Below are 144,179 nucleotides of genomic sequence, written 5' to 3' on the forward strand. Positions count from 1 at the left end.
GTTTTAAGATTTCCACCTGTTCACCTGGTATGGAAGTAAGGCTTACTGGTCTATAATTTCTATAATCACCCTAGTGCCTCCTTTAAAGACAGGTACGACATACACAACTTTTTAATTCTCAACTATAGTAGCTGATTTAAGAGTAGACTTATTTTTGTTAGCAGCTGAGCTCAGTCACTTCACTGTCCAGTTCCTCAGAACTTTTGAGTGTATACAGTCCAACCTTTGTGACTTACAGATCTTTATTTTACCCGTGTGCTCCTCTATAACAGTGCCTCATCTTTATTACTTGAAGAGAATAAGCCTGAGGTAGGTATTTTCTCAACAGCCTCTGAGTGGTGAAGACCAGTGAAAAGAAATCACTAAATTTTTCTGCTTCTCTTACTCTGGTAATCCAGTAAATTAATCTGTTCTTTTGCAGGATATGATTCAGAGAAATTATAATAGTGGAATATTTTGAAGGAACAAACCAACACAACTTCAGTGACAATAACTTTGGCTCTGTGCCAGGCAAATCAACAATGGGTGCTATCTTTTCATGAATAGTACATGTGGAAAAATATCAGAAAAAAGAGGAAATCCCTGCATGGTAGTATTCGTCAATATTGAGAAGGCTTATATGACCCTGTTCTGAGAAAAGTCATCTCTTGGTGTATGAGAATGAAACAGATACCTGAAGGCACATCAGAGGGTGCTGTTACCACAGTTAGGCCATGTGGAGAAACTGAACAGCTTCTAGTAAGAGTTGGAGTACATCAAGGCTTGGCGCGAAACCTCTCTTTGTTCACATTGGTGCTCGATGCATTAGAGGGGTATCTTGATATCTTGAAGACAATGAGACTGCAAGTCTAGAGGGACCAGCCACCAACAAAGATACAGAAGTTCAAGTACCTAGGTTCAATAACACAGGATAATGTTGAACTCAATGATGAACTTAACAAGCAGAATAGGAAAGGCCTGGACTAAATGGAGAGAAGTGAGCGGAGTGGTCTATGCTAGGAAAATGCCTATCAAACTGAAAGTAAGACCTACAAGACCGTATTAACCCTTCATTTCTGTATGGCTCAAAATGCTGGGCACTGAGGAAGAGACAAGAGCAGATCTTGAATGCAGTGGAAATGAAAATGTTAAGATGGATGCTTGGAGTTACAATGATAGGCACATTTGAACAAATGAATTGGGGAATTTTGAAGCTGGTACTATTTACAGAGAAACTGAAGGAATCCAGGCTTAGCTGGCTTGGGCATGTGAAAAGAAGATTGGCAGAATATACAGGAACAGGACATTAAACTTAGAAGTGAAGGGTAAGAGAAGGGTTGGAAGACCCAAAACTGGATGGATGGATATCATACTGCAGAGTTTCTGAGGAACTGCTTTAAGACAGACTGGGATGGAAAAGAAGGACTCAGAGCCAACCCCATATAGATGGGACTAAGGCTAGAGGAAGAAGGAAGACATAGCTTGACAGTATAGAGAGAACTTCTCAGCTCAATCAAGTTTCTGCCCTTCCTAGTTAGATCTTTTTGTTGCATACAAGCAAGAGATTCTGTACTCTAAGTCACACATTTTGAAGTATAGATAGACACAAAGTAAAATACAGTGTATTGTTCAAACTCAAATGTAGGTGCCTTTTGTATGAAGGTCTTGTGCCTAATTTAAGTAATTTGCAGCTCCTTACATTGCATTAATAAGTGAAAGTATATGACTACTATTCCTATTAAGATTAGTTCTTTTGTTTGTGTCTTTTAGTGTCTTTTAGAGACTACTGCTTTTGAAAGCTGGCATACAAAATGGCACAGTATTGCATAAAAGCACTTCAAAATAGAATGTGGCTAACTTATCAAGCTCCCAAAGGAAAAGTCATTTTCAACCAAAAAATACATGTTTCTTTTCAGCTTCAAAAGGAATATGAAACTAGTACATGGACAGGTTTCTCAGTCACGTCTACAAATGGTAAACTTGAGAATAAACATAAAATGGTACACTTTTCTTGAAAATGGAGTCACAAACCTTTCTTACCTAGCTGATGCTGGAACTCCAGAATTTCAGACACTAGCTGGTCAGTCTTGGTTTTGTAATATCATCTGGTGATCTACAACATTAAAACAAGGATATTCAGGCTTAATTCTTGCACTAATGATTAGGAAAGCCATCAGGATAGAATGGACGGCCAAAGCCATGCAGAAGAGCTGTAGAAAGGTAATTTCTAAAGTTCTATTATAAAACCTATGGACAAGTAAATATTATAGGTTATTAGTAAATTTAGGGATTAGTATTTTTAGCTCTGAAATGGCTAAGGCAAGAGGACAAACAAACAAACCCAAACCTGATTTAGTTGTAAAGTTAATGCACGAAAGTGGACATGTTACTTTGGAGAGGATGAGAATGTATGTGCATGCATTTTACCTTCACACTGAGTTGTTTTTTCATGTTTGCGTAATGTTCCTTGGTTAACGATCTCTGAAGAACTGACACAAGCACTTACGCTACAAGGCACATTGCAAAAGCTAGTAATGGGCTCATCATGTTCAAAAATGGGATTAATTCTTACAGCATTTTCTGGGCCACAGTTGTTGGGAGCAGGACCTCTATAATGCAGAACATTTTTGTTTTATATAAGACTCTGTAACTTAAGGAACATCATTGAAAATTCATTTTAAAATGTGAAGGGAAAAATCATGAGCTGCTTACTCCAAATTAGTCTGGTATTTGTATTTTCTTCTTATCTTAACAATTAAAATGATGACAAGAGAAACAAGGCTCAATAAGCTAAGAACCACAGCTTTTAAAATGAAGGGTTGTATAGGTTCTGGAGCAAACTTTGCACAGCGCTCTCCTTGGTAAAACCGGTGCCTACGTACAGGGCATCTAAACAGGAAGAAGGGGAAAAGCAAAAATATACATAAAAATAAGACTGAGGGCAGGAAATCCAAAGTACTTGTGTCCAAAATACAGGGAAAACTGCCAACAAGTATAAGAACAGTTTTCTCATTGTAATTAATCAAAAAGGGTCTTTCCATGTGAAGCAGCATGATTAATAATACATGGAAGACTATATCTTCAAGTTCATGATGATTAATATAAAACAATTGGAGACTGAAGGATTCTCTCCCCACCCCTGAATCTTAAGGAAGTTTGCATATAGAACAGAGCTTTGTGGCTGATTCCTAGCTCTATAATGAGGCCAAACCAAACCTTGCACTTGAATGCCCTGGAAATTTGTTCCCTCTCTAATGATATCTCTTTTTTAAATCTTTCCTACACACTGCTCATCAGTGACCTCTAACTTGAGAAGTGCTGTCTAGAGCTTTATGCTACTCTACTATAAAATAAACCTCTCCCAAGATGTTGGGTGAGACCTCTGGCTTTTCTGTGAGAATGTAGGTTCATAAATTATCAGAAGTGGAAATCAGTGAGGTTTGAAGTAGTTTTGAAAATGAAGCAAACATTGGACTGAATTCGACATGCCTTACCAAGTTCTTACTTGGAAGTACTTCCATTGGAATCAATGATCTGCTGTTTTCATACCTTTCTTGGTTTTGCTTGCACAAGCTTTTAAAGTTTATCCTGGCATTATATAAGTATGTAACCAGACACAATTCAAAGGCATCGTATTCATTATTTTTAATAAACTTGCATTCTCATTATGTTCGTTATCTGCATTTAAGCTAGGCCATTTGACTCTCTGGACAAAATTCTGACCCTGCAAAATCATGATCTTGGGTTGATATATTATGGACATTAGAGCCAAGCTAACTTTATCGTTGCAAAATACAGCAAGTCTGCTACCGTGAGTTTGCATATAGGGAATTCAGCAGTGTCCCTTCAGAACTCAATCTGAGCTTCAAGTGTCAACATCCCATTCTTCTCTAAGGCCTGGTCTACACTAAGGGGGGGCGGGGATCGATCTAAGATACGCAACTTCAGCTACGAGAATAGCGTAGCTGAAGTCGACATATCTTAGATTGACTTAGAATCACTTACTTCGCTTCCTCGCGGCATGGGATCGATGGCCGCCGCTCCCCCGTCGACTCCGCTTCCACCTCTCACCCTGGTGGAGTTCTGGAGTCGACGGCAGAGCAATCAGGGATCGATTTATCACGTCTACATTAGATGCCATAAATAGATCCCAGATAGATTGATCACTACCCGCCGATCCAGCGGGTAGTGTAGATGTGGCCTTAAGAAGCCAACAGGGGCAAAAAGAGTTAAGGTAACTCAACTATTGTACATTTTAAACACTAACCATATACAATGTAGTGGATAATTCTTCTACAGTCATGATGATATGCAGAAATTGTTCAATGTTCTTATTGTTTGTAGCTGATATTAAATGCTCTAATTAGCATATACTGACCTCTTGAGGTCAGTACTAAGAATGATTGACAGGGCTAATTAGATCTGTACTCCGCTTGTTACAATGGCAGTCAATCAACTGCCATTGTAACACTCAGGTTCTGGACATCCTGTGTAAGAGTCAATCAACTGCCATTGTAACACTCAGGTTCTGGACATCCTGTGTAAGAGCCTCATAGTCTTTGACCTACTGTACAATCTACACTCCCTTTGAACACTAGAATTTGGTGCCATAAGGGGAAGTTTGTATATCTGGATTGTATGACATTCTCCGTAACTGGCCCACACTCCTGAATTTGTTACCTGTGGAAATATTTATGATGTCTGGTCAAATTTGCAAAGAGTTGCAAGAAACATCATGCCTTCCCAACTAATGGAATCCTGGCTCACTTGATTACTTTGAAAACTCTGGGCATACAAAGTTTGATCATACAAAGATCTTGACTGTCTCAACATATGCCTTGTAAGGTGGCCAGCTATTATAGTGGTGGATGCCATATATATATGCTTACAATAGTATTTTAAAATGTATTTCATATAAACCAGCCAAAAGTTAATTCCTCACAGATATACCTATTTACCAATAGCCAAAAATGTGAACTGATGTTGTTTGATTTTCCAAAATGTCAGAATAGTTGCATTTTGAAAATCAAGAACCACCAAGAAGAATATCATTTCAAGTTATTTGTAATCTAGGTCAATGATGCTTCCTTTCTAATAAATGTACTCTTTCTAATAAAGAACTAGACTGTGTGATGCTTTTACTGATATTGTGCAGTACTTGAATCCTTAAATAGTCCCACTGACTTCAGTGGAACTATTCATGGTCTAAGCTAGTTTGTCAATGGAACAATACCACAATCTAGATCAAAATGTCTAGAATTTTATACTTGCTGGCTTGCTCTTGATACTCCTGAAAAAGGGTAATCTCGATTCCAACTCTTTGTGTAACTGATTTTTCAGGAACTATTGTTCAGCAGAATTATTGAGAAATATAATTTGCCTACCTGCAGACAGCTCCTTTTCCTGGAACTAATTCACATTTTCCGCCGTTAACACAAAGATGTGGCTGCATCTCACATAGACTCCGACATGGCAGTCCATCTCGGCTTGCGTAACCAGATTTACAAAGGCAGTCTGCTTCTTTTGTCCATTCATTTGTTATGCACTGTGAAAATTCATCACATGCCATGAATTTGCATGGGTCCGCTCGATCAGCTGTAATAAGATAGAGACATTATTAGTGGATGCGTTGATGCATTATCTCAGTGTACTTGGCAGAACTTGTGGCAGCTACAGAGAATAAAAGAGATTCACTACAGCCAGGCTCCTTCTATATCAATTGGTGGGGATATCTCAGCATAAAAGGAATATGTACATTTTTCTTTCCTCAGATACCACAGAAAATTGCTATGTTATATTTTCTTGCACAATCGGTTTCCTTCCCACATATTCAGAGTCATGTTTTTATGTTTGAACTGTAGAGTCTTTTTTGCATGTGGGTATTCTGATTCCATCATCTTTTACTTTTGGGGAGCGCTAGTACTATATTTGCACATATATATACAAGAAATGTGATTCTTTTCACAAATAGCTTGCAATCTGATTAAGGGCAAGGAAAAAAACTGCACCGTCCCTGTATGTTGTACACAGGGTGACACTACTAGCTAGAAATGGTGGCATTCTCTAGGGGAGATCCATGTGTGAATGGCTTTGTGGAAATAAGGTGGTTTACCTTTTAGGACAATCTCCTTTCATGAGGTGTATGAAACCATCACCACTTGCTGGTTTTCTGGGTTTGGGAAGGAGGCTGCCATGAGACACTGTACTGGGGAAGATGAAGGTCTATGGATGCTAGAAGAAAGGACAAAGCCAGGACTGCAGCCTGAAGCCATATTTCCTCCTCCCAAGCACCTCTAATTCTCCTGTGGACTGCCTTGCCCTGCTTCCTCCTGTTGCCAGGTTTCATCCCCAGCCTCTCTCAAAAAGTCAGCAGGGGACTCAGCATGAGTTTTCCCAGCATGACCCGGCTGTTAGATGGAGGCACTGGTGAGGAAGACTAGATCCAGTGTAGGAGTATCATTTGGCACCTGGAAGGAAGTATGGGAGAGGAGGAGGGAGATGAGAGCCAGGCTAACTCCTTAGCCCCGAGGATACAGTTAATGAATAGCAAACAATTCAACAGGGCCTCGAAGGTGCATATGAGAAGCCTGAACTGTTAAACCGAACTGAGAAAACGCAGCCTTTACCATAGCTGTAGAGATCAGCATGGGTCTATTGTATAAAGATTAACTATCAACAGCTCTTAAAATGTCAGCTGGGGATGTTATCTCTGCAATAATGGGCCGTCTGTTTATTTTTCCTAGAAAGGCAAATCTTTAGTTTCAAAAGAGGATTCACATTGGACAGCCTACCTACTAATAACTATAAACCCGTTGGTTGAGATTTTCAAAGCTTTTAGAGGATATGGCTGACCAGTGCCATCAATTTCCATGAGAACTGAACACTGAGTCCTCCCTGGTGGCACTGAAAATCTCAGCCATGCTTAAGGGTGCTCATATCTGCCTATACAAGTAGTGAAATGGATTGAATGATCAATAGGTCTCTTTCAGCTCTAACCTTCTATATAATTCCATGATTAGCTTCTCCATAAAATTAAAGACTAGGGAGACAGTTTTAAATCATCTTTGGTACTCATAAGATGATATCACTTTGGCATCCACTTTGTTATTGGAACAAAGAACTTTGTATTGTACTAAGTCTGAACCAAAACAACAACAACAAAACACACTGTGTCAGCAATAATAATTAAGTAAGTATCTGTAAAGGCTGACAAATCCCTGTCTAAATGTAATAGAAAAAATTCTTTACTGTATTAATAATTTTTGAATGAAAATTAAAAAAATCATTTTGTAGCAAAGCAATAAGTTTGTAAATCAAAAATTGTTAGCTTTTATTTTACAGAAGGAAGTGAAATAACTTAAACAGGTTTTAGCCTGGAGTGGAATTCTGTATCAATGTTCACAGAGAAACAATTTTTCTCTTAAAAAAATAAAATAAAAAGCCTGTTAGATAGAAACAAAAAATACTAGCTGGATCCATTGAAATATGTCATCCTGACTCCCAGCAGCATTTTACAAGGCTAGTTATTGACTAGATGACTCTCACTAGTGTCTATCTTAGCTTGCTTATAAGTAAAAATAAAATAAATAAATACATAAAATTGTCAAAATAAATTGAAACTTTGATTAAATATTTTTGGGAAAAAAGTGTGTGTGTAATAGACATAATAGAATTAGGATTATGCTTAGACTTGTAGATTGTTAAGGCCAGAAAGACCATTAGATTATCTTGTTTGACCTTTTTGTGCATTGCAGGCCTTTGAATTTCATTCAGTTACTCCTGTAATGTGCCCAATAACCTGCATTTGAATAAAGCATATCGTCCACAACGGCATCCATTCTTAATCTGAAGACTGCAAGAAATGGAGAAGCCACCACTTCCATCAACATCATTCCTGATGACACTGTACCTCTGATGTGAAATTTATTCACTCTTCTTCACAAACGGTGGGGCATGTATTCAGAATGCTTTTTTAAACCGTTAAAATTGACTTTTACAATATTCAAGAAGCTTGCTTTTTGTGCTCATGTAAGGAATACCAGTCATGAAAGCTTGCTTTTTGTGCTCATGTAAGGAATACCAGCCATGAAATAAGGATTTACCATTCTTTCTGTTCGCTAAGGACAAAGTAGAATTGATAGGTTCACTTACTACTTTCAAAATGGTGTTTCAAGGTAGTGATCAGACTCTTGACTGATTCAGGTTGGAGTCATGTTGATCCTTAGAAAAACATGCTTTCCAGACTACGGGCGGACCATTTCCATGGCTAATGAGTTGGGGAATCTGTTTATGTACAACTTATGAATTCTGGTGGTTGTTATGAAATTGTTGTATCTTGGAATGCCTCTATCTGGATGTGGGATCCACGATTTGCTGACAGACCTGTAGCACGTACCTACCAGATGAGGGACAATGGTTGGCTACTAAAATAGTTGTCTATTCAGGTGAAAACCTTGAGACAAAAGACTGGCCTTTTACCTAGGAGAACTGGTTTGTCAGAGGAGAGGTTGCTTGCTAGCATTGTCTCTTGGTAGGGATGTGTGATCACCTGTTGAGGCTGATAAGGAAGTCACCTGAAAAAGGGTGCTGCAGTTTATAAAAGAAAGGGTCATTTTAGCGAGCGAGAGAGAGGAAGTTTCGGGCAGAAAAGAAGGAAATGCGAAGGCTTTTGTAGCAGTGGGATCTAATTTAACTGTGGATCAACCAAGGTAAGGGAAAGTTAGCTGATCTAGAGAGGGAAAGAGGCTCCATGTTTCTGAGCTGAGACACTGAGCTTCAGGAGAAGGATCCCAGGCATCCCAGAGGCCTCTGTCCAAGCCCAAAGAACTCTCCAGAATGGTGAGGTAACTGATGGAGGGGAAATGCATGTCTTATGACTAGAGTTGTGTATTTCTCATGCTGTTAAGTAAAGAGTAAATTGTGTTTAGAGTCCTGTGCAAAGTCTTTGTGCTTTCACTGTCATGTGCCCCTGAAGAGGTAGACCAGAAGACAAACCAGAAAGCCAACAACTCCAGTGGGATTCTGGGGAATATGCAAGAGCTGCTGGGGATGCGTGAGGATATGGCACTAGTTTCAGGGCCTAGGCAATTGGGCTGCGGGGTCCACACTGTCAAGTGGGATGTCAGACTTGAAGGCCACACATGGAGTGTGTGCCTAGAGGCCCAAAGCCAGGGACAATACCTGAACTCTGTCTAGCCCCAGCAAGCTAAGAGTTCGTGGAGTTGTGTTTGGATCCCCTCATAGCAGTCTGGCTAATGTTAAGCAGAGGGAACCTGACATCATGCATTTAAATATTTGTGCAATCCTGTTTTACTTTCTTGCTGGAATCTGTACCACTTCATAATTTATACATGGAAACAGTGAGTCCTGCAGGTAGTTCATTTCTCTCAGTTGCATCTCTTTGTAGTCTTTAAAGTTAATATTTACTCTTTCCTTGCCTTTTCCACAGCTACATGGAGAGCTTTCCCTTTCTCATTTTATTTCCCTACATCTTCATCTCTTCGGTTCAGATGCATTTGCTTGCAAAGATACAATTTGTATTAGCATCCCTTTAGTAATTGTTGTAGTGAGAACAGGTTGAATGCATTGTACTGTGCATTCATCTCAGATTACATTTGGCTGTCTCCCTAGTTATCAGTTAACATTTCTGTTCTCGCATTATTAAAGGAATGCATTCTTTAAAGTAAAGGATGCTGTATGGAGAATCATGGGAGAACATAGTTAGAGACAATTCTGCTTTCTGAGTCAGATGCTGTCTTTTTCTTCTCTGGTTCTTTACCTTTAAGGCTAGTCTCATGAAAGCAGGCTATATCTGAGCTCTTCTTCTCCTCCTACTTATCCCGCTGCTTATTTTAGCTTGTTAAATGAACTTATTTTTCCTGAGGATATCAGTGGATATTTTAACTAAAATCTTTTCAGTAGGGGTCTGAGAGATCGTGATAGAGCTGTTCATCTAATTAGTTCATTGATTAAAATATTAACATCTACATTAGTTTCATGTCCTCTTGTAAGTTCCCCATTTTAACTATAATATTTTAGTTTCATGGAAGTGATTTTTTACTGTGATGTCAAAGGCAGCATCAGTACCACAGGAACTAGGTTCTAGCTAAGTTTTACTCGGTGTGTACATCAGCACTGTAGTTTTCAGGCGTTTGAAGCTATCACTTTTTAGCTGTTAGAGTTTGGCATAAAGCATTCTTCTGAGCTATACTGTGTCATGTTTTCCTGTAACGTTGTGTCATTTTCCTTAATATAATTCTGGCTGGACAATGTGACATCACAATTTGTTGCCATATTTTCACTTTGGTTTGATGATTAAAAAATACTTGCAGGTATTTGCGAATGGCTTTGACAGGTCTTTTGGCTGCTTCTTGCAGAAGGCTGAGATTTGTTTGTTTGAATATTTAGTTGTGGTACACCATTGTTTCCACTAGATGGCTCTCATTTTCACAAATGAAAGGGGATTTACTTGAATTTAATTCAAGAAGATTTAAACATGTCTTAAACCTGTAGATTTTTTTGAGGTGATTTCAATTTCTATGGGAAAACAGTAGAGAAAATGGTGGCATAGGACTCTACAAGTATGATGCTAAATGAGGAATGAATATGTCAATAAACAGCATCAGGGAGAGATCGGGTTTATGAGATGGAATGTGTTCCAATCACTGCTGATGACTTTAAAAGTGTGTTGATAGCCTGACAAACATTATCATAATTGGGAAAGTTTCTAAGTATCCCCAAGTTATTTCTGGTTGCCATAATTTCCTACTAAAATGAAAGATCAAGGGCAGTCTGACATACTGGAAGCCCAATATTAATAGTCTTTAAAATAAAAATGTCTTTTTTCCAGTTGTGTTGGGTAAAGCCATCAATTGTATCAGTGCTATGAAAGGTCAGCTGTACAGTTTTTGTTTTTACATTTTTAGTAACACAAGCTTACCTGGCTCAATATCAAGAGAGTAGCTGTCAATTTCCAAATTCAGGCGCTGGGCTGCAGCATCGCAAAAGTCTTCCAAAACACAGTGCACAGCTTCTGTGATATTGTATGGAACAGTCTTAGCAAACTTCATTTTGCTATTGACAATCACACTTCCATTTCTGAAGTTAAGTATTTCCAGTTGCTTAAATCCTGTAAGGTTGGATTGAAGATATGGAAGCAGCTGCAAAACAGGAAGTTGGTTTACTTTAAATCCCCGTCAATGCCTAGCTGCAATTAATTTCACTTATATTCACTTTTCATTACCAGGTACCTGAATCACCAACTTATTTTTCTGGCTTTAATAATAGTGCTTAACTACCAAGTCCAGTTTTCTGTTTGCCTTGATTAGTCTCTGTATTTGCATCTTTCTCAATAGTGAACTGAGATGGATGGACGCTAGTTTTCCTTGTAATGAAACACAGTGTTTGGGGAATTTATGGGTCTGAATAAAGAAAAATCACCTCACTAAAAAGCCAACTTCAATTATTTTCAAAGGGTTCCATCCAGGCAAGTGAGAGCACAATATAATAGGCATGTTACTGTTGCCCAATGGTCCAGCAGTATCTCTGGGGAAAATCTATATCTAATCACATTCACTTTGATAACTCATGATGTATTTTAAAAGGATTGATAAGAATTGAATCCTTATGCTGGATTTATTAGGTGTAATCAGTGTTACCATACCACTGAAGTGGAGCTAAGAAAAATCCAATTAAAATTACTTGCCAAGAATATGTGTGTGTGGTTTCTTGCATAGGTAAATATTTTTCTCTCTCTCTTTTTTTTTTACATGTATTCTCGTTCATAAACCACTGCTATCTGTTATCCAGCCAGCATCACAGACTAAAAAAAAAGTTACTTGTTACAGTAGTTCAAGGTGTTTTATTAAACTGGACGACAGGGCCCTATACTGTGCTCTACTTCATACAGTTGTGTTTTCCAGCTCCTCCTTAGTTTACTGATCTGGTCAGAATAAATCCGTTTTCTAGATGAATGCCCCAGTAGCTTGTCTCTTTTTATTGCTTCTGCTAATCTGGGGAGCAATAATATAAGCTAACAAGGAAAATCTTTGTTCTTTAATGTGTGCTCGAATACTATACATCGCAGACTATGTTTTTACTCACCAGCTGCATGAATTGTTGCTCTAGTGCCCTGTATTCCAGAGAACTCCTGTTGAAGAGGTCATCAGAAAAATGCATGTTGGTTACTTTCAGGCTGAAGAAAACCACCAGCTCTTTGCCTTTGGCTGCCGTTGTCATGGAGCTAGTGGTTACATACTTCAGTGTAGGAGCCGGAGTGGCTCCTGCTGGCTGGCTCGCCAACCCGGAAATATATCCACTGCCATACTCTACTTCATCCATCGTTGCTGTGCTCATTGTGTGGACTCTGTCCAGTTCTGCAGCAATATCCTGCACTCCTGTTTTGAAGCCAGTAGGGATGCTGCTATCAGCTGCTGGCGTTGGTGAACTGGTTATTTCAAAGGACTGATCTATGATAATGGAGTGGCTGTGAGGTGGACTAATCACTGCTGGCAGTAGTGTGATTTGGTCAGTGGGTAATGTGGCTATGATGACTTCTTCAGGCAGGGAGGTGGTGTGGTCACTTGAATCAATAAAGAAAGGCAAAGTTCTGTCTGTCGATAAAATATCATCACCTGATGATTCTGGAGGATCTATGATCTTTACGGCTGCAAAAGGTGGGGGGAGGCAAATATTTAACTTTGAAAAATATACATAATGAAATATTTATATAGCATTTCAAGTGAGACATTTTAAGGAGAATATACTCCTCATTGGAACATGACAGTCTTATTATGACCACTTTCTGATGACTTAGTAAGAAAATGGAGGAAAATGCTCAGTCCACATGGTTACGTGCTGAGCTTTGTGTGTGCTTTGTTTAAGTGATAATTACACTTTGTAAGTGTTTCCCTAACTTCTGCTAACGCACTGTGTGGCTTTGACACACGTAATCCCACTGTCGGTTTACACTGACTGAAAGTGCAGGTTGCAGCTTTGACTTGTCTGCTTGGATCAATGCAGGGCTTGAGTCATTCCTGGCCACTCCCGCTTTGTGAAAGATTAAAGATGGCATTTGCCACTGACCTCAAAATGTGGTTGTACAAACCTGTGCCGCCTCCTCAGATACAAAATACGTCTTTTGTATTTATGCTATTTAAAAAACAAACAAAACCCTCCTAAAGAATCATTTGCTGCATTTAAAACAACCCATTTGCCCCCCGATTATAGGGTCCCTTCAGATGCCTGCTGGAACTCAGAGGCAGTCTAGGAATGTGTCTTAATTCAAATCTTAAGCATGAAGAATGAGACTGTTTGAATTCAAACAAGCAGCTAACTTACTGTAGTAAAATAACAGAAAATGACAGATTTCAACTTCAGACTAAAGAGGGTAACTTCGCTCTTTCCCAGTGGTGCCCTCGTTAGGGGGCTGGATGGGCTCCAAGTCAAAACACCTGACTTGACTTGGCAGGAAAGTGAGGGTGATTTCCAGCCTCTGATGGAATCTGTTCCATCTTTGGACACTACTTTATTATCCCTGCCAGAGATCACTTATCCTGGCAGTATCCTTCAAAAATACTTCTGAAGAGCAAATATTTCCCCTTAGAATGGACTGGACTGGGGGGAGAAAGGGAAAAAAAGAGGTATTTTCAAAATATTCCCAAGTACAGTTTATCCCTAAACCCTCCATATGATCTCCCCTCTCTTCAAATGACACAAGTTGTGAGCCTGTGCTTATCCAATCTGTAGGGTTAGGAACAAATATGCATTTCCACGAGAGAGAACCTTAGTATAAATGCGTTGCCTCGTCTCTTGATAATGGTTACAGGAGACCTTTTCTGTTAAATGGGAAAGTAAAGAAATATGCTACTCCCTCACCCCTCCTGTCTGCAGATAAATCCTGTCAATCAGAGTGTCTCCAAGTCTAAAGGGAATTCTTGTCCTTTCGTGAGCCCATTCTTAAAATATTGCTGCCACTCACTGTTCTTTTAATTACCAATGAGAATTCTTTCATATGTTAGCTGAAAGCTAGTGTTCCTTGGTGGGGAGCTACAAAAATCTCCAAGTCCTCTTTCCTTTAGGATGATCAGACATTCAAAATAGATGCCCTATACCAAAATCTGCCCTCAACTGTATGTGCAGTTCTAAAGACTTCAGAATTAGGCCCTTGAAAAAAAAAAAATCTTCCTGTCTTAGTCACCACCTTGTGCAAGGTGGGAAAATAATGGGTACATATTTTCTTTCATTCATCATTTTGTTTTCCCATGGCTTTGTTATGTGGAGATATATATTCAAATTGATAATTCACTGACCTACCCTGTTTGAGGTATGTTTGGTCAAAGCACTTAAAAAGAGGCTGGTCTTGTGGTTAAGATAATGCAGTGGGCCTTGGAAGATCTGGGTTCAATTCTCAAACTTCCTATGTGATTTTGAGAAAGTCCATTGATCTCTCTCTCTACTTCAATTTCCATTCTTAGAGCTGTTGTGATTCATTCATGTCTGAGAGGCTCTCAGATCCTATGGTGAGAGGGGCATAGAAGTGCCTTGGTAGATGTTTTTGACCTAGAAGGAAACCTTTGGACTGTTTGTCATGGTTTATGATGTAAGCAGTTGAGATGGCATTGCTCAGATGACAGCACTCTGTCATTTGGCATCATCTCATATCATTGAGTTTATACACTTTTGCCAGTATCGGTTTCTAGGGTAAGCAGGTACAAATGTTAAGTCATTCCTTCCTATAAGCTGAGTTCTAGAGTGCTTCATTTTTTTCAAGCGCTCTCCATCTTTTGGATGAATGGATGAACAAAGGTCTTTCTGACTGTCCAGCTTGAACAATTTATTGCCCTTTCTGAAAAAGAATAAGGGTGCAATGGGGTACAGTTCCTTCTTGGGTAAAGCAGAGTCTGTTAACAGCCTTATGGCAGCTGCTTCTGCCTACACAGTCACTACATCAGTTTACTCCACTGCAAACTGCTTGAATACCAGTATGAAAGGCACCATGCAAAAATCAGATTCCAATACTGCTTTAGGCAGGCATTGAGTAACAGGACTGTATATTGTATTTCTATAATTTGCTGATATTTACCTTGGAAAATACAAATACTAGGCAAACTTTTGTTAAATACTTGAGTTTACTATGACAGTAACATTGTATCCCAAAGCATATCACAGTACCCTTGTGGCTATGCAAGAAACAGTCACTCAGAAACAAACACCTGGCTTGCTACAGGGAAGGCAACTGGAGAGATTACATCCTGTAATTTACTCCCCTTCTGGAAGTAGCAGAATCAGAGGTTTGGGGAGGAAGCAACAACAGATAGCAAGGGCATTGGAAGGTGGCTGAATATATCTCTTGCCCTTCTGAAGATAGGGGTTATTAATTATATACTACAATGGTGAACACTCGATAAAAATAGGACACACAGGCAGCGGGTGATAGGAGGCGGCTTGTGGCTCATTCGTCTCTTTCTTCCCTGTTACAAGCCCGGCAAACCTTCCCGACCAATTCTGCTGCCTTCTCCTTCACAAGTGCAGACCCCTATTCGTTGAACACCTTATTATTTTGGACAAAAGTACCCTTAGTCACAACAGTATCCTTATTTAGATAAGGTGATTTTTCTAATTAATAGGTAAACTTTGATTCTGATTGCTGGTTGAATGATTAGGGACAGGTTCTGATTTCATTTACTTCAGGAGTGAACTGACAGAAAACAGTGGAACTACCTGGGTATAAGACCTGGCCAAGTGAGATGAAGCTAACTGGATTTGAATTGAGCATTAAAAGCTCAGCGCAATGATTCTAGGAAGCTGAACAGGTTGTATGGAAAGAAGAATTATATCCTGGTGACATTGTATAGCTAGATGTTAAAATCAGTCAGAACACCAGTTTGCTTACATTACACAACTGCATTTTGACAGATCACCCACCTAATGGCTCCTTCTTCAAGTGACTTTTATATAAAATACACACCATGCAACAACGTTCAACACTAAAAGGAAGTCAGAGCATTGACACTTGGGGAAAAGAAAACAGTACTGTTAAATCCATGAGTGACACTATTGATTGTTGGATGCTATGAAAGTGTAAAAACACCACTGAATGAAATGGAGAGGCTGAGGGCGTATTTATTCTAAGACCACTTTACAGATCCCTGAAAGTGCAAAGGGGCTATAAAATGAGAGTCAATCTATATTTTCTTCCACACAAGAGTGCAGGCACAACATACAATTTGCACTGTTGAAAATGTAATACAGGAACTATCGTCCTATTAGGGCCAGAAGAGAAATCTCAGGACACTGGATGAAACTGAAGCCATGTACAGTATTCAGTTACATTAATGGTGTATGTGATGTCCACAGTAAATGCTATACCAAAGTATGGGGCCTTAACATTTGATTAAAATCCTCAGGTGCTGCCACAATAGAAACAATAAACAATAATACAACTGCATACATAATTAGTTTGTCAGTGCAAAGACCTCCTCCTGTGTCATTCAGCATTAAAACTGGGGTCCATACTGCAAATACCATCAAATCAGAAACTGAGTATGTATATCTCATAAACTGAAGTTGCAGAAATGTTTCTAAATACAAAAATAATGAACTCCCTCTGCCCTTATCCAAGTAAATTGGGTTTTGGTTAGCACAAACAGGTAGAGCTGTGTATATGACAGTCAATAGGCATATATGCTAAACAGTCTCCTTTAGTTGTAATATATGTGTGTGTGTGTGTATAAATTTAATAAAATCAAATTACAGGAGCTTTAAAATCTATATCCCCATTTTATTGACAGCTGTAGCAATAAATCATTCCCATCTCCTCACTTTCATGGTTTGTTGTGACACTGATCAATCAGGGAATGGGCAGAGTTTTATATCAAATAAACCTAACCATGTCCTGTGGTAAATAAGTCCTCTCTTTTATTGATGGCACAATCAGCTGTTAGATTGACAGTGAATAAGACAAGATTGCAGTGAGGTACAAGTGTGCTCAGAAATAGGTTTTAGTTTGGTGGAGATTAGTGTTGGATAAACAATTTTTTTAGGAAAATCACCAACCCTCTGGAGTATCCCTGTCCCAAAATGATAAATTAAAATGGAATATTTATGGGCTTGAGTTTGGCAGACTGTGAAATTGTGATGGTATTTGTGAGACAGGTAGTTTTAAGTGACTCATCTGAATTCACACAGTGAATTTTAGGCCTTGAATACAATACAATTCTGATGCCCAGCCCTGTGTGTTAGCAACAATGCATCTATATTACGATAGTAATAACTCAAACACTACTTGTGAAGATGAGTACTATTTCTTTATAGCAGGAATCTAGGCAGAAGAGGGTTTGGGAGAAGTGCTAACAGAAACTCTGCAGTGAAGCAGAGGGAGAGAGACTAGGTTTAGGGATAATATTGCTTACTTATTTTAATAAATTACCTTAATCAGCGTGAGAGGAAAGTGACTCTGTGATATTCTCAAATATTGTCCTATGACAGTGTATTGTTGTGTTAGACTGTTATTGTGGAAGATTATAGTATTTTTAAAAGCACTTCCTGTGACGTTGTATGGGGGTGGCGGCTCGTGCATAGCGGGAACCATGCAGCTGTTCATCCGTGCTCAGAAGCTGCACACCCTAGGTGTCTGGACAGGAAACAGTAGCTCACATTAAGGCTCACATTGAGTCCCTGGAGGGCACGGCACCTGAGGATCAGGTGGTTCTCTTGGGTGGAACTCCCTTGGAGGACAAATCTCTCATTGGGCAATGTGGCATCAGCGAGTTTACCACCCTGGAGGTGGCTGCTCGCATGCTGGATGGTAAGGTCCATGGCTCCCTGGCTTGTGCTGGGAAGGTGAGAGGCCAGACTCCCAAGGTTGCCAAGCAAGAGAAGAAGGAGGAGGAGACTGGCCGTGCCGAGAGACACATGCAGTACAATCGGGGCTTTGGCAAGAAGAAGCCAAACTCCTAAATGCCCACTGCTAACTCCTAAATGCCACACCTCACCCAATAAAGCAGATGTCACCCGAAAAAAACAAAACAAAAAACCTGTAAGAGTAACAATACTCCCTAACAATTGGTACTGTACTGATAAAATAGTTTGATATTATGACTCCTGAGTTCTATCCTGTGCAACTACTCTCCTTATAACCCTCATTAACCAAAATCTGCTAGGTGCTATATATACATATAGAAAGACCCTGCTTTGAAGAACCTATGTTCTGAAAGATACAAAGCAGATGAAAGGTGAGGGGGAAATGGGACACAACACCCAAGCAAAGTGATCAGTGTGATGGTTGGCAGATGTATTGCTAGTTCTCCATCTCTCTTGGTTTTAACTGGGCTTTCCGGATTTATAGGAAATACCTTAAATGCATGTTGAGCTGAAGGGCATAGGACAAAGATGTTGGGTCTGGTTCTCAAGGATGCGGAGCTCCCACATTTTCAACTGAAATCAGTGGGAGCTGCAGGTCACCAGTACACACGTCTGAAAAGTCAGAGCCAAGATTCAATCTTAAGAGGGTCTGGGTTCCAATAATAAAATGCCTTTATTATTGGAAATGTTTTATAGCTTATATGAACATTTATTCCAATATTACACAAATCTTTAAAAGTCCCTTTCCGGGTGAATTTACCAGCTACCTACAAAGGGAAGTTGTAACCATTGTCAGCATCAGAATAATCAATTTAAATGATAAACTAGGGCCTAGGAAACAGAGGCCCCAGTTCTCAGTCCCTCCATGGCTAAGACCCTGAATAGAGGGCAGCAGGGGGGCAAAGTTGGGTATGAGACATCTTTGTGCTTCCTGTGGTCTGGGGACATTTGGGGTTGGTGCACAACCACCAATGTAGGTTAGAAGAGCCTCAGGTCTACTCTACCCCCGGTGGGCCGCGAAACACAGAGAATAGCTTTTTCACCCGGTGTTCTAGCCGTGCCCCCAACTTGCCCCTTCACACCAAGGACAGTGGATGGCAGCAGCTCTAATAGTGCTACACCAAAGAGGGACCCTCCCACAGACCATTTTTGCGCCCTTTACGCTACCAGAGCGATATAAAGGCTCCTTACTGCAACAGAGAAGCAGTTCCAGAATCTTTGCATTGTGCTGAGCCTTGTGATTGAGTCCTCGTTTTCTTTTGTGTTTGAATAAGCATGTGTCATATAACACAAGACAGTGTTCCAAAAGACCTTCCATTAAAATCAGTAGAAAAATGAGTGTCAGCCATTTTATGGCAAGCTGCATGGCTCAGCTTCTGTTTGCTCACTGTTCATAACTGATTTTTGATCAAATGATCCTTCTGAGTTGTTAATGCATGAATGAAATATGTAGAAGTTTTGAATCCAAAGACCTTTGCCTTTGGACATTTCCCATTGTTTCTCTGAGTTTTTACTAGACTGTTAACTATTTACTAGATAAACGATTAAGCATACAGAACCATGCTGATAACATTTCTTCAAAGACACTGTTTATAAAGCTTTGGCACTGTATGAAAAAGTGAAACTTTTGCATTTTATTTTGGATTTTCCCAGATGAAGAATGGAAATCCCCACCATGCTGTCTGATCATGAGGATATTATGATGTCTAAAACTAAACTGCTGTTGGCATACGTGTCTAAACATTAAATTAAAAGAGGCCATTTCCTGAACACTCTGCAATATTAAATCGCTGTAAGAGTGATTTTCTAGACACAGAGTTTAATTCCTCAACAGGGAGAACAAATCATGTGGATTTGAGTCACCAAAAAGAATCCTGGCTGTGATCATAAGGTGTTTATTTTACTTATAAAGTTAGATTATCCTTTTGTAATTATTAAAAAACAAATCAACCCCCCAACCTCGTTCTCTAAGAACAAGGAATTATTTTCCCTACAGGGTATAATAGTCTTGGAAAGCTGTATTACCTTGTCTGCATTTTTTTTTCTAGAAAAAAGTTTCAGAGGAAAAATTTGACGCAGCTCTAATCTCGAGTCTTAAACAACCTCAGGTCTCCTAGCTGTTCCTACAAGGGTTACCACCAGTGATGAGCTGCCAAAATCTTAACAATGGGTTCCCTCCTCACCCCACGAGGGGGTCATTGCCCACCCCCGCCCCCTGGGACTCCTGCCCCATCCAATCCCCCCGTGTTCCTTGATGCCCCCCCCAGAACCCCTGCCCCATCCACCCCCTCCCCTGTCCCCGTCTGCCCCCAGAACCAGGCAGGAGGGTTTCGTGGGCACCATAGTGGGTGCCCACCCCACCCCTAAGAGCCAGAGGGACCTGCCGGGGGCGAGGTGGGGAGTTCCGGCAGTGCTTACTTGGGGCAGCTCCCAGGAAGCATCTGGCAGGTCCCTCTGGCTCCTAGGGGTGGGGGAGCGCAGCTGGGGGGGAGCAGGGGGAGTGGCCGCTCCCTCACTGATCACATCAAAAGTGGCACCTTAGGCGCTGACTCCCTGGGTACTCCGGGGCTTGAGCACCACGGGGAAAATTTGGTGGGTGCAGAGCCCCCACCGGCAGCTCTCCGCCCCGCGCCCGGCCCCAGATCACCTCACCTCCGCTCTGCCTCCTCCGCTGAACGCGCCGCCCCACTCTGCTTCTCCACCCCCCTTCCCACGAATCAGCTGTTCGGCAGGCAGCCTGGGAGGGCTGAGAAGCAGGCAGTGGCTTCACACTCAGGCCGAGGGAGGTGGAGGTGAGCTGGGGCGGGAAGCGGTTCCCCTGCACGGCCCCTCCCGGGTTACCTGCTGCGGGGCGGGCAGCCCTCCTCGCGCCCCTCCCGCCCCAGCTGCCCTCCGCTCCGCCTCCCTGGGCCTGAGCAGGAAGCCGCGGCCTGCTTCTCAGCCTGCCCCAGCTTCCCACGCGAACAGCTGATTCGTGGGAAGCCGGGGGGAGGGGGGCGGAGAAGCAGAGAGGGGCGGTGCGTTCGGGGGAGGACCTGGAGGCGGAATGGAGGTGAGCTGGGGCTGGGAGTGGGGCGGGGAGCTGCCGGTGGGTGCTCTGCACCCACCAAATTTTCCCCTTGGGTGCTCTAGGGCTGGAGCACCCATGGAGTCTGCGCCTAAGGCGCCACTTTTGGCCAGTTAAATTTTGAAGCCCTTTTAGAACCGGTTGTCCCTCGCTCAACAACCAGTTCTAAAAGGGCTTCTAAATTTAACCACCGGTTCTAGCTAACCAGTGTGAACCGGCTCCAGTTCAACACTGGTTATCACTTGTCCTGAAATTTTCAGGGCAGTCCCAATTTTCACAGGTCTGTTTTGCATTCTACAACCCTAGCCCAGGACTATTCAATGGTATGTAGTTGCTAACTGTTGTTTAACAAGGCCTGAATTTATTTTGGGAGTCCTCATGCATTGCAGTTGTGCACTGTCATCATATTACCTGTGAAGATGCAGGTGACATCACACTGCCTCTGGGTGAAAACTTGATTTTGTACCACAGGACAAATACAAATGGATAGTAATATTGTACACATACACATAAAAACTACATTAAAATAACACTATTAAGGTTGTGAAGTCAACTCAAAAGATAGAAAATGCCAGAATTAAGGTTGCCTGTACCACTTTAATTTGGGCCCCTTTTTTGTACATGTATTATGATACAGTCTAATTATATTGCAGATGAAGGGTTAGACTCAACAATATTGCTTCCATTCCATGATCTGAATGGGAGGGTGCGGTAGTGGTCACAGACTCTTATTGCCCTAAGTTTAACTCCTTCTGCCATGTCCTCTCCAACTGGTCCCTGCCAGTCCTTTTCTACCTTGGCTTAAAAAATTAACTTAAAAAAAAGCAAAGATGTCTCTACTGAGCATGTGTGAACTTCAGTTTTTCAGAGCCTTATCTCCTGGCCAAATGTGTGGGTGAACTTTTCAGAGGCACATCCCTGATACATAGGCCACTCTGCCAAATTTCAAGTCCGTGTTTCAAAGCATGGAGGTGTGAGAGCTTTTCAAAGAAAAAGCTATGAGAATTTTTTAATGTGGGCAAAACAAAGTGTTTTCTCCTAGTCTTGGTCTCAGGAATGGCTGAACAATTTGGGCTGATTTCTTTCCCCCCCACCCCCCAAAAAAAATTAATTTAGCCTGAGGCAACACTCAATATATACAATTTCAGTCCAAACTGTTAAAATCTCGCAAAGTTATAAGCCCCTGAAAACAGGCTCTTTTAATGGGAAGTGTCAGCAACCTTAATAATTGGTGATGCTACTAGCACAATCTATAATACATACTACAGACTAGAGAAAATTTACTCTCTAAGGGTATGTCTTCACTGGAGTGGGAGAATTAATTTCCAGTTCAAGGAGATGTACCTGCATTAGCTCTTATCGACCTAGCATGCTAAAAGTACAAGTGTAGCTTCAGCAGTAGGGCTGGCTAGCTACCTTGTATACATAGCTAGTGTTTTGAATGCATATGTATTTGGGGAAGTTAGCCCCTTCTGCAGCTCGCGCTGCCATGGCTACACTTACACTTTTAGCATGCTAGCTTGATCTGAGCTATCGTGGCTATATCTCCTTGAGCTAGGAATTACTTGTCCAGCTTGAAATGTAGCCACACCCTAGATCGGAGAGCTATTTTCTTCACATACATGAAACAATGACATCTAAATTTAAACCACAAGATCTTCAGTTGTATTTATTACAGCCCCATAGTCAGTGTGCTGATCAGTGAGGACCCCAGTATGGGGATGCAGCTCCTTAGGTAACCATAAGCTCAAATGCACACTGCCATACTTGGGTATGCCATAATTTTCATGGAAATAACAGAAGTTAATTTCGTGTGACCCTCCTTCCACTGTGTGCTCCTGCCCCATAGCATTTCTGAGTGTTCCTTCAGTGACCCCCATTGTGTCCGTCTTGGCAATCTTGTTCACTTAGAAATTCTACTCATTAGTTTTCTGAGGGACTTGGTTCCAGTGATTTTTATTCTGAATTCATTTTTTTTTCAATTTGCATTCCCACATGCCTTGTCTCATAATTTCTTATGGTCTAAAAATACTAATTCAACTTGGCATTTTCTGTTTCATTAAGGACTTTATATACCTCAATTAGATATTTGCCTGTGGCTTTTTCCTTCAAGGCATTTGATGCTTCTGTTTATATATAAAAGCCCTGCTCTTTTCACTGATAGTTCCTTACCTGTGGGCTCCACAGCCTCCTTTGATGCTGAATTCTTTCAAGTGCTACTGCTAAGAACATGTTTTTTTTAATGAGGTGTTGGTGAAGAATTAGTGCCTTTAAGATAAAAACACAGACAAGGCACTGCGTAGGACATTTTATATATCTGATTTTATATCTATCTATCTATCTTTATGCACCTTTACTAACTTCATACATTTGTGGAACTTGCAGGTTGAATTTTAGGTCTTGCGGGTCTTTGGCACTATCAAGGTTCTTCAATGTAAGCACAGTTCTATGGAGTAACCTGTTCCAGAATATGTGCATATCCCTGACTGAAGTGGAAAAGAGGTTTGTGGGGGCCACTATTTTATGAGGAGGTGTTCAAAGATATCCTCCAATGTCTCTGTGCAGCACTACTTGACTCCACTTCATGATTAATCTCTTCAATGGGGGAAGACACTGCAGTGTAAAAAATACTAAGGGGTTGACACTGGGCCTGATCCAGCATCCATTGAAATCAACAGGAATCCTTCCATTAACTTCAAAGGGCTTAGGTCAGGCCGGGTGGGATGATGTTTCCAGAAATGCTGCATTTTGAAGGCAGGACTCTCAAAATCAATGCACTAACCCAGCTGTTTGCTGAAGTATATTCTGAGCATAGTGATGTGAAAGAGACAGCATTTCCCTTTCCTCCCACCTGTCTTATTAACTAATACTATAAACTGCCTAAAATAGTTATCTCTAATTAGAGGATCATCAAGCAAGAGCAGTGTGGGGTTATTGTCCCTGCGTTTTATGAGAATACCAAAATGGGGTGAGCCTAATTAGAAACCTGACATGACAGGAAGTCAGTAGTGGGTCATGAAAGCTACAGTACAGTCATGTGAAAGAAGGTCAGGGTTATTGTTCAGTGAACCTTTAACTCACTTATTATTCAACTCTCCAAATAAAATAACACCTTAGTTTTCAAATGTTGTAAAACTCAGTCCTACAAGTAACAGGTTGCTAGAAGGGATGAACTGCTTGAGTCCAGAATAATCCTGAGGGTACGGAGTCAGTAAGGACATGTACAATGAAAACAGATTGTAAAATTACCTTGATAGCTTCATTAGTATATTAGGTGCTACTTTCAGTGGTTTATTAAAACCATAATTTTGTATTAAAATTCTTCATTAAAGAGAACAATGTGCTATTTGTATTTATCAGTATTAAATTCCTTCTCAAACAAGCCACACACCATGTCAAACAAGAAGGTCTAGATGAAATCAGTGTTTAAATGAATGAAGGCAGTGGAGCAACAGAAAAATTGAGATGCAAAGCATCTCTGAGATGAATGTACTTTAAAAAAGAAGCTGACTCAATGATGAGCAATGAGAAGCTTACCCAAAACCATAATACTGGGGGTAGGACTCACCACTCCAATTCCCGTTGCAGACTGATATGCAATCAAAGCTCGAAAGTGCAAATATGTTGACATATCCAAGTGTTTAAAATGAGGGATGTTATCAATATAACCAAAAACTTTACAGAACACCTGAAAATGTAAAGAAATGTGTAGCTAGGTACATGAGATGTTGCTGAATTGCGACTGTGGATAATATATTTTATTCTGGAGCTTTCTAAAGCATGGCATAAGTAAGGGATTGGAGTACCATTTTTGTGTGGATTAGGTGGGAGCAATTTTAAATTAAATTTTGACAAGCCTCATAAACAATGCATATACTCTAGAACTGAGGAAGTGATTTGAAATGAAATTCTAAATAGGACGCTTAAAACCCTAGAGTCCTTTTCTTCTTTTCTCTACTGATAGAGCAACATGACAAATTATCATTATCTGCAAGATGAAGACCAACATAATACTCGGACATGCAGCTCTGTGGTACCAGAGTTTATTAGTCTATGCAATAACAAAAACAATACAAAAGTCCCATGAGCTAAGAACATGGCGCCTCATTTTCTAAAACCAAAACCAAACATAATATTGAATGTTTTAAAAAGGAAAACTGACTATGATCAACTCTGAGGTGCCCCGGCCTCTCCAGCATTTCTGTACTTACAAGGAAAAATAATGAAAATAGCCTTCACATAGGTTCTCAGTTCAAGCAAATGACTATATCTGGAAATCACTGAAAGAACAGATATTTTATATTCCTAAGCCAATATGCCTTTGAAATGATGTATGCAATCATCTTATTTTTCATATTCCTGACACTACTAGAGTGTGTGTAAGAGAGAAATTGAAGGGTCTGTCCAAACATGGGGGCCCTACTGTTTTGGAGAAATATCTGTTGTGTGTGGCTACCACATACTTCAATTTGGCCAGCTTGATAAACACTATAGCCCAGATCCTTAATTTAGGAGTCTTTTGATTTCAGTGGGAGTGGGACACCTAAATACCTTTAAGGATTTGGGCCAAGGTGGGCAAATTGCTGGTAAACTCCAAATGCTTTTTGCCACTTGAGCAAAGCAAAGCAACACAGATATCTTTTGCCTTAACTGGACAGTCAAATTAGGTTTATGGATGCTTTGCATCACCAGAGCAGTTTAAAGTAGCCAAGACATAACTGGTGAATCTGGCCCTAAATGCGAGGACTCAGGCAGGTCAGATGCTAGTAAAAATGGCTACAATCAAACACGGTACAAATAGGCACAGTATGAGCTTCCTCACATTTCTGCCAATTAATCCATATCCTTCTTGACCTACATAGTTCCACTTTTGAGCATGTCCTCCAAAGGGATGGCTAGTCATGTTGAATTATGCCTGATTCTGAGATGCAGAACAATTTGTCTAATGGAGGGAATAGAATGAGACCCTCAAATTCACTTTACTAGTGATCCAAACCAGGTTACGCCAAAGTCTACACAGATGAAAGGCTTACAAATAGGGCTGTCAAGTGATTACAAAAATTAATCACAATTTAAAAAATCACACGGTTAAAAAATGAACTGCAATTAATTGTACTGTTAATAACAGAATAACATTTATTTAAATATTTTTGGATGTTTTCTACATTTTCAAATATATTGATTTCAATTACAACACAAAATACAAAGTGTACAGTGCTCACTCTATTTATTTTTTATTACAAGTATTTACACTGTAAAAACAAAAGAAATAGTATCTTTCAATTCACCTAATACAGCTACTGTAGTGCAATCTCTTTATCATGAAAGTTGAACTTATAAATGTAGAACTATGTACAAAAAAATAACTGCATACAAAAAATAACTGCATTCAAAAATAAAACAATGTAAAACTTTAGAACCTACAAGTCCACTCAGTCCTACTTCTTGTTTAGCCAATTGCTCAAATAAGTTTGTTTACATTTGCAGGCGACAAGGCTGCCCGCTTCTGGTTTACAATGTCACCCGAAAGTGAGAACATGTGTTCAAATGGCACTGCTGTAGCTGGCATTGCAAGATATTGACGTGCCAGATGCACTAAAGATGCATAGTCCCTTCATGCTTCAACCACCATTCCAGAGGACATGCATCATGCTGATGACGGGTTCTGCTTGATAACTATCCACAGCAGCGTGGACCAACACATGTTCATTTTCATCATCTGTGTTAGCTGCCACTAGCAGAAGGTTGATTTTCTTTTTTGGTGGTTTGGATTCTGTAGTTTACGCATCGGAGTATTGTTCTTTTAAGACTTCTGAAAGCATGCTTCAAACCTCATCCCTCTCAGATTTTGGAAGACACTTCAGATTTGAAGGCACTTCGACCTTGGGTTGAGTACTGTAGCTATCTTTAGAAATCTCAGTTTGGTACTCTCTTTGTGTTTGTCAAATCTGCAGTGAAAGTGTTCTTAAAACAAACAACATGTACTGGGTCATCATCTAAGACTACCATCATATGAAATATATGTCAGAATGTGGGTAAAAAAGAGCAGGAAACATACAATTCTCCCGGAAGGAGTTGATTCAGAAATTTAATTAATGCATTTTTTTTAACAACCATCATCAGGATGGAACCATGTCCTCTGGAACGGTGGCCAAAGCGTGAAGGGGCATATGGTAAACATTCGTATCTGGCATATAAATATCTTGCAGTGCCGGCTACAAAAGTGCCATGTGAACACCTGTTCTCACTTTCAGGTGATATTGTAAATAAGAAGCAGGCAGCATTATCTCCTGTAAACAAATTTGTTTGTCTTAGTGATTGGCTGAACAAGAACTAGGACTGAGTAGACTTGTAGGTTCTGAAGTTTTATATTGTTTTGTTTTTGAGAGCAGTTATGTAACAAAACTAAATTTGTAAGTTGCACTTTCATGATAAAGAGATTGCACTACAGTACTTGTATGAGGTGAATTGAAAATACTATTTCTTTTATCATTTTTATAGTGCAAATATTTGTAATAAAAATAATAGAAAGTGAGCACTGTACACTTTGTGTATTCTGTGTTGTAACTGAAATCAATATATTTGAAAATGTAGAGAAACATCCAAAAATATTTAATAAATGGCAATTAGTATTCTATTGTTTAACAGTGCAATTAAAGCTGCAAATAACCGTGATTAATTTTTTGAGTTAATTGCATGAGTTAACTGCTATTAATTGACAGCACAACTCACAAACCAAGTCCTGAACAGCTGCACTCTTTGCTCCTCCAAGCTATGTAAACAGCTAGGATAAAGTACTGGATTCCAAAATGAAATTTCTGGTGGAAATATTTTCAGTTCCTAAAAATCTTTTCACTGGGAGGGCAAAACTGAGGAACTGAATTCCTCTAGTCTGCTCACAAATATGAGATAGCTTGACTTGGCTACAGCCAGAAAATGAATAGCCAACTGCGTAATAATATTCCCCTTTTATTTAATTACCCAGTCAGTTTCCAGTTATAGCCATTCCAACCATCAGAAGCATCCTCTGTTAGAAACTCCTGTTGGTGCAATTTGCATGGCACCTTCCAATTACTTACAGAGTATGTGGTAATGAAGAAAATATATTCTTTTCTGTCACCAGCTCAGTTACTGGTCAATGGCACCAATGTTCCCATCTGCAAAGGAATAGCATAGCTTTAATCAGACAAAAAATTCTTTGAATGAAGGGGGAAAATTGAAATGAAAGTTAAATCTATTAATGCAACTAAATGAGCAAGAAACTCATTTTTATAATAATTTCTGCAGAAAGGCTTCTATTAATCAAATGCCATACTGACACACACAATGATGTCATTCCTTTATGGGGCTAACGCGTTAGATTTCTACCTGCTTGGAGAAAAGCCCTACAGAATAATAGACCAAAGCATTAGAAAGGGAATTGACTCTTTCTTGTAGACCATGGGCATCATTACTTGAATAGTGCTTAATCCTTTCATGAATTTACTTTTCCACGAACTACTGGAAATTGAACAGTGTCACACTGAGAAGTAGTGTTAAGAATTTAATAGAATAACCTACAGTATGTTCAAACAATAGTCAGGGCCAATTTTTTTAATGTGCATGAACAGACTCAGATGTGCAAGAACAAATGTCTATATGTATATGCATCAACAGTTACACATGTATTTCGGATTTTTCATAAGTTCAAATGAGCCCACACAATTTATTATATACACTATTGAAAATTTGGCCCTGTGTGTCTGTTTAAATTGACTGATGCCATAATATTTAAAACAACAGTGTCAATACCATCTTTAAAGGATACAGCTATGCCAAGCCACTCTTAAAAATGTCTGGCTTTATCTTATAAATCTAACCCCTAATACTGAAAGGTCATTGAACCCCCTAAAAAGTTAAGTGCAGTGATTTTTAAAATCAAAATTTTAGTTCCATACACATTCCTGGAAGCCAGAATTTCTAACAAAGATAGCATGTAGGATAGGATATTTTTACTGAAAGAGGGAAGAATAATCTTCAAGGTCCCGTAACAGTGTCCCTTTAACCAGTAAGTAACTATAAAGGTTGCAGTGATCTCTGAGCAGTTTCTTACTATATACTGTGTGAGCTTCAATAACCAGATACATACAGGCTGGTGAGGGACACAATTTCATCCTCAACTCTTAATTTGCAGACTTAAAAAATAAATCTTAACCATTTCTTTCAAGGTATTATTTTAATGTTACTGCTTTGTTTCCTATTTCTTTAACTAAGAGAAATCTTGCAGAAATGTAGGAAAACTAACACAGTGGATTGGAATGATTCCCTTTGCAGTCTGGGCTATTGTGAAAATGGCTTTTTTTGGAAGCAATTTTTAAAATATGTAGTGTTTAGCTCACAGATTTGTTAGTCTATTCTATAAAGACATTCTGAATGATATTGGCGTAAATTATCTATAGAAACAGCCTCTCTAGATTATCATGTAATTTAAGAATTTCTCTTGTGTTTTTAAGTTTCTTATTATGTCTCTAAGGACAGCTTGTTAATAGCTAGTTTATAAATACATTTTTGGGTGTGTCACATAGGTTTTTAAACTATCAAACAGGTTTTTGCATTTTCAGAATCCATTTGGCACATTTTGGGCTCAAGCATGCGGACTAGCAGAATTTTGTCTGGGAAGGTAACTTTTCTTGACAAGTGTTTGAACAGTTTTTTATGCTGCATAGAATAATATCAACAGGTCCATAGAATTATGAGTTACATCTAAAGTATAATATGTTACCTGCTTTGATAACATATATGTATTGCATATTTTTGACACACAAAAGGTGATGAATCATATTTGAAAGCAGTAAAGCTTAATCTTACATTGATGTAACCATTAATTGGAGAGACTGGGTAATTTAAATCTGAAATCATGAAATGTCTATGCAGTGGTCTCTCTCCCCCTCATAGTTCTTGTGAAGAATGCCCAAATGCAACTGACTTTCTTAGTGTTGATTTTTAGTTTAACACTTTAAGCATGATTTGAAGATGTGATATTGATTATTTTATTCTATCTTTTTTTTTTTCTATTTAGGTTCTTCTAGTGTTCCCACCATAGTCATAGCTGAGAACCAGACTAAATTACATTTGTCCATATGCTATTCACGTACTGTAATATCTACCGTGCTTTCTGATTTTGAGTCCTCCTTTTCGACTTCTGCCAAAACAATCAGCTTAGCATGTATTTTCCGCCCAGTCCCCTTTTAAACATTTCTGGTCAAGAAGTACAGAGCATCCTGTCCTTAGCCTTTTCAGTGGAATTTCTGTGGTCATATTACAGGCCTGCTAGTCACTTTACAGCCACTCTCACTATCAGTTTAAAGATAATTGTCAGACTAATCAAAGCCGTAGATAATGCTTGAAAAAGTTACATAGCTAGACTTACCTTTTCACTCCTTAGAGTACTGGGTGAAGTAGTGCTCCCATAACGAGTATTCTTAGCACTTCTGAAGCAGCCAGTGATAATGAGAAACAGCAAAAGGGTGCACAGAGAATTTGACGGAAAAAAAAATTAAGAGAAGCTTGTCAGTTTCTGATCAAAGAGAATTCACGGAAACCAAAAGAGAGAGTAATGAAAATAGAAGAATTCTTACCCTTTAAAACTGGTGATTTGGGGAAAGGAAAAAATGCCTTTGGTGTCAAGTAATAATATGGACTGAATTCCAATCACTGTGAAACATCTGGAGCAGTTCTTGTAAGAAATAAAAAATGGAGTTTTCTTTGCAATTTGAGTTTAAGATCCGGCCTAGTGGAATGTCATGTTAAAGGTGACATTTTACAATAATGGACCTTTGGGCCGCTGGGAATGAACATGAGGCGGAAAGAATACCAGAAATACAGTCATGTCTATATGATATTCAGCTCTTCCGGAGATCTAGCATCTGATCTCTGTCAAATATTAGCTCAAAAGGATGAGCAAAAGACTGTATTAACTGCAGCAGAAATGTGGTGTGTGAAGGAGCCATGTTGCCTTACCTGAGTGCAGGGGTTGGGAGGGTACCAGAGCAGGCTTGGAGGCACAGAACCATGGGGCTTAGGGTGCATAACCACCACCCACTCCTCAGCATGGTCAAAGAATGATCCTAGGAAAACTGAGAGAGGATCCTTGCAGAATCTTCATCTCCCACAGGTATCGGGGGAGCAATCAAGGCCTGTGACTCTATGAAATGTACAAATGCAATATAATGGCAAAGGTTTACGTCATCTCCAGCAGTCCATGTGCTGATTGTTATGTACCACAGGGTCCAAACTAGTTACTTTTAGTGCATTTCCAGAGTGTATCTCTGGGAATGATGCCCTCAGAAATACTATTTCTTATATAATGCTAGAGATTTTATTAATAAAATGCCAATAGAATACATTAATAACTTTAATTAAAACAACAAGGAGTCCGGTAGCACCTTAAAGACGAACAGATTTATTTGGGCATAAGCTTTCGTGTGTAAACCCCCCCACTTCTTCAGATGCTTAATTAAATTACTTTAATTTAATTTAATTTAATTTAATTTAATTATTCAGATGTTAATTAAAACGTGCCCTAATCATTTTAAAGAAATTCTTACTACTTTGGAAGTAACCTTATTTTTCATTTTTTTGGTCAGTTTCTAAGATTTTCAAATGCTTTTCTCTTTCACATTAGAAATTTGCCCTGCTTCCTTTGCTGTAGCCTTAATATTTTCTTGTATTTTTCAACAATAAGCCATATAGTATATTATCTGTGATTTCCCTCCTGTACAATTATTAAAGAGTATTGTGTGGAAATAGAGGAAGATTGCAAAAGGAATAGGATAATGAGTACTTTAAGCATACAGGCGAGGTTTGGATATGATGAGTTTAGCCCCGGAGGGAAGTCAAAATACATAGACACAAGATACTGAGGGTCAGAGACTATTTAATGGACATTCAAGAAAATGGAAAGGGGCAGAATTGACTTTGCACTGTTTATAAAGGAAAAAATGGCAGTAATTTAGATTCTGGAGGAACTATAATAAAGAGAAACGATGTATGACTAGAGATCAGTTTAAACCAAAACCTGAGCTCTGAACTTTGGGAGGGGGGGATTGGGATTGAACATCTGGTTTTGAATGGTGTGGCTGGGTCTCATCCCTAATTCATGCTAGCAGTTACACAGGATGAGTGTTTGTGCTGCACCTCGAAGAAGAGTGGCACAGTACTCGCAGCCAGGTGGGAGTGAGGATGCTGAGTTGCCTGGAAGCCACCTTTGTACCTTTCTAATCCTGGGATGCTTTAGGGACTGAAGCACAACTCTACCACCTTCACCCCACCATTGGCATGTTCCCAAACACTAAGGCACGAGAGGAAATCCTTGGATGATAGCTTGTGGTCTCCCTTAGAGCAACCATAGGGGAATTTCCTCCCACCAGAACTAGGGCTTTTAGAGACCCTTTATACTCCTTCAGCCCTTTTGTCCAGTGAAAGAGGGTCTGAGTAGGGATGAGAATCTAACCCACGGATTTCATACTTTTACAAAGAAAATGTGATGGGCAATTTTGTCAGAAAGAAGCAAGAAATAGATAACAATAAGCCTGGTTTATGAAAAAGGAAAAAAAAAGTGGCAAGTGTAACTAAGCCAGTAAGTTAGCATGGCTGCTGTGTAGCAAGCTGCTTTCCACACTGTGTAAAGAAAGAATCTATAACATAGGGGTGTTTTGCGTTGGATCCAACAAGGTACTTAAGCATACCTAACTTTAGATCAAAATAAGATTACTCTGGTGCCCGAGTCCCTTGCTGAACCAGGACTGTATGAGTAAGAGACTGGACGTGACTGGATGAAGAAGCTAGAGAAGTTGTGGTATGTGTAAGTAATAGTGAATGAGTCAGATTCATAACTATAATAAAAGCTGAACCAAGAAGGGGGAAAATCAGAGTGTTAAATTTCAGGAGAGCCAGTTATGAGAAAATGCTGTAGTGTCAATGGATTTAAAGGGAGGAATACAGAAATTCAAAGAGAAAGAAAGTTTTAATAGCACAACTAGTTAACAGATGATACAGCAGCCTTACCTCCAAAAAATCCTACACTGCTTATCAAATTTTACCAAGTATTTCCATTATGAAAATGCAGCCACTTGCAGAGTAGAAAACCACCAGCTTATATACATCCAACTCAGCAATTTTATATGTCTCTCAGACTTTCTATCATCAACAACATACTCTTGAATGATATCCATGGGATAAAATTAAATAAACATTTTAGTCTTTGAAATGTAAGTACACTCCTATAAGAACTGTGTAATTCACAGAAGAGAAAAATCCAGAGAACACTGGGAATATTGCTATAACTAGTAGCAGCTGTCAAAAAGGAGAAAACTTTTTAAATGTGTCCACTATTCAATTTCCCAACAACCTCAGTGGAAATACTTCCAAAATCTCTGAAGCATCCAGCATGCTTTGGGGTATTATAATTAATAAGTGATAATATATACAACCATGTATTGCCACTAACATAGGTCTAGTCTATTCTGAAAAATTAGACTGACCTAACCAAGTTGCACAAGGCTGACCCGCACTGTAGATGCAGCTATGTTGATGGAAGAATTATTCTGTTGCCCTAGACACTGCCTCTCAGAGGGGTGGATTAACTACATTGATGGAAAAAACCCATTGCTGCTGTAGCCGCTATAATGTAGGCATACCCATAATGTATCTACTTTCTTAGCCATCACCATTCCATAAATACTGTATTTCTCTAATATTACTCAGTTACACAACTGATTATGGAGTCTTTTTGCACAGTCTTGCAATGGGCATGATTATGTGCCCCTGGATACACCTGGATACAAGCAGGTGCTAAAGTAATGGATCTTGTGTTTGGGGGAAATGACTTTGCCAGCTTAATAGGGTTATTTGATTTTTGAGAACTGTTAGCATTTAACACAGCTGCCCAATGAAAAACTTTCCTTCGCATACTGTGGATAAAGAGCTCACTTCCACAGGGTGCTGAGCACCTCCAAGTACCACTGAACACTGTACCTCGCAGGATTAGACCCACAGAGGATATTACTGTAGAGATGGCAAAAACCACATCTGTCCTCAGTTAACAATCAGTGCTATGTTTGCCTGGAGAAAATAACATAAGTAGTTAAAAATCAACTGAATGAAAAATGTAACAGAGTTCCAAGTAATCTGGGAAGAATTTGAGAGAGAAAATTACACTGGAAATTAAACAATTTCCTTTTCGGTTGTTCTTCCTGCACCTCATAGTCATTACAATGTTGAAAAACACTATAGGACATAGTGAATTATAATGTAATAGGTATGTAATGTTCCTTAGCAACATTTAAAAGTATGGAATAAAAATTCCCATTGAATTCACAAGAACAAGCTTAATGAGAATAAAAACAAATGACTAAGTATTTTTCAAAGATGTAATGGAAAAGAATTCAGTGAAGTAGACTGAAGACCCTCTAAAGGATAGCAAAAATAATTTATGGATAGAAGAAAATTCAACATTCTTTGCATATTTTCACAGTGCAGTAGTAGAAATGGTCATACGTTTCAATGGGAGGAAGAAAGGGATAAATGAAGGCCAGTGGAATCCCACTTCAATTTATAAAGGACGAGGGGAGGAGGAGAAGAGAGAAGTATCTTTTAACTTCCTTAAGGGAAGGTAGATTCCATATAGTATACATGGAAGAATCTATCCATCCAGGGATGTTACATAATATGTACTTTCCCTTCCTCAAATTTGGGCCTAAAATAATTTTATGCCGTGTCTTTTTTAAGAAGTCTAAGGAAGGACTAGAACACGGCAGATTTCTAAGCATGTATGGTAACACTAATTGGGAACAAGATATGGGAACACTAACTGTAGCATATTAGGACTTGTATACACGTACATTGTATAGTGCTCTAACTTGCTGGCTCAGGGGCTGAAAAATCAGCCCTCTGAGTGCAGCAAGCCACGCTCCCAGCACTTGCAGCTAATCCCCTCGTGGAGGTGGATTACTAGGAGCGCTGGGAGAGCTGTCTCCCAGCGCTCGCACGTGACACTCGCACTTCAAAGCGCAGCCGCAGGAGTGTTCCCACTGAAGTGCTTTGAAGTTTCCAGTGTAGACATACCCTTACAGATAGTTAGCCTGAATTTTTATTAAAAGAAACATGCCAAACTGCTGGACAGGAAGGAATTTTCTCCCAGGTCAGACTAGCAATGACTGTCAGGGTTTTTTGCCTTCCTCTGCAGCATGTGGGTGCCAGCCTCTTGATAGGATTACCTGAGTATGTTTCATTTAATAAAATTCTCTGCCATTGCAGGGGCCTCAGGCACTGGTCCCTCCTATTCTCTCTGTGTGGCACACAGTAGTTTAGTCTCCTGTGGGTTGTAATACTTTGGTCTAATTTTGGTTGTTAGGTTGCATGAGTATCAGGTAGGTATGGCACTGCCTCGTCTCAGACAGAACACCAAATATCAGAGTCCTGAGGTAGAAGAGCCTATACTGAGAGAGCCATTTGATCCATAGTCCTACACTGGAATCATGGGAGGGGGGTTCAGCCAAACAAATTGGATCCTGGGGCAAGAAACAGGTCCCCGGTGAAAATCAGTTAGGTGCTAACTGTGATTCAGCATAATTAACACATTCTTCATGGTCTGTGACCTGGAAATGACTGAAGTGAAACAAATAAATCATGCCGCTTTGCTGAGGTAGCCAATAGAGAGGTAACCAAAAGGGAGCTGTGTGGATACAGTATTTTTCATTTATTTAGAAAAATGCAATATTCAGCAATCATGTGGATTGGTGCCACTAAGTCTACAACCAGTGAGTGAATGACAATGAGATAAATGGAGCATTTTAATATATGAAAGGTATAATTTCATGCCCATGCTTGCTTATCAAAGGGAAACTACTGTTTTTGATCAGCCCTGCATCTGAAAGATGAGATGTGCTACTCTGCATTAATAAGATGTGCAATGTATTTGAAAATAAAATTATTAATGACAATTGTTATCAAAAACATTATTTTCAAGTACAATGCACAGATTGTTCAGGCAGAGAAGTGTTTCTTATTCCTTAGAATTTTCAGAGCACTGTGCTGATCAAAAAGTGTGTGGTTTCTTTTGTTTCAGAACTCCATGTGTGAGAAAGAAGACTGCAGAATGAGAATAAAGTGTACAATGTGTGAGAGAGTCTTGCAGCAGTTTACAGCATGTACCATGGCTGCCGATGAAATTAAAAGCCTAATACAATTTTTGACTGTGGCAAGAAATTACCATTTCAGCCAACAGTTATTTTCATTTGCAGCTACATTATCTACAAATATATAAACACTCAGAACATAAGCCAACAATTAACCACCTGCAGTTGGAGGGACTGAACATGTTATTTCTTACTACAACTATCCAGTATGATACTTTCCTTTGCAGTCAGAGACAATGTACTGGAGTACTTGATCTGTTAGTCCAATCTTGAATGGCATTCACTCTGGTCCTACTCCTCTCAGAATGCTAGTCTCATTTTCTATGTGGTTCTTTACTGTGTCCAGCAAGGAAATGGCAGGGAAGGCCATTTTGGATTAGGCGATTAGGATGAGGGAAATGTAGACATCACATACTACACACGGATATCTCCTCACACAAATCTCTACCATGGATTCTTTTCTTCTGAGAGGCCCATAGACATGAAACTTATTTTTTTAAAAGTAAAAATAACATATTAACCATTCTTCTAGGTCCCCTGATGTGACTTCTTATTTTTGTTTTACAGTGATCAACTGTGCTAGGTGGTTTAGGTAACAAGACAAGGTCCCTGCTCTGAAAGCCTAACAATCGCATCTTATCATACTTGTCTGTTTTTTAATTCCTCAGGACAGGGAATGTATCTGTAGCTTATCCTGTAGAGCAGGGATTCTCAGCTTTTTTCTTTCTGAGGCCCCCCCAACGTGCTATAAAAACTCCACAGCTCACTTGTTCCACAACAACTGGTTTTCTGCATATAAAAGCCAAAGCTGGCATTAGGGGGTAGCAAGCAGGGCAGTTGCCTGGGGCCCCATGCCATGGGGCCCCCTCAAAGCTAAGTTTGGCTTCAGCCTTGGGTGCCAGGGCTAAGGGCCCCGGTCTTCAACCCCAGGAGGTGGGGCTTTGGCTTTCTGCCCTGGGCCCCAGCAAGTCTAACACTGGCTCTGCTTGGCGGACCCCCTGAAACCTGCTCGTGGCCAGCCAGGGGGCCTCGAACTCCTGGTTGAGAACCACTGCTGTAGAGCACTGAGTACACTGAAGCTTAGGTGTAAATTTAAATTGACCATACTTACCAGAGGTACAAATATAGAAACACTGTCCACAGCCACATTTACACATACATGGTAGATCCATTTGTCCTAGAAACTTTCCTTTCACAAACATCACACCATATATGTGGTGCAAATCCTAACATTACCTACTAACCAGAATGTAACAAAATACGTAGAAGGACTCTTAGAAGATCATTGAGACACCAGACTGCCTATTCATGCACTGTTTCAGAGTAACAGCCATGTTAGTCTGTATTCGCAAAAAGAAAAGGAGTCCTTGTGGCACCTTAGAGACTAACCAATTTATTTGAGCATAAGCTTTCGTGAGCTACAGCTCACTTCATCGGATGCATACTGTGGAAAGTGTAGAAGATCTTATTATATACACACTAAAAGCATGAAAAAATATCTCCTCCCACCCCACTCTCCTGCTGGTAATAGCTTATCTAAAGTGATCAGTCTCCTTACAATGTGTATGATAATCAAGTTGGGCCATTTCCAGCCCAAATCCAGGTTTTCTCACCCCCCGCCAACACAAACTAAGCCCTGATCTACACTAGGACTTTAGGTCGAATTTAGCAGCATTAAATCGATGTAAACCTGCACCCGTCCACACGATGAAGCCCTTTATTTCGACTTAAAGGGCTCTTAAAATCGATTTCCTTACTCCACCCCTGACAAGTGGATTAGCGCTTAAATCGACCTTGCCAGCTTGAATTTGGGGTACTGTGGACACAATTCGATGGTATTGGCCTCCGGGAGCTATCCCAGAGTGCTCCATTGTGACCGCTCTGGACAGCACTCTCAACTCAGATGCACTGGCCAGGTAGACAGGAAAAGAACCGCGAACTTTTAAATCTCATTTCCTGTTTGGCCAGCGTGGCAAGCTGCAGGTGACCATGCAGAGCTCATCAGCACAGGTGACCATGATGGAGTCCCAGAATCGCAAAAGAGCTCCAGCATGGACCGAACGGGAGGTACGGGATCTGATCGCTGTTTGGGGAGAGGAATCCGTGCTATCAGAACTCCGTTCCAGTTTTCGAAATGCCAAAACCTTTGTCAAAATCTCCCAGGGCATGAAGGACACAGGCCATAACAGGGACCCGAAGCAGTGCCACATGAAACTGAAGGAGCTGAGGCAAGCCTACCAGAAAACCAGAGAGGCAAACGGCCGCTCCGGGTCAGAGCCCCAAACATGCCGCTTCTATGATGAGCTGCATGCCATTTTAGGGGGTTCAGCCACCACTACCCCAGCCGTGTTGTTTGACTCCTTCAATGGAGATGGAGGCAATATGGAAGCAGGTTTTGGGGACGAAGAAGATGATGATGAGGTTGTAGATAGCTCACAGCAAGCAAGCGGAGAAACCGGTTTTCCCGACAGCCAGGAACTGTTTCTCACCCTGGACCTGGAGGCAGTACCCCCCGAACCCACCCAAGGCTGCCTCCTGGACCCAGCAGGCGGAGAAGGGACCTCTGGTGAGTGTACCTTTTAAAATACTATACATGGTTTAAAAGCAAGCATGTGAAAGGATTACTTTGCCCTGGCATTCGCGGTTCTCCTAGATGTACTCCTAAAGCCTTTGCAAAAGGTTTCTGGGGAGGGCAGCCTTATTGTGTCCTTAATGGTAGGACACTTTACCACTCCAGGCCAGTAACATGTACTCGGGAATCATTGTAGAACAAAGCATTGCAGTGTATGTTTGCTGGCATTCAAACAACATCCGTTCTTTATCTCTCTGTGTTATCCTCAGGAGAGTGAGATATAATTCATGGTCACCTGGTTGAAATAGAGTGCTTTTCTTCAGGGGATACTCAGAGGAGCCCATTCCTGCTGGGCTGTTTGCCTGTGGCTAAACAGAAATGTTCCCTGCTGTTAGCCACAGGGAGGGGGGAGGGTTGAAGAGGTAGCCACGCGGTGGGGGGGAAGCAAAATGCGACCTTGTAACGAAAGCACATGTGCTATGTATGTAATGTTAACAGCAAGGTTTACCCTGAAAGAGTGTAGCCACTGTTTTATAAAATGTGTCTTTTTAAATACCGCTGTCCCTTTTTATTTCTCCACCAGCTGCATGTGTTTCAATGATCACAGGATCTTCTCCTTCCCAGAGGCTAATGAAGCTTAGAAAGAAAAAAAAACGCACTCGTGATGAAATGTTTTCCGAGCTCATGCTGTCCTCCCACACTGACAGAGCACAGAAGAATGCGTGGAGGCAAATAATGTCAGAGTGCAGGAAAGCACAAAATGACCGGGAGGAGAGGTGGTGGGCTGAAGAGAGTAAGTGGCGGGCTGAAGAGAGGGCTGAAGCTCAAATGTGGCGGCAGCGTGATGAGAGGAGGCAGGATTCAATGCTGAGGCTGCTGGCGGACCAAACCAGTATGCTCCAGTGTATGGTTGAGCGGCAGCAAAGGCAGCTGGAGCACAGACTGCCACTGCAGCCCCTGTGTAACCAACCGCCCTCCTCCCCAAGTTCCATAGCCTCCGCACCCAGACGCCCAAGAACGCGGTGGGGGGGCCTCCGGCCAACCAGCCACCCCACCACAGAGGACTGCCCAAAAAAAAGAAGGCTGTCATTCAATAAATTTTAAAGTTGTAAACTTTTAAAGTGCTGTGCTTAAAGTGCTGTGTGGCATTTTCCTTCCCTCCTCCACCACCCCTCCTGGACTACCTTGGTAGTCATCCCCCTATTTGTGTGATGAATGAATAAAGAATGCATGAATGTGAAGCAACAATGACTTTATTGCCTCTGCAAGTGGTGACTGACGGGAGGAGGGGCGGGTGGTTAGCTTACAGGGAAGTAGAGTGAACCAAGGGGCGGGGGGTTTCATCAAGGAGAAACAAACAGAACTTTCACACCGTAGCCTGGCCAGTCATGAAACTGGTTTTCAAAGCTTCTCTGATGCGTACCGCGCCCTCCTGTGCTCTTCTAACCGCCCTGGTGTCTGGCTGCGCGTAACCAGCAGCCAGGCGATTTGCCTCAACCTCCCACTCCGCCATAAACATCTCCCCCTTACTCTCACAGATATTGTGGAGCACACAGCAAGCAGTAATAACAGTGGGAATATTGGTTTTGCTGAGGTCTAAGCGAGTCAGTAAACTGCGCCAGTGCGCCTTTAAACGTCCAAATGCACATTCTACCACCATTCTGCACTTGTTCAGCCTGTAGTTGAACAGGTCCTGACTACTGTCCAGGCTGCCTGTGTACGGCTTCATGAGCCATGGCATTAAGGGGTAGGCTGGGTCCCCAAGGATAACTATAGGCATTTCAACATCCCCAACAGTTATTTTCTGGTCTGGGAATAAAGTCCCTTCCTGCAGCTTTTGAAACAGACCAGAGTTCCTGAAGATGCGAGCGTCATGTACCTTTCCCAGCCATCCCATGTTGATGTTGGTGAAACGTCCCTTGTGATCCACCAGAGCTTGCAGCACTATCGAAAAGTAGCCCTTGCGGTTTATGTACTCGGCGGCTTGGTGCTCCGGTGCCAAGATAGGGATATGGGTTCCATCTATGGCCCCACCACAGTTAGGGAATCCCATCGCAGCAAAGCCATCCACTATGACCAGCACATTTCCCAGGGTCACTACCCTTGATATCAGCAGATCTTTGATTGCGTGGGCTACTTGCATCACAGCAGCCCCCACAGTAGATTTGCCCACTCCAAATTGATTCCCAACTGTCCGGTAGCTGTCTGGCGTTGCAAGCTTCCACAGGGCTATCGCCACTCGCTTCTCAACTGTGAGGGCTGCTCTCATCTTGGTATTCATGCACCTCAGGGCAGGGGAAAGCAAGTCACAAAGTTCCATGAAAGTGCCCTTACGCATGCGAAAGTTTCGCAGCCACTGGGAATCGTCCCAGACCTGCAACACTATGCGGTCCCACCAGTCTGTGCTTGTTTCCTGAGCCCAGAATTGGCGTTCCACAGCATGAACCTGCCCCATTAGCACCATGATGCATGCATTGGCAGGGCTCATGCTTTCAGAGAAATCTGTGTCCATGTCCTGATCACTCACGTGACCGCGCTGACGTCGCCTCCTCGCCCGGTATCGCTTTGCCAGGTTCCGGTGTTGCATATACTGCTGGATAATGCGTGTGGTGTTTAATGTGCTCCTAATTGCCAAAGTGAGCTGAGCGGCCTCCATGCTTGCCTTGGTATGGCATCCGCACAGAAAAAAGGCGCGGAACGATTGTCTGCCGTTGCTCTGATGGAGGGAGGGGCGACTGACAACACGGCTTACAGGGTTGGCTTCAGGGAGCTAAAATCAACAAAGGGGGTGTCTTTCCATCAAGGAGTATTTCAGGCAGGACTTCACGGAGAGTTCCAATAAGAAATGGTGCACCTAAGTTATCGTTCTTATTGGAACAAGAAGGTTAGCCTGGCCTCTGATTGATACATGGCTAGATTTACCTCGCTGCACCGTCTCTGTGAGTGACTGCAGTGTGACCTAGAAGAATGAGTCCCCTAGACGGGGGAGGGGTGGAAGCAAATGAATACAGAACAAATCTGGTCTATTTCTTGTTTTGATCCACTCCATCTATCTTTTACATCTTTGGCTGGCAGCAGACGGTGCAGAAGGACTGCTAGCCATCCTCATCTCTTGCCTGCCTGGCAGAAGATGGTACAGTACGACTGCTAGCAATCCGTATCGCCTGCCTGCTCACCATAAGACGGTTCAATAGGACTGACTGCAGGACTAAAGAGAATGACCTGGTCAAGACACTCCAAATTTAGTCCCTGCGCCCATGTCTGTCCAGGCGCTCCGAGCCGACGTGGCCAGGAGCACCTCGGACATGACAATGACGGCTACCAGTCGTACTGCACCGTCTGCTGACACAAGGCAAGGGGTTGCTGCTACTGTGTAGCAAAGCCGTACCGCGTCTGCCAGCACCCAGGAGTCATAGGGTGACGGTTACCTGAGCGGGCTCCATGCTTGCCGTGGTATGGCATCTGCACAGGTAACTCAGGAAAAAAGGCGCGAAATGATTGTCTGCCCTTGCTTTCACGGAGGGAGGGAGGGAACGGGGGCCTGACGATATGTACCCAGAACCACCCGCGACAATGTTTTAGCCCCATCAGGCATTGGGATCTCACCCCAGAATTCCAATGGGCAGCGGAGACTGCGGGAACTGTGGGATAGCTACCCACAATGCAACACTCCGGAAGTCGACTCTAGCCTCGGTACTGTGGAAGCACTCTGCCGAGTTAATACACTTAATGCACTTAGAGCATTTTCTGTGGGGACACACACACTCGAATATATAAAACCGATTTCTAAAAAAACGACTTCTATAAATTCGACCTTATTCCGTAGTGTAGACATACCCTCAGTCTCCTGCTGGTAATAGCTTATCTAAAGTGACCACTCCTTACAGTGTGTATGATAATCAAGGTGGGCCATTTCCAGCACAAATCCAGGGTTTCACAAGTACGTCGGGGGGGGGGGGTAGGAAAAAACAAGGGGAAATAGGTTACCTTGCATAATGACTTAGCCACTCCCAGTCTCTATTCAAGCCTAAGTTAATTGTATCCAATTTGCAAATGAATTCCAATTCAGCAGTTTCTCGCTGGAGTCTGGATTTGAAGTTTTTTTGTTTTAAGATAGCGACCTTCATGTCTGTGATTGCGTGACCAGAGAGATTGAAGTGTTCTCCGACTGGTTTATGAATGTTATAATTCTTGACATCTGATTTGTGTCCATTTATTCTTTTACGTAGAGACTGTCCAGTTTGACCAATGTACATGGCAGAGGGGCATTGCTGGCACATGATGGCATAAATCACATTGGTGGATGTGCAGGTGAACGAGCCTCTGATAGTGTGGCTGATGTTATTAGGCCCTGTGATGGTGTCCCCTGAATAGATATGTGGGCACAATTGGCAACGGGCTTTGTTGCAAGGATAAGTTCCTGGGTTAGTGGTTCTGTTGTGTGGTATGTGGTTGTTGGTGAGTATTTGCTTCAGGTTGCAGGGCTGTCTGTAGGCAAGGACTGGCCTGTCTCCCAAGATTTCTGAGAGTGTTGGGTCATCCTTTAGGATAGGTTGTAGATCCTTAATAATGCGTTGGAGGGGTTTTAGTTGGGGGCTGAAGGTGACGGCTAGTGGCGTTCTGTTATTTTCTTTGTTAGGCCTGTCCTGTAGTAGGTGACTTCTGGGAACTCTTCTGGCTCTATCAATCTGTTACTTCACTTCCGAAGGTGGGTATTGTAGTTGTAAGAATGCTTGATAGAGATCTTGTAGGTGTTTGTCTCTGTCTGAGGGGTTGGAGCAAATGCGGTTGTATCGCAGAGCTTGGCTGTAGACGATGGACCGTGTGGTGTGGTCAGGGTGAAAGCTGGAGGCATGTAGGTAGGAATAGTGGTCAGTAGGTTTCCGGTGTAGGGTGGTGTTTATGTGACCATCGTTTATTAGCACTGTAGTGTCCAGGAAGTGGATCTCTTGTGTGGACTGGACCAGGCTGAGGTTGATGGTGGGATGGAAATTGTTGAAATCATGGTGGAATTCCTCAAGGGCTTCTTTTCCATGGGTCCAGATGATGAAGATGTCATCAATATAGCGCAAGTAGAGTAGGGGTATTAGGGGACGAGAGCTGAGGAAGCGTTGTTCTAAGTCAGCCATAAAAATGTTGGCATACTGTGGGGCCATGCGGGTACCCGTAGCAGTGCCGCTGATCTGAAGGTATACATTGTCCCCAAATGTAAAATAGTTATGGGTTAGGACAAAGTCACAAAGTTCAGCCACCAGGTTAGCCGTGACATATCGGGGACAGTGTTCTTGACGGCTTGTAGTCCATCTTTGTGTGGAATGTTGGTGTAGACGGCTTCTACATCCATAGTGGCCAGGATGTTGTTATCAGGAAGATCACCGATGGATTGTAGTTTCCTCACGTAACAGAATAAATGGACACAAATCAGATGTCAAGAATTATAACATCCATAAACCAGACGGAGAACACTTCAATCTCTCTGGTCACGCGATTACAGACATGAAAGTTGCAATTCTTCAACAAAAAGACTTCAAATCCAGACTCCAGTGAGAAACTGTTGAATTGGAATTCATTTGCAAATTGGATACAATTAACTTAGGCTTGAATAGAGACTGGGAGAGGCTAAGTCATTATGCAAGGTAACCTATTTCCCCTTGTTTTTTCCTAACCCCCCCCCCCCAGACGTTCTTATTAAACCCTGGATTTGTGCTGGAAACGGCCCACCTTGATTATCATATACATTGTAAGGAGAGTGGTCACTTTAGATAAGCTATTGCCAGCAGGAGAGTGGGGTGAGGGGAGGTATTTTTTCATGCTTTGTGTGTATAGAAGATCTTCTACACTTTCCACAGTATGCATCCGATGAAGTGAGCTGTAGCTCACGAAAGCTTATGCTCAAATAAATTGGTTAGTCTCTAAGGTGCCACAAGTACTCCTTTTCTTTATTCATGCACTGTATATGATGGAGTTAGGTTAAACATGCCTTTTCTGTCGTGCTTCCAGACTTTGCAAGTGCTGGGGGAAGGCACTGAATTCAGCTCCGGGGTCCCTCGAGGAGCTCTGTAATTTGCCATAGCTGCACATATCTTCATTCACTTAAAATTACCCCTCCATCCTCAATGGTGGCTACTAGAAGGTTTCACCCTCAGGAACTGTCTAACTTGGAGAGTTTTTAACCTTTCAGGGCTCCCTACTTTCCAAGGCTTTTTTTTTTTGAGGCTTATAAATGGTACTATGGAGGGGCCAGGATGGCTCTCCTGCATGGAGACCGTATTGCTCTATTTCACTGACCTCTGGCTTGCTCCTTGCCCTGCCTCCTACTGCTGCTAGTGCTGGCCCCAGGGTCATCCTGGAAGTGGTAGGGGACGGTTGGCTGAGAAAAGCCAAGAAAGCTATATTCTGTGCTCAGACACTGACTGGTTGGCTAGCAGTGAGGGCAGGGGGCTCACTGCTCACTGGAAAACTGAGTAGGCTCTTTGGTTTTATTTGGAGACAAAGAGGGGAAGGGACAGGGAAGAAATTATAGTGCCACCCTTATCTCTTATTTGTAGTCATCTGTTTTAGAAATGCATGCAGCAGAACCTTGATTTTACGAGTGCCGATCTTACAAATGACCAATTACACTAACCGTTTTTCCCAACAGGAAAAAAAAAATCACCTAACGAAAGTGAGATCAATGAAGAACACCTTGACATCTCTTCATATTCTGATGCCTTCAATGCACTGAAAATTGGTCTGCAGTGATTTGAAGGACTAGAAGAAAGCGATGCAGTGACTTATGCACTGTACCTGTGAGTTCAGTTTTATGAACTTTTTGATTTGATGAATTCTTAAATCCCCAATTAGTATGCAAAATAGGGGTTGCACTGTATATGGTACGCTAGAATACTGACGTTACTGTGTTCCTCGCAATTTTGTTCATGCATTATTTCAGACTCCACAGATGAAATACTGGTGTGGTTAAAGTTAATGGGAGTTTTGGTATTGATATGGAGCCAGAAGTTCACACCATATGTATTTTTTTTCTCTGCAAATTTGTATTGCTTATTCATAGTGAATGTCCCTTAAAGAGCTGACAGAAGATCCTGTGGATATCTGCATACTCCCATGCATCAGGGTTCTGTAAATCAAATTACCAAACAGAGAGAATGGAATAGATGACTAAAGAAAAGTAGTTGTTTTTTAAAACCTTGGAACCCTCAATCAGATTATTAGAAAATCCTTACTCTTTCAAATTATTATTATTTATTTGTATTGCTGTAGTGCCCAGGGGCCCTGGTCTGGGTCCAGGACCCCATTGTGCTAGGTGCCTGTGGTGTTCCTATTTTGGGATAAACTCTGTTGTTGTACTTATTGCTGACTTCAGATTGAGGTGCCTCTAGTTTATGTGGGTAATTTAATCTCCATTTTTGAATACTGGAATTGTTCTTATTTATGGTTGGTCTGGGATTTTATCTGCCATTTCTTTGATTTCCTTGGGTTTGTGAAATCCTACACTAATCCCCTATATGAATCCCACCTCACCCTTAAGTACTTGTGGTTTTTACTTGCTTTACTAACCCTGAAGTCAACCTAAAAGACATGTTTGCTCAGAGTGGATGTCAAAAAATTCTAACTCATATTTTCACACTTGATGATGTAAGAATATTCATTCAGCTGCAAAGCAAAATGTAAATTTAAGGAAATATTTAGTCTACTTACTAAATTGTATATATATGGCACAATAGCTGGGTGTCTCTTATTTCTCCTCATGTATAGATGTTTTATAACCTACCTTGTCCAGATAGACTTTCCTGGCTGTCTCCCTTAAGAACCAGATCTGTGCTAACAGTCTGCTCTTTCTTCCTTTCAGCTTCACTCTTCTGATCACTGGGTTGCAGAAAGTTAGGTGGTGTAGTATAAGCCAGTGTGACAGCCTGCTCAGTTGGGACTTCAGATTCCCTTGTGCTTAAATCATTGCTGGCTGACTCATCTGCTGGAGGAGGTAAATCAGAATCCTCTGATTTTAAAGGGCCATCGGTGCTATCCAGAGTACTGAAAGGCACTGTAGAGCTTTGCTGGTCAATAATAATGTTCATGTCTTCAATTTCCTTTAAAGATTCTGGTTCTTGTTCTTTAGCCCATTCACTTGAGGGTTTGGCAGGAAATGCAGGTTTAGATGAAATAAAATTTTCAGGGGCACTGATATCTCCACTTAGCATAGTGCTTCCAGTGGTATATTCAATCATTAAATCATCTCCCGTCTGCTCCACCGTTGCTAGACTAGGGTAACCTAGTGGGAGTTCAGCACTTAAACCATCATCCTGAAAATCAAATTCAGAGAACATTTACAGGGTGTAGCTTTCATTACTAGAGAGTCTGATACAATGTAGCCACAAAGTCTTGTAACCATTGGCTCAATTGTATAGTTATGAAATATGGACCAATGCTTGTCATATGTGAATGTGATCCTAAATAAAATATATAACAATCCATTGCTTTAAAATCAGTTGAGCAAAGGTCGCATTTTATTACACCATGCGCTTTGTTCTATCTCACTCACTGAGATGTACAGTTTAGACGATGGTTCACCAAATAACTTGTAATTCTTATAAAGTCAGAGGAAACCAGGCAATGTCTTCCACATGTAAATACTTCAATCAATTACTTTTTGCTTTTGCAAAATAATACATACTACTCACACTGGCTGCATTTATTATAAGGATTGTGCTTATTTTTAGAATCAGTTTGGGGATGGGGTGAATTTTAGATTATCTCAGTTCGTTTCCCTTTGAGAGAGAGAAAAGCAGAATTAGCTTACCGACTCAGTGCCTGCTGGAGCAATGGTGACCACTGATTTGATATCATTGCCTGAGTCACTAGATGGTTTAATAGCTTCTGCAAAACAAAACAAAACAAAAGGCAAAATATGTTTTTCAATAAAACTGCAGATTGAAGATAATGAATGCTGATCAAAGTGCATAACCTCTATAATAGAGATAAAAACTGATGGAAACAAAAATGATTCATCTGAAATACTTTTAAAAATCAGAGCGAATGAGAGGTAAATTTTATTTTTAAATTACAATAGGAAGTAAAGCAGCAATTTATTTGCAGCACTCAGTATTATGCATTACATAGTTAGTGCAAATGAGATACAGCTGTAGAAAACTCCTATTGGTTAAAACCAGCTTAAGCACAGACTATTCAATGTATCCATATGAGCCATGTTGACTTGTGTAATGAATAATTGCAGTGTTGCCCTATTTCCACACCATTGTAATTCTAAATCTAGTGCTTTCTTGGGTTTGTACCCCACAGTTCTAAGTGGAGCTACTGGTTGAAATATTTCACAAAAAGGGGGTGTTTTTGGTTGTCGAAGAAGGCCACATTTTTAAAAAAATAATTTTTTAAAAAAAATTTGTTGACATTATTAAAATTTTCCATTTTCAAGAAATTTTCCATGACACTCTTTATCAATAGTTTAGACTATTTTAAAATCAATATAGGAATTTAGTTTTGGCACACTTCATTTAGACCCATGAACCTTTAGAAGCTTTGCAGTTCACATCCTAGTAGGTTAATTATACCGAAATAAGCTGGAAGGGAAGGAAAAAAATCTTATTTAAACCTCATAAGTTAACAAGACAGAGATTCAGATGTATGCACTTATCAGCCTTTATGTACTGACCATCGGTAAACTGAAGTGTTCCAAGGTCCATTATCAAGGACTGGTCTTCCTGTAGTGCCATGGCAACCAGCTGCTGAAGGTCTGTAACTGTGAATTTAATTCCTGGTATCTCCTCTTCTTCCTTTGTACTAAGAGGGCTTTTTTCATTTTCAACTTTATTGGAGCCAATAGTTGAGATATCATCCCCAGTGCCCTTTACTTCTGAGCTGTCTCTCTCAAAATTGACAACGTACCGTGCTACAGTGCTGCTTGACCTGCAGTGTAAAAATGCAATGATCAGCTACAACAAAATGAGTTACATGTCAAGCAGACATTTTTAAAAGGATTCCTATAGCCTCCAATATGCCAGAATTGTTCTATAAAAGTAATGTAATCATACTTCTAACCTAATTATCTGAGTTGTTACCTCCAAATTACTTTTTCCACTGCTGAGATTTAAAAAAATTAAATTTAAAAATGTAAAAATTCCATGCACAGAAACACTGGATTCATTAACCAAAAAAAAAAAAAATAATAATCCATTGTTCAAAGAAAATGTAAGAATTGGCAAATATAATCCAATTAAAGCTTAACTGGTGAGCTGCTTGGCTCGTGGGATCGGTAATAGAACATTAAGTCTTTCATTCCTAGGTCATTAACTCAAATACAGTCATAAAGCCATGCTGGCAGTGCCTAAAAGTCATAACCATCTGTTGACTACAAAAGCCTATGTGAAATGAGTTGATGAACTCATTTCAGTTTATAGTGGCGAGGTTCCCAAACTCCCATCCCAATAGGTAATATTGCTAGCAGTCTTAGAAGAGCAGCTAAGGACTTAATATGCATGGAAAGCAAAAGTAGCTTTTCACAATTTAAGTTAGTTCTTTCAGGTCATGGGTGAGTCATGTAAATTGGTCCATCTTGGAGAAACTTGCAGTATTGCTGCTGTGGATGTTCCTGTTCAATGAGTACACAGAAGATGTGATCGGCAGGACTATTAATCTGTCACTTTTCATAAGCAGTAAATACACAGTTTTTTTACAAAAGTAACAAACATTCATTCTAAAAACAGAAATTGTGGAACAGCTTTCCACAATGATGAATAACTGAAGGTCTCTTATCTGGGATGTGCTATGAATTTACATTTATAATACATGGCAAAAATCCAGTAAAGATGTAGGCCATTTTTGTTGTAAATCAGATTAAATAACAAATCTTATTCTCCAGCAGCATTTTTAGGCTGGAAGAAAATATTCTAGTTATATTACCAGTTAAGAATGAGAGCCAGTTTGCCTCTTATCAAATCATTCTCGGAGACAAAGCTGGCCTTTTTGCGCAACTTCTGTCTCAACTGGGAACTGAAGTTGCAAATTAGATCTTACTACTTACTGAAGGGAATGTGTATGTGGAAACAGAACTAGCAAGCAGCTGTCATGCCAAAAATACTTTTTAAAACATAATTTAAAGTATGACATTTTCACCTTCTCTACTTAAACCTTATGTTGTATAGAGGTATCTTTAGCTGTTCAAATCAATGTTATGCTGCTTATCTAGTAGAGTGATTTAGGCTAAAGAATTTTCGTCCCTCTTCATAGATAGGGTGTTACACTTTGATTAAATGAGCCTTTTAAATGAAGGTGGAAGCCATGCTTCTTATTTACCACAGATTCTGTATCTGAGCAAAAGACAAATTAATTCACTTTGCCACATTAATAAATCGTGTTTTATCAAATTATTCACTATATATATTTTTTTTTAAAAATGTTGCTGAATTACCCATCTTTTTCCATATTCCGGCTTCATTTCATCACACAGGATAGGACATAATAATGGATTGCAAAAGAGAAAGAAAAGATTCATGTAAACTGTTAAGCCAGGCAGTCATATATCACATTTATCTCAGGACAATTTATCTTTTACCTATCCTTTGTCATCTTTATTTCAATGTGAAAAATGTCAGCCTGCTGTCCATCATTACACATTTTCCCTCCATCTTGCTGCTCTGTCTGTGTGTGAGAGCAGGAATTTTACTGTACTCTATTGCTCAAAGATTTGCACTCCCAGTCTCATTACAAATGACACAGTCTGTGGTGCTGTCAGTCCTAATCTGCACCTCCCCAGTGGAGTTCAATACAACAGAGAAGCTGGAACCAAGACTGTGACTGGCTGCTATCCAAATTTAAGCCTCAGAAGTAACCTGACCTATTAATTACCTACCATGTACAGTTATGAAGGTCATGTCTGACGCTTCTAGAATTTAATGACAGACATAACACTCTGTTGTTGTTTCCCTGATGAATCCTCTAGTCCAGCCATAATGAAGCCCTTAAGCTACCACACACACAGAGCCCTGTACCCAACAGAGCAGCAACCCCTGCTGCAGACCCCACAAAACAGTTTTCTTGTCAGTCAAGGATGAATGAGGAGGGAAACCCTCATGGAGCAAATCAGAGCTGTTCTCTAATTCTCACAAGGTGGCATCATTACTAAGTGGTCCAGTGTACTCCTTACCTCTTCCAGACTGGTGAATATGTTGGCTTCTCAACTCTATCAGCCCCTACTGACCTGAGAATAAGATACCAGCACAGGTACTGATCTCAGGTTGCTTGGAGCCGTTCCTTAGAGATATGACTAAGGGCTTGTCTTGACTACAGGCTAAATCGGCGCTGCTGTGATCGATGCAGCACGCATCAATTTAGGGGGTCTGGTGTAGACACCGCTGTAAATTGATCTAAGCTACATGACTTAAGTTATGTATCTTAAGTAACTTAACTAGCGTAACTTAGATCGATTTACCTCATTAGTGTAGACCAGGCCTCAATGTAAGATGTTGGTGCTTAGTGTTCGTCAGATTTGGTCTTTAAATGGCAGGGTGGAGCACTGGGGCATTTAGCTGGCTCAGTTGAATGTTCTTCAGCAGGGAAAGGTAAACAATAAACTTTTTGAAAATGAAAGCATATTTTAACCCAATATTGACATGTACTCACTATTTGGAAAGACTATGTGACTTGCCGCAGAACAATTTGGGGAAGGTCTAGCTTTCTCTGTAGGGAGCAGTGCTTGAATGAGTGTAACCCCTCCCCTTCCCTAAAGTACTTTGGCTTCCTCTGTCTGAGGTTCTATATACTTTGTAGGGCAAATTAGCTAAGTCAAACAAGACTTGACCTGTCAAAAATGGCAAAACACCCTATGCATCAGAAATAATGTACATGCTCTGTGTACAATGTACAGTGTCTTTGTTTGCATAGAAAAATTAATTAGTACATAAATCGTGAGCAGTTTTCCAAAACTGCATGATAGAAATTAAAATTGTCAGGAAATTGCATGATAGAATCAGGCCTCATTGGAGAGTACTCGGTGTAAAGCTTATATAACTTCTTTAACCCTTTTGCTGCGGGTCCTTTCTGCAGCTTCTGTGCTGCTGAAGAACAGATTTGGGACCTCTAGAAATGCCAGAATTTTGTGGGAATGCCAGCATGGAATGTTGGCACTGCATAGGTAGTATACCTGGTAGAATAAAAGGACTAACACTTACCACAGTGATTTCTTATTCTAGGTATGGAAAAATTTAGTTGTGTCTTACATGGCAGTAATTTTTATTAAATGCTAACTTTTTAACGGTGACCACTGTCCCTGAGGCAGCAGACAGGTGTGAAGCAGTTAAATCTCTTAAAGCATCTCAACTTCAATGCAGGCAGAAGCTTCAACCTGTACTCTATTTCCATGAAGATTGAAGACAGCAAAGGCCAAGTCTAAAGCAGCATCTCCATTAACATAACTTACTGTCTAGGATTCTTCACCATAACTTGAGTTTTGCTCTCTACCCACAGGAGATGTGCCCTTTTGGCATTCATTAGAAGTAGGGTGAGGCCTCAGGAGAAGTTTTCAATAGCAGGAGATTCTCTGTAACTGTGTTCACTATGACAAAGTTCCCTTATAATATAACACATCTGCTTAAAATTAGTCTCTTCTCCAGTTTAATTGATGCAGCAGCATGCTTTTTAGCAACGGCTTGTGCATAGGATAGTGTCCCCTCAATTTTTATTCCTGCTTCATTCAACTGACTTCACATAAAATGCTGCAAAGTGGCACACTAAAAATGAACATAAATGTCTTCGCTTCTGTAAAGATTAAAAATAAAATCACCTTGACGACATTCAATTTAGATGATGAAGTTAGAAAAATCATTAGTGCACGGAAGCCAAAATCACATATGATCCAAAAACGCAAACAAACTTCCTAATTCTGAACAGATTTGCAAGTCCTGTTGCTGCAGACCATGATTCTCACTGTAGTGACAGAATAGATTGCAAATGTGTCAGAAGAGTGCCTATTGGATCCCAGGCATCTTTGTATTGGTTGCCCTTCCTTGTAAGATAAAATAATTCCCTGGACAAACTAAGGGAATTGTGATAGAGTGCTGAATGTTTTTTCCTGACTGTTCTGCAATAATCAGTTTCTTCTCATTTTTTTGGTCTATCAAAAAGTTTAACAATTTATTTCCATTCTGTTTTGCCTTTTCTTTTCCGGTAATTCTGCAGAGAGGAAAACTAGGAAGGAGTGAGTAACTCTGTAAGAGTAGGGTATGATGGGAACATCCTTCAAAGCATTAAAAGGTGTTACTCAAAGGAAATTAATCTGGTGGAGGTGCTGATAGAGGAAGGACCTATATGAACTGCAGGATTCCAGACCTAGGTTGGGAGACCAAGTTCTGGTCTTTGCATTTGATCCCCCCCCCGGAACATTATTTTGTATTTTTTATTAATATTTGTAAATGGGGAGGTAATGCGTGTGTTTATATTTTCATGCTATGAGCTACAGATTGTTGATGATTGTGAGACAGATGAACTTTAAAACAGCTGCAGATTCTTTATTAATAAGCTACAAGACAGCTTGGAGTAATAGTAAATGTACGTGGAAGTTTAAAAAATCAAGATTGTATTAAAAAAACAAGTGAGACTCTTTGAATAGTGTGGAATGAACCTATTGCAAAAAAAAATCACAGATTGTATGAATATATCATAAAAGTACCCAGTACAATAAAGCGGCGTACAGCAACTGCCCTGCCTCGTACAGAACACTCTCGAGTAACTGCCTAATTACATTTCCTAATGTAACCTTCCATTGCTGAGCCATTTTTCTGTGAGCTGTAAGGGGCACATGATTAATGCACAAAACAATAGTCTGAAGAGACAGGCATACTCCCAGAACCCTTTTCCTTCCTTAAGTAGTTTGAGATAGGTTAACACAAGGCTGCTGGCAAATAACAAATGGCAGGTGATGTGCATATTAATGGGTCCCTGAAATAGCATTTCTGTTTTCCAGAGGGAATCTGAAACTCTTTTTCCTTCTCTTTTTTTAATAATCTAAAGGTCTCAATCTCATTTGGAAGTATTTGTCTGTGCTATTCTCCATTCTTATTACAAGGAGTCCCAAAGAGCTAATTTATGTTTACAGCCACATACTTTCTACAACAAAATTGCTTGTAATAGTCCTTTCGTGATGGGGAGGGAATCCTAGCCGTAAATAGAATGAGTCTTGTTTTCTTACTTACCTAAATCCTAACACATGAATTTCTTTGAATCCTGGAAGTTTCTCAAATATCTTTTGCATCTATAGAAAAGCATAAACTCATTAAATCCATGTAAGTTCCGCTGTTAGAGAATAGTGAATAACTGCTGTCAATGGGCACAGTTTGAATGCTTGAAATGTAACATTTAGGATTTCAGAAAATGCTTAGGAAATTGTGCCATTTGTATTTTTATTGATATGTTTTGTTGTTCAACTTAGACATGATTTGGCTTTGTAAATGTCTGTACTACCTGATGAGCAGAAAGCAATATAAAATGCTGCTTTTTCAGTGAGAATAATTGTGTGAATTAGTGGTAGCCAAGTTCATAATAGAGCAAGTCAAATAGTATTCATTGAACCAAGTATTTGATTTATTTTGACGGCTTTTTGTTCATGAATCATTTGCAAACCTGTCCCGTTAGTTGTAAATTATTAATTATTCAAAAGTATTCACTGAATTTAGCAGATTGTGGGTTGTTTGCAAACTGCTTATGAACTGATCCCTTTGACTGTTTTCTATTCATTGTGTTTGGGTGGTCACACAGTAGACTTTCTGCTCCCTAAACAGATAACTGAAACTCTTTAATGTGAGAACAGGCAATAATGAAGAGAAAATAATGGATAAAAACATGTCTATGATATGCATTTGTCCAGCTGTAGAGGTTTATAAGCATCTTCATTAATACCTGGTGGTCACAAATAATGATCACCACAAATCAGAGTGAATTGAATTCATGAATGCCTTAACAAATCTGTGTTTTCTCATTTATGGTAACCTTTACACAATATATTAAATGATATATTGTATGTACTTATATTATGTAAATTGGATAAACTCCTGGTTTAAACACACATTTTCAAAGAACTATCTGATTAACAGCCTGGTTCTGGAAAAGACTGAGGACATCAGCCAGGGTGCTGAATGCTCTCATTCTGCTAATGAAGCCCTTTGTAGTGCTGAGTTCCTTGAACTCCCAAGACAATGAACAGCACATTAAGGAATAAGGCCCTAATACATCAGCACATCATTTACAAGGTACATGAATTAGTGTAACCAACAGGTCTTTTCCATCTCTTCTTAGTATTATTCTGCATAAATCTTGCTGAAATTGCTGTCCTCTTTCTATTCATGGTGGATGGGTCTTGAGCTGATTTTCTTCACCACACCAGTGGCCTTCAAAATGGTACCCTCCATTGAGGTGAAGGGGGAGGTGACTTAAAAGACTCGACCTGAGTATTTAGGTTCTCATATGTTGCCCAGCCTTCCCCTCTTGAGTTTCTCTTGGCTAATTGCTGTGATTTGTCAGTTGCTGCCAGATTTCTTGTTTGCCCCTCGGTTCCCCCAGTGCCATGGTGATGTTATGAAGGATTTTTTTCTCACTCATGAAATGACACAGTCAGTGTATGTTTCTCATCTTCCTCAGAGCACACAGGAGATCTGGCCTAGGATTCTTTGTGAGACTTAATTAATTGTCACAACTTTTTGCAGGTATCCAGTGCAGGTTAAGGAAGGTAGTAGGTGGCCAGTATGCCATCCTAGTTCCAGAAGGTTAAGGAAGGTAGTAGGTGGCCAGTATGCCATCCTAGTTCCAGAGTTGGCTACATGGCATCTGCCTAGAAGTCTTTCTCTGCATTACTGGAGGAGTGGAGGATTTCATATCTAGTGCAGAGAATGGCACCTCTTATCTAGAACTCATCCCTCACATGAGGAAAGAGCAAGAGAGATCTGGGAACCACCTCAATCTTGATCTTGGATTGTCTTGATGTGGGGGGTGGAGGAGTAGGTGTAGCCTCATCCTAATGATTATCAAATTGCCATGCAAACATGGAGCCTAATGTAAGGCACTGGACTTGCCCTGCTGCTTACTTGTTAGCAGGGGACTCTTTGCAGTCCTTCCTTGGTTCTGTTTGTGTTATAATCAATAAAATTACAGCACTGCTTTAATCATATGTGTAGTGTCTTATTTCCTGCCTTCTCCAAGCGAAAGTTAGTTTGTCTACATAAACAAACATATGTGAACTTCATTTTCATCCAATTTTTTGCAAAGCTGTTAGTGTTCACATTTGTGCCACAAACATCTACAATGACTTAAATCTCTTTTGCTATGTTTTGGGCTATGTTATGAGCTCATGGATGTTTGGGTCCCAACAGTCCCCTCCCTAAAAAGAGCTGAATTAGAATTTGTGAATGAGGTTTCAGAGCTAGTTGAGTTCACACTGCTGGTTCTAACCTGCTTACCCACACTCCACTAATGCACTTCCAGTTCTACCTGGTGATAAGATCACCCTTTGCCTCCCGTGTACTATATTTGGAGAAAGGCATGCCAGCTGTCCCATATGGTGCTAGCATGTGAACTGTTTTACTGTTCAGTACTGCATGTCAGAAACATAGCTGCATAGCCTTTAAAATGGTAAGATGAAGTTTCACAAAAAGGAGGATACTTGAATAATCAAAACCCCTTTTCTCTTGTTTCTTTCTTATGAAAATACTGTAGAAACTCCTAAACAAAGCAACCAAAAGACACAGATATGAGGTAGCCCCAGTATATGTGCTGCAAAGAAAAGTCTGCAAGCAACCTTTACTAATGAGATACACTTAGATATCTTGGGAGAAGCAGCTGCTTATTAGCTCTGTCAATACTCCCTTTGCAGTTTCATTGTGAGTATCTACAATTGATTAAGAATGAGTATAGCTGCGGAGAACTCACAAAGGAACACTGGAGAAACTGGCACTAACTTTTGGTTAATTTTATTAAGCAAGCCTCCTGGAGACCACCTCATCATTATGTGCTAAGTATGAAATTGCTAACTGAAGATGCAGTTAGCATTATTAATGATATAAATACACCACTGCTGCTCTAGTTGACAGTAAAATAACTAGAAGAGGCGGTGCTTTCAGTCCCTTGGCTGCTTGCTCCCAAAAGTAGTTCAGACAACAGTAGCTAATTTCTTTCAACATCTGTATTAAAGTGCTCATTAGGTTTATTGTGAAAATTAAATTACTACAAAGCACTGTCCATTAATTCCTGATTAGGCCCAAATGACTCTCCTAATGTTGAAGTGGGGCTAATGCTCTACTGATTGGTAATCTACAGATATACTACGGAACAGATGCCGGAATTCTTGTTAGACTGATGGATGAACAGATATTTCAAGCAAGAGATGTCTATGCTTGGGGGAAAGTGCAACAGGCAGGGACAATAGGAGTTGTCTGTTTCAAATGAGGGCAGTTCCTATTTATTATTTATATTGCAGTAGCACCTAGAGCCATCAACTAGAGCAGGCCCTTATTGTGCTAGGGGCTGTACAAACATAGATGACGGTCCATGCCCCGAAGACCTTACTGTCTAAAAGCTTGGGAAAGACTTTATGCTTTGAAACAAAGTATTCAAGGCTCATGGGCAGATTTTCAGCAGGTGGAAGTTTGTCATAGCTCCATTGATTCCATGGAACTATGACAATCTACACATAGCTGAAGACCTGCCCCTGTCTGTTTACTATATGGTTGTACTTGCTTAGTTCTGGCCAGGGCTCATATGAACGACTGAATGTAAAGAATAATACCAATATGTCATCCTACTACTAATACTATAATACTAATAATTTTGTAATGCTGGGGCATCCACGTTTGTGGCAGGAAAGTAAAACCTTCTGTGGCAGTCTTTTCTTCAACAATTCTTGTTGCACTAATTTGATATTGGCCTGAAGTTTAGGAAGGATTTTGTGTTGATTAAGAGACCATGAAGTACAGCAGAAACTATTGAATTCTTGTGTTAATGCCCCATGGTAACCTGCAGCAATTCCATGGAAACCTACATTATTGTAAGATATTACTGTTCGTTAACAAGACAGTACTCTGTAATATAGTACTCTGAGAGGTCTCCAATGTATGCGAGGCTTTGTTTTTAACATTGTGAATATGATGCAGTTGTTTCTTGTTATAAACAAATGTCATGTACAAGACCCATTCTTTAGCATTGGGTCAACTCTCTTACCTGATGTTGAAATTTTCCCGCTAGTTCCTGGTACTGTGGGGAGTTGGGATCATTCAGCTCTGTTGTGTACTCCTGATTGATGAGAGTGACACTGAACTCTACCATCTGCTCCACCGGGAGTTCTGGGACTGTATTAGTGACCTCTGGCTCCAGTCCCTGGGACAAAGGGAGAGGAAATGAGCTTCATGGAGGGAAAATATGAAGACAAAGTAATTTCTTTAAACACTTTAGTACCTTTAATGGGTACAAAGACTTTTTACTCTTGCTACAGAAGAGGTTTCTCAAATATATCTTATCAAAAGGATTTCTAATTATTATTTTTAAATTATTCATTTTGGCACAGAGTTAGCTGATATGTTTACTCCACAAAGTGCTTTCAGGGAGAACAACAGAACAAGAAAGAACAAAAGTAATGTCTGCATCAGAAAGCATGCTATGTTTCTCCTATGAAGCAGGCTCAAAATGGCAGCTGCCTCTAGACTAGGGAAGGGGGCTTTACTCCATTTAAAGAAAAAAAAAGTCTTAGTATTGGGCCTGATTCTTCCCTCACTTATAAAAGTTTTTGTTCACTGTATCTTCAGGGAGTTACTTCTGGTTTACACCATTGTATGTGATAAGAGAATCAGGCCCTCTGTTACAAAATGAATGGTGTTATAAATTTTTTTTCGAGATCCCACAATCATTAGAGTGCAATATAGATCTGTACCTTTCCTTTTTCCTCTCCCCACTTTTTTGGCAATTTATCTGACATCTGCGTAAGGGTCAGATAAAGCTTTTTGTGGAAACAACATAGGTTTGAACCTTGCTGTGTCTCAGCTTGCCCATGTAGTTACCTTTAGCACTTCATACAAACATTCTGCTTTTGTTTACCACTGTTTAACCTTATTCACAATTAGGTTCAAAGGCATCACTGCCAACTCTTTTGATTTTATTGCAACTCGAGCAATTTTGGGATATTTTTTTTACCTATCTTATGAAAACATGGTGAAAAGGCACCTATTTATGAATTTTCCCTCATTCAAAATGTCCACAATCTCCTATAACTGTCAATGGGGCTGAAGCCAGATAGATGGCTGCCATTTCCCTGAAGGCTATCTGCAAGAAGAAGTGAGGCTGCCCTTAATAAAGATGGCTGCTGCCTTCCTCTGTTTTCAGTAAGATTGAAAACATGTCCCCAGGCAAAATGGCTGCCACTCTGTGGTTCAGGGGGCTAGATAGGATACAGGGACAGTGAGGCGCAGCAGACACACTGTGAAGGGTGACTGGGGAGAGTGAGGGGGAGCAGGGCACTGGGAGGAGCAGAAGTTTAGTGGTTGCCGGGGAGACGGGATGGGGGGTTTGAAGAGTAGGAGGCAGGTTGAGCAGGTTGCAGTGGACAGTGATGCAGCGGTGGATGGAGGGGATAGATGGGCAGCATCCTCAGCCTAGGGGTAGTGGTGGGTAAGGGGAGTCCCCTCTGAGCAGCCATGGGAGGTGGTGTTCCTAACTCTTATGCACTGATTGCAAGTCATGGGATTTTGGTGCCTGCAGGAGGAGCTGTCGAGATAACATGAGATGCTCCTCTAATCCTGTGATTTTCTTCAGTGCTGGGCATGTGGGCAGAGCTTTGTGTGAGATCCTTTAGGCTAAGGACACAGACCTGCCCTGCCCCTGAGCCCTGCCTTCAGGTATGGCCCTAGAGCAGAGAGAAGGGCAATGGGAGTCAGTGAAGAGGGGAGTCAGGGAAAAGCTGCTGCGAGGTCCTGAGCCTCAGACCAAGCAGCAGCACTTCCCTTCTTCCACTGCCTTAGGACTTCTCCTTTACTTGGGATCCAGGTAGAGGAAAAGCCCAGGGAGACAGCGAGGCAGGTGAAGGCAGGAGTCAAGAAAGAAATAGGAAGTGAAGGCAGTTCCCCTTTCTTATTGGTGAGGAGAAGGCAAGTGGAGTTTCCATCTGAGCAGCCAGGGAGCGGCATGCATTTTGTGTGCATTAAAAATGGATTTTTCAACCTGAAATTATTATACACACAGTAGAGGAGAGTTTAAAAAGTCAGACAGACTAAAAAACATGGTTTGTAGGGCAAATATCATGATTTTTTGGGGATCTGTCTCATCACTTTTGCTCTCTTTAGAGAATCCAATGCATGCTTTTTGATCTCTTGAGGTTGGCAAAACTGCAGAGGTGCAAATGAGAACAGAATTTGGGCTACTGTTGTTTTTAATTTGTTGTTAGACACTTTAATACTATGATTTTAAACACAATACTTCATTAACCAGCTAAAGTGTACTGCTCATTGGGGAGGCAGGAGGAGGGAAACCACTTTTGGCCCTTTCAGAAAGAATTTTGAACTTAGCCCATATTTAGTGTTATTTATTCATATATTTTTAAGGCTAGAAGAGTCCTTTATGATCACCTAGTCTGACCTGCATAACACAGGCCATAGAATTTCACCCTGTAATTCCTATATCTAGCCCACTAACTTGTGCCTGAATTGGAGCATTCAGGACAGTGGACTTATATGCTTTTAAGAACTGCATCCTCAAACTTTAAAGATTTCAAGTAATGGAGAATCCACCATCTCCCTTGGTAAATTGTTCAACTTGTTAATTTACAACTTGGTATTATAGATGTTGCTCCTGGATACCTGTGGAATACAGGCATTTCTAAAGTCAGTGTAAAGATTCCAATCTTCTTCTATTTCAAATCCTTCTTCAAGACTCCTGTGGTAATCAGTAACACTGACCCATATCAGTACAATTCCATTGCCAAACCAATTGTATTTGAAAATAAATGCTGTAAAAGAGTATAGTCTTCTCTGTTTCCCAGTGGGTTTTCTATTATCTGCCTATTAAAAATGTAAGGAACTTGGAGCAAGGACCATCTCGCCATCGTCTTTGTCTTGTACACTATTGAACATAGTGTTAATGCTTAAAAATGTGACGCTTTTTTATATTTCATGGACATTTCAGCCCTTCTGCAAGGCCAAAAATGCTTTTGCCTCATGTATAAGACGATATTACAGGAAGTGTATAAATCAAGAGATATGACCCAAAAGAACTGCAGGCTGATCAAACTTAGTCCCACAGACAGGTGGGTTTTCTTTTTCCACTGTCAACTACGTTGGCGTTGGGCTGCTGGAGAGATTTGTCCCAGAACTGAGCAGCTGGGTTTTGGTAGCTGCCAGGAACAAGCAGAACAAGAGACTTGCTCTATTATGATGGTGACAGAGGAGAAAGAGACAAAAGGAGCACTTTACATACAATCAAGGATAAGTAAAACCAAGTGTATGTATGTGCCAGCATATTCTACAGTGGCACGGTACGTGCGGTGGTGTTGTGCAATTATTCGTCAAGATGCCTCAGTTTTAGATTAACGTATGCTGTATGCAGTGCATACAAAAGTCTGTGGTTTCAATGGCTTGTCAGAAAGGGAGGTGGATGATTCGGTGTCCGTCTACAACAAGTGCAGGACCAAAGAATACATAAATTTTTATCACTACTACCGTTGCTCTTGGAAGCAGTTCCATGAGGGGGCTACTACCAAGGACTTGGGTGAAGGGAGAATGGAGAGAGAGCCTACAACATGGCAACGTTAATTTATTTTGAAGTGTATTGGGGCTCTGGATTACTAGAAACAAATGACTTTTGTGCAGCTCTTTCCCCTCCACAGATAATAAAGAGTTGAGGGTCAGATTTTTAAAGGTACTTAGGTGCCTCACTTTAACAAGGCACCTAACTACCTTTAAAAAAACTGGCCCTAAATGAATTAAAACTTTTTTGTCTGCTTTGCCCCGGTGAATTAAATGTGATTGATAGTAGTGATAGAAAAGAAACAATCAGTTGCAATTTCCCTGATTTCACTGCCTAAGTAGAATGAAAAGCCTATGCAGATGAGTTTTTAAAAGCCAGTCAGTTTTTTTGCAGTGCTGTATAGAGGTATTTCTGTCAGTAAGAGGGGACTCTTTGCATCCCTGAACCGCTGAAGCCCTTGGTGCCTGTTTGCTCTGGAGAGCTGTTGGGGAAGATTTCTGTGTCACACTTGGTTGCTAACAAGGTAGAAAGGCCAGATGGAGTGGCGATACTCTTGCCTGTTCCACTGTGCAGTACAGAGCTCAGAGTGTGAATTTTCACTGCTTTTACATAAAACAGTGGGATTACAAAATTGTGTAATTAGGCCTAACATCCTTGATTCAAAGAAAAAGAGGGAGAACTATGCTTCAAAGAACTATAATGTCTGTATATTTTGGACACTCATAAGCAGGAACCATTATTCATGATTAGCGTACAGAAGAGAGGCTAATAAAACCCTTGAATCTTAATTGAAGTGAATAGAAAATAGCACTAACGGCTGTGAACTGCAGAGTTCTACAAACAACATTTATTTATTTATTTATTTGCCAATTTACTGTAAAGAGAGGTGAATCAATAGTAAATAGGATATTAGACAGTCCTCACCTTCACAGGAGTCTTTGTGTCATTGACAATTTCGTTGCGTAGTGTGCCATTAGGAGCTGATGCATATGGAGGTGGAGATACGTTAGGGGCACCTGCTGGGATTCAAAATAAAAAGGAAGTGAGAAAGGGACATTCATTTGCAAAATGGCAAAAATAAGTCACCTTTCTCTTTTGCTTAGCTACCAACTGACAGAAAATGCACTTCCTAATTTCCTGTGTGTGTGTGTGTGTGTGTGAGAGAGAGAGAGAGGAGAAGCTTGGGCTGTTGAAATGTGATAATGAATTAAGGCATGACTGAAAGTCTTTTTCCTGTGTATAATATATGGCCTTTCATGAATATCATAAAAGTCAGTGGGTTTGCATATGAGTAACTGTAAGCAGAGTTTAACTCTGAGTGATGATTTGATGATTTAACTGGGAATTGGTCCTGCTTCGAGCAGGGGGTTGGACTAGATGACCTTCAGGGGTCCCTTCCAACCCTGATATTCTATGATTCTATGATTCTATGAACTTCTAAGCCAGAGAGCTGAAGCTGAGGGCTAAAGAGGGCTTAAGGCAAGGGACAGCGGAGGACTTGGATATATGTATATAATGGCATACAATACACATATTCTGCTAAATGTCCTTACTACATGGTAAATTAATGTGTATATTTGATTTTACAGTTGCAATCCTTGTTTCTATGACTGTATCACTGGGTGACACTGGCTTTTTAAGAGGAAAGAAGCTAGTGCACCTGTGTCTGGTAAGCTGCCCCCAAATGGCTTAAAAGAGGGCATGTGGGCCCTAGAGGGCAGGTGAGAACTTTCCAGGGACAAGGAAAATGTAGAAGGTTCCTGCGGGAAGCAGTAGATTGTTCCTGGGGGAGGGCCAAAGGCAGGAGAGCAGTAGAGCGATTTGATGGCTAACTTCCCAAGACAGGGCCAGAGGGCTGAAGGCCAGAAAGCAGCAGAGTTGCATGCTAACATGTGTGCCATAGAGTTGAGGCTGAGGGCCAAAGAGAGCTTAAGGCAAGGGAGCAGCGGAGGGACTTTCCTGCTGATGTCTCCTCGCTGCAGAGCTGGAGTTAGGGGAACAGTGGAAGGGCCTGCCTCTTGGTCTGTCTGAGATCTGAGAGGTTAATAGAACAGGGGAAGTGGTGGATGGTGAGGATGAACTGCAAGAAGAAAGGCCGTTCTGCTGGGAAGAGCAGGCTTGCATTCCAGCTGGAAGGATGGGGGTGGTTGTCCTGGGAGAAGGATAAGAGAAGACCCACAAAGGGCCCAGGTGTGACGCAAAATGCTGAAGTGTGATGTGTGTGTGTGTGTGTGTGTGGTGGTGGGGGGGAGAGGGTGTCAAAGGACAACATGTGGTGGTATTTTATGGACTACATGCACTGGGGGTGATAAATGGACTATGTTTTGGGTCTTTTGTTATGGACTATTTTATACAATTTTTGGAGCAGGGGTGTTATTGAGGCAGAGAGAGCCTGGTGTGGAGTTACTGGTCTTCTGAAGGAGGGAAACTGAGGCAGCACACCTGTTCTGCTGCACTGTGTTGCTGGAGGGTGCTCCATATGACAGACTAATATCTTTCTCTAGTAGTCAATTTAAAGTAATAAGAGGCTTTGCGAAAAAAACTTGAATTTTCCATTGGAAGCAAATAAATTTGTAATATTAGAAACACCTTGGTTAAAGTAACTTTTAAGAAGTTTCTATAATACACAAATCAATAAAGAAAATATAATGATTGACCATTTACTTCACTAAGCTGCTAATATTTACAGTTTTTAATTTCAATATTTTACCATTTAAAAAAAAACTACTTTTCAAAGCTTGAAACACATTGCACCTGCTAACATTCTTTCTTGCCACACCTTTTAAATAAAAGCTTGAATTAATATGCTGATTAATATGACTTTCTGGCTAGTCACTTGAAAATAAAGAATTGTATTGATATATCCTAGTCTGCTGATTTTGGCTAACAAAATGCAACAGCTCAAACTCCAAACATTGTTTTATAAGTGAAACAAAATGAACACTGTGACATCTTATTGGCTGCAAATCAAACTAGAAAAGGTGAAGTTTATGAAAGTGCACCATCGGAATGGAAAATAATGTGAGAAACCAAGTTAGAGTCATGGTTTCTTTTGTCTGAATGTCCAGGTACACTACACAGAAATCCTAATGTTCTCGGTATAGATCATTTTGCTAAAACACTTTTTTTTTTGGTTGTACCTAACTGAACATTTTTTACTTTTGTTGCAGTCACCAAATTACAGCCTTCTAAATTCTAACTGTAATTGTTTCTTCCAATTTTGTGCTAATGGGAAAGCAGTTTCAATTTTACCTGTAGAAAGGGAAGAAATGTCCTCAAGCTTTTTGCCACCTGTCTTCTCCGTAGATATTTCATCTTTCCTATTAATCAGATAGAAAGGAATGATTTAATGGCCAGCATGAATGCGGTGTCATTATCAGCAGGAATATAATGAAATTTTGGCTTCTACATTAAATGCAGTTTTAAACAAAGGAAGTTATTTTTAATGTAATATTTTGATTACATTACATTTAATTACATTCTAAACAAGGCAGTGGAGCAATCAATTGCTTTTTTATTTGGGAATTTTAGAACTTATATTTATGTCCTTTTTCCAGCATAACATTCCTCCTTTCACTAAGAAACTATTATGTGATATATGCATACACCATGTAGTTGTATGAATACCACACCTAACATGAGCTTGCTTGTGAAATTTCATTAATTCTATGAATAATCATAAAGAGAGTGGGCCCTTTAAAATGTGATAATAGCATATAGTCAGATTATACATACAATAGCTGTTTCAGGCTTGTTTCTTTGCTGACTGAAGTCAGTGAAAGTTTTGCCTTTGACTTAAGTCAGAATTGGATTGGGCCCCAAGTCAATAACTCTCTGTGCGTGAATATTTTCTAAACTAAATATTTTCTCCCTTGCTGGTCATGACATGAAGCATGGTCTGAGCATCTCTTTAGAATTCTCATCTTGGAGCCACTGGACTCCGACTATACTATATCTCTTATATTTTTCCTGGCTAATTAAGGAGGGTGGGAGGGGGGTAGTAAGAATCAGTTGTCAGACCACCGGCAGCCAGATGGCTGTCATTGATCCCCTTTAAACTCGTAATGGTCTGGTCTTAAACCAGATCCCGTGATCAAAACCTTCCTGAATTATAGGAAAGTTTGGATTCAGATCTGGATCCAGACATCATAGGCCTGTCTACGATAGGCCTAAAACCGGATACCCCAGAACTTTGAGAAAGTTTAAATTCAAATCCAGATCTGAACTTTGCAGCTCTGACCCCATCTTCTCTTCAAACACAGGAATGGCACCTCGATAGCGCACCAGATCTGTGCATGACCAGAGTTTAAGAGCCCAAAGTCCTGACTTAATCTAACTCTGCCAGCTGGCTGCCTGAATTATATCTATTACTTTTTACCAGTGGTCTATCTTACATTATTGGTATTTCAAATAATTTCTGGTGACATGGAGGCTGTTTTTTGTACTACCAAACTGGACGTCTGAATTCAATAGAAGTCTCTTTCCCCAAGCTAGCCAAGATTAGACTGGAAAGAGGAGGAAATGCCTCACATATGCTTTGAATTGCTGGTACTCTTTTAACTAAACAAGAAGTATGACATCCTATGCTAGCAATATGTCCAATCTCCCTTGGCTGGAAGGATGGTGGCTGTGATGTCACGTGACAACACTATTGAATACACCAAATTGAGGGAAAATAGTTTTTATGGAGGAAATGCCTATGAATGGAGTGTTCTGGTGAAAATTGATCTGAGTGAGAGAAAATACATTGCATATGCAAAGTATTTTGTTAATGATGACAACACTAAGCTCTTAGCATATGTAGCCAAGGCAGGTCATGCTGCACATACACAAATAGCTAACTTAATAACTTAGTTATACCATGAAAAAATTAGAGGAGGTGGACAGTAGATCCTTTGCCTCATTCTCTGAATATCGTGTATGGTGGGAAACTTAAATATGTATGTGTAGCATATTTTAGCATTGAGTACGAATCTGTGCTTGACAGAGTCCATAAAAGGTACATGAAATCATTCCTCCAAACAGTTCAGTAGTAAAGAATAAGTTTAATAGCATAGAGCCATGGCCACCTACATTTTCAGCTAAAATTACTCAGCTGAAATACAAATAACTTCATTGTTATCTGCCTCATCCTCTGAACTGCACATAAGGAAAGTTGTGCTGTGCATGCGAGCATTGGAAATTAGCTTAATAATTAGCCACTTCAGCCCATGTGTACTGAGTGGCTGCTGACATTTGCACAGACGTGAATGGGAATTTAATCAGGCCTTACATTATTAAACTACATACCTAAGAAAGCAGAAAACTCAGAATAGTTAAATCAAAATTACTAAGGACATTGTGACAATGATAACAATATTTCATAACAATGAAAAAATATTACAAGTTGCCACACATGATTATCTACTTGTACAAACAATTGTATGAAATTATATTATAGTAATTCAACAACCAGATAATTACATGATTAAGACTGTACCATAATATTTACGTACAAGGGGGCAGAATTAAGCATGCAACTTTAATTTTGTCATTTTCAGCCTTTTGAGGGTTTTACCCTGTAGTCCTGATGTTCTCTTAACGTAGGACCTGAACTTCTATTTTGTTACATTGTTTTTATGTGAGTGTATTCCATTAACTTTAATAGAATTTCAGTGGATTAAAACTGTTATAGAATTGTACCTAGAGTTTTTCAATATGAATAAATATTATAAATAAATAAATTATACACAATAGCAGTGATATGCCTGAAATTGACGTATAAATTTCCCAGATTCTACTGAGGAGTTTTAAGCAAGGTTCGACCCTTTCCTCATTTCTCTACATGTTTCTTTAGTTTTCATGCACCATACATAATTTTCTAGAGTTTATCCCGTTGAATTTTGGTGATGGTCTGTTGTCTGCCAAGCATCTACCATTACATCTCTTAGATAGGACTGTAATAAATACCTACTCATTTTTAAGCTTCATGGAAAGAAGCTGGGTGAGGGTTATCTTTTCAGCTAATATATCATATATATTGCATAATACATCTTCTTTCTGTGGCTTCTAGTGAACTATGAACAATTTTTGTATCCTGGCAGAAAGAGCTTCAACTCACTGTAGCATTCAAAACAATAATTTAAATTGCTTCTTAATCAAACTAAAAAAAATCATGATTGGAATAAATCTTATCTTATTGAAACATGCCATTTCTTTTACATACACACACACACAATAAAGGTATCTCTACTAAAATATATACCCTTCATAAAGAAAATGCACACAAGGACTAAAATCTTGGCTTCACTTGAAGTCAATAAGAATTTTGCCATTGACTTCAATGTGACCAGGATTTCACCTGAGGCATGTTCATATGTACACAGCACATACATGGTCCGTATAGCCACACAGAGATAGCAAAATAACATTAGTGAAAAATTAAACAGTTGAACAGTTAAAATCACAACAATTTTTTGCAAAGCTTAAGATTCCAACAGCAATGTGAACTCACCAGCTATGTACATCTTATATATTTTATGCAATATATTTTTATGACAACAAATAATATATTAAGCTACACATGAACTCAGAAAAATAGAAATGGAAAAAGTTACATATATCCAACATAACTGAGTTACTGTTGCTATGTTAGAATCTTAAGTTTTGCATATCCTGATTTGTATTTAAAAGGCAATGACTGCATAACTTCAACGTCATGTTAAAGGGAGAACCTTAATTTAAAAATATTACTTCTGTGGTTACAAGTGACATGATAAGGATACAATCATTTTAAAGTGATTCAAGAAGAAACATTTTTCAGTTTGTTTTCTGTTGCATTTGACTGCACTTTTCATATAGTAAGTTAATTAATCATTGCCATCATGTTGTTTGTCTGTATCTTTCACATAGCAATAGGAAGAGAAAAACTTTAAAAATAGGAAAATTTGATTATTGAGAATCTCTAAGATTGGCAGGGGGATTTGAGTAGGTTATCATGGGAAATTGCTTGTCCGTTTCAAAAAGTAAATTTACTTTAAGTCGACGGTGTTCCTTTAACATAGTTTTTACATTTTAATTTGTGTGTGTGGGGGGGGTGGTTAGTTAAAAAGAAAAGGATCAAAGCAAACACTTGCGCTTAATAAAGCTGGTCTGCAGATGGTCCCAAGTGGTGACCCATTTAACTGAGATGATTGGGATGGGGTTGGGCTAAGTTTCTCCAACTGCTATATTTAGGGCTTGTCTATGATTAGGAATTTACCAAAATAGCTATTCTAGAAGTGGATTAAGCTAAATCTGAAAAAGGCACTATTATTCTGAAATAGCTCTTTCTGTAAATTTCCCAGTGTAGACAAGCCCTTAAAGACTATGTAGAGACAATTTTCTGCATGGTAGGATTTACAGGATAGCTGAACATCAGTTAACACTGAGATAAGCATATCTTCATTATGTTGATGTTTAATTTTTTAAATTAAAGCACAGAATTTGCACTTTCTTGTAGAATGTAGCAAAAGTGATTAGAACCCCTACAATCAAGTCATAGAAAGGCTGACTTTTTCCCACACCAAAGATTTCTCCTTTTCTCTGTCTTCTTTTTATTTAACGTTCAGGTTTTGCAGAGAATTTTGCGGTATGTATGTGTGTTAGTCATACTCTCTCATGACACCTATTCTAGCAGAGGCTTTGGCCTCATCTGAACCTCATGGTCACACTAAGCAAGGAGAATTTTTCGTGATGTTGCAAAGGAAACAGGTATTAGCTAAGATTTTTGCACAACCTTAATTATATGGCGCTCTATTATTGTACAAAACACACAGCTGTCTCACATATACTACACACAGTGCACACCGAGGTTCTGTACATGCATGCACTCTCTCACATCCACATACATCTGCACATACCTTTTTCAAAAAAGGCAGTAGCATCAACTGGCGAGTACTCTACTTTTGCTTTACTTACCTTTCCTGGAAGGGTCTATGTTTTACTCGCTGCAAAAAGATTAAAAAAAAAGTTTTTACCAGTGGGTGTATTCAGTCAAACACGAGAAGCCTGTTAGTCCTTCTGTTTACTTTATTGTTAACACCACTTTTTTTCACCCAGTGAATGTTGATTTTGTGCAGTGCACCCTCCCTTGTCTATGTTAGTCCTTACCCTTATGCATGACATTTAAGGGATGGAATCTGGGAAATCTTCACATTTCTAAAGAAAGTTCAGTCGTTCTTACCCGTTGGATTATCTCCAGATGTTCCTGGGAGTTGCTGAAGTTTTTGCCAATGTCAAATATGCAGAAGGTTTCTCGCTGGCAGGCATTGACCCAGTTCTGATATTCATTTGTATCAGGAATCCGATCCAGAAAGATCCGAAAGGCTTCCCATACAGCTTCCTGGCAGACTGAAGAAGCAGAGCAGGGTCAGGGATGGATGTACTAAACGATACAGAAAACTTCCAGGCCAACTTCCACATACTCTTAAAGCAAGAGCTAATTTTCTGTTGCATTTTGGATTTTTTGTTTTCATTCCGTGAATTTAACAGAAGATATTTTTTTTGCAGTTTTCCTGTTTATCTGAGTTGACATTTATTTGTCTTCACACTGAAGGACTGAGCCTCTGAGTGCTAGCAAGCACTTTCTTGCTACAACGTGTACGCCTTGCATGAACAATGAAAGAAAATAGAAGTAAGGAAACATGTTAACAATGGACAAAGCATAAATTCAAAAGTGGCCTTGTAAGATACATGTAGTTAGTAAATAAAGAAATAGTAAGAAGAGTAGTGTGTGATAAGCTTGCAGCTGCAGCTTTGCTTATTAATATATTTTGCAGCCCGTGGATGGTTCAGGCTCTGTACAGGGATTGGTTACAAAAATTAGTAAAAAGAAAAGGAGTACTTGTGGCACCTTAGCGACATTATGTCATGGCAAACCTGATGGCTGAACTTTGTGACTTTGTCCTCACCCATAACTATTTCACATTTGGGGACAATGTAGACCTTCAAATCAGCAGCACTGCTATGGGTACCCGCATGGCTCCACAGTATGCCAACATTTTTATGGCTGACTTAGAACAATGCTTCCTCAGTTCTCGTCCCCTAATGCCCTTACTCTACTTGCGCTACATTGATGACATCTTCATCATCTGGACCCATGGAAAAGAAGCCCTTGAGGAATTCCACCATGATTTCAACAATTTCCATCCCACCATCAACCTCAGCCTGGACCAGTCCAAACAAGAGATCCACTTCCTGAACACTACGGTGTTAATAAGCGATGGTCACATAAACACCACCCTATACCGGAAACCTACTGACTGCTATGCCTACCTACATGCCTCCAGCTTTCATCCAGACTACACCACACGATCCATTGTCTACAGCCAAGCTCTACGGTACAACCACATTTGCTTCAACCCCTCAGACAGAGACAAACACCTACAAGATCTCTATCAAGCGTTCTTACAACTACAATACCCACCTGCTGAAGTGAAGAAACAGATTGACAGAGCCAGAAGAATACCAGTTCCCCTCAGCACCTCCACCCCCGCCAGTTCCCGGCCAATGGGAGCTTCAGGGGAGGTACCTGGAGGAGCTGTAGCTCATGAAAGCTCATGCTCAAATAAATTTGTTAGTCTCTAAGGTGCCACAAGTCCTCCTTTTCTTTTTGCGGATACAGACTAACACGGCTGCTACTCTGAAACTAAAAATTAGTAAGGCAGTTATAAAGTGTGATACAATGTAAAATGTAATGCGCATGCATTAGTGTGTTTTAGAATAGGTATATAATCTGATTTATTATTATGTGCTTTGGAGTTGTGGTAAACTGCTATACCCAACCAGCTGCATTTGAGCTTAATCACCTCCGTGTAATATTGCTGTATGCCAATAAAAAAAAATACAAACTCAGTGACGAGTCCAGATTTGAGCTAATTTCTCGGGAAGCAAGTGGAAGAGGTTATGGAGAAAAATTCCAGCCCAACACAGTGTATCATGTTCAACTGTGGTGTAACTCCATTGACTTCACTGCAATTACACCAGGGATGAATTTGTCCAGTGTTCTTCTTATTCAAGAGCATTGCTGATATTCTAAGATGGAGCTTTTGAGTGAGTTAAGCTTTTTCAAAGCCGGAAAAAAGAGAAATTAAATCTCTCAGTCATAGGAGTAGTGAACTCTGATGTTTAAAACTGTGTACCTTTCTCCTTGTTTCCCAAAGCACCTCCAGAAAAACTGAATTACTTAGTTTAGGTAAAAGCCCCTTGGAAACAACAGTGTTTTCTTTCTCTTTGTATATGTGTACAGGTTTGTTTGTTAAATGTTAAGTAACAACTCCACGGTGATGAATCACCAAATTACATGCCAAGCTGCAGCAGGCAGGAAAGAGATGGGTATCTCCATTGTGGAACAACCACTGCTGTTCTGTATCATTTGGGAAAATAAAAGTGAGCACAAGAAGAAAAAAAAATGGGGATGGAGATTTCAGAAGCAGAGCTCAGTGGGCTAAAAATCACATGGCACTCAGGAATGGCTCTGACAGCAGCTCTACTTAATGGATTCTCTTAGCTGTCTCCAGCAATTAATGACATGATGTGAAGTCTCTCTCCCTCCCCACCCCGCCAACCTGATGTTCAGCAGAAGACATGCATCTGTCTATATAGACTATTTACTCTCTCCTTATACAAGAAAGCCATGAAATTTAACTGTAATATTTTATAAACTAGTTTATATTTGGGGCTGGCCCCATACATTTTTATTTATTTGCTAGTATCCACAAGTGTGCTATGCACTTCACAAGCAATATATAGAAGTAAGGTCCTTGCCCCAAGGAGCTTGCATATTAAATGGTGGACAAGTGAGGAGCATAACATGCAGCAGGGAGAGAGGAGGAAGCAGATGGGTTATACTAATAAGACAGCAAGCTTACTCAGACATACATTCTATTGGTTTAATTTTTTTTATGAATCTGGGCATGACTTTTGTAGGCAATGCTGCAGAAGTGAGTTTTTAGAGGTGATTTGAATGAGCTGAGGGTGGAGGTCTGGTGAAAAGATTTTGGAAGTTCCCCAAACACAGAAGAAGATAAGGAACATATAAGTGTGTGATTCAGCAGGGCCCCATTCTCTTAGCACTTCTACCCAGCAAACACCTACAGCTTTTGATTGTACTCTTCTACCTTGTAAGATGAAGTTGGGGGCCCAACTGTTCATGGATCCACAAAGATAATCACCTAATCCACACCCCTATTAGTGATTGGCACCCCAACTCCGTTGATAAGTGCCTCAATCCCTGCGCAGATGCCAACCCCTCCTCTTGCCCAGAATGTTCTGCATGGGTTACAGAGATCAGGCATCTCTCACTTTGCAAAGTGTCCCATTAAACTTACAACTGATTCTGGTAATACATACTCTGGTCTGAGAGCATCTATCTTTGTTATGTTTCAGAGTAGCAGCGTGTTAGTCTGTATCCTTAAAAAGAAAAGCAGTACTTGTGGCACCTTAGCAACTAACAAATTTATTTGAGCATGAGCTTTCGTGAGTTACAGCTCATTTCATCAGATCCATGCAGTGGAAAAAACAGTGGGGAGATTTTATATACACACACAGAGAACACCCATTGTTTCATGTTTTCTGTGTATATCTATCTATCTTCCAACTGTATTTTCCACTGCATGCATCTGATGAAGTGGGTTTTAGCCCACGAAAGCTTATGCTCAAATAAATTTGCTAGTCTCTAAGGTGCCACAAGTACTCCTGTTCTTTTTATCTTTGTTATGTGACTGATGTGGCAATTAATATTTAAAGGATCACATATCTTAAACACTATATATCATCTCTAATGTTGCTTGAAATACAAAATGGTTCTGAGATTTATGAACACAGTGGCTATTGCACTGTTATTTTTCTTTCTCTGAACTTCCTCCCTCCCTGTTTTGGGATGATTGCTTCATTCATTATCTGTTGGATGAGTCCATTGTTCATTACTTTCAGTGTCACCAAATCCAGCTAAATATTTGGCTTTGTGAAAAGATGGTGCTCACACAGAATGAAAGCTCAGACTACTTAAAATGTATATTTCAAGTCTGAGCCCTTCAGAGGAAAAGGAATTCAAACATTTTCAAAATGTAGCATACTTTTAGCATGGAACTTCTCAGCAATTTCAAAGCTGTATCTTTCAGCAGTTCCAGATCTATTTTTGAATCTTTTATAACTGTAAGATGGAGATTTCACTTTTAATATCTGATAATTTCAGTAACTGCAGGTGAAAATTGCCTACACTATCTAAAACCTCAGGGTCTCTAAAATTAATAGTCAGTGACAAAAATGGCTATTCTCAAAGCTAGTGTAGGTATGCACTGTGCAAACATGCTTGCACTGCTGTGCCAATACACCTCAATAATAAGTTGTGAAACATCTGCCCTCCCAGCGCTGAGCCTGTCCTCTGACTAGAGATAGTCACGTTAACAGTGAATAATTTACCTAATTAAGTTAGTCCTTTTTTCTGTCCATGAATTGCCATTGTGCAGGTTGTCCTTTTGACTGATTGGTTCCTTATTTGCAATCATTTAGAGCTATGTTCTGCCACATTATACTCGGATGGAATAGTACCGTTTTTTTGTAAGCAGCACCTGCTGAGTAATGTATTACTTAGTGGGAGTTAGGGGGGCAGAATCTGGCCCTGAATGAGTAGCTTACTAATGAGCATTCATTATTTACTATTCACACGATGTGGTTGGTCCCTTAAGTCACACCTGGTAGTTCCTGTGCTCCTTCACTGGAGGACATGCATTTTCTAAAGAGGAATCCTTTTTTTTCTATTTTCAGATTATTTGTAAACCTCTCTCTCTCTCTCTCTCTTTATTTTTACTGTGTGTTTCAAAGACCATGGAGATGGATGGGAATCTTTCCATTTATTTCGATGAGCTTTGGATCAGGCTCTTGGTGTGTTCATTCTGTTACCTGGATAAATGTTCAATATGAACTAAGCTAAAACCACTCAACCCACTTTAATTTGTAACCTACAACAAAGTACATTTGGGATTAAGATTTGAACCAAGGTCTTCAGTGGTGGCTGTGTTATTTGCACATGCACCGTTCTGCTCCAGCAGGAAAACAGTGCTTACAAGTCACTTGCATCTATTTAGCTAGAAAATACATAAAAGGCAGAACGGCTATTTAGAGTGACAAAATGTTTTTAAAAACTGTAAATTCTCCAGGGCAGAGATTGTGTCTAGTTCTGTGTTTGGAGAGTGCCTAGAACATTTTGAACACTATCATAACCTAATCAACAATAACACACAGTGGAACCCAGTCTTTCTGATCTATCTGGGACTCGGACCAGATCGGATATTCAAACATTTGGATAATCAGGAGAATTGGCAAAGACCTTTCCATCCCTTATTTTGAAAGCCAGAGCCCCACCCGCCCTGGGCTGACCGCTCTAGCCCCACCCCTGTCAGCCTTGGGTGACTGGTGGTTTGGTTAATGCAAAGAGCTAGATAATGGAGGCTCAGATAAACGGGGTTCTACTGTAGTTTAAGTGCTTGTTTACGACCAGACTAGTATTTCTAGAATTTGTGCTGTGCTGGAGGGAGTGAGGAGAGGAGCATTTGTGAGCAGCGGTGGAAGGAGGCATTAAACCTGTGGCATCTGCTACATCTTTTTAAAAGGTGGCCTTTTTCCACCGGTTAGTGCACCCATTATTTGGTTTTTATCATCAGCTAAACAAGAACACATTGTAACTTCCTTGGAGATTGTGATAGCAACTTAGTATCTCTTGTTTGCATCACTCATGATTGCTCATACCTTGTGCCACCACTGTACTGTGATGTACCTGCAACTGTTCCCCAGTCTCACAAAAGAGTAAGTGCCAAGTTTTCTGCCCAGTACTAGAGAACAACAGAGTGACAAAGGGCTATTGTTGGGTTTCTTAAATTAAAGGAAAGATTCACAAGAAAAGAATATGTGGTGCAATCATCCTCTCACCTCTTAACCGATAATAAGCTTGATGGCTGGCTAAAACCTGCTTCACTGATTCTTGTGGACAGACTTTCACACCAGTTGGGAAAATAGATGACCTCTTTGTTCGATGCTTTGCCATATCAAATATCCTCCTGATGGTTGACACTCTGGACCTCTTTGTTGTTCCTTCTGTTTTATCTGACCCTGAGTCATCTGCAAGCTGTTTGGCTTCATTACGATTTATTTTATTAGGGATTTCTGTAAGGGGTAAAATAATAGAGAGAGACATGAATGAATAAATAAACACACAGTATGTGGACTGTCTGTATGTACTATAGGTTTTGGTCTATTTTCAATATGTTATCTTAAACACCAAACACTAGGGTTCTCAGTTACCTACATTACTGTGAACAGGTCAACAAACAGGCTGATATGGGTACGGACTTGTGATCCGACCATAGAACTGGGAGTCAGGATATCTGATTTCTATTCTCCACTCTGACTAGCTCATTGTGTGACCTTGAGAACACTAAAGGTAAAATTTTCTAAAGCACCTAAGGCCCAGATCCACAAAGGTATTTAGGGGCCTAATTCAATGGGAGTTAGGTGCCTGAATAGCTTTGAGGATCTGGGCCAAAGTGACTTAGCAGTCTAAGTCCCATTTCAAAAAGTGATGTAGGCATGTAGGGTCATATTTTTAAAGGTATTTAGATGCCTAAAGATTCATATAGGTGGCTAGTGGGATTTTCAAAAGTGCCTAACTGATTAGGTGCCAATTCACCTTGATTTAAGTGCCTAGTTATTTTGAAAATCCCAGTAGGCACCTGTAGGTACCTAAATACCTTTAAAAATCTAGGCTTTGGGAACCTCAGTTTCATTGAAAGTCACTTCAGGTGCTTTTGCAAATTTAACCCTTAATCTCTGTGTGCCTTAATTTTCTCATGAGAAAAATGAGGATGGACATTGCTTGCTGTACTTAAATAAGGTTTCATAATCATTTAGATCCTTGGATGGAAGGCACTACAGAGGTGATAAGAACCTTTGTAGTGAATAGTAGATGTTAGCATAAAGTCATATCCCCAGTTACTCAGTGTTGTCTTATGGAGAATAATATCTATAAGGAATGGTAGTGCTTCCAGGGTGACAAAATACGCTCAACTTATCCGCAGGTTAGCAAATACCTCTATATTCTGAATGACCCACAGTTCTTCAGGACATTTGTCCCATTTCTACATTATATCCAACACGTTATCATACAACACAGCAATTCAAGTTTGATTTTAAAAAGTTTAACAGAGTAAAAATAAGGTCTAATCTATAAACTTTAGTGAGCTGACAAAGTAGCCTTTTGATGAAGATAATGAAGAAGCCCTTGGGTGAAGCAATTGGTGTATTTTAGATTCTGTTCTTTAATGCTGCATAAATTATAATGTTGATGTTAAAATGCACTTTTAAGGATACTTTTGATGCATTTTCATAGGCCTGATATATTCTTTAGTCATAAATTTAAAAAAAATAAATTGTTAGTTGAAAGAACTGCTGTGAAAAGGAAGGGATGAATTCTGTAGATAACTGGAAAAATTTTTGAGGCAGAAAATAAGAGGGTGACATAATGTGCATGTAGCCTGGATGCTGATGAATTGGCTGCAAACAACAAATGCGTTTGGAAAATGTTCAGACTTTCTAAGTGGAGGAGAAAGTGATAAACCGAGACACCACATTTACAAGAAAATAAGATTATTGGAAAATTAAGAGTAAAACAAAGCAAGTCTGTTTTCCTGTGAATTTGAAGAAATTGCCTAAAACAAATAGTACAAAATTAGGCAGGGTATTGGAACAATTTTTATAGTGAGGGTACTCATGATGGAAACCATGTAGTTGGTGTTTGTTAATACTATTTCAAGACAGGAGGTGTGGCAGCACCCCACCAGTACCTTCCAGCACCACTGAAATTATGTCAGTTGTTTTTAGACAGATTAAAATAAGGATGATAACATCACTTTGACAATTTGGAACTCAGTGAATTACAGTCTTGCAGAAAAAATGGGGTGGAAATGGATAGGAAATGAGTAGCAGAAATACTGGACGTGGCAAAAAGGGATGGAAAATCTGGAGATGGAAGAGGCTTTCCTCATGTACATGGCTATTGTTGGTGAAAATGAGGATACAGTAATGTAACATTTGTCATATCAAATCACTGCAGTTCACTTATTATCATGTAAATATTTGTATCAATGTGTTGTTGACATGTGCCAAAGCAAATGAGCAAAAAGATGGAAAATATTCTGAAGAAATGACAGGGGCAAGACAGAAAGGGATAGATTGGTGCTTCTGATATATTTTACCTGTCCTTGGACTCACCACAGCTTATGAATGAATTAATAGTTCCACATTCAGGGTGCAAACCAATAATACACAGTTATATTTTTAATGGTGCCCAGTTATGATTGATAAAGGTGAGACAGCATGAAAGGATCTTGCTCCATGCAAAGGCTGTCAAGGGCTACCAGAAACCATAATGGGCCAAATACTGATACATCCTGTGGCAGTAACAACAGTGGAAATCTCATGCAGGAAGATTCCACCCCAGTAAGATCTCCAACGCAGGTCTGTGCAAGCTCCTCTGCAAGGATGAGATATGCTGGGTGAGGCCAAAAGCCAACACAGAGGGGAGAGCAGGAGGCTATGTTTTCTGCTCCACCCCACATGCTGTATTTGTGGTTATGGCCCAGATGCACAGGCCATCTGACCAGTTAGGACGGAGGATTTTGTCACTAAGTCCATGATAGCTTTTGTATGAAGCAAAGACCTTCCACGAAGGATTTGCTTCTTCCCCAGGATTTGACCCTGTGGCATTAGCTTGAATTAAGAACCATTCTATTTACAAGAGTATTATGATGGAGAATCTCCTTTCAAAGCTGGAATAGTGACTGCAGCTCCTCTGTGCCACCTATGCAAAGATTGGGATTTAGGCTGCTGTACTTACATTGTACTTACATGTACTCACCCTCCTGACCCACCTCCAATAGCCCATGCTCTGCTTGCCTATTCAGGACAGAAGTAATCTTTTTCTGCTATAGCTACTCCAGCCACAATCTCCCCCTTCCACACACAGGGGCACTGTGGGACCTGAATGGGGGAGAGGGTTTTGCATGGGCTGTGCATAAATGGATGAATTTCACCTTATTTGCATCTTATAGGTGACCCTATTCCTTTTTGTATACATGACTCCTACTATATGAACTTGTGAGCTCACTCTCTTGTCAAACCTCTATAAAACTTGACTTAGAAAACCCACTGTCTCTTCATAATGTTTCCCAGAATTTTACTGAATGCTAATTGAAGAGCAAACTCTCTGTGGATAGAAATGCTTGTTTAGACCCCTGTTCTCCCTCTGCTTTAGTGGAAACTGTCAATTATAGACCTGAGAAATTTTCACCAAAGGGCACAAGCATCTAAATGGATTAAACATTTTACATGCTTGAATATGTGTCATTGGATTATGCAGCTTGTTTCTGTGTGCATCTTTATCTCCTTCTGTTGAATAAAAATATACACTTATACATAACAAGTCTTTTGCCAGGTGGTGACGTGCCTATAAGCTGTAGTCTACCCGGTCTCTTTCTCCCCCCAGCCCCCTTTATATCTAAGTACACTCAGATCATCCCAATTTTATATTGTATATTTATTAAGCCCAGTACCCAGAACACTTTTTGAAGAAACCACGTCCCAAGGAATCCCAGGAATATGGGAATTTATTTTAATTTAAAGCAAAGCATTTTTGGGGCAAGGATATTTTTCACTGTTGTATGTACACATAAGACCCTTGCCCTACACAATTCTTTTGCCCTTTTGTTTAGACCTGTTAATTGGCAAAGGCATTTGTACCAGTTTTACCTTCAGGAGATGTATGGAAGATGGTTTTTATTTTGTCATGATAATTCTAGTTTAGGAAAGCAGACATCGGGCACAGTATGGTGAATTTTTAATAATAAACTTTAAGTGTTTATGTAATGCTTTACAAATGTTTAACTAATCCTCACTAACTACCCTGTGAAGGAGGTGGGTATAATTCCCCCATTTTCCAGATGGCATAATTGAGGAAGACAGGCAAAGTGGCTTTACGAGGGCCAAGGCGGGAGTTAGTTTCAGTGCAGGTATTTAAAATCAGGAATCCCTGTTCCCCCAGTCCTGATCTCAGACATTTACAACACAGATTCTCAAACTATGATGGTCCTGAACAGGAAAATCAGAATCTTTTGTTTCAAAAATGTTGAAACAAAACCTTTTGGTAATTTTGATTTTTTTTTCAAAAATTTTTGGGGTTGGGAAATTTGTCAAACTGACCTTTTTCTGTGAAAAGTTTGTTTCAACAAATCAGCATTTTCTGACAAAATAATATTTCATCAAAAATTTCCCAACCAGCTCTCTTAATTTACATGTTGGTAAAAGGAGAGTATGTGGCTATTTAACAGAACTCCTAAAAAAAAAAGAAATTTAAAAACTTCATAGAGTAGGTCAGTGGGATTCTTTTCTAAAGAGAGGAGCAAGGAGGTTGCATCCATGGTTGCTTTCCTATTATTACAGTGGATGTCCTTTTATAAATATATCCTTATTTTTGACTGCCAATACTACCTGTTTCTCCTAGTTCTCATTTTTGCTTTTTAAGGTCTGCAAAATATACCCACATGACTGCATTATGCTACTGGCTTAATTCAGAATACAACATTTAGTTTGACTAGATGCCAGAAAGTTCGTTATTTGCAAAGAGAAGAGTTTCAAAATCGTGAATGCTTGAATAGAAAAGTAAAGGGTGATATCAGAGCAAAAATGTTAAAGTTTGAATAATTCAGGAGGAAAAGAAAAGAACTGCCTGAAATCAAACCAAAGTTTGGAATCTTAAAAAAAAAAAGCAAGTTAGTCTCTGTAATATAAGAGCATGTTCTCCAAGTGTAGAGAGGAAGGCTTGACTGATAAATGAGGCATACTGCCTTCATAGTAAACTAATTACTAATTAAAACCCAAGACTCAGCCAAGGAAGAAAACAGTAACTGGTAACAAAGAAACTGACAAAAAATTACCAAATGGGTTATTTCAACAGCTTTCCTATCGATGTGTTTAGGTCACCCAATACCAAGAATTAAGTGTACAGCAAGTAACACAGTACACTATTTGATATTTATATCTGTAGCAGTAGGCAAGGATAACAACATACAATTAAAAATAGATCAGCAGCTCTCTAGAAGTGATTGATTAGTATAATGTGAAGAAAGAAGCTAACATATGAGCAATAGAGCATATAAGGTGCAATTGGTACAGATAAAAGCACAAGTGCTGGACTTCTTATTTAGAACCATACTCCCATTCACTAGTGGGAGCAATCATGAACCAAATCTGGTGGTACCTGCCAGTGGTGGGCAGGGCCTCTGCAGCACACTCTTTCAGTGTGTCCTGACACCTGTGAGTCCCTCTACACCAGTTCCATGGGGATGGGACTGATGAGGGGAACAAGCGTCAGGACTGAACGGGGCCAGATTAAGGCAATACAGGTCCCTACCCATGCAACCCAAACCTCCACTTGGAGCAGCAGTGTCAGGGCCCCCCTCATCTTCCCAGGTGGCAGGGACGGTAAGCATGGACATTCTTCTTTGGCTTAGGAGTGACAGCACAGGCCTCCTCCTTTTGGGAAAAACAGGTGTGTTAGAAGGGGTTTCCCAGTACTTATCCCAGCATTTGGGTGTGTTTATTTGCTCTGGCTGATGGACTGAGCCCACAAAAACACAGTATTTTGCTCAGGTCTATTGGCAGGGCCCCCAGAGTGGTGGGTCCTAGGCTTAACACCCCATAGTGAAATGTATGGTGCTGTTTATGCTTCTTGGTGCTATTGTTTTGGGCTGTCTGCCAATTCACACAGGTAACGTATATTGGCTACACTCGGGTCACATTTCCAAGCTTTTGCTTAGAAATATGAGGGATAAAAACTGATCTTAAAAAAAAATTAAAAGTGAGAGTCTGAAGTAATCATGATTCCAGGATCTGGGACCATGGGCATAGGCCTATACTACAAATGCCTTAATCTAACCCTGGGCTGGAGGATGGCCATTTTCTGCTACAGTGTAGTTCCACAAACCTGCAGTGATTGCCTCATGGTAGATAATTTTGATGCTGTCTCAACTTCCCTTGCCAATTCCTCCCTACCCCCCCCCAAAAAAAAAACAACAACCCAAAACACCCTAAGTGTGTTGGGGAGCAGTATCCAACATAGAGATCATGGCCCCATAAATCTTATCATAGAATCATAGGACCATAAGGTTTAGAAGGGACCCAACCCCTTGCCCAAGATATAGGATTTGTTGTGTCTAAATCAGGGGTTCTTAAACTTCATTGCACCATGACCCCCTTCTGACAACAAAAATTACCACACAATCCCAGGAGGAGAGACCAAAGCCTGAGCCCGCCTGAGCCCTGCTGCCTTGCATGGGGGTATTGGGGTGGGGAAGGAACCCAAGCCCCTCTGCCCCGGGCCGGGATGCCAAAACCAAATGCCAAGGGCTTCAGCCCCAGGCAGGGGGCCTGTAACTTGAGCCCCACCACCCAGAGCTGAAGCCCTTGGGCTTTGGCTTCGGCCCTGAGCGGTGAGGCTCAGGCTTCAGCCCCAGACTGAAGAAAGTCTAAGACAACCCTGGTGACTCTATTAAAATGGGGTCTGTCAAGGTTCCTCCCCCACTCTGAACTCTAGGGTACAGATGTGGGGACCTGCATGAAAAAACCTCCTAAGCTTATCTTTACCAGCTTAGGTCAAAAACTTCCCCAAGGTACAAAATATTCCCCCCCGTTGTCCTTGGACTGGCCGCTACCACCACCAAACTAATACTGGTTACTGGGGAAGAGCTGTTTGGACGCGTCTTTCCCCCCAAAATACTTCCCAAAACCCTGCACCCCACTTCCTGGACAAGGTTTGGTAAAAAGCCTCACCAATTTGCCTAGGTGACTACAGACCCAGACCCTTGGATCTTAAGAACAATGAACAATCCTCCCAACACTTGCACCCCCCCTTTCCTGGGAAATGTTGGATAAAAAGCCTCACCAATTTGCATAGGTGACCACAGACCCAAACCCTTGGATCTGAGAACAATGAAAAAGCATTCAGTTTTTTACAAGAAGACTTTTAATAGAAAATAGAAGTAAATAGAAATAAAGAAATCCCCCCTGTAAAATCAGGATGGTAGATATCTTACAGGGTAATTAGATTCAAAAACATAGAGAACCCCTCTAGGCAAAACCTTAAGTTACAAAAAAGATACACAGACAGAAATAGTTATTCTATTCAGCACAATTCTTTTCTCAGCCGTTTAAAGAAATCAGAATCTAACACATACCTAGCTAGATTACTTACTAAAAGTTCTAAGACTCCATTCCTGGTCTATCCCTGGCAAAGACCAGCATACAGACTGACACAGACCCTTTGTTTCTCTCCCTCCTCCCAGCTTTTGAAAGTATCTTGTCTCCTCATTGGTCATTTTGGTCAGGTGCCAGCGAGGTTACCTTTAGCTTCTTAACCCTTTACAGGTGAGAGGAGCTTTCCCCTGGCCAGGAGGGATTTCAAAGGGGTTTACCCTTCCCTTTATATTTATGACAGGGTCATAACCCACTTTGCGGTCCCGACCCACAGTTTGAGAACTGCTAGTCTAAACCATCCAAGACAGATGGCTATCCAGCCTTTTTTTGGTTAAGTGAGCGCAGTATGGAGGCACAATCTTTGGCATGTCCCAGAATGCATGGGATTTCTGTCCCTGAGAATCCAGGAGAACTTTGGTTTTGGTGTGTCATCTCTAGATGCTCCATAGCATGAAGGTGGCCTTCATTATTTACTTAAGTAAAATTCCCATCAAAGTCTGGAGGAATTGTCTTACAGTAATACAATATTCAAATGAGACAATGTACTGCTGAGACCATTTTCCTTGAATGAATGAATGACTGATCCAATTTCATAATTAGTAAAGAAAAATCTTGAGAGTCAAGAACATGTATTAAAATAAAACAATAGAAGAGCTTTTGATGATTTATTTCCAAATATGAAGTTTACAAAATGACAATCTTAAATCTCTTGATTAGGAAAAAAAACATTCTTTGCAAAACACATTTTTTTTAAAGCAATGGCTTTCATATGGATAAGCAAAGGGATAATGAACTAAGTAAGGGCATCTTGATTCTTCTATCCCCCTGGAACCTCATTGGATTAGCATTGCAGTACCAGACTTTACTGTTTTCACTCAATGGTGCACGAGTTGATTTGGAATTTCAGTGAATGGGAAGAAGTTCATTTCCTTAACTGAGTATCCGCAAGGAACTTGACCAGTGACACACTGCTCCCCTCCCACAAACGTCTTGTTCTCCCTGCTTGCCCACACAGATGTCTTTGGTTTTCTGACATCCTAAACCAGATGAGGAGAGAGAGATGGAAACTCAAACACCAATCACTGAAAACAAATGCTGAAGCAGACAGATTGAAACAGAATTTCTCCAAGCCTATGGTGAGGATGTATAACAGGCCAAGAGAAACTTCTTCTCAGACTCCACAGAACTTGCCAAATCCCAACCTAAGGAGCTAGTGAGGGTGGTAAACTGCTTCATTAACACTGACGGCCTACAATCTACAGCCAAGTCTACGCCGCATCATGCTCAGTGAAGAACAATCCTCCTACTTTGCTGTAAAAGATCACACGTTTGGGAAGGTTCCTCTTGTTGCACAGATCCAAGCCTATACACGGACCAACAAACAGCCCATCTTCAGTCTGAGTTCACACATTCACTCTACAGAAAGTATTGGTCATGTTGAAGAGGTCTTGACTTAAGACAGGTGAATCTGGATCCTGCCCTTCCTACCTGGTAAAAGAGAATCATAAGAGAGTGGGTCTTTCCTGACAGAAATAACCAATGCCCAGGGCCGGCTCTAGGTTTTTTGCTGCCCCCAGCAAAAAATTTGCCACCCCAAGCTCCGAGAGCGCAACTGCCCAAGCCAAAAAAAAAAAAAAAAGGATGCCCGGAACGCCGCCCCTGGAATTGTGCCACCCCAAACATGTGCTTGCTTTGCTGGTGCCTAGAGCCGGTCCTGCCACTGCCTCATTCAGGAAAGGAATCTTCCTCCTTCAACCAAGTGCAACCAGCACTGAAGAAATGCATCCTGGTTGCAGCAAATCTATTCAAGCCCTGCCCAGTATAAAATCTTCCGTTCCTGAACGAGTTCTTAGAGAAACTAGCCAAAGGCTTCCTATGAGCTCATCTAGCTGAAGCCAATACCCAGGATCCAGTACAATCTGGTTTCAGGCCAGGACATGGGCCAGAAACAGCATTAATGTCATTGGTGGATGATTTCTTGATGTTAGTGGATAGAGGAGAGACATCCATTCTCATTTTCCTGGATCTCTCTGCAGGATTTGATACTCTTGACCCCGAGATATTGCTACCCCACCTGAGAGAGGTGGCAAGGGTACCAGAGAATGCTTTATAATGATTTGAGTCCTTCCTTGAGGATGCACCCAAAGGACAGTGAAGAGACACTGTATCTCTGCTACTAGGCCCCTCATTTAAAGAGTGTCTTTAGGATCAATTCTCCATACCAGTGGCTCTCGACCTTTACAGACGACTGTACCCCTTTCAAGAGTCTGATTTGTCTTGTGTACCCCCAAGTTACACCTCACTTAAAAACTTACAAAATCAGACAAAAATACACAAGTGTCACAGCACGCTATTACTGAAAAATTACTTACTTTCTTATTTTTACCATATAATTATAAAATGAACCAATTGGAATATAAATATTGTACTTACTTTCACGTATAGTATATAGAGAAGTATAAACAAATCATTGTCTATGAAATTTTGGTTTGTATTGACTTTGCTATTGCTTTATATGTAGCCTGTTGTAAAACTAGGCAAATATCTAGATCAGCTGAGTACCCCCGGAAGACCTCTGAGTACCCCCAAGGGGTACACATACCCCTGGTTGAGAACCACTGCTCCATTCAATGTCATTCGGCATCTACATGCTGCCACTAGGAGAACTGTGAGACAACATGGGTTCAAGTGCCACCAATTTGCAGATGACATCCAACTATGTCTATCCTTTGATATGTACAAGCACCACCAAGATGGTTCATTGCTTGGAGAAGATCAACTAATGGGTGAAGAGAGCAGCTGGTTGAAGCTGAAGTAAGATGATGGTTATGTTGGTTGGCAGAAGAAAGTACTTTTAGGAGTCTGAAGCCATGGTGTCTAAAAGATCACCTAAAGCTCTGGGATAAGGACACCAGTCCTCAGGCAAATGGAACTGTTTGCTGCAAAGGTAAAGCTTACCAGTGCAGGAAATAGAGCTTTCTCAGTCCATGAATCTGCAATGAACTTCTACAGGAGCTAAGAACCACAACAAACCTCACTACATTTTGTTCCAAGTGTAAGGGTCTTGACATAGCCTCCCTAAGAGAAAGGAAGGATGGTGCAGAGTTTAGGGTGCTAGATTGGGACGTGGAGTCTTACATTCAGTTCTCTGCTCTGCCACAGCCTTTCAGTGTGACCTTGGGTAAATCACTTAGCCTCCCTGTGCCTCAGTTCCCCTTTGGTAAAGTGGGGATAACAGTACTTCCCTAATACATTAAAGTCTGTGAGGCACAAACGGGAACCTCAACTGCATTAAGTATAAACTATTAGCAATTTTGTGAAAACGTAGGGGTGCTTTTTGGTGATTGTTAATATAGTGTTTAGATCTGGCAATGTCTGTCCCATAATTGTGGTGGAATCCTTCACTGTAGGGGTCACTCTGGGTAGCTGAGATAACCTCCCCACCTAGGGATAGAGAAAAGAAGCCCCCTTTTTAAGTGTCTCCTAACTTACACTTAAGGGTCATTAAGAGGCAATGCCAAAGTAAACAGCCTTGATGGCTCTAGCCTGCTCTCCTGGGGGCTACTGAAACATGTCTGAACAGAATGGGTTGGACTGAGGGACCCAGGGACCCTCAGGAGGATCTGGGCTTGCTAGGAGAATATAAGTTGGTTCTGTTCTGTTACTTTAATGTAAGAGGAAAGTCTGTCTAACTTAGCCTGTAGTGAAACGTAAGAGTAGGTGAAACTAAAGATGTGTCAGCTCTTTGTTATTGAGGAATCCCTTTTTCTCTAATGCTTTGTTCCCAATATTTAATAAAAAAATACTTTGCTTTAATAAGGGTATTGGTCAATATCACAGGTTCCTGAAGGTGCCTGAAACCCAGTCTGGCCTGCAAGGTGATAAGTGTTATTGGGCCCCAGTCTAAGATGCCAAGATTCCACCCCAAGACAGATAAGGCCAGAAGCTGGGAACGGGCAACAGGGGATGTTGCCAGAAGCAGAACAGAGAACTGCCAGAAGCTGGGAATGGGTAACAGGGGATGGATCACTTGATGATTACCTGTTCTGTTCATTCCCTCTGGGGCACCTGGCATTGGCCACTGTTGGAAGACTGGATACTGGGCTAGATGGACTTTTGGTCTGACCCAGTACGGCCGTGCTTATGTTCTTATGTAAGGGGAAGAGACCTTCAGAGAGACCAGAAAAGGGGCAGAGACACAGCTAGTCCTGTGTCCATGACAAACATGTACATATAATTTAGGGTGAAAAAAAAATTAAACCCCATAACAAATACACCAGAATGCATATACAGTTTTTTCTCCTGAGAAAAGGATGAGAGCACATGAACCACACATGACAGATATTAGTCTTGTTACTTAATGTCCAACTAGTAGGCACTAAGATACCACAGTTATGAGGACACTATAAGAAATTGTGCAGAACATACTAAACCATAATATGGCTTCTAGCATGTGGAGAGTAATTTGGGATAAAGTCCCTTCTCTGTGGCCTTTAGTTTAGATCCTTCAAGGACAGACAGCCCTTTATTGGTGATAAATACCTTGTTCTCTAGAGTCCATCTCTATTGTCGTTCTCTTAAAAGCTATCTTGTGTAAGTATTTATAATGCACCAATCACCACAGTATCGGTGTGCAAAACTATAATACATGTGCTACTCCGGTTTAATATTCACTGACAATACTAATATTTTAATACATATATTTAACTTTGGAGTTAAGTCAAGGAATGCCAAATATTAAAAACCATTCCTAATTAGTTCACTGTTTTTGCATTCAGAGTAACCTGAATTTTATTTTTTCAGTTGTTTATAAACATAAACAGGGAAGCTACCGTCCTTAATTCAGCAAGATGAATTTTTATTTCATGGATGATCTGTGGAATAATTCTGATGAGTAAATCTGGTATTTCCATGTTTTGTTTCTTTGAATTTTTTAATTATTCCCCCCCCCCGCCCCTTCCTTTGGCATAGATTTGTTTAACCCTTTTCTCAAGGGCAATTACAAGTAACAAAAATCTGCAACAGTTACTGTTGAATTGGCACAGCTCAACGGGAAGGGATAAGTCAGACTGAATTAAAATGATTTCACCGAGCACACAGAAAGCCATTGTCTCCTAAAGAATGACTGTGAGTGAATGGAGAATATTTGTCTACTTAAAAAAATCCCCTGAAATGTAGCAGCCTGAAATAAGCACTGTTATGCGGCTAGCGTACCTTCTTTCCTACTGAAAGCGGGCTACAAAAGTACATAATTTCAGTACATAATTGCAGGAGATGCTGCTGTAGCTGAAAGCCTCTCAACATTTTCACTGGTGAATTTGTATGTTCAGTGCTTTGTAACTCACATTCATTCTAGGCTGTAATGTCGCACACACTTTGTGTTGGGTTTTTCTTCTGTGTTAAAAAAGGTTTGTGCGAGCTTAGTGGTAGGGTAAAGCATAAAATGCAAGCTCAAGTTCAGCCTTTGGATCCTCTTTGGACTAACAAGCTCTGGAGCATTGTTGAAGTTCTGTGTACTCAGCCCATGAAGTCCCCTTGTATTCATCTCCAGCAAGCCCCTTTGACATGTGTAGCCTTCTTGGTTGTTGAGGCTCTCAAAGCAAAATTAGATGGGTAGGGAGAAAATAGAATATCTCAAAAAACTAACTCAATTTTTTCTGGCCACCTTGAAAATAACAATTTGAGTTTGACAGTTCTGTGATAGGGGAAAAAATCAGCGATTGATTAATCCATGAATTAGTTTAGAGACTATTAGTGTTCTGAAGATTTCTTTTTTAAAGGAAAAAAGTTAATTTGCATTTGAGCCTTCAATTTCCTAGGAATGCTGAGTATCTCCAGCTATACATGTACAGCAGTTGCACTGTATAGTAGACTGGAAGGGCCATGAAAGTTTTGAACACATCCAGATTATTTCCACTATCCACTAACACCCACTACTTGAATTTAAGTAGTTAGGGTGAGATTTTTAAAGATATTTAGGCTCCTAAAGATGCAGATATTCAAGTAGTGGGATTTTCAAAAGCACCTAGGCACCTGAATCCCATTGATTAGGCACCTAAATACGTTTGAGGTTCTGGGTTCTTGACACTTCTGAGAATCTCATGAGCCACCTGTCTGCATCATTGAACACCTAAATACCTTTGAAGTCAATGCATGGATATTTGAGAGCAGAATTTAGTTTTAAAAATGTTTTACTATACAATATTAATAATGAATATGTATGAGAACAAAAATAATCTCAATTTGTGCGTGGACATACTTTCCAAACATTGGGGTGTGGGAATTTTTCCAATTATTATTAAAAATGAATGTACATAACAAACTACTGCCAGCTAAAACAACAAAAGCCAGGAAATTCCTATAAGCTTTGTTCCTAAGTATTGCAATAATATTTGATCAAACTGTTGTGTGTTGCTGTTTATTTTAAAGAATTAGAAAGAGTAGAGATGAAAAAAAATCCATTTAATCATTTAGTCCTTTCCCTCTTTAGGTGCAAGATGATCCCTAAATATTATCTAGCAAGTCGTCCACAGGTATTATTAAATGTTCCAGTAATGGGACTTCTATTAAATCTCTTGCAGAAAACACTCACAAACCAGTCCGGCACTTTGTTCAGTAAGTTTCCCCTAATATTTAGCCTAAACTTATCTTTGTAAAATGCCATCCAATTATACGGTTATCAGATGTATTGCAATATCTAGGTACAACAAATGATGATAAGCCAGAATATTCAGCTTTAATTTTCATTTCATTTCTTTCTAGTTTTATAATCACAAGTGTACATATTATTGATACCATCATTAGTGCATTAATAATAACACAGAATAAGTTTCATCTTATAATTTTGTAAATGCATTAACATTATGTTTTGCCAAGGTAAATCATCCTCAATACTTGGATGAACTAAATGTTCTCTATAGCTGTCTGTCTATATTTCAGTGAGATAAAACCACTACTTAAAAAAAACGAAAACAAAATCTGCAAACAGAAAAATGGTAATAGTCTTTGCTGCATAAATAAAGTTTTCTAAATGTTATTAACAACAGACTGAAGAATACTGGGGCTCTCTCTTCCTCTACAAACATTTAAATACAAATGGAAATACTCTTTTTCTGATACTGCCTGATCTCTGCATTTAACTAACATGACTAGGACTGAAAGAAAGTAAGATGTGTTAGGCCATTTATGAATTCCTTAGGCAAAGTATAAAGCAACAGCAACCTGGGGTTTTAATTAGATTACATAAATGTCAAAGACAGACAGAAAAGTTAGTAAGCAATCTAAAAAATAACAACAAAGAAATAAAGCCCCCAAACCAAAAATGAAATAAAACAAACAACCCTCCCCCGTGCATAATTATGGAATAAACATGGGTTTACCTGCACTGTACACTTTTATCTGCCGGGTAATCCCAGACATTTAATAATAAAGTTGAGGCCTGATTAAACCCATGTCAAATGTCCCCTGTCCTCCTTTCTGTATAGCCAGACAAACAAAAAACCCAACAACCTTTTGTGATAAGAATAAAATCTGATGTTTTTTTCCCTATATGTAAATGAACAAGAGGAAAAACACATTTTCATGTTTTTGTTTTTGTTCTTGTTCATGTTGAACAATTAAAGAAAGACTTGTGAACTTTTCAATATGTCTAAAGAAACAATTGTTAGTTGCTTCACTGAATACAGAATAGTTGTCTCTGCTCTGTCTTGCTTTTATTTTCCTAAAGGCTTACAAATCGATGCTTCCTTTTATTTATTTTTTTGTTGGAATCTGTTCATTGAAACAGATTTTAAATTTATTTTACATGCCAGAAAAAATTACTATTATGATTTTTTTTTACATTTTTTCACTAAGTACTTAAGTCAGCAGATGTATTCTTTTTCATTTTTCTTTTATAATGTTTAAATTTTTCTGCTTGTTCTGCTGTACACATTTATCAGTAACGTCGCCCTTATTTGTATTGCTATTTTCTGTTTTTTGGCAGTATTGTTTCCACCTACAATATTTGTGTATATACCTAGAAGTCTTTTAAGTTGGCCATGACAGTACCCAGTAAAACCAAAAATACACTTTGTTGCTTTATTTTCAGTTCAGTAACAACGAATTCTCATTAAGAGTACAATCATTTTCTTATGCATTCACTTCAGCTATTGTGCCCCTTCCACGTAATTTGTAATTGTTCTTTCATCTAGAAACATAAATAAGTAAATAAACTAAGTGCATCTTTTACAGAGAATTTAATGCAGAGCAAACCTACATGATACAAGTTAAGGCAACATTTTCTTAGGGTCGCCTGTCAAGTTAACAGTGTCACTAACCTCGACTTTTGTAGCACCCAATTCTAGGCAGTGACTTTTATAGCGAGGGAAAACCACTTGACCTTTCCAAAGATTTTTCAACTACAACACAAAATAAATAAATAAAATCATTTTACATGTGAACTTACCTTTGCTTCCTTGAACTTGGAGAGCAAGACAAATGACCAGAAATATTAATCCAGTTTTCAAATGCATGCTGGCAATTCAGAACCTTCAAGGATTGTCATGCAGGAAATATGACTAGTTTAGACTGGCTAACAGATTTCTTTTTAAGAACTAAAATTCCCAAACTGCCTCGTATTTCTACTTTTTTAAGAAAGTGCTCAACAGTTTGAAATGTTTTGAATCTCAGGCAAACTGTGAAACAGGTGCCAGAACACAGTTACTGAACAAACCCCTCAAACACACACACTTGTAGTCCAGGAGACTGAAAGGGGGACTGGAGTGGTAAACTCCTAAATGTGATAAGAGTGACGAAGTTTTAAAAAAAACCCAACAGTGTCTGTTTCTGGAATAATCTGTTTATCTACTGCTCAGACATAATCCCTCTTATAGTCCAGCTGGAAGAGCTGTCTTCATCTTATTAACCTTCTGGAGTGGCATCTGTCAGCCCCAGAAGACTTCAGTAGCACCATGATAAATAACAGAAGCCTCTTCTAGTGGCCATTACCTGTACATTTTGGTCATTTGGTCATTCCAGTAATATGGCATGTCAGCAGAGGCATTGCGAAATGATGGCGACAGTTGATTGTATTATTTCTGAAATGTATGACCATAACAAATGGTGAACTTCCTTTGAAGAAGATGACTAATTGCTTGTCTGAAAGAACTGTGACTGTATGGAGCTTTTCAGTAGTGTTTGACTTGGGAGCTCTTCTCCTTTCTCACACCAGAAAGTTTGCTTTTGCAATATTTCTATAGCTCTGATGATGGACAATCCATTCTGTTTCACTGGTAAAATGCCATGACTCAGCAGTAAATTGCTGTAGCAGTCAGGACTGGAACAATCTGATTCCAAATGAGGAATGGGGGAGGGAGGAGGTTGTTATAGGGAGAGGAATAAAAAAGGGGAGGAGGGAAATAGCATTTCAAGCTCTAGCTCAATCAGGCCAATGAGCGAAAAAACTGTTACAAGCAGTTCTTTTACAGTTATATAAATAAATATTCCTGTTACATAACATTTGGTAGGCCCTTTGTTATATTTATGTCCTACATTTGCTACATTATTTTCAAAAGCATTCTGTAAAGTTTTGTTAATCAGGGAGGGCTGCCAGGTGAGCATGTACAGCCGTCTGTCCTATTTAGAGATTTATGTGGTGACTGTACTGTACAAACGGAGGCTATTTGCTGGCAACAAGAATCCTTCTAGCTCTGCATGTACAAGTTGCTTTAAGAACAACCTTCATTTGAACCTGGTCAGTGTTCTATTTTTACATGGGATTTGAACAATCGCAAAAGAAAACAAAGATCACCCTCTTCTAAATACTTGGAACAATTAGTACAGGGACATTGCTGGGACCAAAATTTGACCTACCTTTCTTTGTTCTCCTTATCTGTTTTCAAAACCCATAGTAACTTTTATGTTGTTTTCAGAACAAAAGTTTCAACAGCCTTCTTAACACAAAGAAATCCATGCCATCAATACAGCCAGAATGAAGGATGATCTGGATTTATACTTGAGGACATTCGCACGGAAGAACATAATTAACCTTTACTCGAATACTACACCTCTCATATCTGGATTGAGATGCTTTTCAAACTATAATCAAACCTATCAAGCACTCTTAAGAGCCAGCTAAGTTTTAGCAAATCTTATTTAAAAGGTGGATAAAATGAGATATCCGGGAAAAGAGTCAAGTATTCAAAAATATCATCTAATTTTGGTTGCCTCCATTTTTTGCCTAACTTTTGTAAGTGAGGGGGATTTTTCTGAGGTGCTGGGCACCAAGAACTCCCATTGCCTTTCAATGAGAATTTGGCCCTTATGAGCCTAATTCACTTTTGAAAATGGGACTTAGCTGCCTAAATCACTTAGACCCAGATTTTTAAAGCTATTTAGGTGTTACTGCACTCACCGTCGCAACACCTAACTAGTTTAGGATCCTGAATCTCTTTTTTAAAGGTTTCAGAGTAACAGCCATGTTAGTCTGTATTCGCAAAAAGAAAAGGAGTACTTGTGACACCTTAAAGACTAACCAATTTATTTGAGCATAAGCTTTCGTGAGCTACAGCTCACTTCATTGGATGCATACGATGAAGTGAGCTGTAGCTCATGAAAGTTTATGCTTATGCTCAAATAAATTGGTTAGTCTCTAAGGTGCCACAAGTACTCCTTTTCTTTTTTAAAGGGGATTTAGGCACTAAGGAGTCTAAATTTCATTAATAGTCTATAGGATTTAGACTCCTAAATCCCTTTTGAAAAAGAGATTTAGGTTCCTAAATCAGTTAGGCTGTGCAACACTGAATGTAGCAATACCCAAATAGCTTTAAAAATCTGGACCCAGGTGTCGAATTGAAGCAACCAATATTAGAGGACACTTTTGAAAGTGTGGGTCAATGAGATTGGCTGAAGATCACACTATGAGTCATTATGAGAGCTAGGGACCTAGAACCAGGAGTCTTTCCTATCTCCCACACTGGACAACAATCCCTTCATGAATAATGGAAGAATACATGTTTAGAAATGAAATTTTACTTTCAAGGTTTTTCAGTGTACAGCCCTGGGTAGAGAATTGATTTTAAAAGAAAGAAAACACTTTAACAATGTTCTTTTTAATTAAATGTGCTAGTTTAAGGAAAATATTAGGCTATACAGCAAGTTTGTGACTAAAAATTATGCTGCTGGGATCTGAGTATAGTGAGATGATCTGTAAATCATGAATATTTCAAGTTGTTTTCTGTCAAGGCTAGTACCTTTTACTTATTTCCTTTTAATTAAAATTTTTTGTAACTAACCTTCATAACTGCTACAGTCCAAGCAAACAATAATGATAAACACTCATTATAGCTAAAGCAATACTATCAAGGGACCATTCCATCTCTAAGTACTGCTGTTTTTAATTATGGGTCACTGTTAATTAATCTGGAAGTCATTCTTCTAGCTGGTTTGCTGTCAACAACAATTATATATTCTTAAAGAGGCAAAATCTTTTTTTGATTCTGGCTGAAATTCAATAATGCATTAAAAATATGCCAGGGAGGCATGGAAGGGGCAGTACTGCAAGCTGAAATGTCTGTTCAGACAAGATAAGTGCACATAAATGGGAAAACTAGAGCTATTAATGGTTAGTGCAATGAATCAGTGCATATATCTGAAAGAATACACTAGTTCTGCTGTTTAAAGTAAAACTTCCAACTGACAAAAGACTGTTTCCTTCCTTTTCTTTCATAAAAACTGCGTTTTACGAAAACCTTACATCAGAGTTTTGATATGACACCAGTCCTTTAGAGGGAATCATAGCTTGTCTCTGTACAGTGAACATACATTTTTAAGTGGAACTCCTGGAGACACTTTTCACCTTTAAATTCTATGATCCTACAAATCAATAAACACTGTCTCTCTATGAGCAGGTTGTTTTCATAAACAAGCCTTATCCTAACTGGAGTTAGAATTTTGTAATTAGTAAATAAAGAGTTTGCAGTATTTCTGAAAGTACCTGAGCCAGGAAGTGCTAAGTTTAAATTTGAGGAACTACATGCTCCCTCCCATGATCACGATAACAGCAGGAAAGTAGAAGTACTGCTCTGCTGGAAGTAAGTAAGGTGAAAACAAACTTCTTTCTAAGTGATCTAGTAATTGTTCTAATGACTCTGCTCTTTAATGTTTTGACACTGATTTGTATAGGAGCAGAACCTAAATATATTGAGACATTTCTGCTCGTGATTTGGCCAACTACATTCTTTTCCTTTTTAATGTTATACCGCCTCAGAGAGCTGTACCACAGTTCTGGAAGCATATATTAGTATTACATTATTTACACTGAATGGGAGGAGACCATATCCTCAGTAATATTTTGTACAGTGAGATTTGGAATGGCGCTAAGAAAGCAGGGACACCCTTTCTGGCGGTACCACAATGTGTGCAAAAATGACATGAAGTCATTCAGCACCAAGGTAAAAAGCTGGGAGGAGTGCAAAGAATCCCATCCAATTTGGAGGGAATATCTGGCACTGGGTGCAGCTCAAGAGGAAGTGGCTTTGATCAAGAGGATGGAAGCAAAGTGAGAAAGAAGAAAGCAGCGTGCTGTAATCTTGGACTCTAACTCAGACAGTACATGGATCTATGAAATTTATAACAAGCTGTGTCATGCTCGAGTTGGACGTGTCAGCCATAAGCGGATTCTTCAAGCACCTGATTAGACCTTTTACGCGTATACCATGATCCAGTTTGGATGGACCGTTGTTGATGATGCTGATGATTTACGCTGAGCAGGGAGAGAAGTAAAATTAGGAATGGAACTGCAGGAGTAGCACCAGACTTGTCACAGTTGCTCACAGGACTAAAAATACATGAAAAGCTTCTGCAGGAGCAAAGACACCAGTGAGAAGTGGAAATGAACTAGTTGGTTATTTTCTTCCTGTCCCTCTGTTAATATTATCACTATTAAGTAAGATTTACATTATTTTATTATTTATGTTTTGTTTTCTGCTTACCAAAGCCTAGTCCCTGGCACTAATCAGTACTATGGCTGGTTTAACTCATTCACCACAATGATCATCCATTGTTTTTGCATGTCCTCTAGCCTTTTCCATTGGATAGTATTTCCTTGTACTTTTGTCTCTACAATCATTCAGCCATCACACTTTTCTTCTCTTTACTGAAATAAAGAAAGAAAATCATGTTCTCATACAACATATTCTCATCGACAAAACAAAATATTTGTGAAGTGAAAAAGATTAAGCCTCATTTAAAAATACCTCAATTTTATTTTTTATGTTTGGATGGACCTCCCCCTTTTTTCCTTTCTGGTATCTCTCCAAAGCGGCAATGAGCAAAGATGATTGCATGAGTGATTGACATCTTGAAACTGTGGAGATCTAGTCTCTGTTCCAGAAAAAGCTAACTAACAGTAACACTAAGTAATTAAGTAACAGCCGCTTCTTGTTTGCCCTCTCTTTCTTCCTTTTAATCCCTCCTTAAAACCTATTTCTTCCAGAAAGTCTCCATACTTTGTTCCCATCAAAAATCTCACCACTACAATACTTGCCTGCTCTGTGTCTGGTTCTTATTGTCTGCTTTAGGTGATCTTTGGGATGCAGAACTTGTTAAACTTTTTATAAAGCTCCAACTAAATATATGGTGATATATAAATAAATTTAATAATAATGGAGACATCACATTGTCCTTTAACTCAGACTAATCTCCCACTGAAGTCAATTTGGGCTGATATTAATAATAATTACTCCCCTAATACTGAGTTATGAAGCAAGTTGAATTTTTCCTTTCATACCTCTCTCCACTAAGACTAGGACTTCTGGTGAAGTTCAGTTCTGCAGTTACAGAAAATGCTGTGAAATTCTGGACTGGCCAGATAGTTTGAGGACAGCAGCAAAAGTTAGTTCAATACAGCTCTACATCTGCTTATATGTATAAAAGCATCAGAGCTTTTAATACTCATTTTAAATCAGAATGAAATGGTAATAATGCCCCTAAAAGTCTTCTGAGTCATACTTCCTTGCTGTAGTGCCACCACTAGCCACCTTGAGGATAATGTGATATTATTACTAACATGATGTCAGCACCGTTCATTCTTATGTATAACAGAAAAAGGCAGTCACATGGGTACATTTACATGATGAGTGAGTTACAGGTGTCTCATTCGCATTGACTTCTTGACCAATCTTCTTCATTTTCTATTTACAGTGAAATTGTTAAAAAGGTTGATGAATTTAGATGCACCTAAATGTGACAGGCAGATAAGAGTGTGAGAAAGACATGGTTCTGAATTTATCTCTGCAAATATACCTCAGCCCTGATGGGCTACATCCTTTTCTATTTCAATCTGGCCTCTTGTGAACAAAGATTGCTGATGTTGTCATAGTACATGATGTTTTTGTGATGTACCAGATGTCTACATAGGATATAAAATGGTTATTTATGATGGGCAGGAAAATGCCCAACTAGCCACTAGGTTGTAGTCCGTGGAGATATACAATAGCCTATCTGCCAGTCCAGATTATCTTGTACTTGCCTACATACTCAAGCGCAATTTTCTATTATTCCAAGAGCTGCTTAAGCGTCTAACACATAGAAGCTCTAATGAACTGAAACATGCTTCTTCAACTGCTGATTTGACAAGTTGTTTTCCTCTTGCAGCTCAGAAAGGATTTTTCTAGTTTTAGTAGATGGATATAGTGTCCACAGAACATTTATGACATGTATAGCATGTGTGACAGGATCCCTGGGGTGCAGCTTGGGACTGTGGGACTGCTGTGCCCTCTTAACTCTTCAGCCTCGGCTGTCTCTCACAATGTTTTGCTAGTGACAAGCCGCAAATCCCTCCAGGTGCTGTTATCACTCAGCACAGCCACAACCCTGGGGTGCAGAGTGTCACAGCACATTAAATTGATGACTGTAGTTATCAATTCTGCAGAATTCAGCAGTAATTAAGGTGTAGCTGTGTGCAAAGCCAGGCATATATAGACTCCATCTTTCATGATACATGTTGTCTAATCAGAAATATGAAACATGGGACTAACTGATAGCTCAGCTTCTTTCTATAGCAATGGGGGGAATGGGATGGTAGTGGTAAGACAAAGGGAAGGAAGTGAAGTATTCAGTCATGTTGAGTGGTGAGCAATTATTTGAACTATGGAAATGTCATGCTGAATAGACAAATAAACGTATGTACTACTGAATGCATACCAAGAAAATGTTGTCCATCCTTTACTTTTTCAGAGTTTCTTGACAAACCATAGGGAAGTTTGAGGGGGGTCAGCTTAAGATTGCATTTAATTACCTCTTCATTTAATGCTTGAGAATGCTTGGGGAAGTGTTTAAGTACTGTTGCTGTCTATATTATCAGTCTCTCAGCTTCAGTTACTTTCAGTTGTAAATCTATCATTTTTGGACTCTTAGAGAAATTCTGCTATATACCTTTTCTGGCAAAGATTTTTGAGAGGAAGGTTACAAGTACTGTCTGCCCATCTAAATGAGTTTGTTTTGTTTTGTTTTGTTAATAGGTTCCAGTCTGTTTTCTATTCATCCCACAGCATCATATATGCCCTTGTGTAGGTAATAGCCTGTGTTTATCTGAAGACCAAAGTTGTTGTTTTTCCTCTACTGCTGCTGTCGGAGGCCTCTATGAAATCTGACACTGTTAACCTTGAAATTTTGTTACCACTCTTAAACTGCTTTATTTGTCTGTTCAGCATGACATTACCATAATTCAAGTAATTGCTCTGTCCCCTGTATATTTAGTCCTGCTTACTACTACTTTTTCTTTTCTTCCTTAGTTCCTTCAAGGATCTGTCCTGGTGTGTCCTCCATACTTCCTTTTGGGAAATATTATTCATGCTTCTACAACCTGATGACCCACAGACAATGTCAGTCCTTGCAGAACCTATTATAAGAGCTCTTATTTGTGTTGCTCACTTGGCACTTCCGATATCAAGGATTGGGTATTGATAAAGTTTACGTGAAATGTCTATTGGATGAATTCTTATTGAGGGCCCGTTCCCAGCAGAATATCTTTTTACTATTTTGGCAGTTTTCTTTGATGAGAGATGTATTTTGCCTGTTTTCATATTTTAAAATTTGTTCACTGCTCAGACGAACCAGATTGGAAAGATGCAATATTATTTTAGCAGGGTTACGACCTATGTTCTTCCAAAGAGATATTGAGATTCTTATACTTTAATTTATTATTGTTCGTATGTGTAGATTCCCTAGCTGCTTCCTGAAGTATTGGAGCTTTTCTGGACTGTTCACCAGGCAATGATTACTTTCATAGTGAGTGAGCTGCATTGGCCTCCTGCTACAGAGACAGACAGATATTTTTCACATCCCAGCTGTGTGCAGTCTCAGTCCACTCTATTTAAGAGTTCTTAGCTCATTCTCCTCAGAGGGTCCATTCAGCTCTGAGCAGCTGCTCAGTTTTTAGAGTCAAAGCTACACTGATTTTTGTCTTGAGTCAATAGCCAAAATTAAAGAAATTCTTGGAAAATACTTCATAATGTTTCGTATTATTTTTTCCTCATGTATTTCATAGTTTATTCCATTACACCCACCTGTATAGATCTCTGAAATGCTAACAGCCATCTCAGTTTGATTAATTGATTAATCCAACAAACTCAGATGCAAATACAGATCTGAAAGGTATAAATATCAAGGAGGGAGAATAACTGTTTAGCATGCTGCAAGGAATATAAGTAGACGTAATAAAATGTATTTAAATTAAGAATGGAAAGCTTAGATTGAGTAAAAGGAAAAAATTCACTGTAGAACAATCTCTCCAAGAGTGTGGTGGAATCCCCACTCCTTGAGTCTTTTAAAATTATGATGTTGTTATAATATGTAATTGTTTATATTTTAAGTATTGTAGCAGTGCCTACAGGCCTCAACAGAAATCAGGGATATCCCATGCTAGGCACTCTACAGATGCACAGTAAGAGGCAGTTTCTGCCCAAAAGAGAATATACAAGATTGGTCCAAGTCTGAACACAGGGCTTCCCAAATGTTTTCATTGTGTGAACCAGATCATGTTCTGGTGAAATTAAAAGCTGCAGTATGCAACTGCACAACACCCTTTAGCAAACATAGCAATTCCTCAGGCAGGGTGGGTGGGGCAAGGAATTTTTCATGTCTGAATGGGTTATGGTGAGGGAATGGGGGAGAGCAATCGCCACACTCACAAACTGCCTCTGTCTCATACAAAATCTATTGTTCCACACCCCCACGAAACTCGTTTCATTCCCCCACTCCATCCCCCACATCAACAAACTAATTTTACTCTCCCACAATCCATTTCCACTTTATCACAAAAACAGTGTATTTTATCCACCTTTGCACCAAGATTTTACTTACAGAAATACCATTTGATGACCCTTTAACCTCCATGTTCCCTGCTGTCTGGTGGTCCCACTTATCCTAGACCCTGCCTCCTTCCCCTCACCCTGCTTCTTCCCAGACTCTATGCTCCAGCTCTCCGGCCTTCTCCTCACCCCCAGCTCCATCCACTCAAGCCTGCTCCCCAACTTCACTCTGCTTCTTTCCACAGTGTTCTCAGTGACTTTGTACTCCCAGCCTAAGGTGCACTCTGAATCCCATTACTGCTGTCACGAAGCCCACTGGTTCTGCTCCTGATGGGGGGGGGGGTGACATGGTGGGGAAGGGAAAGGTTGGTCACTTTCTTTGGGCGGCAACTCCTTTTATACAGCAGCACCCTCTGCTGGCAGATTTTTTTTCCTTTCATAGGCATCTTGTCAGAGGCAATAGCCATATCATCAGCCCCATGACTCCAAAATTCAGGAGAGAAAGAAAGAAAGAAACAAACAAAAAGTCCAGCTAAACATCCAAACAACAACCCATGTGTGAGAGAGAAATGAAACAAAAATGTGTTTTGGTGTCTGACGTTTGCTGTCTGATCTCCTCACAGAAAACAACCAGGTCCCATTGGTGTGTGATTTTTTTTCTTAACCTCTAGGATGTCAGCCTTTCCTTTCTGACCCTTCAAGCCCTCTCTTATAGCGGTCCACAATTTTGCTCGACTTCTTCTGGTACAGTGCACCTCCCCTAACAGACTTTAATGCCCTAGAAGGCTCCAGAAACAGCCCCCTGTCTCCAGCCTACAGGTGAAGATGCTCTGCTGGATGCAGGAATCTACTAGAGAGATCACACAATCAGAAGCCTGCCTTAGATATATTCCTCTGGTGGAGATATCAAAGGAGCAATTTTGAGTGCCATGCATACTTTCACTCTTTGGATTTAGCATTGTGCTCTGATGCCCAGTTTGGGAGAGAGGTGTTACTGTCCATATTTAATTAAGATCTCCTCTCCATGCATCTGCCCGATGGAACACATTTTGCTAATCTCCCACAAGTGGGAATACACAGAGGCCCTCAAAGATGAGAGAGGTTACACATCAGAAACTCTGCAGATTGGAAGAAGGCTGCTGAGGAGGTTGGCGTGTACACTCCTTTATACAGAGTAAAGCTATGACATCACCCTTATGCAAGAATGCTACAGTACCACCACCCCCTGCAGCAGATATGGATTTTCAAGGCAGTTCCTTGGAGTGTGAATACACAGAGGCAACCCTAAAAGAACAGTAGTTACTGGTAAGTAAACTCTCTTTGCACACAGAGCCATTACAAGGCCTCTGCACCCTATATGTAGGATAGAGTTTATATATATATGTGATGTATAGGCTCTCTGCACAGGGGTGAATTTCACTGTTGGCGAGAGAGAATCTGATGCAGAAATGGAGAGAATACATTAGAGAAAAAGATTGGAGGGGGTGATAGCGAAAATTGAGTGAATAAGAGCATGATATATTCTGCTGCTGCTGTTGCAAAAAGTCAAATACTGGACTATATTGGAATATATTGGAATATTGGACTATATTGGAATATATAAAGAGAGAAGTAGTGAGTGGACCAAAGAGACCATTTTTTTCTCTCGGTGTAGCCATATTGCAAAAAGTACCACATAGACTCATAGATTTTGACCATTCAGACCATTAAGATCTCCTGCACATCACAGTTCACAGAACCTGCCGCACCCATTCCTATAGTAGGTATATAACCTCTGGCTGAGTTAGTGAAGTCCTCAAATCTTGATTTAAAACCTTCAAGTTACAGCAAATCCACATGCATCTTTAAATACTTTGCTTTAAAACATAAACGGATTAATTTGAGACAATATTAAAAAAATCAAAAAGCATGAAAGGTTTAGGTAAGGTGACCTGTCGAAGGTGGGAAAAAGGCCTGCATTAGTATCCGAAATAACATAAGTAATTGTAAAGACCTAACCGAAGGAAAAATGGGGCTGTGAAATGCAGGTATATTGAGGCATAACAGCATAAAAATAGAGAAGTTAAAAATGAGACTAAACTATCACTCCCATGATAACATGGAAGGCCAATTGGACAATGGAGTAATGTGCCCCACGCGTTTGTCAAGGCAGGCAGGGAAGTAATGGATTTCTGCAGAAATCTATCAGTTCTCTACTATCTCCATGGTAGAGGATGTGCTAGATGACTTCAAAGGTCCAATCCTAAAACCTTAAACATCTGTGGAAGGAACCACTGTCCATATGAATACCAGCTTTGAAAGTGAGTTGAAATGGACTCTGTGTTCCTTTTTTAATGTAATTATTTTGAATGTAGAAACAGCCTTCTTTTCTGTGACAGATGACAGTCTGATCACATTTTCATCATTTGTAATAGCTCCGCCATATCAGTATTCATTTTTGCTAATGCAGTAACAAAAAGTCTTTATCACATCTGTGACACAAAGATTCCCACTAACAAATGTAACAGAGAGTCAATAATATGGGGAAATGTTTAAAATACATTAGAATTCCCCAAACAGCATTTTTGACATTGATTTCCTGTCATGCCTAAGAACCTCTGCCTACCCAAGCAAATTCTACAGAAATTTTTTGAATAACATCTCACTATTTAATTTGTAAAAGCTATAATGAATATATGTGTATTTCATGTCTTGTGAGGATGGACTAGACAAAAGGAGAATTTAATATGAGATGAAGGCTGATAGCACATAACTGGTCTAGTTGAAAACTGATTTACTTGGCAGAGCTGACGCTTGTCAGCAGTGGAAACTATCAGTTACCACCATTAGGATGGCACAAGTCATTTGTTATAAAACAGAGCTGTTTAGCTCCTTATTGAATGTTACAAAGCATACTAGGAAGGATGGAAGGATTTTCTATAACAATCTTCATTACTCCAAAATTGGGTCTTTACTGACAATGGAGAAGAAATATGTTTTCAAGCTATATTTGATTTTATTACAGGAAATCAATTCATATCACATAAATTTAAATGTTGGTAAATTACTCTACATGCTTATTTTTATTGGTTTGGGTTCAATTATATTGTTTTCTATATACAGGTATATGCTTCAGAATAGCTGTTGGTTAATGCATTTTGTAAGAGTAACTCTGAAAAATCCCATATGCAATTTAATCATTTTCTTATATAGTGACCAAATGTGAGATCAGATACGTTTTCTGAAACCTTGCGGGGGGGTGGGGTGTGAAGATATGACTTCTGGTGTAGCAGAAAACAGATTCTTTTTCCAGAAAATTACCCAGGATAAATATCTTATATTTGCATTACCAGTGCTTCTGCTCATAACCTCTTAGCAGACTGGATTTGTTCTTTTTCAGTGAAAGTGATTTAAATTTCAGTACATATATTAGCTTTATTCTGATTCCCATAAACACACAAGAGATGGAGAGCTAAAACCAGAAGTGGTTTGTTAATAGATATTACAAGGGCACTCTTAATAAATGGCCCTTATCCTACAAACATGCACTAGATTAATTTTACTCATATGAGTAATCCCATTGAAGCCTGTGGGTCTACTCATGTGAGTAAAATTTAGCATGTGCATAAATGTTTGCAGGGTTAGGGACTTAGTATGGATTTATCACAAACTTTAAATGCAATTTTATGGGGTTCTCTTATTCAATTTACCAAACTCGTGATTTTGCATTAGAAATTATCAAATACAACTTGGTCAGAGAAATATCTCAGAAAGATAAATATATGGATAGGATGTTTAAGTACATAAAATACTGGGACAAATGATCAGATGTTTATGCATCAATCTGCATAAACCTAAAAAGGGTTTTAGAGTCACAAAGGTATTCTCAAAAACATCTGGGCAAGGAATTAAATGCATACAGCTTTTTGAAAGGACGGTACACATTTAGGATACTTGCTGCTATTTTACATTGTGCCAAAACTATTTTTTTAAAAAGGATAGCTGGTTTGTAGCATTTCACTCAGACAGTGACGGTAATGAAAAAAGCAGAAAGTAAATTTTGTTAAAAATCTTATTACTGAAATATTTGGTTGGGGGTGGGGGCGTGAAACCTACAGTCTCATTTAATACATGAAGCAGTGTCAGAGAAATAATAGGAATACACATCTTTGGTAAATTACAGAGATTAAATTTCCATTAAAATGCCATTATTTCTTTCAGTGCAACAGGAAAGTAATTAGAATAGTTGCTATAGTAGTTTCTTTTGTTACATTTACTGAGATTTCACTTGAAAGATAAAATCTGTGATATTAGGGGCTTCTGTGCCACTGAATATACATGAAAAGAAAAGGAGGACTTGTGGCACCTTAGAGATTAACCAATTTATTTGAGCATAAACTTTCGTGAGCTACAGCTCACTTCAGCTGTAGCTCACAAAAGCTTATGCTCAAATAAATTGGTTAGTCTCTAAGGTGCCACAAGTCCTCCTTTTCTTTTTGCGAATACAGACTAACACGGCTGCTACTCTGAAACCTGAATATACATGTTTTACCTCATCATATGAATAGATCAGGCAAAATTCACATGGTAGCTGGTAAAGCTTTAGGGTGTGTGCAGATATTGTGGATCATTAGTTCAGTTTCCCAAGCAAAAGGTTATGGACAAGCACTTTTCTCCCCTTCTGTTCTTGCAGAAGTATTTTTCATTTTCACAAATGCAGAATGGAAAGTATTATATGACAGTGGACACTGCACATTACCTTATTTATTGGTGCAATATGAAAATACTGCACTCCTGCTCATTCCTGTTAATAGCCATTTTTTAATAAAATCCTTGCCGTTATATTCGATACTAGTTGTGCATGGATGACTCCCCTTGATTCTATGGTCTCAGAGGATGAGTTTAGAATGTTGTATGCCTTGTAGTTTATGAATGTCCACAGTTTTCTTATGCTGCCGATGTAATTTGTTGCAGATATATGTGGGAAATATTTTCTATTTATAATATTGCTGAGATCAAACAAATGAGAAATAGCAAACTTGTCATGTATTAGTAGGAAACCTTGACATGCTAACATATTACCCAACAGAATTTACCTTGTCATGGAGGAGAATGCTGACTGAACAACCTGGTGACAAAGGCAGTAAAGTTCAGTGGTAGCATTCAATTAGGATGGACCAAAAGGATACCAAGAAATTCATGATAAGTGGGCACAAAAATCCAGCATGACAATTATTTCCAGGTGATTGAATTAGTCTTCTAACATCGGAAAAGCTGACTCAGTCTATTAAGGGACAGCTTGACGTTAGAAAAAAGCGTTGATCCCGCCCTACCTTATGTGGTATATGTTGATATTTATCTTGAATAATGAGTTGGTGCTGTGTGGCTATGTAATCATTTGGCTGTCATGAAATATGGAGCAAGAGATCTTCTTAAACAAAAGGTATTTGTTAAACAGAACAGTAACCAATTATAAACACATTAAAAAGACTTTCTAGCAACAATCCCAGCTCAGCTCTCTGTTGTTTATTAGAGACCGCATCTTGTATGGAACCCTGTACAGCACACAGAGACATCTAGTGACTGAATTATATACTGCAAGTAAACCTATCATACTAGCTTTTCAGGTTGGAAAACAAGAATTCCATTTCATGAAAAATGTCAAGGTTTCACAATTTGTTTTTGTTTGCATCAGAACAAAAACTAAACCTTTTGAATTGTTTTCATGAAGAGAGAGCGCAACATATCCTAAAGCAGTCAATAGCCAAGAAGTTAGATCACTCATGAGGAATGTGGGAGACCCAGCCCCGAGTCTCAAATTCCCAAGCAGCTCTACTCAGGGCACAAAGTGTAAGTAATGCCCAGAGGAGAGTTCATATTTACATGCTGCGATGGAGTGAGGGAGATGTGACTTATCATAAAATTATCTCACACCTGTGTAAATAATAATATTGCTGTACACACTCCAAATAAAATTTAACATAAAGACCCTGGAATAAGGCAGTCAGATGGAAAATTAGATGAGGTAATCTCCTTTTATGTAACATTTATTAAGAACTAACAAAACCAAATCAGATACACTACTGAACAATACTTAGTTTTAAAATATAAAAATATATATTTGAAATAATCATATAGTATTAGCTTCGCCTATAAAAGCTGTCTCTTCAAATCTATTTAAGACATGTAGCGTTTGAGGAAGAGTAGTGAGAGTACTAGTGTGGGGGAACTGGTGTCTGTTCCCTGTTCCGCCACAGACTTCCTGTGTGACCTTGAGCAAGTCAATTAGGCCCAGATTCTCAAAGGTATTTAGGCATCTAACTCCCATGTATTTCAATGGGAATTGGATGCCTAAATACATTTGTGGATCTGGGCCTTACTATCTCTGTGACTTAAGCCCGCATCTATAAAATGGGGATCGTAGTACTTCCCTACCTCACAGGGACATTGTGAGGATGAATATGTAAAAAAAATAGAGTAGTGGGGGGGCCATATAAATACCATAGATAGAATTTCAAAAATCAGAAACCCTGCATTGTATGCTTCCTAACTTGCACATGCAAAACCACAATTGCACATGAAATGGTAGTTTCATAGGTGGCCATTTGCATGTGCAGATGCTTGGTTTGTGTCTACTAATGCAGTAATTGTGCATGCAGATTGGGTGAGCAATCATGGAGGTATTTTCCCCTCAGTCTTGGGCTTCTGATATTTAATAATCACATCCTGAATCCATATATTAAATGCTTTGTTCGATACATACCAATTTATTCTATGCACACCAATTTAAAGGGTAACCATGGTTTTTGCTGTCAAAAGCTGCATTTTTAGTCTTACGAGGTAATGTTATTTGTTCCTGACTATGGATTAATGAGTTTATAGCCTCTGTTTCTTTGAACAGGGGAAAAGCTTTCTTGAAGCTTTCAGTGACAAATGACACATCTACACTACTGCCTGAATAGATCTAATTTATGTCACTCGGGTGATGCAAGTTTTGCAGTGTTCACACTGGCACTATGTTGGCGGAAGATGCTATCCTGTCAACATAGCTTATGCGTCTCGCTGAGATGGAGTAATTCTGCCAATGGGAGAGTACTATCCCGTTGGCATAGCACGTCTTCACCTGTGCCAATGTAGCACTGTAGTGTAGCTTTGCCCAAAGAAACAGAAACACCAGCTTCAGTCACAGGTAACAGGTTTGCTGAGCTGAGTAGCAGCAGCAAAGCTACTGGTAGCTAGTCAATTCTGCTCTTACCAGGAGGCGACCCTACAATCAATGGGACTTGTTAGAATTAATTTTAGATAATACTGATATTTTTAAAACAAAAATGACAGAGTGCCTATCATGGTTGGCTTAACTTTAATATCTTTCCCGGGATATACATGTCTCCTTTGGCTACAAAAAATATTCCCTGACAGATCATCTTCTCTCTGTTGGAAATGTCAGTCGACTCTGGAGACATCATACTTTCTAGGCCTGCCAGTTACTTTTAAATCATTGCTGTAATGTTTTCCTATACAATTTCTCTCAGGGAGTGAAACCAAAATCCTGTCTTTGAACATTTTCTCTCTCTCTATCGCTTTCTCTCTGTAATAAACTGGATGTTCAAGTATCTTCTTCTGCTCAGCAATTCTCAGAGCATAAATTGTATCTTATTTGCAGAAAAGATGGAGGATGTAACTATCTTTACATAACACTATAAAATAACTTTTCTCTTGGGTGCAGAGAAACTGTCTGCATTAGCTAGGGGTGATCCAATCCAGATGCCTTTGTCATACACCCTCTCTGTCAGACTTATTCACTTGTGGAACGATGTGAAATTTTGGGAGTTATGCGCATTTCATAGCTGTAGACACAGAAAGCAGGAGTGTTGTGAAAATTTTTTTCTGTTCTGGCTTAAACCTACTTATCAGTATGTCTAAAAGTTTAATGGTTGAAAGTCAAGAATTATAGTAAACAAATAACAACCCAACATGTTGTTAATAATTTATATGCCCTAGAGACTTTCACCTAAAATGGCAACTTTCCTCTTATATATAATAAGCCAGTATGTGTTTGCTACAGATATAGATGGCAACCACAATGGTGTACTAGTCTCCTACTTAAAAAGTTTTAGAGGCCAAATTGTTGTAAATTGGTATAGCTCCTCTTTAACTTCAGAGGAGCTATACCATGGTACATCACCACAGATTCTGGCCCGATACAATTATACAAAAACAAGAATGGCTATAATGGCCCCTGCGAGGCAATATGATTATTCAGATGCATTATATTTTATTGGCCAGACAAATAACCTTGAGGAACTCCAGAGGGACCTTGACAATTGAGCAGCATGATAGACTCATAAACACATACATATTAAGGCATGAAGGGACCATTGTCATCATTTAGTCTCACCTTCTGCATATTGCAGGCCACAGAATCTCACCCATCCACTCCTGTAATAGGCCCAATCTGACCTAGAGGAAATTCCTTTCTGACCCCAAATATGATGATCAGTTGAATTCTGATCATGTGGTAGTAGTAACTTGGAGCCCTCACCATCTACTGCCCCATCTCTGGCCATTAGGGATTTTTGCTGTTAGCAGTCACAGATGGGCCACATGCCACTGTAGGCGTCTCATCATACCATCCCCCCAATACAAGCTCAGTCATGAAACAAGTTAGGTTTTTTGCCCCCACTGCTCCCCTTGGAAGTAGGGTTGCCAACTGTTTAATCTCACAAACCCAAACACCCTTGCCCCACCCCTTCCTCGAGGCAACGCTCCTTCTCCGAGGCCCTGCCCCTCTCCATCGCTCGCTCTCCACCACCCTCACTCACTTTCACTGGGCTGGGGCAGGGAGTTGGGGTGCAGGAGCGAGTGAGGGCTCTGGGCTGGGACCGAGGGGTTCGGAGTGTGGGAGGGGGTTCCGGACTGAGCCTGGGGCAGGGGGTTGGAGTGCAGGAGGAGGATCCGGACTGGGGCAGTTCCCAGCCAATGGGAACTGCAGAACTGGCTCTCGGGGAGGGGGCAGGGTGCTGAGACCCCAGCCTCCCCACCAGGGGCTGCAAGGACATGCCGGCTGCTTCCAGGAGTGGAGCCAGGGCAGGGCAGGGTGCTGGTATCTTTTAACCAGTTATCAATCCATGAGGCAACCTTCCCTCTTATCCCATGACTGCTTACTTTGCTTAAACGGCTTTGGTGAGGGACCTTGTCAAAGGCTTTTGGAAAATCTAAATACACTATATCCACTGGATCCCCTTGGTCCACATGCTTGTTGACCCCCTCAAAGAATTCTACTAGAATGGTGAGGAATGATTTCCCTTTACAAAAACCATGTTGACTATTCCCCAACAAATTACGTTCATCTATGTGTCTGACAATTTTGTTCTTTACTATAGTTTCAACCAGTTTGCCCGGTACTGAAGTCAGGCTTACCGGCCTGTAATTGCCAGGGTCACCTCTGGAGCCCTTTTAAAAAATTGGCATCACATTAGCTATCCTCCAGTCATTTGGTACAGAAGCTGATTTAAATGATAGGTTACAGACGACAGTTAGTAGTCCTGCAATTTCACATTTGAATTCCTTGAGAACTCTTGGGTGAATACCATCTGGTCCCGGTGACTTATTACTGTTTAGTTCATCAATTTGTTCCAAAACCTCCTCTAATGACACCTCAATCTGGGACAGTTTGTCAGATTTGTCACCTAAAGAGAATGGCTCAGGTTTGGGAATCTCCCTTACATCCTCATCCGTGAGACCAATGCAAAGAATTCATTTAGTTTCTCCACAATGGCCTTAGTGTCCTTGAGTGCTCCTTTAGCATCTCGATCGTCCAGTGGCCCCACTGGTTGTTTAGCAGTCTTCCTGCTTCTGATGTACTTAGAAATTTTTTTGCTATTACTTTTTAAGTCTTTGGCTAACTGTTCTTCAAATTCTTTTTTGGCCTTCCTAATTATATATTTATACTTCATTTGCCAGAGTTTATGCTCCTTTCTATTTTCCTCATTAGGATTTAACTTCCACTTTTTAAAGGATGCCTTTGTGCCTCTCACTCCTTCTTTTACTTTGTTGTTTAGCCAAGGTGGCTCTTTTTTGGTTCTCTTACTATATTTTTTAATTTGGGGAAGACATTTAATTTGAGCCTGTATTATGGTATTTTAAAAAGTTTCCATGCAGCTTGCAGGGATTTTACTTTTGGTTCTGTACTTTTTAATTCTATTTATCTAACCTCCTCATTTTTGTGTAGTTCCCCTTTCTGAAATTAAATGCTACAGTGTTGGGCCGCTGTGATGTCTTCCCCGCCACAGGGATGTTAAATTTCATTATATTATGGTCACTATTACCAAGTGGTCCAGCTATATTCACCTCTTGGACCTGATACTGTGCTCCACTTAGGACTAAATCAAGAATTGCCTCTCCTCTTCTGGGTTCCATTTAAGGTGTCAAGAAACTTTATCTCTGCATCCCTTCCTGAGGTGATATGTACCCAGTCAATAATGGGGATTGTTGAAATCCCCCCTTATTATTGAGTTTTTTATTTTAATAGCCTCTCTAATCTCCCTGAACATTTCACGGTCACTATCACCATCCTGGTCAGGTGGTCTGTAATATATCCCATCTGCTATAATTATTCAAGCATGGAACTACTATCCATAAAGATTATATGGCACAGTTTGGTTCATTTAAGATTTTTACGTCATTTGATTCTACGCTTTCTTTCACATATAGTGCCACTCCTCCACGAGCACTCCTCTGATGGTTAGAAACCTTCTTCAAATTTCAAGCCTAAACTTGTTAATGGCCAGTTTATATCCATTTGTTCTTGTGTCAGCATTGGTGCTTTACTTAAATATCTCCTCTCTCTCCCTGGTATCTTTCCCTCTGCTCTCTATAAATACATCAATCTCCTCTCAGCCTTCTTTTGGTTAGGTTAAACAAGCCAAGCTCTTTGAGTCTCCTCCCTAAGAACATGACCTGCACTTTGTGCTATTAAATTTCACCCCATTTCTATTACTCCAGTTTTCAAGGTCCTCCAGATGTTCCTGTGTGATACCCTGGTCCTCCTCCGTATTGGCAATACCTCCCAAATTTGTGACATCTGCAAATTTTATTAGCACACTCCGCTTTTTGTGCCAAGAACAGGAATAAAAATATTCAGTAAGATTGGTCCCAGGACTGATCCCTGAGGAACTCAACTAGAAACTTCCCTTCTGCCTAATGGTGAATGAAATTCATTGTGATATATACAAGGCAACGAACACTAGATTCAATAATTTGAACTAATTTGGCCCGTGCTCATGGGCCCTGGCAAATGGGGGGCCCCTAGAAAAATTGGTGCCTCTGTGCCCCGACCTGCTCCACCTACCCGCCCATCCGGTGCTCCTGCCGGGGATCAGGGTCAGAGTGTGAGGGCTTGCCCTGCTCTGCCCAACCAGCTGTCCTGTTGTGGTATGGCGATTGCCCTACTCCACCGGCCCGGCGCTCTTGCTGGGGAGTGGGGTTGTGTGCTGGGGCTTCCCCCGCTCCCTGGCAGGACTGCTGGGTGGGCAAAGCGTGGCAATCTTCCGTGACCCGACTCGCTCCCCAGCATGAGCGCTGGGGGAGGACCGGGGGGTGACTGCAGGTGGAAGTGGTGGGAATGGGCCCCCACTTGCTCTGGCTTAGGGTCCCACAAAAAGGTAATCTGCCTTTGCATGCTGGTTATCTTCTGCAGACCTGAAGAAGAGCTCCGTGAAGCTCGAAAGCTTGTCCCTTCCACTAGCAAAAACTGTTCTGATAAAAGATATCACTTCACCTACCTTGTCTTTCTAAATATGCATATGTTAATTATATGTCATTGACTGTAGTTCCACTCTAAAAAGTGACTATGGAAAAACAGGAGTTTCTTATTTCTTACTGTTCTCTCTGTGTATTCAGACTCTCAGCTACTTGTCTTAGTTACTGAAATAAGTTTGTACTATTTTTTACTCCTTCAGAGCCAACATGACCAACAGGGACCTGTGTTTTTATATTAAGTTCCAATCATCTTTGCCTGTGCAAACCTACTGAAGATAGTGCTACTTCACAGGTGTCACTGGGGGCTTAATTTACCGTGCAGAACCTTTATTATTGATGATGATGAATCAGAAGTGAAAAACTTGTATGGCTGGCAAATCCCAAGGTGAGTTTCCAAGGCTGACAATTAGGGTTGGGGGCGGGGGGGGAATCTTTTTATTTGTAAATAGATCTGGAAAACTATTGACACATCATACATGTGGAGCTCAACTGTGGCATTTTTACTGAAATTTTTGGAGTAGAAATGAATTTTTAATAGCCATAAGACTTTGGAGGTATTATTTTTGCCACTAGAGGGCTTCAATTTTTCTTCATTAGTTCAAAAGAGAGAGTGGAAGAATGAAAGTTTTTTTTTTAAAATTGAAGGGATGGAAATTGTAAACCTATCTGAGTATAAATGAATCCCCAGATGAATATAACAACTTTAAAATTAAAAGAGTGACCATTACCTCAGACCAAGATTTACAGCTTCATTAAAATAAGATTTAGTTATACGGCACTTCTTAAATAAAAATGCTAAAGAAAAACTGAAAAGTAAGAGTTTTCCTACATTTGAGCTATACAGTGTCTCCTCTATGTAATGCACCATAAATGATGGTACTAGAGTGATTATGTCTATACAAAATCACACAAAGAATAGCTTCCTACATTTGTTTTCAGCTGGTGCCCCATCAGAGAGACTTGGATTTTATCAATGTTATTGCTTTCATTTGGGAAATCTGACCGGTTTAGGATCAGAAGGAATGCTTTTTTTAAAAGTGATATTTTTATTGTAGGTCACGTTTTGGGCCAATCAACAATCATAGTACCTCTTTAAGTATTAACATCAATTGTAGAAAAAGTAGTTGTCTTCTACCCATCTTAAATCCTTAATATTATGCAGTAATGCCCTGCATGACTACAACTCCTTCCATCCTCAAAGTATTCGACAGATATTAACAAATTAAGTCCCACAACATCCCTGTGAAGTAACCAATTATTATACCTATTCTGCTGGGAGGGAAATTGTTATATTCCTAGAGACAGCGGAGAAGGAGATAGACACAGAGACGCAGAGGGAGCTGATAAAAACGAAGCTGCCTGCTCTGGTACCTTCATTGTTCTGGCTGCAACTGAAACTAACCCAAGAGCGAGGCTTTGCAGTGGGGAGGAAGGAAAGTACAGAGCCCCCTGAACATTTAAAGGGACAGGACATAACAGAAATAAGCACAGAGAGTTTCAATGACCTCCTCAAGGTCACACAGGAATATTGCAGAGGTAGAATGATCAGATACAAGGTGATCCAAACTAAACATAGTATTCCAAGTGAGTGCATACCAGTGAGTTACATCAAAGTGCATGTACAGTTACATAAAAATATGTGCATATGCACAGCATAAAATCCTTCACTCTGTTTTAGATGCTAGTGCTGAAAGCAATTTAAATTATTACATCCTATAGTATTGATTTTCATTTGAAAATGCACATAAAACAATGGGCACCCAATGTTTAATCTTCAATTAAACTGATTCAAAACCTAAACCACCCTGGTTTTGCCCATTTCTAATTTAATGTATAAAAACCAGCTCTGCTATTGAATATTAATATTTCAGCCCTGTAACATCATGCTGTTTGTATCTATATTTGTTTGTTTTCCAGATTAGTAAGTTTATAGCAGTGGCTTCTTAGCAACCCAAAAGCAGAAACTTTCTCTGTTATCACAAACAGTGGTTTAGCTCAGTAGCAAGACAACAAGCCTAGATGTGGATAATGAATACAGTAGCTCCATCACAGTTTAAAGTTCTTTAATTAGAAGGTCTCATTTTCCAAAGATTTATAACACAATTATAAAATCATTCGTATTTTTGTCTCCATTTTTCTAGCTTTGGGTTATTTATTTATTTGTTTTAAATAGTCAACAATTATCTCAAAATGTGGAATAAATCCTTTTGGCTTTTTTTTTAAAGGCCCACATAAAGCATTAACATTATCCATGGTGAATATTTTCGTGACTTTGCACATTATGTGTTTCTGCAGGAGTTGTTCCAGGCTGTTCTATTCACAATGTTCATTATTAAACAAAAATTCTAGCCAAAAACCTAAATACCTGAAAGTCCATTCTAGTAACCCATGTTTGAAATACAGATTGTTTTTCTTCAAGGATATTGAGAATCAGAATAAATTATACCTACCCTTGGAAAAACTTGCAGGAGGTGAAAAAACTCCAGGCATAATGCCACCATTTTGCGGCTTTGCTTAAAGGTCAGTGCTAAGATCTTCAGACTGTGAAAAGCCCAAGTAGTTTTGGTCCCAATCCTCATGACATCTGTGTTAAATGCTAGCCTCTCCATGCTGCTCCATGACCCCTCCACCCAACTGGTAGCATTCAGGATCTGTGCTGCCATTGACTCATTCTGTTCCACACTATGTTGCTGCAAAAAGGCCAAAAGGCAAGAAGTGCAAGTTAAAGATTCTATAGGTTATACTAATGTCCACCTATATACTACAGTAGATTACCAGTGAGATATATCATGTGGGTATGCCCCCAAGTCTCTAGAGCTCAAGTAAGTTGTGTTCCTGTAGAGAGACGGAGGGGGATCATACAGATTAGGCCTTTGTTTCTCTTGTGCAGTCTTTAAATCCTTGCATCCCCTAGTGGAGGAACATTTAACTAAACATATTTACAGTACTCAAGTGACCAGACCAGCAATTCAGTATCACACAGTGACTGAATCCTTCATGCACTTTCCATGGTACCTAGTTGCAATTCTTTATTATATAAATTAGTAATTCAAATGTTTGCTATTTAACTTTAACTTTCCAGATATGATCATCTGGGTCCAGACAAAAACAAATAAATGTTTGCATGTGTCAAAATTTGCAAATTACGCAACATGCCCAAAGTCATGTGGCAAGTTAATATCAGAACTGAGTTTAGAATCCAGATCTCTTAGTTTGCAGTCCTGTACTAGTTCAACAGGTTAGTACTTATCACCTTTTTTGATATGAGACTAGAGCTGATCAAAATTTTTTTGATGACAGTTTTCCAACAGAAAATACGGTTTAGTCTAAGTCAAAACATTTTGTGGGAACGTGTCTGTTGATGACATTTGTTTCAGTAATGTCAGAATGTTTAATTTCTACTTTATCATTTAATTTCATATTGTTTTGACTTATGTGAAAAAATTAGTTTTAATATTGATCTTATATTTACTATTTTAGACAGGTATATAAAATTACAATAATACATATAATAATATTATTATCAAAACAAAATGTTTCAATGATTCTGAATTGAAATTTTTCAGAATTTCCTTCCCCCATGAAATTCTGAAATCTCAACTTTTTGTTTTGATTTGAACAAAAATAAATTTCAAAATGTTGGAATTTCCTGGGGGAAGGAAATTCTAATTTCTGACTAGCTCTGTTGGGGATCAGAACTACCCACAGTTTCTGATTGGTACTTGGTAGCCATTTGCTGTGGGAAGAGGTGCTTTTACGTTCCCCCCCCGCCCCCCTCCATTCACATTACACTGAGCTCATGTGCAGCATTGCTTTAAAAGGGTCTGGTGCTCATTGTCTGTCTGCAAAGCCCTTGGAGCACTATTCCCTCTACTCTGGAGCTTTGTGTTGCTGGATGGGGCAGGTGGGGAATGTGACAGCTACAGTGGAATGGGGTTGTAGGCAGGAGAGGTTGCTGTAGCAGCGGTAGGAACAAGACCCTCATTCCATCAGGTCCTAGCACTACCTTATTTGATTCCCCTTTCCCTTCAACCAGTAGGGTGTGACCCAGTGTGTGCTCCTTAAGAACCTCCTGAAGATGTCACGCTCTGCCATATCAGCAGTCTTGAATCATGACATCCTGGGACTTTCAGGGAGCCCTGCTATTTCCTGTGTTAGAGACATATTCCAAATTCACTAGAGTGAATGTTAGTGTTGTAGTGGCAGTAAAGGTTGTCTCATGCTTTACTGTGGATACTTTTCAGTTTCTTGGAAATGTAAGGAAGAAAAAGATGAACGTGTTGGACACCGCAAAATCTTGCAAAATGAATTGACAAAATCTTTCTCATTTAATTGTGATGATAGTGACTGTATTAGTTAAACCATCTCTACTACTTTAAGCCCTTCATCATTGTCGAAACCCAATTAAATCCCTAATTAGTCAATTAGATATTGCTCTCATCCAAGTGTTATAGACACCAGAGAGATGAGCTCTATTTAAATATTTTCTCACTAAGCCACCTAGCTTTCAATCAACACAATTTTAAATGTTCACTGTGCTATAGTTCTTCTGAGAATAGACTGTGATCTTACCATCTCAAACTATATTACTGTATATCAGTGATTAGGTGAAGACTTTTTTTGTTCTCAACATAGTTCAAGATAGATGTGCTGCAGGTTTAATGCCTGAGCAGCACAAACTGCAAATACAATTGGACTCTTAATATGCAATATGCTTAGGAACTGGAAGCATGCAATGTGCTTTCTGGTTTTGCATTTATTACATTCAAGATTCCCCCTATGCATGAGTATGGTATTAGAAGCTTTTTGATAGTGTAAGACTGAGAACACATGTCTGAATAGGTCAAGTTCATTGTATGAAACCTAGGTGGAGTATATCTTCTGTGGATTTTGTTGGGGGGCATGGATCAGCATTCATGTCGCACTCCCTGTCAGTACCCAGCCCAAGCTGTGGAAGCTAATGATCCAACCAGAGGACCAAATTTGGTGATGAATCCTGGTCACATACCACCTGAGGCACGTTGCGCATATGGTAAGAAGAAGTGGATTTTGTTGCTGCTGCTGCTCTTTTAAATTGAATCTCTTTTAGCCTGATAGACTTGGTGACCTTCATAGTATTAGAAAGTTTCTGACTTTGTGTCATATCTCTATCTGGGAACACACTACTATTTTCCAGTTGCTGTTGTGAGTTGAGATTGTAGGTAAATAACCTTCCTTGTTAATATTTGGGAAATAAACACTCAGCGCTGTCTCTCTCTGCTGGGGACTGGAGTTATTTATTCTTAGTTTAATTTAATTTGTGTGCATTTATTTAGAAAGTATAGGCTGAAGCCTGACGTGACCTGAGCTTTTGCAGCACCTAGTAGCCTCATTTCAAGATCTCACAGGATTTGGCCCAGTGGTGCCACATGTTGTCTGGGCTGTGTCTATCCCTTTAAGACATTATTCATGTTATAGTCTGGTATAGCTGGGAAGTAATTACAGGAAATACTATGGCTTTGAAGAAGTGTTTAGACATTGGTCTCAGTTGGGATGCTTGTTACCAGCTGGGGAAAGGTTTAGATTGAACTGCTGGTATGCTTAAGCAATAATTTGTCTTGGAAGTAATTTATCTCAGTATGTTGAGGTAAACCTCTCATCTGTAAGATCTATGAAAGAAAATTGCATTTTTTCTTGTAATTAGAGTTTCCCAATAGTATGTAAGCAGATTATTTGTATATTCACTATTTTAATACCTTGACTGGACAATTCATTATGTAAATATTTTCCCAGTAAAAATAGATGCCATTTTAATAACACCTTGAAATTGTTTCCAGTCCCTTGCAAAAATCTTGCCTGCTGGCAGTATATTTTCTTATATTATATATTTCCTAGTGACTAAAGTTAAGTGGAAACATCTTCCTGTCTATCTTCCTGATAAAGCTGGCAGAATACTGGCAGTTAGGGGGGAGGAGGAGTACTTGTACACATTTTTTTGAATTTTGCATTGACTGTTAATTTAAACCTTGTCTTGTATTTTGCTTGTTTTTTGCAAACAGGGTGTACGTGAAGGTTTCCTCATATGAATATGTGTGGAAAGTGAATTTTAGGCCAGTGGAATCAATTGGTTTCACTGAGAATGTAAATGTGTTTTAAATGAAAGAAATGAGCCTCTGGAAGGAATGTGAGAATGCAAAGGCAGACTTTGTACGGGGGAACAGCATGGGATCGGATTCTTCTCACAAAAAGTGAGGGTGTCATTCATGATAGTGTCTGATACTGCACCCAACGCAGGTAATACTTCTATGAAATTTCATGTGAGTTGTCTCTGTGTCTGGACTGTAGGTTTTGGCCCTAACTCACAAAGTAAGAACAATCTTTTTATCTTACTGAAAAACATATTGATTGCTGTGAAATCTCTGGTTGCCCTGAACTTACTTCTGGACTAGACATTTCAAATACTTTTCTGATTTTGTTTTGAATAGCTATGAGCTAGATGAGCAAAAAATACAAAGTATCAACTATGTAATTAAACACTCAAATATTCCCCCAATTAAACATTCATTGGGATGTCCTATGTTCATCGTTATTGAGAGGGATTCAGATGACAACAACCCTCTCTCAGCTGTGCTGGAGACTTTTTCTATATGAAGAAACCCCATGTCCCTTAAGCTGACATTTTGAAATGTACTCTCATTTCTTTCTCAGACTTGGGTCAGGAATCTTTTGCTTTCAGGTCTTTCTGAAACAGACAAAATGTGCTCAGAGTTTGTGCCATCTAGTTCTGACACATTTTCAATAGTACATGCTTTTCACACAGTAAGTCATTCAAGTTTACCTTCAAGACATGTGTCTACAGTTACCATCCTTTTCTGCAGGGCCTATGTCTCACAAGAGCTCATAGTCTTGGATAGACTACAATCTACTCTTAAATATACAGAGCCATACATATAACAGGTTAACCTAGTCTTTTTCCAGACAGGTGAAGAATATTTCCTGATGACAATTTGGATGAGTTAGGCTGGGAAAGTAAATCCAGGGCTGTGGGACTGGAATATTGTCCAAAGTCCTGTCAGAGATATGGACTTTACTTTCTGAGCACTGGTTCACACAAGCATGACCTCTTTCAGCTTACTTTAAATAACACATTACTCTTCAGTTCATGATTTAATATATTTGTGAAATAACCTTTTCTCACAAGAGTTTGCAAGAATGAACAAAATAGCCAGAGGTCAGCTTCAGCCAAAGCATTGGTAATTGGCTTGCTGAAACTATATTAAATGTCATCAGCAGTCCAGCTCTGCCACATGCTTTTTCTTAGCTACCTGATAAGGCAGAGTTGCTTTTCATGGTTACAGTTTCAGGTAATAAGAAAAGGAGGGCTTGTGGCACCTTAGAGACTAACACATTTATTTGATCATAAGTTTTTGTGAGCTACAGCTCACTTCATCAGATGTCACTTTTGCTAAGTTTTGCCACTTTCTCTTGGTCAGCAGAGATTCTGGTGTTGAAGTCTTATATTTCACAAGGTCTTTCGCTCTCTGAGTAGTACTAATAATTAAGTGGAGCGGTGAGAATGAAAGACAGGAACAGTCACATGACCCAGCACTCTAAAACGTTGCCAGTCATGCCTGCTCTTCCTTCTTATTAGCCTCAGCCCCTGGATTATTCAAACCCTATGATTTTATGACATTTTCCTACTATTATTGTTATGTATTTACTGAGTGCCACCAGAGTTAAGTGCTTAGGCTCCCTATACAAACAATGGGGAGAAACAGACACATCAGAACGGGATTCACATGAGCCAACATGCTAGGTGGCTTCCTGTCTAAACTGGCCAGTGGGAGTGCCAAACCGAGTGTTGTTTATGCTAAGCCCCTACAGGGTCATTCCCATGCTTAGTCTTTCTCTCTGGTTATGTCTACACTGCAACTAAAATCCCAGAGGTGTCCTGTGCCAGCTGATTTGGGCTTGCATGGCTCAGGCTGTTGTGCTGTTTAATTGCAGTGTAAACTTCCACACCCAGGATGCAGCCTGGGCTCTAGGACCCTGTGAGGTGGGAGGGTCCCAGTGCTCTGGCTGTGGCCTGAGCCCCGATGTCTATGCCACAATTAATCAGCCCTGCAACCCGAGCCCTGCAACCCCAAGTCAGCTGGCACTGGCCAGCCAGGGTGTCTAATTGCAGTGTAGACATACCCCATGAGGCCCAATGATTCTTTCATTATTTAACCGCAGTGGATCAGCTTCAATAGGAGATATGAATGAGGCCCCATCTGGCTATCCCATAGCCCAGTGGCCAGAACCCTCACCTGAGGGGTGACAGATCCCAGTTCAAATCCCTCTTAAGCAGAGGGGGGATTTGAATTTGGAGTTTCAAAAGTTATGTGGGAGGTTGTCATCCTCCACCCCAGGTGTTTTGTGTAAATTCATCTACAGAGGCCAATCCAGAAGGCAAGCTCTGAACACATTTATGAGATTGGGCCCTGCAGGTGAGACGGGGGAGGAATGCCTGTCTTCTCCTAATTTGTGCACTGCACTGGTGCTTAGGAGACCAGATGCCTGTTTAGGTGCTGCAGTGCACAGTCACATGCTCAAAGGGAGATATATAAGCTTCTTATGGACCTTTTACTAGGGAAGAATAGCTTTGTGATGCCATATGCAGATGTTTTAGCATTTAGTTAGGTGCCCAAATCATCAACATGGTTTTAACAAGTCAAGATTATTTCATCAAAATGACTGTGAAATACAAATTGAATGAGGTTTTCTCTCACACAGGGTGCAAGCTACATTGGTGAGACTGGAGAATGTAAAGTGAACTTAACTGCAGTACTTCTGATGGTTGGTCTCCTACTATTGTAGGTTTCAGAGTAACAGTTGTGTTAGTCTGTATTCGCAAAAAGAAAAGGAGTACTTGTGGCACCTTAGAGACTAACCAATTTATTTGAGCATAACCTTTCGTGAGCTACAGCTCACTTCATTGGATGCATACTGTGGAAAGTGTAGAAGATCTTTTTATACACACAAAGCATGAAAAAATACTTCCCCCCACCCCACTCTCCTGCTGGTAATAGCTTATCTAAAGTGATCAGGAGAGTGGGTTTGTGTGTGTGTGGGGGGGTGAGAAAACCTGGATTTGTGCTGGAAATGGCCCAACTTGATTATCATACACATTGTAAGGAGAGTGATCACTTTAGATAAGCTATTACCAGCAGGAGAGTGGGGTGGGGGGAGGTATTTTTTCATGCTTTGTGTGTATAAAAAGATCTTCTACACTTTCCACAGTATGCATCCGATGAAGTGAGCTGTAGCTCATGAAAGCTCCTGCTCAAATAAATTGGTTAGTCTCTAAGGTGCCACAAGTACTCCTTTTCTTTCTACTATTGTAGAGTATTAATTCAACATTACATTAAAGAAAAACAAATCCATTATAGAATTGAAGTATAATGAGAGTCCTTTTACCTTGGATTAAATGCAGATGTATTTTAAATTGAATCCACTAGGGCAGCGTTTCCCAAACTTGGGATGCTGCTTATGCAGGGAAAGCCCCTGGTGGGCCCGGCTGTTTTGTTTGCCTGCCGCGTCCACAGGTTCGGCCGATTGCAGCTCCCACTGGCCGCGGTTCGCTGTGCCCGGCCAATGGGGGCTGTGGGATGTGGCGCAGGCCAAGGGACATACTGGCTGCCGCTTCCCGCAGCCCCCATTGGCCAGGCACAGTGAACCGTGGCCAGTGGGAGCCGCGATCGGCCGAACCTGTGGACGCGGCAGGTAAACAAACTGGCCGGGCCCGCCAGGGGCTTTCCCTGAACGAGCGGCGTCCCAAGTTTGGGAAACACTGCACTAGGAGATTCTTTTATGCATTGTGACAACATTTTCATATTCATTCAGGAGTGCTGGAACAATTTGTATAGTGGGGGTGCTGAGTGCCATTGAACCAACTAAACTGTTTACATGATGGAAACGACTTCAAGCCAGGGGGTGTGGTAGCACCCCCAGAACCCTAGTTCCAGCACCTATCCGATGTACCTATAAGAAATGAGAGAACTGACTTGTCGTCAAGGATACTTGGCTGATTTTGGCTTCCTTCTTTCTGGAAAGTAATCTGTTGAATATAAAAGGACAAAACTAAATGGTTATTAAGATATTTGCAGTTAGCTAAGTTTTCAAAGCATGTACTCTTGTTTCTTTCTCTATTGATTGTAAGTAAACTGCCCAATATGTTTTAAAAACATTTGCTGAATCACATCACTGGCACTGTATGATCATTGGGGAACTTTAAGGAGGCTATGCTTTCTTATTCTACCTACCCAGAGGAGCCAAGCTCTACATAGCTCTGCTAATGTTGTACAGGCTGCAGTGAAATTGCTGCATGTTGTATTGTTACTAATCAGCAAGCAATAAGTCTGAGACAAAGGGAATTAGTTGATATTTATACAGACTAACTACAAGGGAAGTAAATACCCCAAAAGAAAACCAAAGCTTGTAGACCAAACTCTAAGAGAAACTGTGTGTATGGAATCATCCTCTGAAAAGCATTTTTAGTCCAGTGAGACAAATGGAAGGATCCTGTGGAGGCTGCAGATTTCCTGCTGCAGTGGCTTCTGTTACAAATTGAAATAGCAGAAGGGGATAGAAGTCCATCTAAATGTATGACTGCAAAATGACAGCAGCAAATGGGGCTGATTCTTGTAAGGCAAGCCTGCCAGCCACACTTTTAAAGTGATGCCATCCACATTGCAAAACCAACAAAAGTTTATTTAGATATTTGGAACGATGTGTATAAATGTTTAAGAATGCGGATACTCTAGACTGGTGTATGCAAGGTGTGACAAAGTGAGTTTTTCCTCATGATGTCGTCCGCAAGCCGATGTGAGTCTTACTATTTAGCATGAATACTCTGTGTGCCTCAGTGTCTCTGTGTATTGCACCAATGCTTAGGTGGTGGGAATAAGGGTGTGTGACTTTTGCTGAGACACTCGGGACAGGTGAGGTGGATCCAGCTGCCTGCACATAGGCTATGGCCAGTGCCCTTCGTAACCTGAGACCCAGGAGGGGGATGCGACCAGGTGATACTTTGCCCAGGAGGAGCAGCAACAAGTGTGCCAGAGGTCGGGTCGCTGGAAGCTGGGCAGTCTGCTGTTGGGACTCGGAGAGGGGGGAGTCCACGGTGTCCGGCCTGGGGTCCCCAAAGATGGACTTTGCTGGAAGTCGCTGATTTCTGTGCTAACAAGCTCTGTTCTACGCTGTGTTCCTGTTGACTAATAAACCTTCTGTTTTACACCGCTGGTTAAGAGTCACTGCTGACTGCAGAGTTGGTGTACAGAGCCCCCTGGATTTCCCAGGAGCCCCACCCAGGCAGACTCACTGTGGAAAGCACACGGTAAGAAAAGGGATGCTCAATGCTCTGATGTCAGACCCAGGAAGGCCAAAGCTGTGTAAGCTTCTTGCCTTGGCAACAGTATGCTCAGAGAGAGAAGGCATGCTACCCCAGAGCAGTTCCAAAGCATCACCCTGATGACTCTGTGACACAGGGCTGCCCAGAGGAGGGGAAGCAAAAGGCCTCCCATTTGAGATGGCCAGCAAAATAACAGAGGCAGCTAGGCCAAATTTGAGTGAGAGGGGTTGCAACCTGGTGCATGGGATCACTGTGCCACTCAGATTTGACACTTATTATTATTATTTCTCTAAGTTGTCAAGGAGAAGGCACTTCAAGGCACATGTGCAACCCCCAAGGAGATTACACAGATTCCTGGGACCCTGTCTGCTGGCAGCTCGGAGAAAGGCACACTGTCCCTGGTAAGGAGAGGGAGCCAAGGCAGACTCAGAGTCTGCCCAGCAACCAATAGGGAGTGAGAGGCCCTTCCAGGGAATTGAGAAAAGGGGAGAAGCCATTTTTGGAGTCAGTCTGGAGCCAGCCAGGAAAAGGGCAGGACTGGCTATGTGGGGAGCTGGTGAGTCCCAGGCCTGCATGCAGGGTTCCCCCGAGAACAGGCCTCTAGGGACCTGACAGCAGATCCCTCAGCTGGGTTTTTCCTTTCCCACTGATGATTCCCAATTTGTAGAGTTTGCTGGGAAACTTCCCCAGCCAGGCTGAGTTCGCCCTCCAGCTCTCTAGGGGAGACCACATGGTCAGCTCTGCTCTGTCTGCTAGTCCAGGGAAGCTGCCTGTGGAGTGTGTATCTGGAGGCTGGGCTAGCAGTCTACAGTTTGGATGTTAGTGTAGTTGTGTAACCTACACCTTGAGCCCTACACCCCTTTGTGGTGAGGGGAAATCCTGGGACCGATGCAGCCTGATGAGAGCAGCCCCTCTGCAATGACTGAGGAGTCCAGAGTCATTTTCGAACCTGAGGATCATTCATGGAGTTTGTAAGTGCACCATGTTTTAGTTAGTTAGTCAGGGAATTTGTTTTGGGGACCCCCTACTCCCTGAACTGTGTCCTCAAACCAGGGAGTAAGGGTTTGAGGATTTTATAACCTGTGGAGGGATTTACCACCTTCTCCCACTTTTGAGTCCTTTGGGCTGTACTGAACCCAGTCAGCCACACTGCTAAACCACTGCAAAGAAGAATTTTGTAGTTATAGGTCACCAAGGGCCCCAGCAAAATACGTACCAATGGGACACTAATTTTGCATTTCCTACATCGAGTCACGGGTATTTTCAGTGTGGGCACCGGTGACCCTAAAAATAGTGTTGTACCCTGTTATGTTGTATTTGGCTCCTGTTTAATATAATTATTGTATTGCATATATTGTATGTGTTATTTCTTGGACGTCTCCAACTATCTGGCAAGTAAGTGGAAATTACCCTGTAGTTAGAATTTTCTGCCCAAGCTGCCCTGGTGACTCAGCCAGGAAGGAGTGAGGGGGGCGGAGGCACTGCCAAATAATTTCGTAGGAAAAAAGAAAGAAGACACAACCTGCTGTTGGGTGGCGGGATCCAAAAGAACCCAGACCTGTAAGCGGATTGGCATTTAAAGGAGGTAACCAGGTAGAGAGAAGGCACTACACATGGTTTCGGGGAAATCGGGGATTGGGAGTGTGTTGGGGTCATCTTGCTGGCTGTAACCCAGGTTGGTAGAAGCCGCTGTGTGACTGGTGTGTTGCTGGAAGGCTGCTAGGATTAGAGCCAGCAGTGTTCAAACAAATTTTATAGTGGGGGTGCTGAAAGCCACTGATCCAAACTGTAAGCTCTGTATATGATGGAAAACACTTCAAGCCTGCCACACCCCTGATTCCAGCCCCCTGATCAGAGCTGCTAGACCAGGGCTGCAGCTATACGTATATACTCAGGGTGTGACTTGTAGGCTGGTTGCCATCATTCCACATTGGAAGCTATAGCAGCAAAGCATTGTGAGGCATTCAGAGTTATAGGGCTGGCAGCAACACAACCCTTCTCCGGTCTGGATTTGTACCTCCAAACCCCAGAATGTAATGAAGCAGCTCATTTTCAGATTTTTCTCTGGGCCCCCCAAAAACCTCTCTGTGGCTGTGGCGTGTCACTCTCAGAGGCCATATATATATATACTCACATCCTGACTGACATCCATAACCTCATTGACTACAATGAGATTATATATGTACGTTTTGTCACTGACTTCAGTAAGGGGGGATTGGGAGCCTGTTATGAACAGCAATAAAGGAAGAGGACATTTCTTCATCTGAATCACAGGCTCATCTTTATCCTTCATATAAAACGCTGATAATGCAGTTACACCAGGGATGAATTATGCAAATAATTGCCCCAGGTAGGAAAAAATCTTCTCCCTGAATCTGAATAATATTTTCTCTCCCTCCCCACAACTTTACAGTTCTGGTGTGTTACAACTGATTTAGATTTAACATTTCTTTTCATACTATAGGGCATCATACACATTAAATCAAATCTCTCAGTCCTGGGATTAACCCATGAGTTCCTAAGAACTCCATTTACAGTACAGTAAACAAACAATGGAAATAAAAATTGTTTCTGCAGAAGTAATATATCAGACTAAATATCTAAATATCTGCAGCCTCCACAGGATCCTTCCATTTGTCTCACTGGACTAAAAATGCTTTTCAGAGGATGATTCCATACACACAGTTTCTCTTAGAGTTTGGTCTACAAGCTTTGGTTTTCTTTTGGGGTATTTACTTCCCTTGTAGTTAGTCTGTATAAATATCAACTAATTCCCTTTGTCTCAGACTTATATTTTAGTGCAATCTGTAAATATAGATACATGTGAATACTCACAGTAAGAGGGCAGGGAGTCTTGTTTAATGTTTAAAGCAGGAGGCTGGAAATGAGGGATCCTGGATTCTATTCCTGGCTCTGCCATTGTTTCTCTGTTTGACTTTGAGCAAATCAAATAATCACTCTGCTCATCAGTTTACCCAGCTGTCAAATGCGAATAATATCAACTTCACGGGATTATAGGTCGGCTTCTGTAAAATTTGTAAGGCACTGTGAGAACCTAAAAAGCAAAGACGCAGTGTTATTATTTATATAATATTTATACATAATAACTGAGGAGGATTCAGGGTATATAGCTATGGTACATACTGCAATTCTTTCCCATAATTAATGTAAATGGAAATGCAGCACAGAAAAAAGTTCCTAGCATTTAAAAAATGGTGTATTTAATTTTGTTTGTTTAAAAAGCCTCAAAAAAAATTAGTTCTTACAAAGCAATAGTTAGAGAAAGCACAAGTTGCTCTGAGTAGAATTTAAATAACTGGGCTAGCAGGGAAAAAAACTGATTTATTCATGAAGAAATCTTTTTGTTTTCTTTCATGATTAAATCCTGCCAAAAAACAGCACCTGCTTTGTACACTCAGCAAATCTCTGCACGCTGTTCCAAGGCCCAACTTCTTTTCTGTGGGTGAGAAGGGCCTGTCATTAGATAGCTGCTTGGATCTAAGCTATCTTCAATAACTTTCAAAGATGATATGCTATCAAGAACAATATTTAATTGTTTCTCAATACTGAGAATTCTACAGGTGAGTATCTCACTAATCCTACAAGGTCTTAGACAGGTACTTAATTTTAAGCATGTGACTCGGTCCCATTAAAGTCAATGGTACTACACAAGTTTTTAAGTTTTTGTAGGATTGAAAACTGAAGAAGTATTCTATATATATTGGATATAATTTTACTCCTTTTTCTTATGTTCCACTAGGTTATTATAGGTTATAGATGAGTTCTTATTTCAATACTTTGGTATCTCTTTTAGTACGTCTGTATTTTGTATAATTTTTTGTACGTAAAATGCAAGAAAGCTTTTAAACAAACAAAAGCTTTCGGGCATCTTAGCATCTTTTTATTAAATTTAAACTGAAATAAAAACAAAACCTATGATTACAAGGTATTTTCCCATTATGATTCTGAGGGTAGGTGGAACAAAACAGGCTAGTTCACTGCCACTGTCTGCTCCACCGTATTACCAACATAGCTTCTGCCACATTCTGTGTCTTCTCAAAGAAATCCAGTTGTCCACATGTAGGTAATAAAATATGTATGGATATGAAACAGAGTTCAAGTTGGGATTTGCCCTATGAAGCTGTGATTTAAAGATACTTTTATTTAAAGATTTGGAGTGCTGTTTTAGTCATGTTGGTCCCATGAGAGACAAAGTGGGTGAGGTAATACCTTTTATTGGATTAACTTCTCCTGGTGAAAGAGACAAGCTTTTGAACTACACAGGGCTCTTCGGGCCCAGATCTGAAGAAGAGCTCTGTGTAGCTCGAAAGCTTCTGTCTAGGGAACATTACAAACATTGTCTCTGGAATGTCAGGGCAGTTCACAATCTGTTCCTTGTAGGTCCCAGGTCTCCTTCGCGGGCCTCTCAAATTTGAATTGTTACACATTTTTATAAAAAGAAAAGGAGTCCTTGTGGCACCTTAGAGACTAACCAATTTATTTGAGCATGAGCTTTCGTGAGTATGCATCTGATGAAGTGAGCTGTAGCTCACGAAAGCTCATGCTCAAATAAATTGGTTAGTCTCTAAGGTGCCACAAGGACTCCTTTTCTTTTTGCGAATACAGACTAACACGGCTGTTACTCTGAACACATTTTTATGCAATTATTACATGCTACCCAGGCTCTGACTGCAGGCCACTAATACGAAAGAGAAAATGTCGGCACAGATTCTGCAAACTGTTCCTGCAGGTAGACCTTGGATAATTTCAGTGGGCTTCTGCGTGGTCCACCCTCATGCAACAGCCCACAAATCCTGGCTTTAGGATGAAAAGATTCAAGAGCCCCAACTAGCGTGGGTGTATTTGTTGCTTTTGTCTGAGCCCCTACATCTCAGTATGCTCAGAATAAGCAGTACTAGTATAAGCTCTCAAATATTTATGTATTCTGAACATAAATGCATCAGGCTGAAAAAGAATGTAAGCATCACTGTAAAATTTATTATGCATCTTTTGTTAGGTACCCTTAGGAAAAAGTTTACATTTGTCTAGAAAACACAGAATATTTTATCATTGTAATCTAAAAAAATCCCTCTGCTTCTATGTTTTTATTTAGATTATTGGCATACTTTTAAAGTTAGTAATCAGTGAGGCAAATGAACAATGTATAGAATGTAGACATTGATAGCTAATTTACACATTTTCATTGAAGGTCAAATGCTCAATATGCAATTTAGATTTAGAATCCAATTTTTGGGAATTTTATCCACTGTACAGGGGACTTTCACATAGGATAATAAAAGGAGCATTGATAGAAAAAGCAATTTGCTTTGTATTGTAGTCCCCTTGCAACTATCGAATAAATATATATTTGAATAAGAAATTTCTCCCTCCTGGACAGAACCCAGCACCACTTCTCCACCTGCTTCATCTTGCATAAAAGACATAATCTTCTCTTTATGACATCACAGTCTGCTACCATGGCAATGATTCTGATTCCACAAATGTATATCATTGTTGAATTAATTAGGAGCACTGCAGGATTAATTAGGAGAAGAGGATGGCTGTAAGAAAACCCCTGTTTAAAAACAAATAATTAAAACAAGAACTTTAGAAAAATGATAAGAAGTAATTGTATTACAGAATGGAAGAAAGAAGTAGCTAAAATATGTACTTAATATGTATTAACTTAAGGTGCAATTCACTTCATCAGCATAAAGATTGACTAATTAGGCATTATGAAAGTGAAGTACATGGGAGAGAGTATGAAATCCATCCCTCCAGTCTGGGGGTCAATGTAAAATACTGCAAACTGCTGTTCCTCCTTTCAGGATCACCGCTCCAGCTGATGCGCTGTAGCCATCATTCCACCATCTCATTGGCACTTGTGGATGGATATGCTGTATCTGTCTCTCTTGTGGCCTAACCAGTTGCTACTGCTGCTCTCTGCACGTCTATGTGAAATGGCCTGGAGATCCCATTTGCAAATGCCTGGTGGCTTCCCCCATGTAGTCCGTGCAAGGTTGAAATGATTCAGAGGACTTCATATGGGCCCTCCAGACCAAGGTGAGTTTCACCCATAAAAGGTATTTTATATTGATATTAAAAGAATGATGACATAGATGTATTGTGGGTTAATGTTGTTTTGTTACACCAGGCATCATATCCTATGATTACAGCTGGTTGGAAAATATCTTGGGAAAAAGGACGATAATTTTGTGGACATTTTGACAAATTTGTTCCCTCTCCTCATTTTCTGACCAGCTCTACTTGCAGTAGGACAGTCTTATCCTTTAATTATTTTTTGAGGGGGAGCACTGAAAACTTGCCATAGAAATGGCAGATGAAACACGTGGAAGATAAGGAATAGATTTATAGCACAAGGAATAATGCCATGATATGTTTCTGCTATTGCCTTTAATATGAGATCAGGGGAAGGATAAGTGTCCCTTAAGTGAAAAGTCTGAATCCAGTAATATGTAGTGATGTCCTCCTTATACTCCACTATGACCTCCCAAGTAGCATCAGTACTGGCTCTTTTTTCCCTATCACATTTTGGAAAATGTGCCTGAACCACTTGTGTTAAGGAACTCCCTTATGTTCAAATCTGACTTAGTTTCACCTTGCTGGTCTGGCAAAGGCTTGGCTGTGGGCAAACTGTGAAAGAGAGCTCTGCCAGATCTCTAGCTGACTTCTCCCTCCCCTCTCCTAGGCACTACTCTCTAGTTCTGGACTGCAGTAGGGGGGCCAACTTAGTTATAGGGTCTTTACATACTTCTGTTTTTCTTCTCAAGAAGACTTACTCATCTGGTGAGAAAGTTTGAGCACCAGAGGCACTAAAGGCCCTCTTGATGTATGTATCTCTGCACTTCAAAAGGCCATTATGCAAGTGGAAGGGACCTGAGTCACCCTCTAGTGTAGTAAAGCCAGGCGCAGCAATGGCAACACCTGAAGGAGCTCTGGGTTTGGTCCACTACGTGGCTGACCCAGTAGTTCTTAAAACCAATGAACCCTGGATGAAGAAATATATGAAAGGGAATTAATCCCTCCTTTCTGGTAGCATAAAAACTCAGGGCAAAACCCTGCCCTGCTTTGTCATGGTTGAGCAAGGTACAATATTTTTGATGTGATCTCATATCTTTGAGAAATATAGAAAAATGTCTCTAGATAGAAAGGTCAGCAGAGGCAACCTCACTATGAAGCTGCAGGCCTCTGCAGACTACTGATATCTATCTTGATAGGGGCCTGGATTAAATGAGTAACACTGGTTTAGAAATCTCAGATATGAGGCCATTTCCACAAAGGATCATGTATATCTTCAGTAGCCGGTAAGGAGTTAGTATGGCGGTAGGGTTGTCTACAAGTGAGTTGAGGGCAGGGTCTTTGGAAAAAATTCTTGAGAAGACCCTCAGATTTAAAAAGTGCAAGCTGATAATTCCCAGTGTTTTTTATTTTTCCATATTATTTTTAGTTAGACATTGCTAATATATTAATGTCTAAATAATATAATTTAGAATGTATTTTTATATTTTAGACACTTTTACTCCAACTTAAATATGTCCAACTAATATTTTACCAAAAGTTTCCATATTTCAGGGAAATATTACACTTACTGGGGGAAAACTCATCCCTACTTTAGCTTTACTTCAGTAAAAAGGGTTATTGCAGGGATGAATATATCTATCTATTTTAGCTACTTATCTGGCTTATTTGAGCACCTCATAGTCTTTAATGTATTTATCCTCTCAACACCCTGATGAGGCAGCGAAGTATTGTTTTGCAGATGGGGAAATGAGAGGGTGAGTCAGCACTTGTGCAGTGCAAAAGCGTGCCATAACATCATTCCAGAACTTTTTTGGGGCACCAGAATGGGCTTCTGGTTCTTCTGATAATTGTAAGTAAAGAAAACAAACCAAGCCTCATCATTCCCCTTTTAATTCCAGGTATTCTTGTCAAAGCAGTGTTCTGACACTTCTTTTTTTAGGACTCAAATCCTCTAGTGAGTGATTCACCGATGGTCACCTCAAAGCCTATGGTGGAGTAGGGACTTGAACCAAGATTTTACAAGTCCCAGGCTATTATCCTCACTACTAGACCATCCTTCCTCCCATTGTTTTTACAGCTACCATGAACCTTTTTTTTATATATTAATATGGCTCAGAATTGTTAATGGCTATAACACAATTCATGAAGGTAATATGGGAAATAAGAATACTGGCATGAGGGATACTTATACCACACCTGATGAAGAAACACTGCAAAGGTGAGCGTAGTTAACAAATACCAGCAAACAATACTCCATTTCTTTAAAGTAAAAAGAATGATCAGTTCCTAAAATCAAAGATAATCTGTTTTTGTACTGAAGGATGATAGAATATTAACTTTTCACAACTGTGAAAGTCCCTCTTAAATACTGACACCCTTTAAGTACTGTATGACTTTGGGGATATACCCAGAACTGAAGATCAAAAGAAACTGCAGCCTAAAATATAATTGGGGTATATGTGGAGCTTCACTTCCTATTTGATGGGAAAAAATCCCATATTTGCATGCAAAGTGTTTGAAAGGTTTTTGATTGAAGTACTGTTTTACATTGCTGGGAAGGGTTGTCTCTTTGTGCTAATGCCTGATTGCATGGAGAAAGATAATTTCAAATGAACAAAAGAATTAATGTGATTTTTATGTAAGAATTTTTGTGAGTAAAACATGTCTGTCTGCATATTTTACACCTACCACACTGTGGAATTTTAGCAACTGCCATACAAACACTGAAGGAAAAACTTAGTTCAAAGACAAGAGGCAGCAAGAGAGAGAGACTGAAAGATGAGAGGTCAGTGAGTGGGAGTTGTTCTATAGTAGATCTCCTTTTAGAATCATTTGAGAGAGAGAGGAACTGGGAGCCAGAGGCTCATGCTGTCAAGTGATCTCACTATTCAAGTGGAACATCTATGAGCAGTGCACATTTCAAGAATGCTTCTACCCACTACTTTATATCAGTCATCTGTCACTTCTCTAACAGAAAGAATACTCTCTTGGCCCCAGTGCACTTAGTCTGCTCCTTGAGTGTAATCATAATAAGTAGATATGCCTTCAGCAACTCCCCAAAGGCTCAGATTTCCTGCCCCGGCCCCTTTTAACTCACTGGAGGAAACAGGCAGAGATACCAGCTGGTTTAAGTCAGGTCTGTTACAGAGCTACAATTTCTCTGCCAATTATTGCATTGACAGGGCCCAGATGTTCTCCTTAATAGTCCAGTCATCACTCTCATTATAAAACTGTGCAGTTCACTGGTTTGAAATTGGGCACATAGATTATGGCTTTGGTTGTAAAATTCTGTTTCAGATGAGGAATTACATCGATTTGATGATTTTTGATTTAGAGACTATCAGACGTGAAATCTTCAGGGTTTCTGACAACTTTTGTGCAACTCTGAAATAATAAAAAAAGAGACTTTGAAAACAATTCAGTCTCTGTTAGCATATTGTTACAGTCCAAATAAATTAAATGTGTGAGTTTTATGAGGATTGGCAGAAAAAGGGGAAATTGGGGTCTGAGCCTGAACATGGAGTTAAGCAGATGTCTCCAGAAGTATTTAACTGCTCAGCAGTTGGAGGTAATCCATGTATTTTGTTGTGATGGTGGTGCTGTCATGTGGAAAGGTGTCCACTGGAAAATGGACCGAGTTCCCCACTTCACTGTGCACACACCAAACAGCTACCCATTTATTATTATTTATTGAACAATGCCATTGTGCTCAGCAACATTTAATGCACACAAGAAGACACAGTCCCAAAGATCTTATGCTGAGATTTTTCATCACTGCCTAGGGGATTTAGACTTCCAATTCCAATTAAAATTAATAGGAATTGGTCATCCAAATACCTTAGGAAGCATTGAAAATCTCAGCCTTAAATCTAAACTGAACAGATATAGGTCTGATGAACAGGGGTAAATCCTTCCCCTTCCCCTCCCTCTGACTCCAACAGATACTGAGGATCCCATGCAAAGCACCACCAGTGTACAATGTGGGATTTTTGGAGCCCATAGAATGGATAACACAGAAGGAATCTGGAAATAAGGAAGAGATCCACTTCCTATTGATCCCAGTGGCGCATTAATCTGTGGTGCTAGAAGATGGAGTTGTGGCTGCAGATCATCCAGTTAAGAGAAAGGAGAAAGGATAGACCCTACCCCTGTGGAGATGCCCAGCACATTTAGTCAGGCTGTGCACAGGAAAATATAGTTAGATACTAAAGTTAATGTCCAGTCTCAAAGTGAGTAGAATTTTCTATGTATTTGTCTCTAGATAGGTGATAGCATTCCTTGCATTTATGTAGTTAAGGTTTTGATGATAAGGCAGGGATTCCACCACTATGTTATATATCCTCCCTAAAATTACAGAACATGCTTGTTAGGCACAAGATGAATTTTCTTAATTTCCAAATAAATCCATTCATAATTTAATGAAATAAAATTAGTTTTAAAACGGGAAGTAAAAGGACACAAGGAGAACACTCTGGCCATCAAAGTTAAGAATAATAGTTATTTTGAAATATATTAAGAACAATAAGAATCCTAACACTAGCATTGGTCCATTACTAGCAAGAAATGGTAAAAATGTCAAAAATAATGCAGAAAAGGGGAAAGTGTTCAATACATTTTTCTATTCTGTATTTTGGGAAAAAACAAATGATGATATCATGATGAAACACTTTCCATTCCAATAGTAACTCAGGAGGACATTAAACTGCTGCTACTAAAATTAGACATATTTAAATCAGCATGCCGAAATAACTTGCATCCAAGAGTTTTAAAAGAGCTGGTTGAGGAGCTCACAAAACTGTTAATGTTGATTTTCTGTAATCTTGGAACATGGAGGACATTCCAGAAGACTGGAAGAAAGCTAATATCTCTGTATCTAAAAAGGTTGAATAGGATGACCCACATAATTATAGGCTTGTCAGTCTGATATTGATCCTGGGCAAGATAATGGAGTGGCTCATATGGAACTTGATTGATAAAGAAGTAAAGAATGGTAATATAATTAATGTCAATTAACATGGGTTTATGGAAAATAGACCCTGTCAAACTTGATATCTTTTTTTGATTAAATTACAAATTTGGTTGATAAAGGTAAAGTGTTGATATACTATATTTAGATTTCTATAAGGCATTTTACTTGGTACCACATGACATTTTGATTAAAAACTAGAAAGAAAAAAATAATATGGTGCACATTAAAAGGATTAAAACCTGTGTAACTGATAAATCTCAAAATATAATTGTAACCAGGGAATCATCATCGAATGGATATATTTCAATGCTGTTCCATAGGGATCAGTTCTTGCCCCTACACTATTTAACATTTTTATTAATAACCTGGAAGAAAACATAAAATCATCACTGATAAAGTTTGCAGATAACACAAAAATTGGGGGAGTGGTAAATAATTAAGAGGACAGGTCAGTAACACAGAGCTATCTGGATTGCTTGTTAAGCAGGGTGCAAGCAAACAATATGTATTTTAATATGACTTTATGTAAATATATACATCTAGGAACAAACAAAGTAGTCCATACTTACAGGATAGGGAACTTTATCCTGGGAAGCAGTGACTCTGAAAAGAATTTGGGGGTCAGGATGGGAAATCAGCTAAACATGAGCTCCCAGTGCGATGCTGTGGCCAAAAGAGCTAATGTGATCCTTGAATGCATGAACTAGGAGTAGAGAGGTTATTTTACCTGTATATTTGTAAGTGGTGAGATCACCGCTGGAATACTGTGCCCAGTCCTGGTGGCCACAATTCAAGAAGGATGTTGATACATTGGAGAGGGTTCAGAAAAGAGCCACAAGAATGATTAAAGGAGTAGAAAACATGCCTTATAGTGATAGACTTAAGAAGCTCAGTCTATTTAGCTTAACAAAGAGAATGTTAAGGGGTGACTTTATTACAGTCTATAAGTATCTACCATGGGGAACAAATATATAACAATGGGTTCTTTGACCTAGCAGAGAAAGATATAACACAATCCAATGACTGGAAGTTGACGCTAGACAAATTCAGACTGGAAATAGGGCGTAAGTTTTTAACGGTGAGAGTAATTAACCATTGGAACAGTTTACCAAGGGTCATGCTGGATTCTCCATCAGCGACAATTTTAAAATCACAATTGGATGTTATTTCTAAAAGCTATGCTCTATGAATTATTTTGGGGAAGACTTATGGCCTGTGTTACATTGGAGATCAGCCTAGATGATCACATAAGAATGTCCATACTGCGACAGTCTTTGACAGATCCTTCTGGCAGTTGGAGATATAGGGACAGCCAGAGCATGGGGTCATGTTCCTGACTGCCTTGGCTAATAAACATTGATGACCTCATCCAATTCCCTTTTTAACCCGTTTGTACTTCTGGCCTTTACAACATCATATTGCAACAAGTTCCACAAACTGACTGTGTTTTGTGTAAAGAAATATTTTCTAATGTATGTTTTAAACCTGCTGCCTATTAACTTAATCAGATAATCCCTAGTTTTTGTATTAGATGAAGGGGTAAATAACACTTCCTTATTCACTTTCTCCAAACCATCCATGCTTTTATAGATCTATATCACATTCTTGTTAGTTGTCTCTTTTCTAAACTCAATGGTACCAGTCTTTTTAATCTCTTCTGGTACATAAGCTATTCCATCCTAATCATTTTCAATTATTTACTAGTCCTTTCTGGCATTGGAATCTATGAATTCCACAAAGAGCTGCTGTCAGGGTTCCTTCCCCATTCTGAACTCTAGGGTACAGATGTGGGGACCCGCATGGAAGACCCCCCGAAGCTTATTTCTACCAGCTTAGGTTAAAACTTACCTAAGGCACAAAGTCTTTGCCCTTGGATTAGGTAAAATGCTGCCACCACCAAGTGATTTAACAAACAATCAGGGAAAGGACCACCTGGAGTTCCTATTTCTGCAAAATATCCCCCCAAACCCTTACACCCCCTTTCCTGGGGATGCTTGAGAATAAACAAGATGAGCACAGACCAGCCTGGGATTTTTAAGACCCCAAAACCCCAATCAGATTCTTAAAAAACCAGAACTTTATTAGAAGAACAAAAAAAGATAAGAGAACAACTCTGTAAGATCAGAATGGAAGGTAATCTCACAGGCAGTCAGATTCAAAACATAGAGAATCCCTCGAGGCAAAACCTTAAGTTACAAAAAGACACAAAAACAGGAATACACATTTCCTCCAGCACAGCGAATTTCACAAGCCAAACCAAAGAAAATCTAATGCATTTTCTTGCTAGATTACTTACTAACTTTACAGGAGTTGGAGGGTTTACGTCCTTGATCTGTTCCCAGCACAGGTATCACACAGACAGACAAAAGACTTCCTTCCCCGTCCAGATTTGAAAGTATCTTGTCCCCTCATTGGTCATTTTGGGTCAGGTGCCAGCCAGGTTACCTGAGCTTCTTAACCCTTTACAGGTAAAAGGACTTTGCCTCTGGCCAGGAGGGATTTTATAGTACTGTATAAAAAAAAGGTGGTAACCGTTCCCTTTATATTTATGACAGCTGCCCTCTTTCAAAATGGCTATTACCTCCCATTGTTCCTAACAGGAGTGAAGCCAAACTGCCATGAGTTAAAATAGTGGCTTATGACAGCATATCATTCTCCTATTCACAGACACTTCACCTTATCTTTACTCCACCTACTCTCAATAGTGTTGCCAACTCTCTAGTCTCCAGGAATTAAAGATTAATCTTTAATTAAAGATTATGTAATCTGATGAAACCTCCAGGAATACATCCAACCAAAGTTGACAACCCTAGCTCTCAATACTCCCCACATTCATTCCCTCTCTCTTTCCCCCTTCCCTACTCCCTTTACTTCCCTCCCTTCTATGTCCCCTCTCCTTTCCTTTTTCTTTCTATTTTGTTAATTGCCCTCCTAACAAAACCCTACACAAAGAATTTAAAGATCCCGAGCCCCCTCCAGCCCACCTGAAAACAAATCCATAGAACTAACATGACGTTTGCAAACTATCCATCGTTCTGTTTTTTCTGCTTGCCAGTTATATCCCTTCCCCCGCCCTTTATTCATCTTGTTTACTTAGACTGTAAATTCTGTGCAGTCAGGATCCTTCTATTCTGTGTACAGTGCCTAGCATAAGGAGGGTCCCATATGTAGTGGGCCCATAGGCTCTACTGCTATACAAATGATATATAACAATAACATTCGACATAAGTAACGGTATCACTGTCTGATCCTATGTAATATATGTAAAAAGAAATTGGCTACATTAATTATTTGTTTAGAGTTGTTCCTGATTGCATGATGAATTATATAAGGTAAGTAACTAATTTATAAATTAAGTATGTATGTAACTTTTAAAATGCATGTATGTAATTATTTACTTTGTACATGAATTCTTTTATCATTTCTAGTGCAAGTATTATAATTAATGCTATTTTAAGAGCAAATGAGTCTTAAATTGCAGATGTCTTTGAAGGCATAGAGACTTCATTTTGGAAGAAGGTGGTAATTGAAATAATTGAACCTCACATTGTAGTTGAATTTGCCTCCTGCTTCTTCCTTTTAACAGTCACGATAGACTATGGAATTAATTCCTTTAAACTTTGAGGCTAGGTTAGTTTTATGTAAGTATCCCTCAGGCAAAGGTAAAAGATGGAAGAAAAGCTAAAACAGGATTTCTGTGTTTTCCCAATAAGTAGCTTCTGTTAACATTGTCCATTCTGAGATGATTTTTTGGATATGGTGAAAGGGAGGAGGTAGAATGTGAGAGGATATGTAGTGGAGGTCCTCATCACTGGGGCATCCTCTGGCAGCCTGGTTCAGCACCGCCATTGCTTCTGTGCCTCAGTTTCCCTGAGTGAGGGTTTTAATGAGCCCACTAAGGCTTGTATATTGAACAGTGCCTCTTCTGGGGTCCAGTTTATTCAACCCCCAAAGGCAGAACATCATGCAAATAAGCCTCCCTCTTGGCTTCTCTGGCCCATACCAGCCTAACGTCCAAACTATCTTTATAGTTTCCCTCTTTAAGGCAGGAGTTTCCCACAGCTTTCTTCCGGGAAGCTGGGCTGTGGGCTTTAACTGGCTTTTCCTCCAACTGGACCACTCAGTCCTTCCATCCTCAGGTAGGGAGGGTTCAGCGGGCAAACCTTCCCCTGCTGTTGACTTCTCCCTGCTAATTCAGGGTCCCTGCAGGAGCCTCTTGTTCCCTGCAGTTTCTCCAGGCATCTGCTCTGCTATGAAGGAGGAGGTAACATTTATGTGGGCCTCTAGTGCCAGCTCATTCATCATTTTTTGGGTGAGAGGGGAGATTGGCCCCACCGTCTCTGCAAGGCTCCAGGTCCTAGGCCTTTAAAGGTATAGTTAAAGGATTCTTTCTAACTGCTACTTTTTTCTGTGACCCTTTCCCTCTCTCCCCATATCTCCTCAGGCCTTGTGATCAGATCACTCAAAATTCTTAAAGGGCATGACAGGGAGAGCTGACTAATAGGAAGTACTGCCCTTAAGGGGCTGACTACTCCATCATAATATTTAAAAACAACAACAAATCATGATCTGTTTTTTGACTTTTTAACTCCCCTCTACTCCTCTGCCAGTGTGTGTGTGATAACTTCAGGGGGAAAAGGCAGCCTATAAAGCAGACAAAAATGCACACCTGTCCCTATCTGCTTAGATAGACACCCCACTTTCTTTCTCCTCACCCCTGAGAAGGGACATGCCATACATTTCCTATTACTGTCTTGGCCCAGCAGCATCATTTCCCTGCCTCCCACTGCTTTGGGGCTTCTTCTTTGCCCAGGCCCCAGTTTCCTCAATTACCCCTTCCCCTGCCTCCTTCTGCCCCAAGACCCTCTCTCTGCTATAGGACCATACATGTGGACAGGTCTTAATGACAGGGAGGTCTATGTCCTCAACCCCAAGCTTTTTTCACAGAGTTCTGCTCATGTGCCCAGTCCTGAAAATTGTGGTATCAGAGAAGCTTCTCATGTTATCTTGACAGCTCCTCCTGCAGGCACCAAAACCCTGTGACTTGCAATCAATTTGTGAGAGTCGGCAACACCACCTGCCCTGGCTCTTTGGAGGGGACCCTTGCCCAGCACTATCCCCAGGCTGCAGGAGCTGCCAAGTCCATCACCTTTCACTGAGTCTCTGCTGCTTCTCACAAGTCCTGGGTCCTCTCACCACCAGAGCCATGGTGTGGCAGCCCTTTTGCCTGTGCCCATGGCTTCAATCTCATTGAAAACAGTGGGAGGCAGCAGCCACTTTATTAAGGGCAGCCTCACTTCCACATGAAGATAGAGTAGGGAAGTGGCGGCCACCTTGCTTGCTTCAGCCCCATTGACAGTAATAGGAGGTGGTGGCCATTTTGAATAAGGAAAAATGTGCATGTTGGCACGTTTCATCATGTTTTCATCAGACAGATAAAAATACACGCCAACATCGCTCGTTGTGATAACACAGTGATGATAACACAACCACATACCACACAACAGAACCACTAACACAGGAACTTATCCTTGCAACAAAGCCCATTACCAATTGTGCCCACATATCTATTCAGGGGACACCATCACAGGGCCTAATAACATCAGCCACACTATCAGAGGCTCGTTCACCTGCACATCCACCAATGTGATATATGCCATCATGTGCCAGCAATGCCCCTCTGCCATGTACATTGGTCAAACTGGACAGTCTCTACGTAAAAGAATAAATGGACACAAATCAGATGTCAAGAATTATAACATTCATAAACCAGTCAGAGAACACTTCAATCTCTCTGGTCACGCAATCACAGACATGAAGGTCGCTATCTTAAAACAAAAAAACTTCAAATCCAGACTCCAGCGAGAAACTGCTGAATTGGAATTCATTTGCAAATTGGATACTATTAATTTAGGCTTAAATAGAGACTGGGAGTGGCTAAGTCATTATGCAAGGTAGCCTATTTCCTCTTGTTTTTTCCTACCCCCCCCCCAGATGTTCTGGTTTAACTTGGATTTAAACTTGGAGAGTGGTCAGTTTGGATGAGCTATTACCAGCAGGAGAGTGAGTTTGTGTGTGTATGGGGGTGGGTTTTTGTAGGGGGGTGAGGGAGTGAGAGAACCTGGATTTGTGCAGGAAATGGCCTAACTTGATTATCATGCACATTGTGTAAAGAATTGTCACTTTGGATGGGCTATCACCAGCAGGAGAGTGAATTTGTGTGGGGGGGTGGAGGGTGAGAAAACCTGGATTTGTGCTGGAAATGGCCTAACCTGATGATTACTTTAGATAAGCTATTACCAGCAGGACAGTGGGGTGGGAGGAGGTATTGTTTCATATTCTCTGTGTATATATAAAGTCTGCTGCAGTTTCCACGGTATGCATCTGATGAAGTGAGCTGTAGCTCACGAAAGCTCATGCTCAAATAAATTGGTTAGTCTCTAAGGTGCCACAAGTACTCCTTTTCTTTTTGCGAATACAGACTAACACGGCTGTTACTCTGAAACACAGTGAGAGTTAGCAATACTGAAGACGATATCTTTTCAAGAGCCTACGTCTACAGCGTGATCATAGAATCATAGAATATCAGGGTTGGAAGGGACCCCTGAAGGTCATCTAGTCCAACCCCCTGCTCGAAGCAGGACCAATTCCCAGTTAAATGATCCCAGCCAGGGCTTTGTCAAGCCTGACCTTAAAAACCTCTAAGGAAGGAGATTCTACCACCTCCCTAGGTAATGCATTCCAGTGTTTCACCACCCTCTTAGTGAAAAAGTTTTTCCTAATATCCAATCTAAACCTCCCCCACTGCAACTTGAGATCATTACTCCTCGTTCTGTCATCTGCTACCATTGAGAACAGTCTAGAGCCATCCTCTTTGGAACCCCCTTTCAGGTAGTTGAAAGCAGCTATCAAATCCCCCCTCATTCTTCTCTTCTGCAGGCTAAACAATCCCAGCTCCCTCAGCCTCTCCTCATAAGTCATGTGTTCTAGACCCCTAATCATTTTTGTTGCCCTTCGCTGGACTCTCTCCAATTTATCCACATCCTTCTTGTAGTGTGGGGCCCAAAACTGGACACAGTACTCCAGATGAGGCCTCACCAATGTCGAATAGAGGGGAACGATCACGTCCCTCGATCTGCTCGCTATGCCCCTACTTATACATCCCAAAATGCCATTGGCCTTCTTGGCAACAAGGGCACACTGCTCACTCATATCCAGCTTCTCGTCCACTGTCACCCCTAGGTCCTTTTCCGCAGAACTGCTGCCTAGCCATTCGGTCCCTAGTCTGTAGCGGTGCATTGGATTCTTCCGTCCTAAGTGCAGGACCCTGCACTTATCCTTATTGAACCTCATCAGATTTCTTTTGGCCCAATCCTCCAATTTGTCTATGTCCTTCTGTATCCTATCCCTCCCCTCCAGCGTATCTACCACTCCTCCCAGTTTAGTATCATCCGCAAATTTGCTGAGAGTGCAATCCACACCATCCTCCAGATCATTTATGAAGATATTGAACAAAACCGGCCCCAGGACCGACCCTTGGGGCACTCCACTTGATACCGGCTGCCAACTAGACATGGAGCCATTGATCACTACCCGTTGAGCCCGACAATCTAGCCAGCTTTCTACCCACCTTATAGTGCATTCATCCAGCCCATACTTCCTTAACTTGCTGACAAGAATACTGTGGGAGACCGTGTCAAAAGCTTTGCTAAAGTCAAGAAACAATACATCCACTGCTTTCCCTTCATCCACAGAACCAGTAATCTCATCATAAAAGGCGATTAGATTAGTCAGGCATGACCTTCCCTTGGTGAATCCATGCTGGCTGTTCCTGATCACTTTCCTCTCATGCAAGTGCATCAGGATTGATTCTTTGAGGACCTGCTCCATGATTTTTCCAGGGACTGAGGTGAGGCTGACTGGCCTGTAGTTCCCAGGATCCTCCTTCTTCCCTTTTTTAAAGATTGGCACTACATTAGCCTTTTTCCAGTCATCCGGGACTTCCCTGGTTCGCCACGAGTTTTCAAAGATAATGGCCAATGGCTCTGCAATCACAGCCGCCAATTCCTTCAGCACTCTCGGATGCAACTCGTCCGGCCCCATGGACTTGTGCACGTCCAGCTTTTCTAAATAGTCCCTAACCACCTCTATCTCCACAGAGGGCTGGCCATCTCTTCCCCATTTTGTGATGCCCAGCGCAGCAGTCTGGGAGCTGACCTTGTTAGTGAAAACAGAGGCAAAAAAAGCATTGAGTACATTAGCTTTTTCCACATCCTCTGTCACTAGGTTGCCTCCCTCATTCAGTAAGGGGCCCACACTTTCCTTGGCTTTCTTCTTGTTGCCAACATACCTGAAAAAACCCTTCTTGATACTCTTGACATCTCTTGCTAGCTGCAGCTCCAGGTGCGATTTGGCCCTCCTGATTTCATTCCTACATGCCCGAGCAATATTTTTATACTCTTCCCTGGTCATATGTCCAACCTTCCACTTCTTGTAAGCTTCTTTTTTATGTTTAAGATCCGCTAGGATTTCACCATTAAGCCAAGCTGGTCGCCTGCCATATTTACTATACTTTTGACTCATCGGGATGGTTTGTCCCTGTAACCTCAACAGGGATTCCTTGAAATACAGCCAGCTCTCCTGGACTCCTTTCCCCTTCAAGTTAGTCCCCCAGGGGATCCTGGCCATCCGTTCCCTGAGGGAGTCGAAGTCTGCTTTCCTGAAGTCCAGGGTCCGTATCCTGCTGCTTACCTTTCTTCCCTGCGTCAGGATCCTGAACTCAACCAACTCATGGTCACTGCCTCCCAGATTCCCATCCACTTTTGCTTCCCCCACTAATTCTACCTGGTTTGTGAGCAGCAGGTCAAGAAAAGTGATTGTTGTGAGACTCTAACAGCATCATTGCTTTGGTGAATCACTGGGTCAGATTAATTCCTGGTGTAACTTTGTTGCCCTAAGTGGGGTTACACTAGGGATTAATATGGTCCCATGTGTTAGTTGTTTAATAATATTGTTAATTATTTTTTTCTCTTTCAATACCTTCCATCTAATATTCACCAATATTAATGGATTAAGCTTCAAAAAAGTAGTATGGTTGAGAAGTATTGTAATGATCCTGCTGGCTCAATACTAGGTACTTCTCCTCCACACATGCTAAGTTGGAGGGAAAGGATCTAACCAGTGCAGGGCATCACATTACTCTGTTCATCCTTTGTGCAGTACAGTGCTCCATAGAGCACAGGGAAAAGAACAAATATTCCGGGGTTTCTAGGGGCCAGACTCAGGAGAGGGACAGAGGCAGCAGCCTGGGAATCAAATAGCTGAGAGTGAAAGCTGGGCAGACACACAGACACTTGCTGGCAGAAGGGAAGCAGACAGAAGTCATGCACAATGCCCTGCAAGCAGGAGAGGTGGGACAACTGGACATGAGAATAGCTGGAGAACAGCACATATGGGCCCCAATGAGGTTGTGGTTGTGAGGTTGCGGATTGAGCTGTGGCTGGTGGGATTTTGCAGGTCAGTGCTTGATTGACTCTGGAAGAGGGACACACTGGTAGGAGCATCCCTGGACCACTAGGCTGAGGAGCCCTATTAGGGGTTAACTTTATGCCCTCACTGGACTGCCACTAAGGGGTGGGTTGGAAATACTTGGTTTGATCTATATTGTAACTGTTAAAATAATTATGCCTAGTGTAATTACACCTTTTATTTTCTGGTAGCCTGCTTTTACTTCCTCAGTACTTGTGGGTGTTTATGGGAAGTGACTGAGCCCTAGAGGCTGAAGCACCTAATGTATGGAGAGTCTACAGTGCTTGCCTCTGAGCTGGTGGTACATTGGGAATGCTACCAGACATCTAGAGGGGGTTGGGGTACCATGACACACACACCTTCATTCTGCAATGGGCTTCGTTACAGTATTATCAACCATGCATTACAGATTAAGAAAGTGAGCTTGAGTAAAGTGCCTTACTCAAGGTCACATAGGAAGGCTGTGGCAGAGCTAGGAATGATATCCCTGGCTCCTAGTTCAAGGCTTGGGTGACACAACTGTCCTTCTTTTCCCTATTT

General features: G+C 40.3%; 1 protein-coding gene across 1 annotated transcript; it reads right to left on the reverse strand.

The window, feature by feature from the left end:
* Nucleotides 1–2,052: 2,052 nt before the first annotated feature.
* IMPG1 (interphotoreceptor matrix proteoglycan 1) lies at nt 2,053–91,212 on the reverse strand. The gene is made up of 16 exons (XM_077811622.1): nt 91,146–91,212; nt 75,326–75,559; nt 69,582–69,748; nt 69,317–69,345; nt 64,631–64,698; nt 62,303–62,394; nt 57,869–58,015; nt 53,857–53,915; nt 50,079–50,099; nt 48,324–48,577; nt 47,454–47,530; nt 46,428–46,956; nt 12,082–12,644; nt 10,919–11,138; nt 5,364–5,574; nt 2,053–2,092 (listed from the first exon to the last, which is right to left on the reverse strand). Exons 1-16 carry the CDS (start codon nt 91,210–91,212, stop codon nt 2,053–2,055), a joined length of 2,778 nt encoding a protein of 925 aa, XP_077667748.1.
* Nucleotides 91,213–144,179: the final 52,967 nt, after the last annotated feature.

Source organism: Eretmochelys imbricata, chromosome 3 (genome assembly GCF_965152235.1).
Source record: "Eretmochelys imbricata isolate rEreImb1 chromosome 3, rEreImb1.hap1, whole genome shotgun sequence".
NCBI lineage: Eukaryota > Metazoa > Chordata > Testudines > Cheloniidae > Eretmochelys > Eretmochelys imbricata.

What these genes read in the sequence shown, in the direction of transcription:
- IMPG1 (XM_077811622.1), bottom strand. Translation starts at nt 91,212, where the DNA reads ATGCATTTGAAAACTGGATTAATATTTCTGGTCATTTGTCTTGCTCTC. An exon ending in ATCTGGAGATAATCCAACGG is followed by an intron (nt 69,346 to 69,581) that starts GTAAGAACGACT and finishes ATCTTTTTGCAG; the next exon opens with CGAGTAAAACATAGACCCTT. An exon ending in GGAAAAGGAGCTGTCTGCAG is followed by an intron (nt 2,093 to 5,363) that starts GTAGGCAAATTA and finishes TTAATGTTGTAG; the next exon opens with ATCACCAGATGATATTACAA.